Here is a 144,179-nt window from a genome sequence, read left to right as displayed (position 1 = left end):
CTTCCTGCCTTTCCAGGGTTGGAGCACAGGAAGGAGGGGAACAGAGACGGGGAGATTGCTTACTTAAACTGAGAGGTAGGCTCACACTCTCTGTCCTAGATGTCAAGAACTGCCTCTCTTGTGAGCACTGGCAGAGGCTTACCTACTGGGTCACCCTGGCTGAAGTACCTGTTTTATAGGTGATGCAGCCCTTCTAGTTCGCCTCTGCCCCATCCCCACTTGGTTCTCCAGGAATCCACTGAAAAGGATGCTGGCTGGCTGGCTGCCTCCCACCACCCTTCTGCAGGACTTCCAATGGCTCCAGAGCCTCCCACGCCAACCAGATGTGGTCCCCATCTGGTCCATTGGAAATATTCGTGCCCCTTTGGACTGGCCACTGGACAGGAGTCCGGTAATTCCCCAGTTGTAACAGCAGCTCCTTGTATTGTATCATATGGGCTGCTCTGTGGCCAACAGTCTCACATTTTTTGTCCTCCAGATTTCCTAGAATGAGAATTAGACACCAGTCCACTCTGTATCCCAAATCTCAGACGTCCATATTGGGCACCCCATTTGGTCCACATAAAGCCCCCTCATGCTTGTTTTGAGGCAGTGAGATAGGCAATCTCTGACCCAACCCCTTGCTGGGATATGTGTCTGAGGCTCACAGCAGAATCTTCTTAAAAAAAAAAAAAAAAAATTCCTCATACAATGCTCTCTCTCCATCTGCCTGTCAGCTTTTTTATGTGCTTGAAGCAGTGGTAGGTAAAGAAAAGCTCTAGAGTCTATAAGCTAGCTCTTGACCTCTGCCCCTTTATAGTTCTGCGTAACAGAGTTTGTTTCACATCTATTACAGTATATATCCTATTAGAACTTTGGTCCAAATGAAGACAAGACACATTCCATTTTCATGTACTGTTTCTACTACGCTGTTTAACATTATAACGATGGCCAATAGAGCAGTCAATGATCACAAATACAGATGCATATGGGGCAGACAGCTAAAGCAAATGACCCAAACAGGCTTGAGGCAAGAAAGATTATATGGCCTGCTTTGTCAATTTTTAATTGTCCCACACGGGCATGAAGAAATATTTTACTACTATAGGAAAAAAAAAATAGAGTCAAATGAGGCTAATGGCAATATCTATTCAGCCTCAGTACTAAAGACCAATGAGGAATGCTAAAATCTGGGGGACACTGGAAATCTGAGTGACTGACAGTCATGACTCAGCTCGGGCCATTGTTTTATGTTTCCATAAAACAAGGAAACCCAGTTTTGAATTTTTAATGATTCTTCAAGAGAAGCAGAAAAATCTATATTTTTATGTTATAATTTTACCTGATCCCTTACATTTTGGCTCGAACTTTTCTTTAAACACTGTGTAGGCCAAATACAGACTGCTGGTCCATACCCCCTCACAAGACACTAAAAAGAAAGAACCGAAACCTCATGGATCAGAGCTGAAAATCAGTAAATAGTTTATTAAGTGGATATATTTATGAATAGTGACTTTAGTGCATTCTCTAGACCTAAGAAGGTAACTAAGGAAATAAAAAAGCTAAATGGGTTAAAACCCCCAGTTCGGGGAGGGGGGTCTAAACTGTCCTTAGCATAACATTAGTCTATACTATTTTGGTTTTTTAATTTTTTGCCTGTATTACATTGATAAAAAAAATTTAAAATAAGAAGGAATTTTAAAATCCCTTGACAAAATCCCAACTCTGATTTGACTTCCCTGGCTGGAAAATGTATTTTTTTCAGAGAAATTAAGCAGCTGATGCCACTAGTGCTTGCTATTGCTTTGCAGCAATGTTAACTCTGCAAGGGTTCACCGAGCTCTGCACCCAACTCGTGTATCCGTACCTTCCTCTCCCACAGGAGCTTGCCTGAGATCTTATTCTCTGTGCATACGCTGAATAGAATTCTTGCTGGAAAAACAAGGGCAGTGTCTGAGGATCTGGAGAGCGTGTTCCCAATCCAAGGACCAAGCTCAGCAGCCTGAAGACGTCCCCAGCCCCGCTCAAATATCCAATGACTACATGGCCTTTTATCAGTGAGCTTCCTACCTCCCCGCCACTACCCCATGGCGTTAATCCAATGCCATCCTCTCGACTATATATCCACTCACAAAAATGATACTTCTTGCAGGAGCCACAACCACCTCCATTCACACCACTAGAATATCTTTGTCTTTGTGGATTCTCTATCCAGGTTTTATGAGGCCACAGGCACAAATTTGTATCCTCTCTTCTGTAGAATCTCTCCCCTATCCTTGGGATGAGTCCTTGGTCTGCAGCTTACTACCAACAAAAAGATGACCGAGAGATTAATTTTATCCCGGAGTGGTAGAAATAACAAGGATTTTATTAATTTTCTTTTAATAAAAATAGCCAACCTTGTGTTTCACTTTGTATCAGATACTGTCCGACTCTCTATGACATAAGTACGATTATCCCCATTTTAAGCCAAGGAAAATGAGGCACAGGAAAGGTAGGTAACCTGCTCCAGGCAAAAATTTTCTAAGTGGCAAAGCCTGCGCTTTGATCCTGGCTCTGACTCCAGAGCCTGTGCCCTAAACTACTAAATTAGAAAACATTTCAGTATAAAATGACACCTAAATGCAAAATGGTAAATCCATAAAACAGGCGATAGTCATCAAAATTTAATTCTGTTTCATATAGACCATCTCCTTTCATAGGGAAAAGAATTGAACATCACCAACAAGTTTGAATATGCTCAACACTTACACTCTAACCTTTCTTCCCCTTAGTTATCAATTGTCAAGATGGCTTTCAAAGCTTTTATAAATTTCAAATAAAAAGAAAGCTTCTAAGACTTGTTCGCTAGAGGTCACTCTCCTAACTGTGCCGCCTGGTTGGTCTTTTCTTACCAGGCAAGAGGGCAGAATTAGGCAACGGATGATGGCTGCCATTCATGTGTCCAGCAGATGTCACTAGAATCCCATGGATCTTCAAGTTGCTTCTTCGCTAACCAGCGACACTTCACTAATATAAGCATCTCACTCTGTCAATGCAGGTTATGCTAAGTTTATTTTAATAAAACTTAACATATAAAACTATTTGGTTGTCAAGATCGTCTCCTTAAAACACACACAGTTCCCTCAACTTCTGGGCAAAGAAAACAAAACAAAATAACTTGCTTGAAATAACACGGTAATTGAAGAAAAACAGAGGGTCGATGGACGGGAATGGTAACTCAGACTGGGTTTGAGGTAGTTTTCACAACAGCTTTCACCAAAAACCATACTTCGCCTGAGATCAGGGATACAAATGAGTGCCCGTCGCTTCCAGCGCGTCCATTGTTCCTTGTCAAGGTGTTCCCGAGGGTCTTCGTCCACCCAGGCTGCCGTAGCCAAATGCCAAAGACCGGGGGCCTTTTTAAACAACAGAGTTTATATTCTCACAGTCTGGGGAGCTGGGAGTCCAAGATCAAGGTGCAGGTCGACTGGTTCCCCAGTGAAGGCTCTCTTTCTGGCTTGCGGAGAGCCACCTTCTCAATGTATTCTCACATGGCGGAAGAGAGGAAACAAGCTCTCTGGAGGGGCTTCTTACAAGGGCGTCAATCCCATCAAGAAGGCCCCACCCTCATACCTCACCTAAACCTAATTATCTCCCAGGGGCCCTCTCTCCAAATACCACCACACTAGGGATGGGGGCTTCCATATATGAATTGGGGGGCAGGGGAAGGCAGACAGTTCAGTCCACAGCATCAAGTTTAATGGTCAATAGAGGGGATCAACACAGCGTGACATGAGGACGTGGCTACGTCAGAGGAACCTGGGCCACAGGCTCACGGCCTTTTATCCCATGTTACACCCTGGAGGCCCTGTCGAACCCTGAGGGTCCACCCTATTACCTTATAATGAGTTTACTGCTGTAGCCGTCCCTTCAGAGTTCTAGTTCCTGTGCTCTCAGCCTAGGTACAGCAACCCCCCGCCCCCATACCTTAGCTCCAGGATGTTGCTTGATTTATCAAGAAAACTGCATTAATTTAGCACTTTACAGACAGATGCTGGCTCTATGAGACATCCATGGAGATCTCTCATCAACACCCCTCGGAGTCTGGTGTGTGGCGTCCAGTCCTGCTTCCTGCCTATTTCATAAATACCACCCACACTCCCAGAGCAAAAGGCTGTCTAATAAGTAAAGAGATAAACATGAACTTTCTTATAAACATTTTTATCATTATGACTCAGCTGAAATAAGTAAAAACTCGTAGTTCCAGTTAGGAAAATTCTATTTACCTATGGTAAAGCCTACCCCGCTTTATCAAGGCTGTAGAGAGGGTTGAGAAGTGGTACCTGCTCAGAAGCCCCACGTGCTGAGAACAACAGTCACGTGCTTGAATGAAACGACTCCTACTTGTACATTTATCCATTTCAGCTTGAAATGTCTAAATCTGTATTAAAAGCTATCTTTATCTCTTGAAATACAAAATGAAAGTGTTAAAAGCACTGAGGAAAAGTATGCTTTGTAGGCGGGCTGGGATACTGAGGAGAGATCATTCACAGACAAAGGGTTGGAAAGTGACCAGAGAACTCAACTCAAAAGGCAGAACACATTTCTGGAATTTTCCACGCATAACTTTTGAGTGCCTTCGCAGAGGACATCTTTTCTTTTTGAACTGTCTTCTCTCCCTATAAATCCTCTTCCCCACTTAAGGTTATGTCCAAATAGTTCCTTCTGGCAAAATGTTCCCCAGCCTCCTCAATCATGGTCAGAATCAACAGCTCCGAACTCTCTTCCCTCAGGACATTTTACAAACTGCCACCATGGAGGAGCTTATCAGGTTACATCACTCAGGCAGGGAACCTGAGGCAGTCTAGGTAGTGGCGAGGAACACAGGCTCCCGCAGATTGTGACACTGACTCTTCGTTCTCCCGGGTACTAACTGTGTGGCCTTAGATATGCCGTTAAACTTTACCCTGGCTGGTTTCGTCATCCATAAAATGGAGGTAAGAGGGATGTCTGGCTGGCTCCGTCGCAAGCATGTGACTCTTGATCTCAGGGTCATGAGGCCAAAGCCCATGTTGGGCATTGAGCCTTCAAAAAATACAAAAAATAAACAAATGGAGCCATTCTCTCTCTTTTTAAAAAAAAAGATTTTATTTATTTGACAGACAGAGATCGCGAGTAGGCAGAGAGAGAGCAGGAAGCAGGCTCCCCGCTGAGCAGAGAGCCCACCCGATGCCCAATACGGGGCTGGATCCCAGGACCCTGGGATCATGACCTGAGCCAAAGGCAGAGGCTTAACCTACAGAGCCACCCAGGCGTCCCCAGCCCTTCTCTTTAAAAAAAATGGAGGTAATAATACATTTATCTTACTGGGTTATTGGAAGAATTAAATAATATAAAATATGAGAAAAGAAAAACAACTGGCATAAAGCAGTTCTTAATAAATGTTTTTTATTAACTAGCCTTAATAGATTGGTTGTTCTTCACTATATGTTAGGATCATCTGGGAAGATTTTTTTTTTTAATTCTGATGTCCAGGACCCACCCAAGACCTATTTTAGAAGATTCTGGGTGTTTCTCCCCATTTAGTAATATGTTTTAAGGCTCCCCAAGTGAGGCGAATGCTCAAGAGTTGAGGATCGTTGCGTTAGATTTTTACCCCTTTGACAAAGTAAATATTCATCTTTGTATCCTTATAATTTGGGCTAACATATGAGAGAATTTAATTATATTTGTTGAACTGAACTGATGTGAGAAGATCCAGCAGGACATAAAATCAAAGTAAATCTTCAAAGCACTTCCTAAGATCTAAAGATGGTTTTAGGTATAGCTATTTCCCAAGATTACACACACGTACCCAGGAGCAGAAGGCTTACCAGAGTACATCAAGGACATTTGGGGAATAAGAGATAGTAGAAAAACTTGGGTCAGCAGCAAAGCTTTTCACGGAGACCCAGAATTCATAGGGATAGAATATTAACAACAGTAAGGTGAAGTTAAGCCCTCATTGGGAAGGATCAAGAAAATATCCTTAACATATTAAAGAGCTCTGTCCAGTCTTAAAAAACAAAACAAAACAAAACAAAAAACCAAAAAAAAAACCTATTTACTCATCATTTTCTGCTTCTCGTACCAGGATTGGCAGTGCTCCAAAGCAGCAGAACATACTGTACTGAGATGCACCGTGGCTAATAACACTGAAATAGTTTGACAGGATAATGCTGAGCCATCAGAGATGATGGAAAGACAAAGAATAGGGATTTCAGGACCTGAAAACGAAGTAAGCAGGAGTTTTCTCTCAGGAATTTAGAGGTTGTTAGAACTATGTGGAATCATAGGGGAATTTTTACATCACTTCAAAAAGGTTCGGTGCTAGGAATTGTGCAAACCGAAAAGATACAGATCTGGACTGTTGGAGTGAGAAGCTATTATTAGGTCCTCTTCTTTATACATCTGCTTTCCAGTGATTATTGTAACCACTGAGGAGACGGCATTTTCAAGCACTTTGCTATTTTTCAGCGTTCTTTCACCTGACTCTGCTCAATTCTGTATAGCTCAGTCTCAGTGAGTGTTAGAGAATTCTGCTGAAGATTTTAGTTGCAATCAATCCAAAAGCATTTATTAAGTCCTATATACTCAAGCACTGTACTAGACGCCTCAGAGATTGGATCACATACATGATATAAGCTCTCAAGTGGTTCATAATTCCAATAATTCAAATACAAAATGGTTCAACTATTAACCAGCGCTTGAGGAAGCAGAGATAATGCGTTTGGTACTTTGTGCTTACACTGAAGTTTCTTTGGCTTAACACTGAGGGTATTTTAGAACATCTCAAATAAAATACCATTTATTATGGGCCTGGAAACACATTTCTAGTAGGGACACCAAAGGCCATAGTTGTTTTTTTTCCCCTCCTCACCTTAGTCCAAGTTCTACTAACAACCAGCCGTAATATGCCCACCAAGGGATCTTCATGGATAAATCAGATGACTGTAAATGAACTGAGTAAAAGATTATTCTTAATAAACGGAACTAGATAACGGCTATTGTTCATAATGGAATAAAAGCCAAAGCTCCTTCACTCTCCACCCTGAGACGTGTACCAGCCACCTCCCCGGCCCATTCCTGTGGGTGCCTTTTTGCGTACCTCTTCATTCTCACTACACAATCACCGGCCACAGGCAGAAACTTGAAACTTCCTTTTTGAAAGTGAAGAGCAGCCAGTGAAACTCATGATACTCTCACTCTTCAACGTCTTTCTGTTTCCTTCCCAAGTGTAAGCTTCTGGAATCTCTAAATCTTGGGTGCCACAACTTCTCTTTAGTTATTATGGGGAGGAATTCCACAGTTAAGAATTTTTTTTTTAAAGATTTTATTTATCTATTTGACAGACATAGATCACAAGTAGGCAGAGAGGCAGGCAGAGAGAGAGGCGGAAGCAGTCTCCCTGAGAGCAGAGAGCCAGATTGGGGGCTCGATCCCAGGACCCTGAGATCACGACCTTAGCCGAAGGCAGAAGCTTAACCCACTGAGCCTCTCCACAGTTAAGATTAAGGCAACGTAATACAATTACTCAGCAATGAAGCATTTTGTTCTAACCTAAACCACCTTCATTGCCCATTGTTGTTCTCACTTCTTCAGTAACTTACAACTAGGGGAAGCCTCCCTCTAGTCTCCTCTACATATCTATGGATTCTTCATCAGTCTCAAGTTAAATTGTACTTAAATTCCTGCCATGCACCTCACTAATCTCGAGATATGGGTGTGTGCAAACTTGGAAAATTCCCCTTGCCGCCATGACGTAGGCGTTCGTGTAGACCACATATCCTCCTTTTTAATTTTCTGAGAACAGATCTGCAGGGGCTCAGACTCACCTCCTCATTGTAGAATCTCTCGTTCCTGGTTTCTTTAACTTTACCTGCCTCTTCTTTTTCTCGACATATCTTATGAGAGATGACACATTGTAATTTACAAAAAAAATTTCAAATGTGTTCGCATCTACTTGTGACCACTAATAATGACAAAGGGTCAGAGAATCTTATGAAAAAGCATTTCCACTTGTAATAGTAGTCTTTAAACACCTACACAAACATACACACGGGAAGCAAAGGGGGAAAGTTCAATCTTTCCAATAAATGGTGCTAGGTCATTAGGTAGCCACACAGAAAAAATACATAAATTTTCCATACCTCACACCATTCATAAAAATTAACTCCAGGTTGATTATAGACCTCATTGTGGAAAACAAAGCAAAAAAGCTTCTTCAAGATAGCACAGGAGAAGTTTCAAATCTTGGGATACAGAAATTTTTCTTTAAAAGGATGCAAAAAACAGTCTCAGTAGAGGAAGTGTTAGGAAGATTAAACTTCATTAGCTTTCTGCTTTTCAACAAAACACCATTAAAGCTGTGAAAAGGCAAACCAAAGAGTAGGAAAGGATATTTTTAACCAATATAATTGACTCAAGATTTCTATCCATTATACATATAGAACCTACACATTAGTAAAAATAGACAACTTAATAGGAAAGCAGACAAGAGACTTGAACCGACACTTCATAAGAGAATAACTTAGTGGGGAGCACCTGGGTGGCTCAGTCGGTTGAGCGTCTGCTTTCAGCTCAGGTCATGATCTCAGAGTCCTGGGATGGAGGCCCTCATTGGGCTCCCTGGTCAGTGGAGAGCCTGCTTCTCTCTCTCCCTCTGCCCCTTCCCACAACTCGTGTTCTCTCTTGAGCTCTCTCTTTCTCAAGTGAATAAATGAAATCTTGAAAAAAGAGAGATAATAATTTAATGGCCAACACGCATTTGAAAAGGAGCCCAAATTCATCAGTCACCAGAGCAATGCAAATTATAATGGCAATGAGATAGCACAACATTCCCAGGAGATAAAATTTAAAAGAGAGATCTTTGGTGAGGCTAGGAACAAATGAGAAATCTCCCACACTGTAAATGAGTATAAATGAGTACAACTGTGTTGGAAAACATCAGCATAATCTAACATTCTACAAATACTCTCTGACCCCACAGCCTGACTTCTACATGTATACTCAAAAGATATGCATGCTTATGTACTCCAAAAGATATATACAAGAATTTCCAGAACAGCATTACTCACAGGAGCAAAAATCTGAGGGGTGGGGAGGATGTGCAACATTAGTAGATAAGCTAAATAAATTACGGTCATTTATACGGAATTTTATACAACAGTGAGAAAGAATGAACTACTGCTATTTGTACCTTGGCTGGATCTCACAAACACAGTGTGGGGTGTGAAAAAGCCAGTCATGACTGAATATCTACCACATAATTCTCTGTACATAAAGTTCAAAACAGGCGTTAGAAGGAAGACTAGTATAAACTTCGGGAAGAGGGTAGCAGAGAGTGATTGGCAGGGAACACAGGGCTTAGGGGGTGCTGTCCATGTTCTAGTCCTTACCCAGGTGGTGGTAATTGTATTCACTTCAAGATAATTGAGCACTTATGGTTGGTGCACTATTTTTCACGAATATCATCCTCTGTGTGTTATACCAAAAAAAAAAAAAAAAAAGGTCTGAGAGAAAAGATAATTGCCTAAATATTAGAACTGAAGATAAGGTCAAGCTGGATCATTAGCAAGATAAGGAAAGTTCTGCTGAATTCTAGACAGACTGCCTAACATGCTTTAATATATCATAGTTAGGGAGAGCACTGGTCCTAAAGATAATGCTATGAGCTTGTAGATAAGGTTCAAATAGTCAAAGCCATGACAGACTGAGGGCTGTAAAGGTGAGGGTACATGCAAAGGTTGATTTAAAATGACCCCAGAAATTCTTGCCAAATGAGCAGCCTGAAACAGTGGTTACAACTTTAAGATCAACTTTCCGAAAATGTTGACCAAAGATATTCGTGGGGCATGGCTTACTGAAAATAATTTAAATTACTGTAATTTAATGTTTTTGGATCAAAGTGAGGCAGAATCTGTTTTACTTCCTTTTAGGGAAGAAGAATAAGAATTTGTTTATATAATATTAAGTGCACATTGTACTTAATAAATGCAAGCTGTAGATTTAAAACAATCTTCAAATTTTTAGGTGTCATCTGAAATACCTTTATTTTCTTCTCATGGCAAAAGATGAAGTTTTACTTAAACAAAATATTTCATGTTTCAAAAAGGAAATCTAATGCATTTATGACTTTATTTTTCTCAGATTTCAATCAAGAAATTTTCTTTTAAAATAATCACATTTTAATAGCCTAATAATACAGTAACATTTTGAATAACCATTTCTTAGTCACTATAATCTTTCCACCAGTTAGTGAAGTTGTCAAAGAGGCCAAAAGTTTCACAAAATCTCTGTGATTTATCAGGTTGAAAATCAAGAAGTTTCCATTTCAGGGCCATATATGACTCCCCACTAGACTGATTATACCCAGTCTCAGAGGAAACTATAAACTCATAAAGAGCAGATGATGATACAAATTGAATGATTAAAAGGGAAAGAAAACTTTAGGGAATAACCATAGCTCAATTTATCAGAAGTCAACTGGAAAATGAGAAAATGTGTAGGCAAGAGCAGTGACCAAGGAGTCAGAAGACCTGTCTTCTAGACCAGGCTTTCTTACTAACTAGCTTTGTGACCTTAACCAGTGTCGGGACCTTAGCCAAACCTGCCTCCCACCGTGCTTCAATCAAACTGTGGCCTCATGCCTGATGGCCTTTGTAGAACAGAACTGGCAATGATGAAATATTTACAAGGTGTTTAGGAGAGGACGAGGTAAAGTCAGCACCAAGATTACAAGCTAGCCAAACTTCACACGTAGAAATGTTTAGTTTGGCTGAGAAGGCATTGGATCCACAGTGTTTCAAATTTGAATCTGTTGATCACATTTAGAATTTGGAAAATACTACATAAAAGTCTTGATTTCCAGCTTTCCACTGAAAATAGATACAGCACCGATGGGTGAACACAGTCATGTTGCAGAAGTTGGCTGACATGAGAGGAGGCTATTCCTTTAGAGACAGCACACATCTCCCATTCTACATGGCGCTCACTTTCCTATTGTTCCCTTGATTCTCAAATCAACTGATTGAATCTCTCCCAACTGAGTTGCATTGATGCCACCACTGCCATAACGGGGAGAACATCAGCAGACATATGGGGTGAACTGAAAGGGTTGTATTCCCAATTAACTATAACATGGGGAACCCACACCTACTCTGGTAAGGTGGAGTGCCTCCGGGACAGAAATCTGGGAGAGAGTTTTCTACCAACTAGCTCCCCCACAATGTAAACAATCACTGCATACTCGGGGAGGGAAGGAAAATTTCACAGTGTTTCTCGCTATGAAGAAAGACAGCTGAAAAACTAGACCACTGGATCTGTATTGTTTTCTTTCAATTTGGTTATGGGTTGAATTGTGTCCCCTACTCCCATCCCAAAATTCATTTGTTGAAGTCCTAACCTTCCCTACTTAAGAATGTGACTGTATTTAAAGATAGGGCCTTTAAAGAGGTAATTATGGTAAAATGAGGTCCAGTGGGTGGGCTGGAGCCCAATATGACCAATGTCCTTATAAAAAGAAGTAATTAGGACGCAGACACACAGAAAAGACCATCTATTTCCAAGCTAAGGAGAGAGACTTTCAAAAGAAATCAACTCAGCTGACACCTTGATCTCAGGCTTCTAGCCTCCAGGACTGTGAGAAAATAAATTTCTGTTATTTAAGCCACTCAGTCTGTGGTACATTGTGATGACAGCCCTAGAAAATGAATAAAAGATTCTTGTGTGTTTTTTCCCCATTTTTGTCATAAAGCTACATTTTTCCAATAATAAGAGCATAAGCAAAACTACAGAATCCCCCCTAAGACTCCCCATGTTCCCACCGTAATCCAGAGCAACTGCTCTAAAGACCTGCCACCCAGCTGTCATCCGGGACTTCTTTTATTCCTCTCCTAGCGCCACACTTTCCAGATCCCATTTCTTCTTCATCGTCGTTTCTCCCTCCTTTTACTACAACATATCCTAAAGCAACTTCCTAAGAAATGGCGTACTGGACATAAACTTTCTGAGTCCTTGCTTGTCAGAAAGAATTGCCCTCATGCAGCCTTCTTCCTTGGTTACTAGTTGGAGCAAAGATTGGAATTGTAGGTTAAAAATCATACAGCCAGTCTGCATCTGTTTGCTAGGGCTGCTGTCACAAAATAGTGCAAAATGGGTAGCTTCCCCAGATATTCATTTCCTCAGCATTCTGGAGGCTCACAGTCTGAACTCCAGCTGTCAGCAGGGGTAGCTTCTCCTGAGGCTGTGAGGGAGGAATTGTTCCTATATTGCCTATAGCTTAGCTTCTAGGACTTTAATGACAAGGTTTGTGTTCTTTGGCTTGTGGAAACATCACTCCAATCTTTGCCTTCATCTACATATGGTATTCTCCCTGTGTGCATGTTTGTGTCCAAATTTCCCCTTGTTATAAGGAAACCAGTTGCACTGGATCAAGGGTTCACCCTATTCTGGGATGACCTCATCTTAACTAATGACATCTTCCATGACCCTATATCAAATACAGCCACATTCTGTGTTACTCAGGTTAAGATGGCAACACATGAGCTGGGTGGGTGGGGAGCAGGGAGCATAATTTAACCCATAACACGGACTTATTAACAAATCATCCTGGAATAATTGCCAGGTTCAAAGGGACTAATTTAGACTCTTAGCTCATAGCATACACAAAAATTAACTCTAAATAGATCAAACACCTAAGTGTAAGAGCTACAACTATAAAAACTTACGAAGAGTACACAGGAGAAAACCTTTATGACTTGGCAACACAGAGTTTTTTGTTTTTTGTTTTTGTTTTTGTTTTTTGATTTATTCATTTGTTTTAGAGAGAGAGAGAGAGAGAGTGTGAGAAGGGGCAAAATGGAAGAATCTTAAGCCAACTCCCCACTGAGTGGGGAACCTGATGCAGGTCTCAATTCCACAACCCCAAGATCATGACTCAAGCCTAAATCAAGAGTTGGACACTCAACTCAATGAGCCACCAAGGCTCCCCTTGGTTACACGGAGAGTTCTTAAGTATAATAACAAAAATACAATCTTTAAAGATAAGATTGATAAAGTGAACTTCATCAGAATTAAAAACTTTTGTGCCTCAAAGATACCCTTAAGAAAATGAAAAGATAAGCCACAGATTAGAAGAAAATGTTTGCAAATCATGTATCTATCTCCTAAAGGACTAGTATCCATAATACATAAAAGACACAACTCAATAATAAAAAGACAAACAAACAACCTAATTTTTTTAAGTGGACCAAACAGTTTATTAGATATTTTATCAAAGAAGCTATACAAATGGCTAATACACACCTGAAGATACTCAACCTTATTAATCACAGGCAAGTACAATTAAAACCACAATGAGATGCTAATTTGCATGACTATAATAAAAGAGACAATAACAAGTGTTGGTGAGGATGTGGAAAAGCTGAAACTCTTGTACATTGCTGGTGAAAATGTTAAATGATACAGCAACTTTGGAAAACTTGTTTAAAAGTCTGAAAGTTTCTTTAAAACTTAAGTATAAACAGAAACAGCAACTTGTTCCTGAAACTTGCTACAATATGGATAACCCCCAAACACATTAAGCTAAGCGAAAGAAACCAGATGCAAAAGATTATTTATTGTATGATTTCATTTATATAAAATGTATAGAAAAGGCAAATGTATGGGAAGAGAAGCCAATTAGTGGTTACCTGGAGCTGGGGTGTGACTGAGAATTGACTATGATTATGGGGAATCTTTCTGAAGTGATGGAAATGTTCTAGAACTAGATTTTGAGCGTAGTTTCACAACTTAATAGATTTACTAAAGATCATTGATATTTGCACTTAATATGGGTGAGTTTTATGGTATGGAAATTCTACTTCAATAAAGTTCAATAAAGCAATAATTTCTTAAAGCTTCAGAATTTTTAATGTATCACTCTATATTTTCTAATATTCAATATTGCTGTTAGAAGCTTATGCCAGTGTGATTCATATTCTTTTTATTTTAAGACTTGCTGTATTATTGGAGAGTGAGTGAGAAAGGAAATGAGCAAAAGAGAGAGAGAGAGCATTTGCCCGCACAAGCAGGGGGAGGGGCCAAGGGAGAGGAAGAAGCAGGCTCCCCACTGAGCAGGGAGCCCCATGCCGGAGCTCCATCCCAGGACCCTGAAATCATGACCTGAGCTGAAGGCAGACACTTAACCCACCGAGCCACCCAGGCACCCCTGATTCATGTTCTTTCTGAATGACCTAGATTGTTTCTTTGCTTCTTTTAACCTCTGGAATTTTTTTCTATTTTCATTATCAAAAAATATATAGTATCACATTTTGGATTGTTAAATATGCTTAAATAGTATCTTCTAAATATATCATTTTGCAACCCGCTTTTTCTTTTCTTTTTTTCCCCTCCTCAACATAATGGTTTTGAGACTTACCTATGTTGATACATAGTAATTTTAACTATTATACAACAATCTGTTTTTTCTATTGCAAACAGTCTCGCAAAGAATTATCTTACTTATGTTTCCTTAAGGGAAGGTCCCAGTTTCTCCTGAGAGTAGATCCATAAGTGGAATTTTCATCACAATTCCTGTGCTTCAGCTTTACACGGACGAAACGCCCTTCAAAGTAATCATCCCAGTTTACACTTCCACCAACAATGTATTGTGGTTCCCATTTCTTCACATGCTCGCTTGTATCTTCAGACTTTCACATATGGGAGGCAAAACCCATTGACTGAACAATGGAAATGAAAATAATCTCTTTAGCTTCCAGGTTCTGGTATTCACATCTGAAGATGCATATCCTTCAACTCTAGAAAATTCTCATTTCCTCTTCTCTGTTATTTCTAATCTCTCTCTCCAGACCAGTTTTGTTCGGCTTTTAAAACTGTGAATTGCACCGTCCCATAACGACAAACCACTTACCTGTTGTTGGACCCACTGAAATGATCCTTTCTAATTCTGGCCTTATTTTGCCATTTCTTTTTGCTCAACTTCCTGAAATCTCTTTTCAGTCCCCCTCCCCACCTCACCCCCCAAATATTCCATAGCATTTTGGTTAGGAAAATCTCGTCTTATCTGAGGGCTCTCTTTTCAGGGTATCTTTCTCCTGCATCACACACATAGAGTTTTAAAGAGGCGACTATTCAGAGAAAAGCAAACCTATGTTCTCTTCTGTTGCCTGTGTCATCTGTTTCCTCTCAGGTCAGTTTTCCTCCTTCTGTTTTGTTCTTCCTCATTCATTTCTATGATTTTTGTTCTTCATATTTGTGACTGAAGAATTGGAAAGGCAGATTGGAAGTTCTGTATCTATGGGGCGAGTTTTTCGACTAGCAGGTGTTCTTTTAGGACACATGTACCGAGAGTAGCCCCCCAGATGACAGAAGGACAAAGCTGCCCAGGTTTTGCCCAGATTTCATCCTAACCTCCAGATTCTGCCCCCTTTATTTAATTTGCTTAGAAGAAAAAAGAAAAAAGGACCTTTCATGAATAATTTCAGTGTTTTTTAGCTGTGCCTGGTATCTGCAAATTTTGAGTGTCCCCAAGGTGTTGCACAGCAGAGTGCTCTCTCTTTTTTTTTTTTTAAAGATTGATTGATTGATTGATTGATTGATTTTAGAGGCAGGCAGAAGGAGAGAGAGTCTTAAGCAGACTCTGTGCTGTGCACAGAGCCCAATGGGGGACTTGATCTCTTGATCCTAAGCTCATAATCTGAGCCAAATCAAGAGTTGGGTGCTTAGCCTACTGGGCCACCCAGTGGAGCCCATGGAGGGTTCTCTCTTCAGCAGTATCTGCTACACATTGTTTCTAGGCAATAGGGCACCTATTCTGCTTTATTAGTTATTGTTTCACCTATTTTCCCATCTTTTCCAAACAAGTTAAAATCCTTGCCCATCTTCCATTTCTTTGTTGTGATGATTATGTATATTTTTTCATTTTAAGTGTTTGTAGGGACTCAGGAGGGAAAGGCAAAAAAGCATGAGGTCAATTCACTACTATGAACCAGAAGTCTCACAATTAATTTGAATGTTAAAAGGAACTTTGTACCCCAAACAAATGAATTAGACTACATTACTTACACATAATGAAGGTAAAGTATTGGACCTTACTAAATTATAATCTATCATTTAACAAGCACAAATGAATAGTATTTAAACTTTTTCTGACTTTTTGTAGAGAATAATATTTAAAAATGAAAGGAGAATAGTGCCTTAAGGAGAGGAGCCCACAAAGACACTGGGGAACTGCTCAGAAAATGAAGGTTGGAAAAAAAAAGACAAATTGTCCAACAACTCCTTAAATTTGGCCTCACCAGTTTTCAGTCTTGTTATGAGGACACACCCAGGAAAAATCAGTTTTACAAGATATGGGAGGGGCCCTTTTTAATATGAAAAATACTATAGATGCCCTCGGTTACTAGCAGATTTATTGATCACTACTCATTGTCTAGTTTCCACTCATTTGTGATATATATATATTTTTTTTCATTTGTGATATATTTATAGGTGACTTCTTACTATAGGGCAAGAACAACAGCTCTGGGCACTGAAAAGAATGAGACCAAAAAAACCAAAAACATAACTCCAAAACCCTCACATTCTGAACCTCAAATTGTTTACAATCTCACGGTGAAATGGAGAGATAAACAGACACAGGGGACCCGTGAGACACCGTGGGACCAAAAAGGAAGGAACTTCTAAGTTTATCTTGAGACAGGGGAATTACCATGGAAACAATGATGTTTTAGCCCATACTTAGAAGATCAGGAGTCTGCAATCAATGTGTGAGCTGGGAAGGACGTTCCAAACAGCATTTGAGAAACACAAAGTGTTCAGAGAGCATGGTACACCCAGAGACCAACAAGTGTTTTGATATTTCCGGAGCACGAAGTGTAATAAGAGAAGAACTCCTAAGTTGGCACTACAGAGAGCAGATGCAAATCAGCGTGACATAGACCGCGGCTGTCACGAAGGTATAAAGAAGGTTGTTATCAAGTGTGCAAAAATACTTTGAAAATAGTACAGAAACTGTGGCATTTCCTTTTAAGCCAAACCCCTATTTCAGCTTCTTTAAAATCCTGTTAGGTTATCTCTTAGTTTCTTCTAACAGACTACTCTGGTCAGGTCAGGGTTTCTTCCTCCGGAAATGGCATTTTCTCCTTCCCCAAGAACACACATGGAAAGGAAAATGAACTTCTCATACACCGGTCCTGTATCAGACAGTCAAGGATATGTTCCTGTAAATCTCTAAACGGCCATTTATTGTATCATTTCAGTTAGATCAGTGGAATAGAGAGTAGTTGAGCAGAAAACTTCATTTATCCTATTTCAGCTTGGAAAAATAGGAGTTTCAAGTTGGAAAACGCTCCTTTCACAGTTTAAGAAACCAGAAGTTGCTTCTATTTTCTCATTACCTGTATGGATTTTGAAGGTTAACACATTCACTAAAAGACACCCAATAGGAAAAGCTTTCAAAATAAAATGGATTACTCACCTTAGAACTCAAATTGAAGAAGACACGTTAGTATCAAATCAATGTTCCATCCACCAACCTTTTTTTAAAAAATCAAAATTGATTATGGAATTTAAGATGTTTGGTTCCAGTTTCATAGGTCTCATTTTTTCATTTCACATTTCTGACTTACTTAAATATTCATGGAGAATTGTCTATTCTTGCATGCATTCCAATATTAGCATTTAAATATAGAATCTCTGATGAGTAAGCACTTAACCAGAGTTTACTCCTAAACAATCCCATATGCCCCTTTTCCCTTTTAACATTGAAGCTGTGTGATATATTTTTGTATGCCTTCCCTAACCAAATGAAAAGGAACATTATAAACTGGAAACATTTGTTCTTCACAAATACTTCTACTAGGGACCAAGATTGCAAATCACATTTTTTTTTAAAAAAAGGTTTGCCTGAGCAAAATTCTTAGCAGAGAATCCATCTATGTAGATGGAATTTGTAAATCATTTACTCTCAGAATGACATTAGGCACAGAGTAGCTATAAATACAGTCCCCATACATCAGGAGCACATCATTTTACCCCGGAGAAATACAGAGGAAAAGGTAGCAACAAAAGGCTACAATTATTACGTGACCCAAAAGTGTGCAATCTGGCCATCATCTCTCCTATACTTTTCTACCAAAAGTAACCCTGGAGGTTGGGGCGCCTGGGTGGCTCAGTCAGTTAAGTGATGAACTCTTGATTTCAGTTCTGGTCAGGATCTTAGGGTTGTGAGATCGAGCCTCACTCCAGCTCCCTGCTGAGCAGGGAGCCTGCTTCAGATTCTCCCGTCCTCTCCCTCTGCCACCCACCCCCCCTCAGGTACACCTCTCTCTAAGATAAATAAATCTTAACAACAACCAAAAAAAGTACCCTGGAAGAGAATCCCAGCCTCCTTCTTGAGAGTTTATTGATTAGGTCTGGGGAACAGCCAAGGACTAGGAACTTACAAGGGCCAGGTGTTGATTATTATTAAAATAAAAGCAAAGTAAGCTGGTGTGCCCAAGGAGTATGTCATTAAGGAAATGAGCACCCAGCTAAACCTAACAGGATGGAGAGGATTTCATTAGGATGCAGAGGTAGAGGAGGGTTGTATGTGCGTATTTTAAGAAGTGTGCTAAATGATGTGTTTGGCTGGGGCAAGAAGTCTTATTTTAGAAGTAGCAAGATTTAAAAGTAAAACAAGATGTTATTCTGGCCAAGAATATGTTTGCTTTGTGGACAATGCTACGGTATTTTGAGCTGAAGAATCACATGATGAAATCAGCTTTTTAGCACTATTAATCCGGCAGAGGCATTTAGGATAAATGTGCCGTGAAAGCCAGGAGCCGTAGCCTACGCATACATTCATTCACTGAGCAAGTATATATTGAACACCCAAATTATGTGAATGCCCTGTGAGAAGTAGGAAGAACGCACAGCTGTAAGTACCAACGGCTAGAACGACAGTACCGAGTCTGTGAGTCGTCTCTGTTTAAGCTTTTCTGTTCACTAAAATTTCCTCTTGTAGCCTGACTTAATTCAGGACTCTCCTAACAGCTTTCAGTTCTGTATTTATGCTAATTTGCCTAGCTATTTGGAGTCCCTGCATTTGCAATTAAAATGTTCTCCGTGGTTGTTAGAAAAACTACTCTGTGAGATGAAAAACAATTTTGCTCCCTCCAAAATATACTCAAGACTCTAAGAGGGGGGAAAAAATTAAAGTCCTTTCGAGAGGTAGCCAGGGCTTGAAATATAGAGAAGAGTTAAGGAAACTGGCTTAATGGGAATGCATTTATCACAACACAGAGGAATCAATCAGTACACGTAATAATGATTCCTGAAAAAGATTTAAATTTAGAAGTATGCTTTATTATATCCTGATTGCAGGCTTGGTCTCTGGGGTAGTGACAGATCTATTGTCATATACTTCACCACAGAAGTTTTGAACTCTGAGTAAGAAGAGGCACAGTCAGATTTCAAACCATTATTTAGGTTCTGAGTTATTGTATCGCACATTCCAGCCTGTAAGAAATTAGCGACCTATTCCATCTTCTTTAAATCAGCTGAAATCTCTTTTGACAACCCCCCTCCCACCAAATGATGGGAAACATATTCTGAATTATCTTCCCTGTTATGTGTCAGAAGACATTAAGGCCATGGACGTGAGAGGTCACAAAGTGGTAGCCATCGGCCTGGATTGAGCTTGTTGCTGTGTCTTACTGACCCACAAACTGTATATGACAAATAAATAAAATGCGCAACTACCAAACAATTTGTATATTAAAAATAAATAAAATGCGCAACTACTAAACTAAACCAAGAAATTGTTTAGGTATTCATGTAAAATTCACATCTCAAGCTTCTATTACAAAATCAGCAGTATTTAGTCTACATTAATTCTTGGCAACAATTGTCTGGAGCCAAACAGCCCCTGGTGCTCTTAGGAAGAGTATCTTCTCATAGTTGCCACAGTCCCCAACCCTTTTCATCATACACATAATGGCTTCAGTCACTTTGTGTTACCTCCTGCCCCCGAGGCATTTGATTTGCCCACTGGGTTTTGAGGGGGAAATGTGACCTGTGCTAATAACCCAATAGGCTAATGAAGCGTGTGTTGAGGCTGTTCTGAAAACAGGGCCATCAAAACATGAGACTTAGTTTCGAAATCTTTATGCTTTTAAAACATTGAAGTGACTGTTAGAAATACCAGACTTGTACTGAATTTTCGAATACCTAGTTTATAGGTTGGGGGACATATTTTTCATTAAATGAGGTGGGGGTCCATGTGGCACATTAATAGTTTTTCAGTGCTAGGACCATGAAGGTCATTACACTGGACGTGAGGTTGGACCTCAAGAACTTCACCCCCAAGATTTCAGGTATGGCTAGTAAGAAAATATATCATCTGTAACTGAAATTACATGGAATCCTTTGCCAAAGATCAGAAATAAAATCAGCACTGTAGCCAGTGAACTCTCCTCTTCTATGGTAAGGGTATAAAAGTAGCCCAGGGCGGGCAAAAGGATGTTCCTGATTTTGCTCTTCATTAATCGGGGTCAAAGAGAATGCACATGTAACACACAAAGCTGTACCAAATCCCTCTTTTCATAGCCTATAGCCATATCTGCCCTCATATTTCAGTAAAGCTTAAAGCAATTTTTTTGCCTCATGCCCAGATGAGGCTGATTTAAGAGTTCAGTAATGAGTGGTGAGAACTGAAGTTAAAATACACAAAAATACAGACTTTACATTAATTATAAAACAAAGCAAATGTTAAAGATTGCTCTCATAATGAGATCAGATAATCTTTTTTTTAAAGATTTTATTTATTTATTTGACAGAGAGAGATCACAGGTATTCAGAGAGGCAGGCAGAGAGAGAGGGAAGCAGGCTACCCGCTGAGCAGAGAGCCTGCTAATGTGATGATGTGGGGCTCAATCCCAGGACCCTGGGATCATGACCCAATCTGAAGGCAGAGGTTTCAACCCATTGAGCCACCCAGGTGCCCCAAGATCAGATAATCTTAAAATTAACTTACATTGTATCTGAATTCATATAAGATCTGGTTAGAAAAAGAAAAAAAAAGAGGGAAGGGAGACAAGATAGAATAACATACTAAAACTCTTTGCCAAAAATGAGAGTAATTAAAGATTTTGTGTCACTGTTGATGCTATTACAAGAAGTCTGGACTAAAGACAGCTTTGAAAAAATTAATGGTCAACACTAGTAAATTTCAAAACATAATATGGATATTTCAATAATAACTGCTAAAAATTGATCATGAATGGTTTACAAAGAAACAAACAAAGTAACTTGACATGCATCATTTTTTAAAGTCCCCATAATTGCTTTATGAACTAGGAATTAGTGTTATCCCATTTAACAGATGAGGAAACTACACCTTAGTGTATGTGATACACATGAAGTCAATGCAGCATATCATTTGTAGAACAGGAATTAGAAGCCAGATCTGCCTGATTCCAGAGCATGAGCTCATTATTATCCAAGCTATATCCTACTGCCTCCCAAAACATTAGAGAAGATACAACAGAGAAAGTATAGTTTGCATGCAAAGTTACAGGGAACGGAAGAGAATGACAAAAAGAAGGTATGATAAATCACTTATTTTAATAAGTGTATTTGGGTAAAATGGCCATGTTTTAAAAAAAAGTCATATTGGGCTGAAAGATGAATTTTAAATGTATGCTATTTATTGATAAATACCAAAGATGAAATGACAGAAAATGATTAAAAGTCACAGGATATGGAAAAAACATTAGTCAAGTGAAGAGAGAAAGCTGTTCCCACTACATTAATTTTGAACATGGTGCTCTCAAAACAGGGCATCCAAATGTGAGAATTGTTCCCTAAATTGACATATTATCAAATTATATATTTATTTAATATATTTTGAAAATCAACTTGAAGAAAAAAATGTTATGCCAATTAAGCTATATTTCACAATAAATGATAACTTCAATGAAGCTTTGCTAAAAGGCATTGAACTGACAGGCACAGTGTCTACCTACCTGCACAACAAAATGGTTAGAAATACTGGAAAGTCTGGGACGCCTGGGTGGCTCAGTCGGTTAAGCCGCTGCCTTCGGCTCAGGTCATGATCCCAGGATCCTGGGATTGAGTCCCACATCCAGCTCCTTCCTCAGCAGGGAGCCTGCTTCTCTCTCTGACTCTGCCTGCCACTCTGCCTGCCTGTGCTCTCCCTCTCTCTCTCTCTGACAAATAAATAAATAAATAAAATCTTAAAAAAAAGAAATACTGGAAAGTCTAACACACACAGTAGTGTTGGGAGAATTTAACTGCCTTCCTCCCCGATATGTGACGGATGAAAAATAGACAAGGGAATCAGTAATTAAGGAGACCTAGAAAAGGCCTATAGGTGAATTAAAAAAAAAAAAACAACCAAGTATCTTATAACAGCAAATTTTAAGTATCTTTGCTATATTTATGGGGGTGCCTGGGGAGCTTAGTGTGTTAAGCATCTGACTCTTGATCTAAGCTCAGGTCTTCATCTCAGGGTCGTGAGTTCAAGACCTATACTAGGCTCCATGGGCATGGAGCCTACTTAAAAAAAAAAAACACAACTTAATAATAAGAACAAACTGAGGGTTGATTGACAATTGTGGGTGGAGGAATGGGCTAGATGGGTGATGGTCATTAAGGAGGACACTTTGTATGATAAACACTGGGTGTTGTATGTAAGTGATGAATCATTGAATTCTACTCCAGAAACCAATATTGCGTTATATGTTAACTACCTAAAATGAAATTTCAAAAAATTTATAAAACTTTCTATATTAGGCCATAAGCAGACTCTCACTGTATAGGCCAACCTCCAGAGCCAGAGAACAATGGCATACTAGTTCATTTTCCCCAGCCCAATCCAGAAGATGCTTTGGAAGGAGGAAAGAATTGTGTTGGTCTGAAAAACTGGGGAAACCCTTGGAGAGGCAGGAAGCAGGTGGGATACGGTTTAAGGGGAAACAACAATTTAGGGCAGATACAGGCTGCAAGCAGGAGTGTGGGGCTCAGAGAATAACTGGGGGAGAATTTGACCTGAACTCTGTTCTCTCCACTACATTGCTCTAGAACTCTCCTGCCCACATCCTCACTCTACAAGGCAAGGAAGGAATGGAAACATCACACTGGCCAGGTTGGTAGAAGACATGGGAGTGGCAGTCATTTGAGTTCAGGGAAAAGTTCAAACAGTGTTGACCAACCTGTGGCCCTTGAGCTCCTCTCCTCCTTCCCCCTAACCATGAGGTAGTACTATCGTGTGTTTGGTGTAGAGGGTTATGATCCAGGTGGGAAGTACTCCTGAAAAGAGCAGTGCCTGGGCAGAGATCAAAGGAGGGTTCTTGAGACATGCTTGCCTTAGCTGGGGGGAGAAGAGGACGGGAGGCAGTTGTCAGGTGTAGACTATGACCCCAGGGGCTCTTCATCCCGAGATATAGTCACACACATGCACGCCCACAGACATACAGACACACACACACACCCACACACACACACCCTTATATCTTTAACTAACCCAGATGAGTAGGAAGCAAAACTAGGGCTTCTGCTCCTTACACTGGACCACATTCCCAAAGTAGCTGATGTTCTCAGGACTACACCAAACATAGGAGAGGAAGACACAACAGCATTTTAAGAAAACCTTATGGCTTGAAGTAGAATTCATGGAATATATAGATTACTATTTCAAAACAAGCCTCTCTCAGAGAAAGAGCAAAGGATTTTAGCAACATGTAGTGAGAACAGAAGTGAGGAAGAACAGTATAAATAAAAGAGTAAAAGTATAGGATAAAAATGAAAAACAATAGTTGAAAAAAGGAGCTCCGTATGCGTCACTAAGTCACAAAAATGGGTTCAACCCATCTTATCTGGAAGCCGAGTGACCAACCATCCTGTTTTACCAAGCATTGAAAAGTTTCACTGTCCAAACTAAAATCAGAAAATGCCCAAGCCAACTGGGGCATGGTCCCATCTTTAGAAGACCGACAGTCCTTTAGAAGACTTCAGGTAGAAATAAGTTAGAAAAAATTTTAAACATTATCAAGTAAAACTGTCAATGTTCAAGTAATAGGAGATCCAGAAGGAATTACAATTCTTTAATTATAAAGAAATAATAACTGAGAAATTTTCTGGAATTCAAGCTGAAAAATGTAAGATCCGAAGGGTTCTAAACTGTCAAAGGGGATGACATGTTTATTTTAAACATCAAAGAGAGAAAATTATAAAAGCACACAGAAAAAGAGCAAAATATCCACAAAAGAACAAGCATCAGATTAATAACGAAACTTCTCAAAAGCAACGTTGGATATAGAAAGGACGATGGCAAACATTTTGAAGGTATTGGAAGAGATGAACTTCAAACAGAATTTTGCATTGAGCTAAACTGTCATGGGATCTATAAGCATGTACGGGATATAGATGGTCCCTCAGAAAGTACTCTTGGAGGAAATAGTTCAGTAAGGGAAAAAAATGAGAATAACATAGGATATATGGAAGTGACTTAGTGACATGTTCTATGGTCTAAAAGAGGAACGAAAAAGTGCATCTATAATCGAGAACATAAACTGTAAATATCAAAGTAGTGAGGGCAGGGGTGGCGTGATGTGGGAGGAACTGGAAGATATAAGAGATGAACGTCTGCTGGAAAACATGTTGGTAAGTCTGAGAAATGGACCGAGTCCCCCCGTTGGGACTCTGAGCCTGGGCTGTTTCCGGCGCTGGTGCTGCTGCCAGCGACCGCCCGCCCAGCGCCCCCATCCCAGCCGTGGCTCCTCCACCTGCTCCGGAGAGAAGGGAGGATGAGCGAGCGGAGCTGAAGTCCAGCCAGCCCTTGGCCTCCGAAGCACCGAGAAGCGGGGCTGGGGCAGGGGGCTCCAGCAGCTTCGGCCCCCCGTCTCCCCCCGCATGGAGCTGGTCTGGAGCAGGGACCCCCGCGGAGTGCCAACACCCGAGAGACCTCATGCGGACCAACGGGGAGCAAAAACAAGGTGCTGCCAAGACCTGGAAAACTACCACAGCTCCAGGGAGGAGACCAAGGGGCAGACCCCCCAAAACACCGGAGGAGGAGGAAGAGGGCGTCTTGCAGGAGTCCTCAGAGGAGGAGCAGTGACCGCCGGGTTGCCTGCTTCTTCACCCAAGGAGCAGTTTCCTTCTGGGACTGCACAGCTCCAGCTCCACTCGTGGCCACGGTGCCCCCCGACCCCACCCCGCTGCCCACACACCACGGCCACCCAGCTGCTGCAGGGCGCTGAGCCGGATGCGGAGCCGGAGCCGTTGTCTTTGGCCTGAGTTTCCAGCGACCCCTCTCACCCACGCACTTGCCCTCCCAGACAAAGCTGACCTCCCACCTCGCCATTCCCTGCTCCTGGTGAGGACCTGGCTGCCTGAGTTTAGGGGTCCCTTCTGCTTCCTCACTCGTCCCTCTGGCTTCCCACTAAGAGGCCTTGCAGGGCGGGGGTGGGGGCTCCCCAGCCTTCCAAGGGGCCCAGGCCCCATCTCATTCTGATCTGCTCCGCTCACTCCGCGGCATTGGCGGTGGCAGGTGTGTGGTCAGTGGGGAGGGACGCGGGCCCCAAGATGCCTCCAACTAACCTGTGCTTCACCAGATGCTGCTCTCACACACTTGTCTTCCTTCCCACATTGTCTAGTCCTTGCTCTAGGTTGGACAGCCGCCGTGAGGACAAAGGAAGGCAGGCAGGAGGAGTTGGAGCCCACTCCCCTCTCTGAATGAACTCCCATCCTGGAAGCTGTTGCAGTAATGAAAATGCAGTCCAGGCTCCGTCCAGGTGAGCTCCGGCCAAGGGTCTGGTTCCTTCTTCTCTCTGTTCACAAACTACCTCTGGACAGTTGTGTTGGTTTTACTCCACGTTTCTATTCTCAGACATCTGTCATTGCTGCTGTAACCAGCTCCAAACCTTCATCCTCATTGTCTCCTCCTGTTCTGTCTAAATTCCCCTCCTCCTGGATGCCTGATGCAAGGTAATCCAGGTTACCAAACACCCCAGTCCCAGGGAAGGTGGGGCCCTGCCCTTAGGATGCTAATAGCAGAGTCAGGAAGGGGGTCTGTGCTGGCCATGGAGGGTATAGGGGCCACCCTCTGCCCCTGTTCTGCTGGGGAGGAAGTAGCCATTATTTGTCCCAGCCTGCCCCCTCCAATCTGGTTTCCTTTTTTGTAGTTACTTGAATTAAAAAAGAAAAAAAAATCCTTAAAAAAAAAAAAAAAGAAATTGATGGAGAAAAATAAACAAGTGTTGATCTTAATAATTTAGTGAGAGCCACCTAAAAAATTAGAATATCATAAATCTCTTTCAATCTGATGTCTCCTCTCAAATTCTTGATCTATTCAATAAAAAACAGAAAAAGAGAAATAATAGAAAATATGGGAAATAAGATGGTATAAGGTCCTAACATAATATTACATTTAACTAATGTAAATAAATTAAAAAGACAAAAGATTCTAAAAACTGGATTAAAAATCAAAGTACAACAAACTGTCTCTAAGAAAAAATATGCAAGAAGTTTGCAGATAAAAGGGTGGATGCAGATACGTATTAGATGTTAATTAAACAAACCCAGGAGATTAATTCAATGTGGCAAAGTATAATTTTTCTAAACAATAAGCACCTTTACTACATGACTGAAGATAGGAGGGAGGAAGATTTATTTGCTTTTCCAGACTTTGATTTTCCTCAGATAGAACTCTAGCTCCTTGCCCTCCGGCACATAGGCATCTGCACTGCCACACTGATAATACTTTTTGCCTTCAACTCTAAAGAAAAATGGAGCTTTAAGACTAATAAAATAATCAAGATACAATTTCTAATGCCTTCAGAGAGAGAAACAGCAACTAGTAGAATTCCAGAAGGATCAGATAGATAAGTGGACAAATGTAGCCTTTAAAAGACGGTCACTGAAATTTGTTGATAAAGCATACTAAAAATAGTGAATTACAGATGCTGTAAGTAACATGATTAATAGATTCATGTAAATAGCTAGATAACCAACAAACATATTTTTGATTTTCCATACCTGGAAACTGGACAAAAATTCCCCAAAACCCCCTCTGCAGACTTTTGCCTGCCTCTTGCTCTCTAGACCTATGTTTCATGGTCCCTGTTAGATGCACAAAGCTTGTAAACAAGTATTCGGGTTCATCAGCCTCTATTGGAGAGGCAGGCGGGGAAGAAGGATGTTGGGAAAGGAAATGGATCAGTCAACCTTCAGTATTTACCATATCTTGGTTGCATCGTTATTCTGCCCTAACTTGAATGATCAAGAGCAACTGGGTCTAAAAAATTCAAGTCCCAAGTTTTTTGCTCAGAATGTCAAAGGCATTGCCGGCTGGCATCCAATGCATCTAAGACAGATTTTACAGCTCTTTCATGTTTCTTTGTATTCTAATTATTATTTTCTAAAGGTTTTTAGGATCTTTATAGTTATTTCTGTTATAGTGTTCTGAAATTTTGTGTGAAATGAACCTAGGAGAGGATCGTTTTTTTTTTTTTTTTAAGTAGCCTCCATCCCTGCATGGAGTCCAAGGCGGGTCTTGAACTCACAACCCTGAGATCAAGACCTGGGCAGAGATCAAGAGTTGGATGCCTAACCAACTGAGTCACCCAGGAGCCCGTAGGAGTGGATCTTTTAAAAATTCATCCTACTCAGCAGTCAGTGAGCCCTTTTAATTCAAAGACTTGAATAACCACTTTCCAATTCTGGAAGTTTTCTTCTATTATTTTTTGGACAACATTTTCTCTTATTGAGACTCCAGTTAGTTTGCATACGTTGGCTCTTCTTGATTGTCTTTCTCTCCTATTTTTTGTTTTAGAATTTTAGACTCTCTTTTTTCCTTATTTTTTTTTTCTGATTTTTCTACTCAAAGTGTGTGCATAACCCAACAGTACTGGCCTCACCTGGGAGCTCATTAGAAATGTAGAACTTCGGATCTCACCTCAAAACCATTGAATTAGTCTCCGCACTTTAATGAGATCCCCAGGTGTTTCTTATGCACATTTAAGTTTGAGAGGTATTGTGGGTTTGTTTTTTCACTGTTACCCTCCATTTATATTGAAATATTTTAACTGTGGCATTCATATTTTTTGTTTGTTTGTTTCTGGTAGCCCTTTCTTGTACAATTCCTTTTTCAAGGTATTTTATTCTGTTTTATGTACATAATATTTTATTGAAACTAATTAGCTTTATTTTAAGCTCTCTGTTTCATGAATTATTTCTTTCCTCCAGGTTTTTTTTTTTGGGTGGGTGTATCTTGGTCTAGCTCTTTCACGTTGCCTTTTTTTTCTCATACTTCTGTTGATCCTTGATAGTTTCTTTATATTTAAGAATAAAAGATGTGATGGGTTGTTTCATGTAGTTGCTATGGGTTTTTCCTCCTGCTACGTAAGAGTGATAAGCAGGGGCACCAGAGTGGCTCAGTTGGTTGAGCACCCAGCTCTTGGTTTTGGCTCCGGTCGTGACCTCCGGGTCATGGGATCCAGCTTCCCATCCCCCGCCAGCTCCACACTCAGTGAGGTATCTGCTCAGGATTCTCTCTCTTGCTACCTCTGTCCCTCCCCAGTTCGTTCTCTCTAAAATAAATAAATAAGTAAGTAAAAACTTAAAAAACAGTAACGATGAGCCTTTTTCCCTAAATGGGAAGTCATTGTATGTCGGAAGAATGTGTGAGGGAGCATGCTATATTTCATCGTTAGCACTCAAGGAGTCAAACTCAGGACTCGCCTTGGAAACTTACACCTTTGCATATCTTCCTTAGGAATTGGATTTTTTTCTTTTTTGTGATGCAGCCCCTCTAGGGGGTAAGGTAGGAAAGTAGGGAGTTAACTGGCACAGCCCTTCTGTATTTTCATTCCCACTTCACACACCATTGCTCCTAATTTGTAGGTCTGCTGGTCTTCCAACTATTCTGCTACCCCACTGAACCACAGGTTGAGCTCTGTGGCACCCAGTTTATCGCTCAGAATTTGATTGATCTTTCTTACCTGCTGATGAGTCGTCTGATCTTCCCTCTTCAATGTTTATACAGTTTGGTACATTTCCATAGTATCATTATCAGTGGAGTCTTGGAAAGGACAGGAGGCAAATGTATGTGCTGGGTCCATTCTCTTGCGCCAGAGGAATTCCAGGCATTTTGTGGGGCTATATTTCAATCACAAAGGGCTGGTCTTTAGCTGAAGTCTTAGAGCTGTGACACTACCATGGAGTCCCATCACCTAAAGATGATTCATGAAAGGAATACTAGCATTTCAAACAAATGTATCAGCATTGCATTACGCTTTTATAGACAAGATGATGCCACGTGGGTGGATTTGTATTCAATGGAATAATCAGAAAAGACTGAAATAGTGCTCTTGGATCCCAGCTGGGGGAGGTGAAGAACAGAGTCCTTAGTAATCAGACTGTTTTTACAGCAATTGACATAATGACAAATTTCACCTCTTCAAATGAGGTAAAACTGGAAGACCAATAGACTTGACAGAGACAGAATTTTTAAAAAGGTAGTAGTAGGTTGGAATGATGCATTTAATCTAAACAAAGTTGAATATGGGCAAGTGTTGGGCACCTGAGTGGCTCAGGTCATGGTCTTGGGGTCCTGGGATCAGCAGGGAGCCTGCTTCTCCCTCCCTATCTGCCCCCCCCCAAATAAATAAATAAAATCGTTTTAAAAAATACATGGGCAAGTGTAACATCCAGGACTTTGTCCAAGAAACGAAGCACACAGGAGCATAGCTTACAAGCACAAATGTGATGTAATATAGATGCTAAAAATAACAAATGGAATTTTAAGTCGTCCCAATAGATGTAAAATAGTGCTCTTCTTAGGTCTGGTTCTCCTTGTATCGAGCAGTCCTTATTCGTAGTATTGTGTTCAGTTTGGGGAGCCACTATTGAGGAGGAAAATTATCCCTTGAAGATCTGAAGATAGTGGTTTGGTTGGTGAGATGCTAAAAGAAATGGAGGAAAGTGTAGTTCTTTATGCTGAGAAAAAACACAACAGTTTTAAAAAATGTTCTTTAAAGATGATACCATAAAAGAGAAGCCAAACCTATGCAGAGTGACTCTGGGCTACAGGACTGAGATAAGCTGGTGAAAATAATATAGAAACAGATTAGTGCTCAGTTCGAGATACAGCTCAATGGCAAACAGAGCTGAACAAATTGAATGAGAAGTTGGACTTCCCCGTCACTGGCAACCCCAAAACAGAAAACTAAATGGCCCCTTGTCAAAAATTCACATAGGAATTAAGCATCGACATAGGCTTATAGTCTTTTCAACTTTGAGATTTTAAAAGGAAATATGGGTTTGATGTTTTATTAAGTTATAAATGAAAAAAAAAATTCAACTTGCTATTTCTAGGAACTAATCAGTGCTCTAAAAATTGTGGCTTTGATTTCAACAAGGCCTAGGATATGTCTTATAGCCTACCATTTTACTTCTCATATCCTTTGCATGGGAAGAAAGAGAATATAAAATGGTGATTAATCAGATTTGCTATTCTGGGATAACAAAAACTGAAGAGGCTTGGGCTTCTGATGGAACAATTATCTTAACTGTTAGCTAAACTTTCTCCATTTTCTGTGAATTTCAATTATTCATGCCATTCCTGTCTTTAACATCACAGATTATCAAGAATTATTTGAGTGCTACAAGGGCTGAACTTCTTTTATGATTGATGTTGAAATTTAATAAGAGTCTTTAACCATTGCAGCATTCTTGGCTTCATGATAACTTCTAGGGATATAAAAATATTCGGGTTTATAAGAATACTAGTAATTAGTTTCTTTTAATTAATTAAAACAATTAAGTGGTTTCCTTGCTGTTTGATAGTTTGAAGGCTAGTTTTACAATAAATTTTATAAAACAATTCTGATATTCTAGTTTAAAAGACCCTGGGATATATTTCACAAAAAAATGTTAAGTGTTTCTTTTTTGTTACGTGAGTTAATTTTTTTATTAATACTTTTACCTTTATTTCTTTTGATATACTCAAGATATAGACATTTCATCCTTAGCAGAATGAAGTGACTTGTGCATGTTTTTTATGGAAGCTGGAGGTGCAACCTGCCCCCTCCTGTCCGCATTTCTCTCTGTATCCAGCTGAAATTTCATGGTCACCATCGTCATCCCTGAATATGTCATCCTCTATTACCTTTTCCTTCTCTTTCTTTGTGGTTCCCGCTTGGTTAAGTCACAACCCAAATAAGTCCAACTCTTGCTTTTACTGTGCCTCTACCCACATGGCTGAATGTGTTTAGGGAAAGAAGCACAACCCCATTGCCAGTTCTCACTTGGAATTTGCAGTCACTGTTCTTGAATAGCCCCTTAATGCTTCCTGCCCTTATTACCATGGTCCCCTTCTCCTCTTACACTGCCTTCCAAATCCTCAGTCTACATAGCTTCCTATTTCTCAAAGAAAACAGGAGCCTTTCTGCAGCAGCCAGCCACCACATTTACCCATCAAACTGCATCTCAACTTGGAGGCTCTGCATGTTCTCCTGTTACTGTGGATGAGCTATTTGTGCTCCTAGCAAAGGTCAACCCTGGAGGGCCTTTGAACTTGCCACTCCCTCTGTCTGGAGCATGACTCCCTCCTTTAGCTTGTTGGGGTCTATACTAAAATATCAGTAAGTCTCTCTGTTCAAAATAGCAACCTCTACCCCCACCTTCTAGCCTCCTTCCCTGCTTTATTTAGCACTTATCATCAAATAACATATCATATATCTAGCTTGTTTATGTTGGTTATTATCTATCTTTCCACAGAAGACTCAACTTCAGAAAGATGTCAGTTCTCCCCAATTCATCTGTAGATTAGTAGGATACCAATAAAAATACCTAGGGATATGTATGGTAGTAGGCAAGTGGATTCTAAAGTTTCATATGGGAAAAGAATCAAGGAATGATAGACAGGAAATCCCTGAAATAAAAGAAAAAGGAGGAACCAACCATACCATGGAATAAAATATGTTATAAAAGGCTAAAATATTAAAACCATAGTAGGCATTTTAATGAACAAAATATGGAAAAGAATAGTGCAATATATGAGAACTTCACATACAAGAAAGATTGGTTCTCAAATCATTGGGAAAACCATGAACTTTTCAGTGAATGATTTGGGACAATTTAGTGGCCATCTGGGAAAGAAATGACGTCAACTCCAAAGCAATATGTAAATTTAATGAGAATCCCTAAAAGCAATTTTTATGGTAACCACTATGAAGTATGTTTCTAAATTCCAAATAGGAAATTAGATGAGTTAGAATTGCCAAGAAATTTGGAAAAGTAAGACTATTAATTAGGGGAACTGACATTATCAGATATTAAAACAATATAAATCTATGGTAACTAAAAATTATGACACATGAAGACAAGCGTATCTGCATTCATGTTCATCCCTTCCAAGAAACTAATGTATTCTCTACTCATGTTTGTTGAAGATAAAATACAATGTTCAATTGAGTAAAGTAACATCTTTAAATTACCTTCTGCCTTATAACTTAATCATTCTTTATTTTATTAATGGAATTCGAGTTTCCATTAATATAAATAATATATAAATAAACAAATTTTAAAATAATACTTTATCAAGTTGAAAATTATATTCTACCTTCAACAAATGTATGTATATAAGTATGTATGTATATATACAGAAACATAGTATCATACATATAATAAAGTTTAAACAAAGTATACATACATATACACACTAGATACACTAGTATCAACATGGATGAAATGCACAAGCATTATATTAATGAAAACTTGAAAAGTGTATTATCGTACTTTTATGAAGTTCAAAACTTTTCAAAATAAAAAACAAATTGTATAGGTATGTGTACATATTTAACAAATCTGTAGAAAAAAGCAAGAGAATAAATACACATTTCATGTGGTAGTTACTTGGTGAATGAAGGGGGAGTGTTTGGGATGAAGTGTGACAGGTTCGGGGCTAGGGATAAACAGGAAGTGGGTGGCAGGATACATTAACAGCAGGTCTGAGACTACTATCCTTAGAAAAATCTGCTTGCAAGTTTAGACCTTGGCTGGTGTCTGGGAGCTTGGGTTTCATCTTGGGAGAGGTCCCACCATTGCCTGATAAGAGTGGCTCACTGCGCCTAACTGCAAACAATGTGATTTATACCAAACACCTGCTTTTCTTTCACAAGCCGTAGAGCCTATGTGTCCAGCCTCCAGTAAAAACCCTGGGCTCTGAGTATCTAATGAGCTTCCCTGATAGGCAATATTTCATGATAGGCAACAACACGTGTTATCTCTTTGCTGGAAGAATTAAACACATCTCATGTGACTCCCCCAGGAGAGGATTCTTGGAAGCTTGAACCTGGTTTCCTTATGCCTTTTCCCTTTACTGATTTTGCTTTGTATCCTTTCATTGTAATAAATCGTACTGTGAATTTTACTAGGTTCTGAGTCCCTGAGTACCCTGGCTAATATCGAACCTTGAGTTCATTGGCCTTAGGAATTCCTTTCCAGAGTGGGTTGTATAGGTGTTCGTTTCTAAATTTCTATATCTTTCGTGTATTATTTAAATTATATGTATTTGCCAGTTCATCAAAAGGAAGAGGAAAGGAGAAATGAATAAGAGTTACCCAAATAAAGATGAGATACAACTGTGTAAAAGGTATACCAGTAAAATGAAATAGCATGGCGATGTCTAGCATCAAACCATAGAATATTCCATTCATGGAACTGAAACTATGGACAGGAGAATCAGAGGAAACAGTGAAACTGGAGAATTAATCAGGAGGAGCCATGGTTGTGATCCCTGTGGTCTTCATTACCCCCGATCCCATCTGCTTCCGTGTACTGCTCCTTCTTCTCTTAATTTTCCTCTAGGGCGCGCAGCAGGGATTGAGGCATGTGCTTATTTTTCTGTATGGATTGCCATTTTTTTTAATTACCCTTTATTGAAAAGACTATGAATTACCTTGTCGCCTTAGTTGAAAATTACTAACCTATATCAGTGTGCAAGTAGGTATGAATGTATTGCATGTATGTATTTATGCATTTGTGGATTTTCTTTCTTTCTTTTTTTTTTTTAATTTTATTTATTTACCTGACAGAGACACAGCGAGAGAGAGCACAAGCAGGAGGAGTGGGAGAGAGAGAAGCAGGCTTCCCGCCGAGCAGGGAGGCCGATGCAGGGCTCGATCCCAGGGATCATGACCTGAGTCGAAGGCAGATGCTCAACGACTGAGCCACTCAGGTGCCCCCATTTGTGGATTTTCTATTCTCCTTTTTTCATCTATGGGCTTATTGATACTCTACCACCACATTGTCCTCAAGTTGTAGTTTTATAATAATTTTTTAGATCAGTCAGTGTAAGTTCTCCTGATTTTGTTTTTTATTTTTTTAAGATTTTATTTATTTATTTATTTGACGGAGAGAGACACAGGAAGAGAGGGGGCACAAGCAGGGGGAGTGGGAGAGGGAGAAGCAGGCTCCCCGCTGAGCACAGATTCTGATGGCGATGAGGGGCTTGGTCCCCGGACCCTGGGATCATGACCTGAGCTGGAGGTGGACCCTTAATGACTAAGCCACCCAGGTGCCACTCTCCCGATGGTTTAAAATTATTTTAGGTATTCTAAATCTTTTTTATCTTCATAGAAAATGTGGAATCAGTCTGTACATTTTCAGGGAAATCTAACCTTTTAAAACTTGCATTGAAACTTCAACGCATTTTGAGAAGAATTGTCATCTTAACAATATTGAGTCTTCCTTCCCTGAAGGTACATATCATTTTTGTTTGGATTATAATTCAATAGTAGTTTGTTTTCTTCACACTGTGTCTGCTCTGGCCACTAGGAACTCTTTCATCTGGTTCTCGGGTTGCTTTGACTTACACATCAATGTCTGAGCACGTGTGCATGGGTGTGAATGTGCGGCACTTTCCAGGTCATCAGTAACGTTCCCCCACTCTGGCTGAGGGGAAATCGAATATCCCCCAGTTCGGAGAATTGTCCAGTTTTCAGCTCCTAAGTGCTTGCCTGCCTGCCTGCCTGCCTCTTTTCTTCCTTCCTTCCTTCCTTTCTTCCTTCCTTCCTTCCTCTCTCTCTCTTTCTTTCTTTTTAAGGTTTTTAGTTATTTATTTATTTGACAGAGAAAGAGAGACCGTGAGCACAAGCAGGGGGAGTGGCAGGCAAAGGGAGAGAGAGAAGCAGGCTCCCTGCCAAGCAGGGAGCCCTGTGCTGGGCTCCATTCCAGGACCCTGGGATCATGACCTGAGCGGAAGCTGACTCTGAACTGACTGAGCCACCAAGGTGCCCCCCTCCCCTCCAAGTGCTTTTCTTTGCCTGGCCTTGTGTTGTTTTACTCTGTGCATGTGTTGCTTTGTGTCTAGCCAAAACTTAAGGTGACCTCTCTGCCAATTTCTACAGTCCTTTCTTCACATAGATTACTCCTAACTGCATAATACGCTGTTCTGCAAATGCCACCATCTTCCTAAAACTCTGACCTCTGTCTCTTCAACTCAGCAAAATCTCCATGCTCAGTTCGAGTTTCCCTCCCTGAATTGTGGTCCTGAAAGAGCCACCAGCCAGAAAGTAGAGGTATTATTGGGAGAACTATTTTTTTTTTTTTAAAGATTTACATATCTATTTGAGAGAGAGAGAGAGAGGGAGCATATGCCTGCCTGAGCAGGGGGGAGGGGCAGAAGGAGAGGGAGAGGGGAAGCAGACTCCCTGCCGAGCAGGGAGTCCAATGAAGGGCTCCATCTCACCACCCCAAGATCATGACCTGAGCCAAAGCCAAGAGTTGGAAGCCCAATTGACTGAGACACCCTGGTACCCCAGGAGAACATTTTTAAGTCCTTCTGGGTCTGTTGTCCAATGTCTGAAAAACAGTTGTTCCACACACTTTGCACATTTTCTGGTGGTTAATATAAAAGATCAAGAGTGGCACCAGCATTTCATCTTAGCAAGAAGTTCAATATGCTTTATTGTTTTGGTTGTTACTTTGCATGGTATATATTTTTATAGTTCATTAGGGTTTTCTAATATAATTTCCATATATGGGAATATAGAAATGTCTTCAACTGTTATCAATTCCGTAATTTATCTCTGGATGTTTTTTAAGTTTTCTATATAGATAATAATGTCAATTAAAATAATATTTCTGCATTTTTCTTTTCAATTCTTGGAATTTTTGTTTTTTTCTTCTGCTGCGTTGGTTTGAGCTTTCAAGATAATGTAGAATAGAGTGGTAATAACTGAATCCATTCTTATCCCTGATTTTGAAAGGAGTGTTTGATATTTGCTATAGTTGTTTATTTTTTATTTGTCTATTGAGATATAAGTGACATATAACATTATTTTACCTTCAGGTGTACAACATAATGATTCAGTATTTGTATACTGTATATTTGTGAAATGATCACCACAATAAGTCTAGTTAACACTGGTTTTTTAGAGTCTGATTGAAATACAAGTTAAGGGAGACGGGAGTCCTGGATGACTCTGTCAGTTAAGCATCCAACTCTTGATTTTGGCTCAGATCACGATCTCAGGGTTGTGAGATAGTCTTGTGTGGGGCTCTGTGTTCAGTGGGGAGTTGGCTTGAGGATTTTCTCTCTCCCTCTCCCTCCCTCCACCTTGGCTCATGTGCGTGCATCTGTGTGTGCTCTCTCTCTCTCTCTAAAATAAACAAATAAGGCGAGGCTGGATGATTCAGTTGGTTAAGCATCTGCCTTTAGCTCAGGTCATGCTCGTGGGGTGCTGGGATCTAGTCCCACACGAGGCTCCCAGCTTAGCAAGGAGCCTGCTTCTTCCTCTCCCTCTGCCTGCTGCTCCCCCTGCTTGTGCTCTCTCTCTCTCTCTCTCTCTCTGTCAAATAAATAAATAAAATCCTAAATAACTAAATAAATCTTAAAAAAAAATACAAGTTAAGGAAATTGTCTTTTATACTTTGTGGATTGTTTTTATGGCAAATTGAAAAAAGGATCTCCTCCCAAATGTTGTATTTACTTCCTAATCTCTGACACTGGTGCCTACTGCTGTATACAATCCAAGAGTGAAAATTCGTTTAGATGGCAAAAGATGTGATTAAGGTAAGGACCTTGAGAGGAGTCTGTCCTGTTCAGGGTGGGCTCTAAGTACAGTTACATGGTTTCTTATAAGAGAGAGGCAGGGGAAGATTTCACACAGACGCGGGGGATGGCTGCGAGAAGACAGGGACAGAGACCGGAGGGGCACGGCTGCCCGTCAGGGAACTCTGACAGAAGCTGGGAGAGGACAGGAACAGATTCTCCCTTACTGCCTTCAAGGTGGTCCTGGCTCTGCAAGTCCTTGATTTTTTTTACATCTAGCCTTCAGAACGGTAAGAGAGTAAGTTTCTGTTGTTCTAAGCCACCAACTTTGTGGTAGATTGTTATAGCAGCAACAGGAAATTCATATTGTTTCTATTTTTTAAAATGATGCTAAATACTGTCAGATGTGTTTTCGTATTTCCTGAAGTAATCATATACTTTTTCTCTTTTAATCTCTTAATATCTGGATTATATTAATGAATTTTTAAATTTTAAAGTAACCCTACATTCCTTTTTATTTTTTTTTAACATTTTATTTATTTATTTGACACAGAGAGAGAGAGAGAGAGAGAGAGCACAAGTAGGGGGAGCAGCAGGCAGAGGGAGAGGGAGAAGCAGGCTTCTTGCAGAGCAGGGAGCACAATGTGGGGCTGGATCCCAGGACCCTGGGATCTTGACCTGAACCAAAGGCAGAAGCTGAATGACTGAGCCACCCAGGCGCCCCAAAGGAACCCTACATTCCTGAGACAAACCCAGCTTGTTCCTGATGTGTTATGTATGTTTCATCCGCCCTTCCTGCTGACTCGCATTCATGGTATATTATTTCCTTGTGACTTGAACTATTTTTGACTGAGTGATACTTATTTTGGGAGGCGGAATAATGTCCCCACCCAATGGATATATAACTGCATCTGCATGGATATATAACCTTCTGTGCCCAAAGGGACTTTACAGATATAGTTAAGTTAAGGGTCTGGAGAGAGGGAGATTATCCCGTCATGGGATCACTGGAGGCCTTAGCAGTGAGGGAAGGGAGGGGGCAGGAGACGCAAGGGAAAGTGGCCCAAGGGAAGCAGCATCAATGGTTTGACGTGAGAAGGACTGGGCTTGTCCTTGCTGGCTTTGGAGATGGAAGAAGGACCCACCAGCCAGAGAATGGAGGCAGCATCTAGAAGCTGGAGAAGTGTGAGGAAACGGACCTGCCCTGAGAGTCTCCTGCCAAAAGAAATACAGCTCTGCTGACATCTTGATTTTAGCCCAAGGGGACCCATTGTCAACTCCTGACTCTCGGAACTATAAGGTAATAAATTTGTGTTGTTTTAAGCCACTAAGTCTGTAGTAACTTGTCACAGCAGCAATGGAAAATGAATACTCTCATTATCCTTGAGAATTTACTTGTAGGATCTCCTTAAAGCCTGAGATGAAGGAGCAATCTTCTAGAGAGAAATCGTATTTGATTCTCCTAGTTGTCTAGGGGCACAGTTAGCCCAGGGGTACTTAGGGGCTGCAGGGAGTGGACTCTTGAAGTACAAATCCTTGTAAAGGCTAAGACGTGTGTGCTTTTTACTGTTTCCCTGCTTCTTGCTCTGTTAGACACGGACAATTTTCTCATAGTCCCCTGGGGTGAGGAGGAGAAGTGAGGTTACTTCAATCTCCCCCTAATCCTGGCTCCCCATAACCCTTTGGGGGTCCACCTTAATGTGAAGACTTCCCTACCTGGGTGGCCCTAGGCTTTGACTTCTGTCCCCTTACCCCAGGAGGTTGTCAAAACCCAAAGTTCAAGTTTGCCAGGAAAGCAGATGCCCTCAAAGCAAAAGCCATTTCAGGGTCCTCTCTGGTTCTCACTTTATTTATGTTTTGCCTGTTTTCAGTGCTTTAAAGCTTCTTTTATTATTATTTTTTCTTTCAGACAGTATTCGTTGTGATTTTCAATCATGGGACTGGTCTGAATCATCTAGTAATAATCTAAACTTCATGTTGGTCTGATCCTGCTGTCTTGTGTTTCTGTTGGCTCCCACTCTTGATGCTTTGTTTTCCTGTTTTGTTTATTTGTTCAATTATAATTTTATTTTCAACAGACCTTTATTTGTCAAACTTCTTGTTGGTTAGGTTGAAGTCGCTTACCTCCAGAAAGAATTTGCAGTTACTTTCTCCATTGCCTGGGAGAATGTCACCCTAGAACCAACTTGAAATAATTTGCTTGAAGTTTTGTACATCATCTGGGTATTATGAATTGGACCACAAACATGCATGAAGTCTGACATATGGCTATAAATTCTCAGGGAAGATTTTCCCTCTCCTCCCTCTGCGCCAGTGTTGATCCAGGCAAATTTCCCTGCAACTCCCTCCTCCCTCACTCCACCCCCCATCTTTGGAAAAGTTTGTGTTTCTTTGTGTTTTTTCCTCTCTTTACATCTTCAGCCACTTCACTGATGATGTTGCCCTTGATATTTAGAGTTATTCAAGGTTCTCTTATAAGACTCCATAATGTGGTCATCTGATGTCCTGTGTACATATCTTGTATAGCCACCAAAGTCAAAGCTTAGTAAAATCAGGGACTGGCATTTCAGTGCTATCTTATTTCTTGGCATTCCTTTTTCTACTTGTTTTGGCTTCTGAGGACTGCTTACTCTATATCAACTGCCTTACTTTATATCATCTCAGCAATGCAGTTGCAAAGAAAATTTAAATATTTTAACCATCATTAGTAGCTGTTATGCAACAAAAATGTTTAGGGAATCTGGTCTGCCATTCTACTGAAATTCATCGTTTTAAAGTGTCAACTGCTGAAGGAATTTAAGGGGCTGAAGGGCAAAGGGGCTAAGGCTGGAGTTCCTTAACTATGCACCAATGTGTCCTGCCTCCAGGAAACCCTCCCTGACTCCACAGTTAAGATTACATTTTAATCCATTTAAATTCAAAATGGATTAAAAACTTGAATGTAAGACCTGAAACTGTCAAATTCCTAGAAGAAAACAGACAATGGTCTTAACAATATTTTTTTTTGCGCCAGTGTCCTCAAGCAAGGGCAACAAAAGCTAAAATAAACAAATGAGATTACATTAAACTAAAAAGCTTTGGCACAGCGAAGGAAACCATCAACAAAACAAAAAGGCAACCCACATGGAAGAAGATACTTGGGAATCATTTGATAAAAGGTTAATATTGAAAATGTGTAAGGAATTTATACAACTTAATTAAAAAAAAACAAGTAATTTAATTTAAAAATGGGCAGAGGACTTGAATAGGCATTTTTCCAAAGAAGACATATAGCTGGCCAACAAACACATGAGAAGAAGCACAATATCATTAATCATCGAGGAAATGCGAATCAAAACCACAGTGAGATAACCCCTCACACTGGTCAGATTGGTTACTATCAAAAAGACAACAAATAAGAAGTGTTGGTGAAGATGTGGAGAAGAAGGAAGCCTCGTGCTCTGTTGGTGCAGCCACTATGAAAGACAGTATGGAGCTTCCTCAAAAAAGCTAAGAAAGAATTACCGTATGATCTAGGAATTCCACTTCTGGGTATATGTCCAAAGGAAATAAGATCACCGTCTAGAAGAAATATCTGTACTGCTATGTTCTTTACAGAATTAGTCACAGGAGCCAAGATCGGGAAAAAAACCTAAGTGTTGCCAAAATGGATGAATAAGATGATACATATATATGATTTATCATAATGAAATTTTATTCAGCCATGAGAAAGAAGGAAATCTTGCCCTTTTTAACAACATGGATGAACCTAGAGGACATTATGTTAAGTGAAATGAGCCAGGCATAGAAAGATAGATATGGCATGATCTCACTTACATGTGGAATCTAAAAGAAAGTTGAACTCATAGCAGGGGCACCTGACTGGCTCAGTTGGAGGGGTGTGCAACTCTTGATCTTGGGGTCATGAGCTCAAGCCCCATTGGGGTGTAGAGATTACTTAAATAAATCAAACGTTATAAATAAATAAATAAAAGATAGTTGACCTCATAGTACAGAGAGAATGGTGGTTTCCAGAAACTGGGGAGCAAGGGGGTATAGGTATTAATCAAAGGGAATAAACTTTCAGTTATGAGAGGAATAAGTTCTAGAGGTCTAAGTACAGCATGATGAGTACAGTTAACAATACTATAAAGTATACTTGAAATTTGCTAAGAGGGGCGCCTGGCTGGCTCGGTCAGAAGAGCATGTGATTCTCAGTCTCAGGGTTATGAGTTCAAATCCAATGTTGGGTGTAGAGATTACTTAAACAAACAAACTTAAAAAAAAAAAGAAAGAAATTTGCTAAGGGAGCAAATCTCAAATGTTCTTGCCACACACACACAAAAGTGGTAACTATGTGAGATAATGGATATTTTCCTTAGCTTGATTGTGGTAATCATTTCACAATGTATGCATATATCTAAACATCACATTTTATTACTTAAGTATATACAACTTTTCTTTGTCAATTGTGCCTCAGTAAAGCTGGCAGAGGGAAATACTCTAATCTCCAAATGCAGTCACATTCTGAAGTACTTTAGCATTTGGACTTCCACTTATACATTTTGGGAGACACAATTTGCCCCATAGCATTACTCAAAGCTGGTTAAAAACAAAAACAAAACAAAACAAAACAAAAACCAAAAAAATCACCAAAAACTACCTTGAGGACTTTCACATTGAGATTAAATCCATACAAATTAAGACATAATGGATAAAGATAGGTCTTCAGAAAATCATGATTCAGCTAGTCTTACTATAGGCATTAAATTCAGCCAAGAGATGTCAGCCTAAAAACAAAAGAGATACTGTACTATTCAGTATTGTCTAGGGGGAAGGAACACTAAAGCTTGGGTATATGTTGTGGGGAGGGATATAAAAGTTCTCCTAACTAAAGTTCCTTTTTACCATTTAATAATTCAAAACAACCTTCAGATTATTAGTTTCCCAGTTATCTTGATACAAAAAACTTTGTCTTGAATAGTAGACAGGGGAATTTCAGTCACTGAAAAGTGATATAGTAAATTAACAGACTTGTATTCTGGGGGTATATATCAGTCTCCCATATGTTTGGTTATTTTTATTTATTTTTATTTTTTAAGTAAGCTCTGTGCCCAGTGTGGGGCTTGAACTCACAACGCTGAGATCAAGAGTTGCATGGTCTTTGACTGAGCCAGCCAGGCCCCCATTTGATTATTTTTAATTTGCCTACGAGGCATGGAACTACTCTAGACATACTTACTTACTAATCTGCCAACATATGAGGAACACAATGATCACAATTTATTGTAACCTTGTGAGGCCAGTCATCATTGTGCCCTCTTATAACAGGTGTTTGTAGCAGAAAGTTAGCCAAAGTCTAGAGATATAAGAATATGCCTTTTGGGCAATTTAACCTCTTTTATCACAACCTGAGCCTTCTCTCACTCTGTAACAGCAAAATAATTTGGTGATCTCCTCAGTGATCTGAAATGAACAGAAATTTGTGTAATCAGCACAAACTCTATCATTTCAAAGCAGTGAAATAAAACTTTAAGGCAGGCAAAACAGCCCCTTCTCATAGGCAACTTGTAGCAGTACTCATTTGGAAAGTCTGGGGGAACAAGTGGGGTTGTGTCTGTAGGCTGGGCAAATAACTTGGATCAGGAGTGTGTGTAAGGAAGTAAGGAAAGGTTCATTGTGAAGGGGAAGACAGAAATCTGCTGGCTTATTCATTATGGGGGTGGGGGGTGCAAATGCTGAGCTTAAATCAATTATTTTGATTATGGAGCCTAGACATTTAGAAATTTCTCTTGATCTTTGACTCCCAGCACTACTATTTATTTGTACTACTACTAATGATGATGTCTTCTGTTTTACCTTTAGCCATTTAAAGAAATACTTCTTTAACAGAAAATAGAACGCACCTACCAAATTCAAAATTCTTACTTAATTTAAGCTAGTAAAAGCAAAATGTTTACATTGTATCTTCAGTATCTAATGATTCTCTTAGGGAATAATACTTGGGTTCAGTATCAAGTTTGGTGAATTATAGTGTGCCCATTTAAAGAAGTGAGACGGGCACCTGGGTGGTGCAGTCTGTTGGACGCCTGACTCTTGATTTTGGCTCAGCTCGTGATCTTGGGGTCATGGCATCCTTCCTGCATGGGGCTCCGTGTTCTGTGAGGGGTCTGCTTGAGATTCTCTCTCCCTGTCCCTCTGCCCCTCCCCTTCCATATGTACGCACATATAATAAATAATACTATGGAAGAAGGGACTCGAAATAAGTAAATCTTTTTTAAAAAATTTATTTATTTGACAGACAGGAATCACAGAGAGAGAGAGAGAGAGGAGGAAGCAGAACCCCTGCTGAGCAGAGAGAACCAGACGTGGGGCTCCTTCCCGGTACCCTGGGATCATGACCTGAGCCGAAGGCAGGGTCTTAACCCACTGAACCACCCAGATACCCCAAAATAAATAAATCTTAAAAAAATAAAAAATAATATTTAAAAATACTGACTTACTGAAAAGAGGCAAAATTCTTATTAAAACAATCCACAGGGGTGCCTGCCTGGATAACCTGATAAAGCATGTGACTCTTGATCTCAGGGCTGTTGAATTCAAGCCCAATGTTGGGTGTAGAGATTACTTAAAAGTAAAATCTTAAAAAAAAAAAAAACCACTCACAATCCTGTTGTACTAATATGTTTTTCGAATACAATTTTTCACTTTTTGTATATAAACTTTAAGAGCTAAAATATATTAACAGTTTATCTTACTCCTGTGTACTTAATAATCTCTCAAATGCATTTCCCATATTTCTAGTCTTATTCTAACCATTAAAAAAATTGTTGTGATTATATATACCTGACATAAAATTTACCAATCTATTTTAAATGTACATTTCTGTGGCATTAAGAACATTCATACTGTTGTGAAACTACCATCACCTTTCATCTTCAGATGTTTTCATCTTCCCCAAATGAGCTCTATACTCATTAAACATTAACTCTCCCCATTCCTACCCTCTCCTGGCAACTGCCATCTGCTTGCTGTCTCCATGAATCCAACTATTCTAGGTATCTTATGGAATGGAATCATGTATTTGTCTTTTTGTGTCTGGTTTATTTCATTAGCATAATGTCTTCAAGGTTCATGCATGTTGTGGTATGTGTCAATTTCCTCCCGTTTTATTTATTTATTTATTTTTTAAAAGATTTTATTTACTTATTTGACAAATGGAGATCACAGAGAGGCAGGCAGAGAAAGAGGAGGAAGCAGGCTCCCTGCCGAGTAGAAAGCCTGATGCGGGGCTCCATCCCAGGGATCATGACCTGAGCCAAAGGCAGAGGCCTTAACCCACTGAGCCACCCAAGCACCCCAATTTCCTCCCATTTTAAAGGTGAATAATATTCCATTATATGTGAATATACCACATTTTATTTATCCTTTCATCAGTCAATGGATACTTGGGTAATTGCCACATTTTCGTTACTGTGAATGGTGCTGCTATGAAATGGGCATACAAATATCTGCTCAAGTCCTTTCTTTCAGTTCTTTTGGACATATACCCTGAAATAAAATTGCTAGATCATATGGTAATTCTGTGTTTAATTTTTGAGAAACCACTGTACCATTTCCCACAGCCTAATAATTTTTATTGGCTGTATAATATTCCATTTGTGTCTTTGCCCTAATTTCCTAAACCATTCTAGAATGTTCCCTAAAGATGCTCAAGTTTTCTTTTTTTTTTCCTCCACTGGATGGAACTTAGTTTGAGGTTAGACAATGCTGCAGGTTTTTGCCCCAGTTTAAAGAAACTCATATACATACATTGTTACTTTTGCTGGCTAATAATCAACTTGATTTTTGGTTAGTATCACCTCACAATTACTTCCCAATATCTAAGAAGTGACCTATCCACAGGAATAAGTCTGCTCTAGCTAGACCTCTGCTTTCCAATTGGGTTGTCACTAGCACATATTCAAACTTGAGTCAACGAGAGTGAAATAAAAATAAAAAATTCATTCCCTCTGTTGCACTAGCTGTATTTTGAGAACACAATAACCACACAAGTGCGACTGAATTGCGTAGCACAGATACAGGACATTTCCATGATCCCAGAAGGTTCTATGGTGAGTGCTGCTCCAGACTCTGTTTTTGATTCTGACCTTTAGGCTGTGGCTGAATTAGAGCTTATGAGCTATTTCCAGAAATGATTTAGTCCTAGAGGACAGGCCAATGATAACCACACTCAGAAGAGAATGTCATAAGCTCTAAAATATGAGTTTCATAATTTATAATTGGGCATATCTCTTCCAGGGAAAGGAATACTTCTGCATGCTATTTCCCATATAATTCTTCCTCAAAATATGAATTAGTGTTCTTCAGGGTTTTTTTGGTGATGGTCACCTAATTCAAGCTGGGTCAGTCAAATTCCTTTTCCTTCCCTTAGGAATTTGGAAGCAGGAAGGTGAAGTTTTCAGTCAAGTCTTCTAGGTATCCAGGATTAAAAAACCAGAGCACAAGTCAATCTCACTAGCAAAACAGAGTTGGATAAAGCAACAGAAAGAAAACTAAAACAGGTAAGCAGAGATTAGTCTGCCTTTCAGGCTTTCTGTACTCTGGTTTCTTAGGCCCATTGGCATTCTTGACTTTGGAATCGAATAAAACCTACCCGCATCCTAATAGTGAATTCTTGTATGCATAAGCTAGCTTGAATTGGTTTGGTATATTGGGAATTGGAATTCTAACTAATATACATACATACATATATTATAGATACGGGTATTGACATTTTCACATTGTGGTATGTGTGGTTGTTCATAAACTTTGTACTTAGTCATTGTACTGGGCCTCCAGACTCCTTGCAGCCCCCCTGACCTATCTCTACTTTTCCTCTTGCTTTACTGCCTTCTCATCTTGAGGGCTTAGGCTGTCCTCTTTGTCTCTCTCTCTCTTTTTCCCCTTTTCCCCCTCTTTTTTCCTTCCCTTGATCAAAGAGTGCCATCTGCTATCTTTCTGGGTGTGGAAATTTTATAAAATCAAGTCATGTAACATATTAACAACTGATTCTTCAGCTTGTATTGCATTTTACTCTCTCAGGCCTAAATGATTCGGCCAACATTCATTAATGAGTGACTGAAAAAATAATCCCTGACAGGCCAAAGCAGTGAATGTTGAGCTTTAGAATCTGGCATGAATCGTACTGAGTGGGGTGCTTATGCAAGTGATGGCATGCTCCTTTAGATGGACTAATTGGAGGAGACCGCTTGAGGGAGGACAGGATGAAGAGTCGGTCAAGAAAAGAACACAAGCATCAGCATCCCAGAAGGAAGGGGCACATACAAGTGTTCTAAGTGCGAAAACCCTTTGTGTTGCCAACAGAAAGGCCAGTGTGACAGGAAGGAAAAGAGTAAAGCAGAGTACGGTGAGTCGTGGTAGACAGGGCCTTCAGGCCCTAGTAAGAGGTTATGACATTATCTGAGCAATGGGAAAATCCTAAAGGGATTTAAATCATCTGACTTGTGTCTTAAAAAAAAAAAAGAAAGAAAAAAGTCCCTCTGGCTAGTCTGGAGAATGAATTAAAGAAGACAAGTAGGAGACGGTGAGGAGGCTACAGCAATTCTTGGCCAGAGATCATAACAGCTTGGCCTATGAGGATTGGAGGCCAATGGTGATGGCGAACTTAGTGACCACATTTGAGATTTTGAAGGTGGAAATATAAGCTCTTCTTGATGAAGAAGTTATTCTTTTTAAGTCAGCCCTTATATTAAAGTTGTTAATGAAGTAGACTGGACCCTAAGAAGTCAAGAAGGGCCTGCCTTTCTCAGTGTCATAAGCTCGGGGCTCAGTTTTTACCAAAGTACCTTGGGTCCAACAATCCCCCAGCGTAAAATTCTGCCATTTTCCTCCCTTCCCTTTGAGTGAACCGCTGAAAGACAACTCTCAGCAAGAGGACAGCGGCCTTTGCGGCTCAGGGGTACACCCTAACTTTTAACTTCAATTAACGTTTGCTTTTAATTTGGTTATTGGTTATTTTACATGGCACGAAGCGGGAGAAGGCATTTTGCGAGCAGCATCTCTTATTTCATCTAGGAATACTGTATTCACCGTCTTAACTCTAAATAATCCAGGGCAAAATTCCTCCAGAAAAATTCATCTTCCATTAAACATGAGTTCCCTTTCACCTATCCCAATCTTGTGCGCCTGGGACTCGATTCCCGCCGCACAGACAAATGCACTCATTGTCTGCGCACCAGTCCCCCCGGATTTTATGCAGCGTGCATTTCCTGCTCTGAGCTGCTGGCTGGCTGTGTGCGTGCTTCTCCCGTCCCCCTGCCCCCACCCGGATCCGAAGCTTTTGTTTCTCATCCAGACGCTATTAACATGCATGGACACATCGTTCCTAAATAGATGAATGACTAGGAACTTTTCTTTCGGCTCTTAACCTTTAGGCCACTGTCCAGCAAAGTTCTGAAAGGCAAATGAACGCAACAGCTCACGTAAAGGGACCAATCTACTTGGAAACAACGGAAACGTGGGCATTATTTCCCAAACTTGTCGCGTTACGGGGACACTTAGGCATTCCTCAGAGTGACGCTTTGGAGGGGCTTTCAAGGGCGGGCCGCAGCGCTCCACGCGGCCGCAGCGCACGCTCCCGCGTCTGCAAGGCGCGGGGAGGGGGCCAGGCGCGGGCTGCCCCGGGCCGAGCGGAGCGGGACCTCCGGGCGGCGACGCTCTGGCCCGCGCTCGCTCGATGGTTTCCGCGCGGTCCCGCGCGGTCCAGTCACCAGGGGGCGCGCTGGCCGGCGCCGCGGATCTCCGAGCTGCGCGGCCCGACTAGCGTCCGCCATATTGGATGCCGCAGCCGCTGCTGCCAGCGCTTCCTCCTCCGTCTTCGCTGTGCGCTGCTGGTTCCTGCGGCCCGAGCGGCGGGGAGGTGAAACAGGAGTCTAACGAAGGAAGAAGAAGGAGGGGGTGGAGAGTGTAGGGGACGGGGCTAGAGGGTGGAGGACCGAGACCGAGCGGGGCGGAGAAGAGAAGGCGCCGCGGCCCAGCCCCTCCCCCGCCCGCTGCCGACCCGCCCCGGCAGCGCCTGTGTTCCCCAGACCGGCGCTCCGCCCGCCCTAGCGGCCATGCCGGGGCCTCGCTGCCCCTGAGGGAGTCCTTCCCTGCCAGTGCTTGCCCTTCCACTCCCGTCCCGGGTCGCAGCGGCCGGGTCTCCCGCCGGCGCCCCTCCTCGCGGCCGTGCCGCCGCCCCCGTCTCGCTCTCCCCACCCAGTGCAGTGGCCGCCGCCTCTTCCGCCGCCGGGCTCGGGGCCTCCGCACCGACAACATGGAGGCTGTGAAAACCTTCAATAGCGAGGTTGGTATTGCAGTCTAGCCTCCCCTCCTACCCACGTCTCCCACCCGGACTGAGGCCCGCGCGAGCAGGGTGGGTGCGGGCCTGCAGGGCTTCCCAGGGTGGGGCGAGAGGCGGCCTAGCTGTGTCGGGGGGAGGGGGAGGGGTGTTTCTCTGCCCCGCGCCCCTCCCCCGGGTCCGAGGGGAGGACTGGGGGGAGGGCCGCCCCGGGGCGGAGGGAGGTTCCGGTGTCTCCAGCGCCCTGTTGAGTGGCTGAGGGTTTGGAGGGAAGGCCCCTTTGGGCCCTCCCCCGGAGGCTCCTGGCAGGTCTCTGGGGGTCAGTTCCGCCGAGGCCTGGCCCGCCCACCTCTTTCCTGGGCCTGCGGGATTTTAACTGCTCACCGGACATCACTGCACAGACCTCTCCTTGGTCCTTAATGAGGCAGGGACCGATGGGGGTAGAAAGGAAGGGAACCTACAGGGGTGATGGTCTGTGGTCACGTTGTACGTACTGTTTGTATTTGAGACACTGTTGGCTAGGTAACGTGCCAACGAGGGACCTAATGCTAAGAGAATGGCTGAGTGGGAGGCAAGGTTTCTCTGCGGTTTATTATACCTTACTTCACCCTTCTCTCATCATCGGGACATAAAGACACAAATGGAAGGAAAGGGGTCTGTGCTTCGAGAGGGGAAGATGCTGGGGAAGCATTTCCCACGGGCTCATTCATATGTAAAATCTAACACTAGAAAAGAAGCAGGTGTCCAGTTTTCACTACTTAACTGAATTTACTAGTCTGAAAGGAGACAGGTTTTGATAAAGTATGTTAGTTTTTTTAAAACTCTGACTTAAGTAGATCGTAGTGCAGACATCAAACATAACAAGTACCTGTCTACACAACCAGAATTATCTTTATCTGTATGCCTTGGAAAAAAAATTATTAATGTGATATTAACTAAAGTCGCAATTTTATGAACTTTTGGTGTGAAGTGCTCTTACTGATCGATAGTATGATTAACAAAATCTTAAATACTCACCTCTTAAAATACCAGACATACTGCTGTGATGATCCGAACAGGACAATACTTCTAGAAGCTGTTTCACAATTTTGTTTCTTTTATGTCTTCTTTCCTTTTTTTAAAGAATTGGCATTTGGGAAGCTTAGCAGAGGGCTAAAAGTTAGATAACATTCGTATGAGTTGGACTTTCCATATTAGAGTACATAGTAGTGACACAGTTACATAAAAGCAAACACTTTGTAAAGGGTTTTCTTTTCTGGTATTGGATTTTCTTTCTCTTTTTTAACCCTTTCTTGATATATAGTGCAATAGACTTGGGAAATTTTTTTTCATTTTATTTATGAATTTGTAGCTGATAATTAGAAATTTTGGTTCTCCCAACAATACTTGATGGTGCTTAAATTCTAGAAGAAAACGTTTTTAACAGTACTGTATGTTCCAGTTCATTGTTAATAGTTTCACAACTGCAGGAAAGAAATAGCTCTGTGTAGCCTTTTATTTACTACATGTAGTGGTACAGCACTATAGAATGTTAAACTTTTAAAAATTTTATATAAAAATATTCTTTCTCTTATTTCCATTGCAGTTCTTTGATTTTACACCCCCCCACCACCCTTTTTTTTTTTTTAAATTTATTAATTTTTTTAGTAATCTCTGTACCCACCGTGGGCCTGGAACTCATGACCTGGAGATCAGGAGTTGCATGCTCTTCCTAATGAGCCAGCCAGGTGCTCCTACCCCACACTTTTTTTTTTTTTTTTTTTTTTTTTTTAAGATTTTTGCTTATTTATTGGACAGAGATCACAAGTAGGCAGAGAGGCAGGCAGAGAGAGAGAGAGAGAGAAGGATGCAGGCTTCCCGCTGAGCAGAGAGCCCGATGCGGGGCTCGATCCCAGGACCCTGGGATCATGACCTGAGCTGAAGGCAGAGGCTCTAAACCATTGAGCCCCCCGGGCGCCCCACCCCACACCTTTTAATTGTCTCTCCTGTTTGTCTAGGCGGTTCCCAATAAGTATCCTCCCTCAATCCCAGCACCCCCGCCCCCCCCCAACTCCTGCCATGAAATTCTGAATAGGATTTCCCATGTGGTGGATAGGAAAAAGGTGTTCCTACACTGTGGTTGTCACAATAGAGCACAGTGGAGTAGAAATGATATATTGGTTTTCCTTTCAGTATTTCCATTAAGAATAGGAGGTGTGACATCTACATGGCTAGCTAGATATTTCACCTCTTTTCACATCTAACCTTTACAGGAATTTGAGATTGGCAGTAGCAGTCCCATTTTAGTGTAGGTAGCTCTCTCTTCTTTGTCCCTATGGATTTCAGAGAACTTAGAAAATCTTGTAACACCTTTATTTATTAACATGCTCAAATTTCATCATGTTTGAATGTGGAATTAGCTTAATAATAGTAGCAATATAGTCACAGAGTTGGGGAAAGGTATTATATTCAAAGAAGATTCAGAAGAATATACTTTTTGTTTTAAACATAAAATACATAAATTTTTCCCCTGATTTTGAATATAGTTTCTGTGAATGTAATGCTTGCTGATATACAAATGTTGTTGCAAGTAAGCATATATTAGGGACTAATTCAGTAATGAATATTTTCCATTAAATCATGTATTGCAAAGTGCAAAAATAAAGGAATTTTGAGTTAGAATATTAGGAACAATTAGAATGTTTACTTAGAGTGAATTTGGCTTTTAAAGGCCTATTTAAAATATGAAATGCTTAAGTTTTATGGCTTGCTAATTCTCAGGTTTTTAAAGACCATCCCTGTTTCTAGCATTGGTTTGAAAATAGGAACATGCCAGAGATATTAATGTTAAGGATATAGTTGTTATTTTTTAAGATTTTATTTTAAAGTTATCTTAACACCCAACGGATCGGGAGTTGCATGCTCTACCAACTGAGCAGGCCAGGCACCCTAAGTTAAGAATATAGATTTTTAATTTGCAAAGCACGGTTGAGTTTCAGTTTGAAAATCCATGACCTTATGTAGGATATTTATGAGTCATGGTCAACATATGCAGCTGCCCCACTCCCACCTATCATAATCTCAAAGATGACTACGGCCTTTCCTTCCCTGTATTCAAAGTCATTGTCAGAAGATCCTTTATGTGATAAATTCCTCTTACCATGAGTTCAATGAGATTGAGGTCTGAGAATTGGTATTTAAGTGCCCACTGTGCTAGTTTTGTGAGAAAGGCATAATTTACAGTTAAGCATCATCATTGTGATGAGTTAATCCCATGAGTAATAATGTCAGGTCTGAAATGATGAAAGAAGATTTGTCCAAATTGGAATATAAGACTCCCTAAATTGGAATATAAGACTCCCTAAGAGTCTATGCTTGACCTGAGCAGTTAACTCTAAAAATAATTACCATTACAAGTGCCATAGTTGTTGCTGCTTTAAGATGGTGGCACATCCTTGTTATGTTCTCACTTCAGTAAAAAGGGTCTCATATTGGTCTGCTTAAATTATGTTTTTAGGACCCCAGGTGAATGCAGCAGTATTATGTGAGCCAAATATCTGTGCTCTGTCCTTAAGAATGCCACTGTATGGTGGTCATTATGGTAAGGGTATTGTTTTTGTTTTTGAAAAGAGGGAAAAGAATAGCAATGTATGACTCTTTCCTTAGAAAATTATAATTTAGGGGCACCTGGATGGCTCAGTGGGTTAAAGCCGCTGCCTTCAGCTCAGGTCATGATCCCAGCGTCCTGGGATCTAGCCCCGCACCCCGCACCGGGCTCTCTGCTCAGCAGGGAGCCTGCTTCCTCCCTTCTCTCTCTGCCTGCCTCTCTGCCTACTTGTGATCTGTCTGTCAAATAAATAAATACAATCTTTAAAAAAAAAAGAAAATTATAATTTAATTGGAGGGGGCACTTTGATAGTATATGAACTCTTGACACATGGAGAATGGAAGACTGTTATGCATTGGTTATGCTTAGGCAAAGTAACTGGAGGAGATGAATTTTACATGCATATTGGATTCTTTTAATTTTTAAGGACTGTAAAAAATAGTGTCAGTACCATTACTATACCTCAACAAATTAACACTTTCAAATAATCAAACAGATAATCAAATATTAGTGATCAGGTTTCTCCCCCCACCCCCACCAAGTTCTTTGTATAACTTGTGGCATTACTATGTCCCCCACCCCCCCCAATCATGATCCATTTCTCTTGCTGCTCAGAAAAGGCAGAGTGGGTAGCTAAAGGATCAGATATGTAGGTTGTGAGATGTGTCAGGAAGATTATCACAATTTAAATTTTGGATTTACCTTGGTTCATAAATTCTGAGATGATTCTAGTACCTTTTATCATCTTTAGATGCCTAAATTCTTAGGGTGTGGTTTGGGCGGGGGGGTTGTCCTTAGGACTTCTCAGTTAGTCAGATAGCTTAGTCTTTAAACTGTTCCAGGATGCAGACTTTCCAAAGTCACTTTAACACCCAGGACATTTTCCTCCCATGTCTTGCTTCACGTCAAAAGTGAAATCCCATCTCTTCTTTACTCCATTTCCACTTTTGTTTCCAGAGTGTATATTTGTCTAACTACAGGGCTTTTTATAATCTTCCCAAAAGTATCTTGTACTAGACATGGGATGGTGAACAGTAGACAAGGTAGAGGGCATAATAAAAGTCTGTGAAATTTGTTTTTTATTTGTATGTTTTCCTTTTGTTTCTGGTTCAAGAAAGGGATTTTATGTGAAGCAGCTATAAAACATTGCATTTTTGTTTGTTTGTTTCATTTTCACCGATCAGAATCTGTCTCCTTTTCCTTTCCTTAGTCTTTCCTGTTTTAACTTTCTGGTGGGTGTTTTGGTTAATTGTATCCATCAAACTATCTTTTTTTGTTTCTACCTTGTGAAACTCCCTTAAAGATAAAGCATACTTAGTGTGTTGTAAAGGAAGGAACCCTTCACTAACCCCTCCCTGTGCCAGTGATTAAGGTGAGAATTTCTCAACTTCAGTACTATTGATATTTTGGTCTGGATAATTGTTTGCTGTGAGGAGCTGTCCTGTGCATTATATGATGTTTAGCAGTAATCCTGGCCTCTACCCACAAGGTGCCACTATTGTGACAACCAGAAATGTCTTCAGACTATCAGATGTCCTGTGGGGAACAAAATAGACCTTGGTTTAGAATCACCGATTTAGTTCCCATTACACGGTCTTAAAAAAAAATTGTACTTTCTCTTCTAGTGATTACTGGAAGTAATATACTAATAGTCTTTCCCACCAGACTGTTAGTTTCATGAGGATAGTGACTATATCTTTTCATTGCTTCATATCCTCAGTACAAAGCTCAGTACCTTAATATATACTATGAGTCAAATAAAGATTTCCTTTTTTTTTTAAGATTTTATTTATTTATTTGACAGACAGAAATTAAAAGTAGGCAGAGAGGCAGAGGGGGAAGCAGGCTCCCTGCTGAGCAGAGAGCCTGATGCGGGGCTCGATCCCAGGACCCTGAGATCGTGACCTGAGCTGAAGGCAGAGACTTAACCCACTGAGCCACCCAGGTGCCCCAAAGATTTCTTGAACAAATAAATGGATGATGTACTTGGGATTGAATGACTTGGACCAAAGTAGTTAACATATCTGGACATTTGGCTTCCTCTGTGTAAAGCAGATGATTGATTTGAATTTATATTTAGGTTCCCTGTTAGAAGATTCTTTGATTAAATATAAAATTAATTTTGGGGAGGACTTAGTACATATAAGGATTTTTTTTTTTTTTGAAAGTCATTTTATGGCACTATAGGAGTCTAGGAGATCAGGTGGAAATTTTAAAATCAAAACTGATCTTTTTGTAATTTTCACTTACTAAGGAGCGAGAGTTGGGAGGGAAGTATTGTGTTTAAAGGTTCTGGTTAGATTAAATCCATCCTAAGTTGCATTTTATAATTATGCTATTCTCAGATTTTTTTTTTATTTACTGTTTTTCAGTTTAAAACCAAAAGTTACGGTTTTTTTTCTTACAGTATTTTAAAAATTTAGAAAACAAGGATAGTTGAGATTGATGATAATGATTTTTTAGACTCTGAGAGTGTTATAGTCTTAATCATTCAAGATAAATACAAAAAATTTTTTGGCAAGACTGAAATAGCTCTATAATTTTATTCTAGGCTAGCATTGAGTAACTTTGAGTGACATTTAGGGGACATCTGTATTCTCCAGTTTCCTAAATAGTCATATTTTATGATCACTTCTTTTTTTAGAAGTGTAGTTGGCTTAGAATTAGTGATGATATTACTACTTGTACATGGAATTTCAGATATCTCTTTCTAGGGCCAGTTTTCCTGTTATTGGACAACTTCTAACTCAGAATGGTATGAGAGAATGTAATCAACCTTGACCTTGAACACTGGCTGAGCTCCCGAACTTGAGTGAGCTCATTTTATCTGGTTTTGTTTTCTCAACATCTTTCTCTACTCCTCTCTCTCAGGATTGTGCCTCTACTCCTGCTTGTACAGACTGCTTTTCCAGCAGCATGGACACAAGAAGCATAGTAAGATGATTATAACGCACATAAGGCAGGCCCTTTGGAAAATAATAGGTTTAAACTGGTAGTGAAATGATGTCTTGATTATATGGATAGTTATTGGGAAGCAGACTAAAATTTGTCACTTCGAATATATTAGTAATCTTAAAGAGAACGTGTAGGGAATAGTTGAATTTCTTCATAAAAAATAGGTTAACCAAAAGTTACTGTGCTTAATAGTGAACGTTAGTCATATACTCTTGTTGTGTTTATTTGCGTTCTGCTCCACATAATTTTCCTCTTTTGTGGAAGGAATATAACATTACCTATTTAACGTGAATAAATTGCAAGCCTATTAATTTATGGTTGGAAAGAAAATACATCTTATATTTTGAGGAATTTCTTCAAACTATAAGATGACAGATCATTGACAGATATGCTGTAGGGATCGAAAAACAAAAAAAGACCAAGTCAAATTTTTGGTTTTCTAATTATAGAGGAGCAGATTTTGATAGTGCTACTGTTATGAGAAATAAATGCTGATGAGAACTGCTTCTATAGCCTGTAATTTCTTATCTGAGTTAATGCTATCTCAAGTTTGATGGTAAACGATACATTTGTGCCTTGATTTTAATTTTATGCATTTATTTGGTTTTCTAAATCTGCTTTATAAGAATTTCTGATACACCATATTTGAAACTCAGGGAAGGATATGTAAATGCATTCTGGTATCTGCTGTGGGTCAGGAATTACCTTAGTAACTTTGACATCACTACATTTAGTCAGAATGGGAAATAAAAGATACTAATGTTTTTTAAAAGCAGTTATGGCTATGAAGTTATTGTATGCCAAATTTGTTTTTAAAATACTTCTGCAACTCATTATAATTTATATAGGTTGATTTGAATGCCCTAGGATTTCATTCTTTGATTCATTTCTTTATTCATTTAACCAATACTGCAGTGCTTACCATATACCAGGCATTTTTCTTTCTGCTGGTATACAGCGGGAAACAAGACAAGAAGGAAGCATACTCTCTTGGAGCTAATGCTCTTGTAATCTTTTTTTTTTCTTTCACTTTATCAGCTTTGTGTGCAGGGAGTGACCTTGCTGCGAGGCTGTGCGGGCATTACTGACTGGAGTTGCTTGCTGGGGTTTGGGCTTCTTGCAGCCCTTCTGTACAGGCGCAGTTCTGCCTGCTCTTAGCATTTTGCCTTAGAGTCTGGAAGCTCTCTACTACCCAAAATAGAGATTGAGCAAGTAGACTTATTTAAACAAGAATGTGATCTTATGTTTTCAAATATGGCAAAATAAGATGAGCTACATTAAGTTTTACTTTAAACCAAATGTTTTGTCCTGTATTTAAAAAAAAATCCTATTTGTTTTGGAATATAACTGTTGCTAAAAGGTAACAGCTTTAAGAATGTTTCCTTTTGTCAGTGAGATACTAATTAGTCTCCAGGTGCAAATGATTTTTAAAAAAGCTTTTCTTAAGTGGTGACCAAGCCTTTATGAATTTGAAAGAATATAAATATTTTTATTTTTAAAATGAACTTTCGCTTAAGTACATGATAAAATTTGGTCTCTTTCTTATAAACACTTTTTAAATTTGATTGGACTCCTGAGGGCTAATTTGAGTAGCTTGTGAGTGAAAGATGGAACACTTTGGATCATGTATCTTATATTAGTGTGTAGAATTTGGGAAATGGTTTAATGATCTTTTTATACTGGGTCACAGCACCTAAAAAGTTTACTGTACACCTGAAACTGATACAATGTTCTGTCAGTTATATTTTATTTATTTTTTTTTAAAGATTTTATTTATTTATTTGTCAGAGAGAGTACACACAAGCAGGCAGAGAGGCAGGCAGAGTCAGCGAGAGAAGCAGGCTCCCCGCTGAGCAAGGAGCCCGATGTGGGACTCGATCCCAGGACCCTGGGATCATGACCTGAGCCGAAGGCAGCGGCTTAACCAACTGAGCCACCCAGGTGTCCCTGTCAGTTATATTTTAATTAAAAAAATAAAAAATAAGTTGACCAAGCCCTAGTTAATGACTTTTTAAAATTTAGTAAGATTCTTACACTATAAAATTTTACAGTAAAAAAATAGATGGGGTATTTGAATTTATTAAAATATTCGAAGTAAAAAAATGTTGAATAAGTTAAAATTTTTACAAACTAAAACATATAGTAGATGTCTACTTTCTGTAATAGCTTTCTGTGATGAAAAATGTCGGGCTTTATATTTTGAAATACCAAACACTGTTAAAAGTGAGCCACTTTATAATACAGTGTTTTATATTCTGGCCCTCCTTTCCCCACTCGTCATGTTTCGGTAGAATTTTAGGATAAGCTTGTGAGTAAGGGATAGGTGCTACCCTCTCTTTACTGACTAGAAAACAGGCCACCACTATGATTTTACCAATAAAATTCTACTTTTAACTATTAGAGTTGAGACTCAAAGGGACCCCAGGTCTCAACCTCTGGTTGTTTTTCTTACCTTCTGTGTAAAGGAGAACTATCACTCATTTTTCACAATTCCTTCTTACTGGCATAGTGTCTTAATTATAAATTAGCTTTATTTTTTCATACTTTTGAACTTTAAAACTTCAGATTTATAGAGGTTAGGAGAATGATAAAGAATTTTATGTACACTTCATCCTGATTTCTCTACCTAATTATGTTGATTAACCATTTTTGGTTTTTTGCTTGTTCACTCCACCTAAACATGAACATATGAAAACTTTTTCTGGCATTATGAAAATGCATTATGAAAATGGGAAATGCATTCATGATGCCTTTTATTTTTACTTTTAAATGACTTTTCTGCAGTGATACTCTTATACATAGTTATGGTACAGTGATCAAAATCAGGAAATTAACATTGGTATAATGCAATTGTCTGCAGATCTTACTCAGATTTCATTAATTATATCATTAATGTCCTTAATAGAGTAAATCCTACACCACATCTCACATTCATTCTTGTCTCTTTAGTATCCTTTAATCTGAAATAGTTGGTTATAACTCTTTCTTTACCTTTTATGACCTTTGATTATGTTTAATGATAATAGGTTAGTTATTTTTAGAATTCCTTCAGTGTGGATTTGTCTTCTGTTGCTTCATGATTAGATTCAGGTTATGTGTTTTTGGCAGGAATACTCCAGAAGTGATACCGTGTTCCCAGGATGCACATGATGTCTATTAATCCCATTAGTAGGGATGTTAACTATTTTTTGCAAGGTTTCTCCATTGTAAAGTACTACTTTTCCCTTTGTAACAAGTATAATTCGGGGAGGTATTTTGAAACTAAGCACATACCTTGTTGCTTATCAAACTTTTGCCAGTTTAAGTATCCATTTAGTTCTTGCCTGAAACAGTACTAGGATGATTGCCAAAAGGTGATGTTCTTTGTCTGTCATTTATTATTGGCGTTCTGTAAGAGCTTTTCCTTCTTCCTATTTATGTATGTATGTATGGATGGATGCATGCATACCAGTATGAAGTCATGAATTCTTTTTTATTCATTGGAGGTTTTTGATGCAGATTGTCTCAGTTTTGACCAGTCAGAGCTACTTCAGGCTGTCTTTTGTGTCCTTTTGATATGTGCTCTTTATCTTTTGAGTATTCTCTTACTTATGTGGTAAGACATTCCCACCCTAGCCTTGGAATCAATCATTTCTCCAGGGAGCTCTGATCTGGTTTCTTCTTGTGGATATTTATTAATGGATTGAACTAGAATTTATATATGTATACACATATATACACATGTAAATTTTTGTTTTTTAACTGTCTGCCAATCTTTTTTTTTTTTTCTTTTCAGCGTAACAGTATTCATTGTTTTTTCACCACACCCTGTGCTCCATGCAATCTGTGCCCTCCCTAATACCCACCACCTGGTTCCCCAACCTCCCACCCTAACTGTCTGCCAATTTTAAAAACCATGGGTTCGCCCTGATGTCTCCCAATTCCATTCCAACAACTGTAGGTTTCATTCTAGCCTTTCCTCTTTCCAATTCTCTATGTAATTCCTTTCTCTGATAGTGAGAAAACTAGTTCTGTTATTGACAATGTGTTTGCATATTACTTGCTCAAACCTAAAACACACAAAAAGTTTCGGAATTGCTAAACCCTATGTCTCTGAAAACAAACCTATTAACTAGAATTTAATATCTGTTTATAGTTCTTTTTTTTTTTTTTTGACCTGACAGTGTATAGTCGAAATGCTGTGTTAAACATGGCTTGGTGAGTTTTTCCCCCTCAGTGTAGTTCTGCTATTTCTTTGAAATATAATTAGATTCGGGGGTTTTTTTCTGTTTGTATTCCATTTTTTTTTTTCATCCATTTTTGTTATGTAAAACATTAAACATAACAACTTTAATCTTCCCTTTTTATTAGCTTCAGCATTCATAACCACTTATGCTATAGTTAAATTTTTTTTCTTAACATACTTCAAATCTGATAACAAGCCAGAATTCAGAAACTTAGCTATGGAGAGGGTTTTAGGTGAAAGATCTGTTCCTAATAGTGTATATTCAATTTATAGGTGAAAGGAAGTGTGCAAAACTTTTATTCTCTTGTGAATGGAATCTCCACTCACAGGGGGCAGTAATCTGTTTCTGTAGAGGACCAGATAGTGAATGTTATAGGTTTTGTTAGCCACTTAAGGTCTCTTTCACATATTCTTGTTGGCCTTTCACAGTTCTTTTAAAATATAAAAAATGTTCTTGGATTGAAAGCTTATGAAAATAGGCCATGGGCCATTTTTTGCTGGCTCCTGCTGCAAACTTTGAAACCTGAGAATTTGATTAATAACATGCTGCTTATAAGTCAAAATTATAATTGAGCAAGGAAATACATTCCTTACAGGCTTTATAATAAGCTTACCTGAATGTCCAAAACAGAAACTGTTTAAAACCTGCCTTAGTGAAAATAATTTATTCAAAATTTTGAGCACTTAACCACCAAGTATAGACACTATTCTAGGCTCTAGAGATTTAACTGTACAAAACAGATTCCAAAAGAAAATACAATCCCACCCAAAAACAAACTCTGCCCTCATGGAGTTTACATTCAATTTTTGTGTATGGATGTGTATGGGAAATTCATATTTCTTGCTTTTCCTCATTTAGTGACATTTTAACTATTAAAAATTGTTTTCATGTTATTGCAAAACAAACGTTTTCTTGAAGACTTCGTAAAAAAAAATGCAGCAAAGGGGCAAATTTTAAAAAGTTTGACTCATTGCTTCCCATCTCTTTTTTGTCAAGTGTGATTTTTATTTGAAAATAATTCTTAATCATGATGTTTTCAACTAACTCACTAGATGATGACAAGTTAAACTTCATTAATTGGGACAGAGAACCTAGACTTCATTTGGTGGAAAATACATGTATGTTACAGAATCTTTAAAAAATGTTATTCAAATACATAACAGTGATTGAGCTAGTCTTTTCTTTAAGGCTTTAATGAATAATAGGAGAGTGATTCTTAAAATACTCTCCACAAAGTTGAGGACTGTGGTGAAAGCAGTTCTTAATGTAGTTTTCCTGAAACAGGGAAAAAGTTAGGGCACCTGGGTGGCTCAGTTGGTTACGTGTCTGCCTTCAGCTCAGGTCATGATCCCAAGGTCCTGGGATCAAGCCCCGCATTGGGTTCCCTTTTTGGGGGGGGCGGGGAGCCTGCTTCTCCCTCTGCCTGCAGCTCCCTTTGCTTTTGCATGTGTGCTGTCTTTCTGTCAAATAAACAAATAAAATCTTAAAAAAAAAAAAAAAGGGAAAATGTCTCCTGATAGGGCTACTATTTATTTAATAAAAGCTCCAGAACTGTATACAGGTTATCTTTTTTGATTTTTATTCAGTAATGTCCCTGGCTAAATATTGAATAAAAATCATCAGAATGAGTTTTTATTATGTTATGTTTGTTGCAGAAAGGACTTCTATGAGTAGTTTTTCTACAAGCTTTTAATAAACCAGTAAGTGCCTTTTAAAAAAAATTTATTGAGATACGACTAACTGCTTTTGTAAGGATTAACATCTTTGAATTTTGTTACACCCAAGAAAAGTGGTTTTTATTTATATAGAAACTCCTCTTAATGAGCAGAGTTTCCCAGATTCTTGTCTCTATTCTGTCAGAGATCTCACAACTTTTTTTAGAGGCCTATCTCTGCTTTGGTGGCAGTTGTAAGAACAAGGGTTGTAACCAACTTAACTGAAGGGTATTGACATTTTAAAGGAGTTGGCCAGAGGCCTGCATTATCATTCCTTGTAGAAAATTCACCAATCAGTGCTTTTATTCATTTACAAAACCAGAGGATTAAGACGTTTTAGGCCTCTGAGAGCTGTAATAGTTAAAGATTCCCGATAATTCTGGGAGGGCTTCCTTTATTTTGCTAGTCTTTCAGGATTGTTAGATAACTTACTCAATTTTAATTACAATTTTCCAGTTCCTAGAATGTAATGATAGCCCCTGAAGGTTTTCATGTAATAGCAACTAGTGGTTGGAAAGAATGCTGCTGGGAAGTAGTTGCTGGTTGTTGGAGCTTTATTTTTTATGCTTATTTGCCATCTATCAGGCGTTGTATTCTGCAGAGTGGTTACCGGCATTAATTAGATACCTGTGTTCTTTTTCTCCCCTCATACTCTTAATAGGGATGGGAATGGGAATGTTTTACTACAAAGAGTTAGAAGGTAGGGTGATGAATAGTATGATACAAGAAGTAGTGATATAGCCTGTGTATACTATATGTAAGCTCTTCATGTATATCGTGATGTACACAGAATGGGGAGGGAGATGTTATGTGAGGCAGAGAGTAAAGATCATTTAGAGGAAATGGTAACTTTGGGAAGGGGATGGAGTTGGGAGGAATGATGGAGAATTGGCCAAGGATCTTTTGATGAAAGGCCTTTGTACACTATGTGTAAGACCTCATTTTTAGTCAGAATGAAGATTCTGAAGGGTTTTTAAATTGTGTATTAGAAAAATGAGTAGTATCTTTGGAGCAGGGCAGAGCAATGAGGGGATGAGATTGGGGGAAGGGAAGTTAAATTAGCACAGAGAAGATGAGGGGCTGAGCTCGAGTAATAATAGGGAGAAGAAGGGGTGAATGCAAGAGAAATTTATTAGTAATAGGGAGCTGGATATGAAGTTGAGAGTGGTGCCAGGGCTTTTGGTTAAGTGATAAGGTAAATTAAATGGTATGGTGTTAATTACTAAGGTGGGCAAATCCGAAGGAGCTAAAAACTTTAGAAAGATAATTTGGTGAGTTGGTTGGAGTGGGATCATTTTTAATAACCTGGAATAAAGGAAAGTTCATTAGTTTGGAAGAACTAAAGTACCCATATCTCAACTACCCAAAGATACTTACTTTTACTGTTTTGCTAAATACAGTAGTGATTTTGTACATCTTGAGGCTTTGGTGTCTATGGAACATCAAAGTGGGAAATACCCAGCAGGGTATATAGGCACCTAAGAAGAATAGATAAAAGATGAGGATTTAGGATAGGCTGTAGTTGTCTAGGGAGATGATATAGAGAAAGAAGAGAAGCAGGCTTAGGACAAAACCTTGTAGAATATTTATGTTCCTCGTTGTGTGTGTGTGTGTGTGTGTGTGTGTGTAAAGATAAAGCTTTGACGCTTTCTGTTTTATTTGTGAATTTGAGGACATTTAAAAAGCAACTCTGCATGGAATATTCTTGGTGTTAAATTCTGCTTATACAATTACTGTTCTATGCAATTAAAATTTAAGTTGTAAATGGAATGATGTATGGATAAAATTAAAGATTTAAATGTTGTTTGAGATTTTAGTAGAATTTAACATTAAGCCTACACATATGTTTCAACATTTTATTGGCTTCTCCTAGTCACGTAATTTTTTACCATAATTTTGCCTATAATAAACAACTTATTGTGAACATGGAATTGTGAATGTAAAGACTATATTATTTAGAATTAGAAACTCTATTTGAGAAATTTCAGCTAATGTGGTTTATGGGAATTTGTTACAGAGAGGACTTACAAATGAATTGTTCTTCCTTATTTTCATTTTGGCCATTTCATTATTAATAGTACTTCTAAAGTTAAAAGTATGTAAAATTCATATTTAATTTTAATGTTTACAGAAGACATAGGGAAGAACTGAAATTAAAAGAAGTTGGATTATTTGGATCCCAGGGAAAATTTAAACCGAAGAGTTATTTTTATATATATGCATGTTTGTTTATAGATTTTGTTTTCTTGGTTGGAGAATCATTTCTCTTCTCTTTGACTTTAGAATAAGACTGTTACAGTCATTTTATACATTTGTAGCTATAGGCATAACTAAAGTGTATGGTTCTGTGATTGGGTTTCTTGTTAGCTTCCATGCTTAAACTCGATTTCCAGAAATTAACAAATTTTAGACCTATAAGACCTGTGTAGTATATCATTTAACAGACTAATTTTATGGATGAGGAATTAAGACTGAGAGGTGATGAAACTTGGTTAGTATCAAAGTCACAAAGCAATCAGGTTAAAAGAAATTTCTGCCCTTTGTGTCTCAGTTTAATATGTTTTCAGTATGTTTTTAGTGAGATTTTGGTAGTATTTATGTGTGTTGGAGGTAGAAGGGGAGTGGGAATAGGTGATTCTTAGTTGATTATTATCATTTCATGCTATACTTGGGTCAGGATAGGAGTAAGTTACTACATACTTCTGTTCCCCTGCCCATAAAATAAGGTACCGTGGGAAAATATGCACCCCTTGGCAAAGAAGTATTGTGCAGAAGCACCCCCCCACGCCCGCACTTAGCTGGCAGTTTTCTAGCAATTCAGCCCTCCTCAGAAAAGTGAAAAAAACCATTAAGTACAAAGTTCACATATCTTGCACCTTCTTTGTGGGAGAGGAGTGCAGTTACTCTATTAGCCTGTATCCTTAGCATGTTTCTAATTTTCACATTTTAGTAATAATGGCTGCTTTGTAACTATTTCCTTTTGATTGTCCCAGACTGCTCTTTACACGGCTCCTGGTTCATATATTTTAAAGCATGGCAAGGCTGCAAAATCAATATAGTTGCTGCCGAAGTAAGATGTGAGAGATTATAGGTGACGAGGAAATAGTTTTATCATTTGTAAAATGGGATTACACAAGGTAACCTTCAGGGTCTCTTAAATATTAACCTTAATGAACAAGTTTTCTAATTATTTCTTTTTTAAAGATTTTATTTGAGAGAGAGCAGGAGAAGAGGGAGGGCCAGGGAGAGGGAGAAGCAGACCCCCGCTGTTCAGGGATCCCAACATGGGCTCCATCCCAGGACCCTGAGATCATGACCTGAGCCCGTGGCAGACGCTTAACCAACTGAGCCACCCAAGTGCCCCAAGAAAGATCGTTTAAAAGAAAAAAAGCTGTGGCTGAGAACACTTAGTGTCATTGTGGATCCTCTCTGTCCCCCTGGGAAAGTACATTCATATTACATACTTCAATAATGGATAAAAGTTAGGGAGATTTTGCATTATAAAGAAAGTACTAGATATATTCTCTGTTGGAGAAATATTCCCTGAGTTGGAAAAATTGTTGAACAAAACTTTTGAACACATGGTAACAAAATACCATGATATATTTTATAGATTTTGGACCAGTATCATTATTGCTCAACATAAGAATTTCAGTGTTTTACTGAATCCAGCAAGCAAATCAATTTTAAACAGTTACTAGGAGTATAATTTTACACTGGAATGTGTTAAGTATTTATTTTACATAGATGTACATACTTACTTAAAATACTTTTTAAAAATAGTTTATTTTACATATGTATACATAGGTGTGTATAGAAAATTCTGGAAGGCAGCCTCCCAGTCTAACAGTGGTCATTTCTTAAGAAAGTCTTAGGTGGATAGTGTGCAGTGAATGAGAGCTTTCAGTATTTGGAATTTTTCACATTTCTTACCTTTTTTTTTTTTTTTGTCATTTCCTTCAAACTGAAATAACTGTGTTTCTTTGCTTTGGGAGAAAGATGGATCTTGTCTATTTTAATAGTATTTGAATTAAATATTTTTAGAGAAAGTGAGCTTCCTTGTTAAAGTTTGGAAGGCTCTTAAACCTCATTGAGGATTGCTTAAAATTAATTTTTAAAATAATTTTTTAGCTCTTATTTGGTCATGGATGTATAAGCTTGATAATGTTTTTTCTTTTGATTAAAGTCTTCTTGGTTATTAGTTAGGTCGATGCTGTTAAAGGGTGTGTTTCCACAATCATCTGCCATCTTATTCTGACGCAGTTGTATATATGGTTGCTAGCTGGTGGGCTTTTTTGTTTTGTTTTTGGAAACAGTGGCTGGGTAGGCGGCAGAACTGGGTTTGAGACGTGGTTCTGTAGTTTGAATTTAGTTAGTTCACTTACCCTAAGTTTATACATCTGTAAATTGAGTACAGTGAATTTTAATATTATTGGGCCTTTCTGAAGATAAAAGTGATACAGCATTTATGATAGTACCTAATAATTGACAAAGTAGATGAAAGTAATCTTTCTTTCTCCTTTATCATGTTACTCTTTTTCCCCTTTTAAAAATCTATTTGTTGCTCTTATTTCTGGAATGGTTTTACCTCAAGGCCTGGTAGGTTTTTGTTCTACTTATTCTCTGATACTTAGTTTTTAGTATTTATTCTTTATCTCTTCAGCTGTCTCTTCAGGAATGATACGTATTTTTGGTTTTCTCTTCTGGGACTCAAGTCTTGTAAGTTTTTAGGTACTTTGTGTCCATATGCACATGAAATTATATTGCTGTCACCTGAATCTAACTTGTCTTTCTTCCACAAACTTCTTTTAGACTCTTCTTTTTTTCCCCTTCATTTTATATAAAAGGATATTTTAATTCTCGTCCTTAGGGACAATACAGACTAGGGTTTAGAAATGAGACCGTGCCAAATAATGGCCAAAGAAGAATCATCCACTCTGTGTCTGGTCTTTGGTCTGTTCACCAGAAATATGTTATCAGCTATGATTCTTCTTTCTTTTCGCCTCACATTATTTTTTGTTTGTGTATTCACCATAGTCTGCTTTCCCTTCACATAAATCCAGGACCCCTTTTTCACTTACTGATGTGCCACATCTCTGAGGCCTGGTCGGAATACTAATATTCTGTGCTGTGTTGTTTTTCAACTGACATCACCGATTTGGTACGTTTTCACTTTCATTCATTGCTAGAGAAAATACTGTGACAGGGTTTTTCCCTTCCACCAGTCTCATGATGGGGGTCCTGACCCAGTCACACACGATTCAGAGATCTCTCAACAGCCAAGCTGCTAGCTATTTCAGACTCAGTCTTACAAACTGATGGAAACACATCCAATCCAGGTTTTCTAAACATGCCTTCTGTTTGCTTTTTCTCTGGTCTTATCTTTGGTCTTTCTTGGATGCTGTAGCCCAAACCTAGACTTCCTCTTTATATCAACAGTAAAATCATACTCCCAGACACTCAGACTTGAAAACTTAGAATTTTCCTAGGTGCCTCTTTCATTTACATCTTTTCAGTCATGAAATCCAGTGAGGGTTTTTGGTTGGGTTTTTTTTTTTTTTTTAATGTGTTTTGCATACTTCCCTTCTCTTTTATTCTCAGTATTAAATAATAAAAATAAAGTATTGAGACTTTAGTCCAGGTCCTCATCACTTCCCTCTTGGTTTGTTATAGTTAGTTTTGACTTGGCTTTTATTTTACTATTTTCTGTTCTCTCAAGTTTTTACAGTAGAACTAAGTCTTTTTTAGATTACTAGTTTTTACTCAGTCTCTTCAAACAAGTGTTTTACTTGAATTACTTTATACTTCGAAAAACATTTTAGATTATCTTTGTCTTCAACTGCAGATTTCTTAGCTCTGAACTTAAACCTTTTAATACAAGACTGTGTTAGAAATGAAGTTATTTGTATTTAGAAGTAAACATAAAAGTGTGCTTGTCGTGTACATTGTGTCTATACAACAGTATGAAATGGGAACATTTACTATATACATGAAACTATGTATTACATATTCTCATCTGTGGGTCTTGGCTTGTGTGTGTGTTTGTGTGTATTTTTGGTACTCAGTGATTCTCCAGTAGGAAAGCACAGCATTCTGTTGAGATTCTAATGTATTCCCATTAGGAAATAGCCCACTTCTCCAGTCCTTCTTAAAATTGCTTGTTTTATAAAGAGAGATTCATTGACGAGTGTGTTACGAGTGTAAGTAGTGTGGAAGTAGAATCACAGCTGTAACAGGAATGCTCTCTTTTTTCCAGTCAGCCCATTTCACTTCTGTTTTCTTTATTAAACCTTTTCTCTGTTAGCAACTGGATGTATTGTTTGAATGTAGCATTTTTTATTCTGGCACTAAATTATGCCATGCGTTTTTGTTTTCATGAGGCAGAATCTTCAGGTTCTTATGGATCCCCCAAATTTTAAATACCACATTAGTATATTATTCCTCTGTTAAATGCAAAGGAGAATATGAGAGAAGAGAAACAAATACACACCTCAAATTAGTGTCTCTGCAGAATTACCTGTGAGACCTTTGGGATCATTAGTGAATTGTCAAAGCTGACAATGGTAAATCTCAGAATGCTAAGAATCTACTATATTATAATAATGGTATGTCACTACCCTCCCCTTCTACTTCAGTAGATTGTTAAATATCTAGATGAAGTTCTTCATGATCTTTTTTGTTTGTTTGTTTTCTGAAGGGCTTAATACTGTGCATATCTACTGTAGGTAGTCAGTGAATGTTGGTTTGATTAGATTTAAATGATTGTTTAACTGTGACCTATTAATTGGTTGAATTTGGCTACTTTATCAAAGTTTGAATCAGCATTTATTTGAATACATAATATGTGAAAGGAACTGTTTTGGGCATTGTGGAGGATATGAATAAAAGGATACTGATATGGTACTTTACTGAGGGTTCACAGTATGTGAGGACAGTGTTTTCCAAAGTGGGTGGATGGATGGAGCAATGGATAGCTACGTAGGTAGGTAGGTAGAGAAATAGACAGCACAGAAAACAAATTATGACATAATTTTACCTTGTGGTAAGACTGCTATGAAGTTGCAGGAGGATGTATTTGTACATCAGTAGGGGCAGGATTTGATTTCAGATGTGAAAGTTCATTCCCTTTTCCCATTTTTCTGATTGCAACTGGGAAAAAAATCTTGAGTTTTATACCACTATGTCTTTTATATTTCTTGATATTTGCTAATTGTCTTTAAAAAAATGAACAAAGCAAAGATTGCCCTTTAGACCCAGCCTTTGACAAGAATTATCCAGGGAAAATTTAATCATGTTTTATTTTCCTTATAATTAATTTTAGTATTATCTTCTACTTAAGACTGTGGGCTACAGCAGTGTCTCAGAAAAACTTTACAACACACAATAAGAAATACAATTTTTGTGGACGCCCGGGTGGGTCAGTTGGTCAACTATCTACCTTCAGCTTGGGTCATGATCCCAGGGTCTTGGAATCAAGTTCCATATTGGACTCCTTGCTCAATGGGGAGCCTGCTTCTCCCGCTGCTCTGCCTGCTCTGTCTGCCTTTCCCTCTGCTTGTGCGCTCTCTCTCTCTGACAAATAAAATCTTAAAAAAAAAAGTCCTTTTAAAAAAAATAGGATTTGTGTCATGATTTAGTAGTTACGTATGTAAATATAACAGGAACAAAAGCTTCACTCAAGATTAGTCAGTATATGCTTCATTATTTTCTATTTTTTTTCTATTTTAATTGGACTAGGATTACCTTGAAAAAGTTTTCAGTTGATTAATTAGATTATGGTTTGAAAAAAAACTGCATGAAATAGAGAAATGGATAGAACTTTTTTAATTGTAAGAAAGTTATTTATGCCTAATTACATTAAGTTGTCACAACAGATGTTTTTCTGAACATTTTTCTTGGTCTTATCTTTACATTTAATTCTTATATCTATAAATTGTATAATTGCAAATATTTTATATTTTTCACGTAACATTTTAGAGATTTCCATAGTTCTACATTAGTAATGTATGTATCAGATTAAGTTTCTTTCTCTTAGTATACCTTACTAAATCTCTCTTCTTGGACTTTTAACTGTTGCATGAAATGTTGTAAAAATTCCATGATTATGGCTTTTTGCTTCTTAAAATATATAAAGGTCACTCATAATAATTTTATAGTTCTTGCATTGAGTACCATACTACCTTTCCCTTCCAGATACTGTATTTTTCAGTTCTAAAATTTCTAGTTGTTTTTTTTTTGTAGTTTTCCTTTCTCTGATGAAAACTTCTGTTTTTTGCATTTATTACAAGAATTTGTTCTACAAGAATTTGTTCCTTTACCGTATTGAGGATCATTATGATTTCCTTAGAAGTTTGTGATAATTCCAACATCAGCATCATCTTGGGGTTGACATCTGTTGATTCTCCTTTTACTTGAGCAGTGTGGGCAGATCTTCCTGGTTTGGGAGGGGGTGTGTGTGTGTGTTGGTATGTCAAGTAAGTTTGGCTTGTATACTGGAGGTTTTCAGTATTGTAGGATTTCATTAAAATCTTATTAAGAATGTTGATTTATTTAGCAGACATTCATCTTGGTTGGGTTCAGGATGCAAGTTCTGTCTTGCCTTTTTGTGTTGGTTCCAATGGCAGTTCACTTTTACAAGCATTTGTTTCGCTGATTTATATGTGCCCAGCACATGTGCCAATCAGGAACTAGTGGTTTACATAAATTTTAGTTCTCAAAGCTTCTTTGCTGGATTTCTTTGGGTCTGTTTCACATGGGCACAATTCCAGAGTGAGCCCAAGACTTAAGTTAGTTCTTACACTGACTTAGGAGAACCTCTTCTCATCTCTCTGTGGGACTCCCATACTTTTTCTAGATCCCGTGGCATCCTTTTTTCTGTCCTTTGGCCAAAAAGTCAGGTTTCTCTCCATTTTTAACCTTTAGAGTTGAAGTGGGGAAAAAATGGGGAATCCTCACCATACTTTTTGGATAGCAGGGGCCTCTTTTCCTAGTTCCTCTGTCTGGAAATTGCTGTTCTTTGGGGCTTTTTAGGTGCTGGCAGTGGTTGCCCTCCAACCCTAAGCAGGGCGTGGGAGAAATGGGAGAGGAGGAAGAAAAGGAGATTCTTCCTGGTGCCCACCACAGTAGCATGGAGGAGTCCTTTTACTTAGTCTTCTGGCTAGACAAAGGGGGTTTGTTTCCTCTAGTGTTTTTGCTTCTAGCACTGGCTGCAGAGTTTGACTCTGCATTCTCTGAAATCAAAACCTATCATAGAAGAGCACAAAACACTATGAAATTTACCTCAGTACCTGCACACAGTCCTCCCCACCCCCAATCACTGGTTACTATTCTACTTGTTTCCCGTTGACTTCTGTTTTTCTTTTCACAGTCTTCAGCTTTTTTTGTTGTCTGGTGCTCTTAGTTGTAATCAGTGCGGGGAGAGAAGCTGTAGTTGGCTTACTCCATCTTGGCTCACTGTAACTCCTATATACTGTTTTAAGAGTACTTTTTTATCCAGTTTATTCCAAGAATTTGGAAGGGATACATAAATTTTTGTATTGAATTAAAGACCATGTAAATAAGTTTTTGTAGCCTAAATTTAATTCTTGAGGGAGAGCTGATGGTAGTTTTTCTGTTACTAACAGTTTTAAACAGTTTCTTTTGTTACTAACAGTAAGTTAGATTCTAAAGTAAATGGGTTCCTTTTTATAAGTTTAACCAAAACTGCAATATTAACCTTAGGCACCTGTCACAGTTGAGAAATAGAATGTTTTGCTTAGTAATATAAAAGACTATTTACATGAAAGTACTTTAGCCCATAGGAGCGAATAGTAAAAAAAAAAAAAAAAAGCATGTAAATATTTATATTTGTCATAACAATTTTGTTAGCACTTTTATATATCAAATTCTGGCTTTCTTTTCTTTTCTTTTTTTCTTTTAAACCAGAGGATCCTACCCCATCCCACCTGACCCACCAAAAGTTTAGTGTATAGGTTTGATCTTACTAGACAGATGATTATTACTTCAGATTTATAATTAAGAAAATGGGCGTCATTTTTCCTGTTAATATCTTATACTTTTTTTTTTTTTTAAAGATTTTCTTTATTTATTTGAGAGAGAGAGCACGCACAATTGGGGTAGGAGAAGAGGGAGAAGCAGACTCCTTGTTGAGCAGGGAGCCCAAAGTGGGGCTGGATCCCAGGACCCTTCGATCATGACCTGAGCTGAAGGCAAACACTTTACTAAGCCACCTAGGTGTCCAACTTTTTTTAAAGGGGTTTGGGATTTGAGATCCTGAGAAAGATGCCAGTTTTGCATTAACCTTCACCAAATAATATGTACTTTCATTGTACTTAACTATACTCTGCAAGCTGTTTATTAGAATATTCCCTATCTGCAAAAGCACACTCAGTTCCATGAAGGCAGAGTTGTCTGCCACTTCTGTTAGATCCATGGTGCCTGGCACTAATGAGTATATTTGGAATGAGTGATGAATTGTTAGATTATAGATAATTTACATTTTATGTCATTTTTGTGCCTTTTTTAGGTGCTTTTTTAATGTTTTCCAATTTTTCTGTACTTAAATATAACACGGGAAAAGGTTTTAAGGATTTTTTAAAAAGGGAAACAACTTAATTTTGCTCACTAATTTTTAGGTGTTACAGCATTTCAGATTTTATGTGCTTTAGTGTTCCCAGTTACATATGGTTTATTTCAAAGATGCATTTGAAACTTTGTTTTGAAGTGTTTTTTTGTTTTGTTTTGAAGTTTTTATATTCTCACATTATTTAGTGTAAAATCAGGAGCTGTGCCTTCTTTAAAAGTGTGATCTGAAAGTCCTGGCAGAATATCTGTAACATATCTTTTTGGCTTTTGCTCTTTAAAAAATTCCGTGTGTTCGAGAATACTGCTACTTCAGTAGAAGTAACCCATACTTACATATTTATTAGTTCAAACATTTTTTAACAAAGAAATTTACTTTAATATAAAGTCACTATTGGTCACATTATTCTTTTAGAACATGCTTTTTCTTAATGTTGCTTTTAGTGTTGAATCTGCTACTGTTAACTCTGTTACTGTTCTCTGGTCACATTCTGTCAAGTGTATCTGATTTTATGTTACAGTAATTAATATCGTGTATTGTATCCCAACACAAAAATAATAGGAAAGGTCTTGCTATACAGAAAAGGAGAACTTGTATATTAGAGAGTGACAAATTTTAGATAAAGGGAATACTTAGGTTTTGAGTTGTTGAAGTAAAATTTGTAATAAAGTATATTGGTTTTCGGGAATTAGAGTTGGAGAATAATCTCTTTAAAATGACTATCAGTGAAACAGTTATCTTATTTACTTTTTATTCCTATATGCAAAATAACTGAATTTCTTTTTTTAAGTTATTTAGGAAAAATAGAAATTTAGAAAAATTTTAATTTTGACTTTGAATTATAAAAATAATTTTCAAAAATATTTGCAAAAATTAAATCTATACAATCATTTACAGCTTTTTCTATTGTATTAGTTTCCTGTTGCTTTGCAACACATTGCCACAAACTTAGCTTTATGGTTTAAAGCACCACAGATTTATTTTATAAATTCCACGGGTCATAACCTAAGCACTAGTTGGCTGCCTTTGCAGATGGGCTCACCAGGTGGAAATCAAGGTGTCAGCCATGCTGTGTGCTCTTACTTGAGACATGGATTTCTCTTTTATAGGTTGTTAACTGAATACAGTTCCTTGCTATTACAGGGCTGAGGTCCCTGTTTCGTTTGCTGGCTATGGCCTGGGGGTTGCTCTCAGTTTCTACAGCCACCTTCAGGTCTTAGTAGTCATGTGGCAGTGAGAGCAAGCTAGCTCTTTGGTGTCTCTTCTGATAAGGACACTAATCCTGTTGAGTCAGAAGGCATTCTTACAATCTCATTTAACTTTAATTACCTGCATGAAGTCTCTATTTCCAAATATAGTCACATGAGGGATTGGGGATTTAGTGTATGAATTTTGGAAGGAGTTACTGTGGAGGACCATTGTGGCAAGTAGAGCAGGATTGTATTGAAATACAGTTATTGTGTTTTTCAAAGTAACCTACGCATGCAATTTTTTTTTAAGTACAAAAGAGATTTTATTGGAAGTTCTTCCTTCTCACACCATGCTGGATCCCCCAAAGAGGAAAATGTTTAAGTTCTTAACATTTCAGTTCTGATGATGATATTAATTTCATATATCTAAGCAGTATTTTTGTAACACTGTTTCTTGAATTGTCTGTTTTAGATATTTATTGACTTTTTGCAAGAATTGATGAGGCGTTAGTTCACTTGTGCTGCCTTTGCTGTCTTTAATACCTTAATTTTGAGTGGTGGGACTCTGGAATTAGATAGGCCAAATTATTTTCCTCTGGCTGTATCTTCTGTGTTTACTGTGGCTTGTTATTTCCTCTTTGTGACATCATTTACTAATCCTCTTAATCATATTTGGGTTTTTTTTTTTTTTTTGAAATTTGTGACGTCTTGTCTGCTGATTTACTCCCTTCCCTATTCTGCTTACATTTTGAGTTCTTTTTACCTTTTTAAAATTTTATTCCTTTATTCTTCCAGTAGGAGGAAGAGAAGAAAAATGTCTGTAGTCAGCATGCTATCTTGAATTGAAGGTATCAAGATGGTGTTTGTTCCAGTATCTTTTTTGATTTTCGAGATTTGAAGGATCCTAACTAGTCCGTTTGTTCATTCTTTCTTCCTTTCTTTTTGATTTTATTTATTATTTATTAGAGTGCAAGCAGAGAGAGAGGAAGAAGGGAGCCCAACATGGGGCTGGATCCCAGGATGCTGAGATTATGACCTGAGCTAAAGGCTTAACTGACAGACCCCCCCCCCATGTGTCCCCTAACTAGCATTTTAAAGGCAGTAGAGGACTGTTGTTAGGAAAGATAGATTGGGTTGATGACTGTTTTAGTTATCTTAGGTTCATATTAGGGTTATTTCCATTGATCATAGAACCACAAACTTGAAGGCTAACATTAACCTGTAAATGAGCAAGATTTTACCAACATTTGAATGTTCTTTGGGGGAATGTCAGATAATGAGTTTTTCATTGGGCTCTTCCAAGGTAATGTTAGAATTCATATAATAACTGTACTCAAATTGGGAACGGCATTAACATTTTTGATGGAGAAAGAAATCACAAGTAGGCAGAGAGGCAGGCAGAGAGGGGGAAGCAGGCTCTCTGCTGAGCAGGGAGCCGTGGATGCGGGTGTGGGGGGGGGCGGAGCTCAATCCCACGACCCTGGGATCATGACCTAAGCCACCCAGGCATCCCGCATTAACATTTTTGAAGTGAATTTGCTTAAAATAAGAGCATGAAGCACATTTTTTAAAAAGATTTTATTTATTTATTTGATATACAGAGATCACAAGTAGGCAGAGAGGCAGGCAGAGAGAGAGGAGGAAGCAGGCTCCCTGCTGAGCAGAGAGCCCGATTCGGGGCTCCATCCCAGGACCCTGAGATCACGACCTGAGCCAAAGGCAGAGGCTTTAACCCACTGAGCCACCCAGGCACCCCAAAGCACATTTTGTTAAGCTTTGGGTAATGAGTCACAGTGTGTGGAAGAGGGCAGATGAGGGAGGTCATGAATATGTTTATCCAAATGCAAAAAAGAAGTGTACATTTCTAGGACTGAGAAATACTGCCCAAATTCAAGGTTGACTTGCTTTTGTAAATAAGTTCTGTTGGAACATACCCTGCCCATTCATATGTGAATTGATCCTTGGTCCTTGACTGCTTTCTTGCTGCAGGGGTAGAGCTAAGTAGTATGATAGAGACCATGTGGCTTCTAGAGCTTAAAGTACTTGGCTGTGCTGACTGGTCCTTGGCCCCGTCAATGGCAGAATATTTATCAAAAATAAGTTTTTTGTTGGAAACAAAAACAGCAGGAACTAAGATATTTCAGTTTAGATTTAAAAAAAAAATCCTCAAACCTTGATTAAAGTCGCTAGAAAATGATTCATTAGAAGTTGTTTTCAGATGTCAAAAGAATACATTTGTTGTGGTGCCTGCAAGTTCCTGAGGGGAGTTGAAACACAAGGGAGTTTGACTGAAATCCAGGCTATTGTTCAGTGTCTTTGTTTTATATTGGTAAGTCTTGAGTAGCCATAGGAAGGGCAGGTCAAGACTGGGACTTCATTTCAGTCACTGAGGTCAGAGGGACCCTGGAGTGTTTGTATAAATAAAGGGTTGTCAGATGAGATTAGATAACATTAGAACAGAGCATTTGAGGGGAAGAAGCTTTGATTTGGGAAGAAGAGTTCAGACCTAGCAGGTTATCAGTAGACCTAGAAAAGTGAAAACTATCTTAAGTGAAGGAATAATTTGATGGAACAAACTGACAGCAATCAGCAGCCATTTAAACTTTAGAAAACCGAGGTAGGAGGGAGCCAGGCCCAGGAAATGGATTGGTGGTATCAAAACCTATATATGAGGGGTGCCAGGTGGCTCATTCAGGTAAACACCCGACTCTTGACTTTGGCTCAGGTCATGATCTAAGGGTCATGGGCTCAAGCTCCATGTCTGACTCCCTGCTCAGTGATTCCAAATTTGTAGGGAGTCTGCTTGAGATTCCCTCTCCCTTTGCCCCTCCCTGCACACGCCCGTGTGCTCTGTCTCTCAAATAAGTAATCTTAAAAAAAAAAAAAAAAAAAAAAAAGCCTAAACATGAGAAAACTTGTTGCCTAAAGAGCCCAGATTTAGAGTGCATGCAGCCCTGATCTTCTGACCCAAGTATAGAGATGGGAATCATTAGGGAAATGGAAAAGGAGGTCACAGGATAAATTTTTGTTCTTCTCCAACATTTCCAGTGTAAAACCAGATCAAATTTTGAGAATACAAGGAGAATTACATTCCCAGTTTTTGGTGAGGAGTTGATATATCTAATTAGAATGAGGGTTGGAACGAAACTTGGCACTTCCTAATGGCAGTGTTGTAGCAGAATTGTTATCAGCTGGGTAAGACAGGTGTGTTACTGTGTATCACTCTTTCCTATCCTATAGATCTAAAGATTAAATATTCTCTCTTGATATACATTGGATTACTTATAGAAGTTTTTAAAAAGCTTTGAATGGTCTGATATTTCAGCACTGTTTTCTTTTTCTAAAATCCTGACTGTTATAGTGATGTCATACCCGTCTCAACAAATGGTCTTTGGGGGGGGTCCTAGAGGACAGAGTTTGATGTTGAGGGTTGGCAACAGGGGAATGTGTAAGAACACTTAAATTTAGAGATAAGACTGAATGGGAGAAAAAAGGGGTACCTAGATTAAGAGTCTGACTCTGATTTCGGCTGGAGTCATGATTTCAGGGTTGTGTGGGGCCTGCTTGGGATTCTCCCTCTCCCTCACAGCCTGCTGCCTCCTCCCCCCCCCCCCCCCCCCCCCGCATAGAAAAAGAAAATAGAAGGTGGATGATGATAAGCTGTCTCTGCAGTCAGGTGCTGGGTTCACATTAGTTCATTAAATGTATAAATTTATATTCTACCAACTTCAAAGAGAACTTTGTATCAAAATTAGACACTGGTGAAAATATATTTTATATTTGGATACAGTAAAACTAATAGTTAAATATAGCAGAGAAGTAGATGTCAATAGACATTTGAGATTTATGTTCTGACAAGTAAAATAAACTTGAGCAAGCTCACTTAGAAGCCAAGGTACTAGATGGGAGAAACATGTTAAATCATCTTTTCTTGATTAAAAAAGTAAGCACATGGAAACTGGCTGAGTCATTCTCCTGTTCTGCATTCAAGGAGAATATACTTTGGGAATTATTGCATAAGAGGTTTTTTTTTTTTTTTTTTTTGGTTAAAGATAATTATTTCTTTAACAGATGGGTATAACAATGTTTCTAGAGCAAATCTTTCATCAGTCTTTGTAAGCTGAGGACTTAGTTAAGGCATTCATTGAAGAGTTAGATGAAATGATCTGTGCCTATTTTCTGATAATTAGATTTAATAAAGAAATGAGATTTTAGAGAATCTAGATTAATGGTTAGTTGGAAGCATATAAAGTGAGCCTTGGAAGAGTACTTAACTACTCAGTATTTCTCTGAGTACTACCTTAAATTTCTGCAGTATGTACATTTAAAAAGGCAGGGTATCTCAGGTAAAAGCTGACTTTTCAGACTGTTGAAAATGTTTGCTAAATCTTAATTGTATTTCCCCTACCTCATCCCCTAGCCCCATCGCATACACACATACAACAAACAAAGCTTTGGTCTGCTATACTATGAACTAATACTTGATCGAAACTTCAGGGCTTTACTATACAAAATGAAAGTATATGTAGTCAACTGTGGGAAAAAGATGATGTATCTTCGTTGCCCTAATAACATAAATTATAGAATGGACTTGCAAGTCACTGAGTGAATAAGTGCTTGATGGATCCTTTAATGTTATTCATTTAAATGGAGAATGCCTACAGAGTAGGATTTTAATTTTAATAATGGCTAACCCTGTTGAGCAACTTTAATGTGTTCTAAAAGCTTTATTTTTATGTGATGTTTCTGTGAAATGAGTTTCTGTTCTGTGAATGAGAAACCTAAGGTTCAGAGGTTTAGCAGCTTGTGATAAGATGATGTAGTTGAACTCATACCCTTGTCTTTCTGTGCAGAGCTTGTGCAATGCTTTGTCTTGTATGTGTTCATTTTAATTTATTCTTAACAAATATCTGTTTTCTCCCAGATACTGAAGATACAGTTTGGAGAAAAGGGAAAAAAATCTAAACAAAAAAGACATGGTGTCTATCCTTAGAGCTTAATCTCTTGTAGGAGAGGGCAGGAGCGGATTTCAGATGGGCAGCTTCCAGGGCCTACTGAGAAATTCTGAGAAATTGACCTTTATTTTATACATACAGCTTGTTGTAAACACTATAGAATGTGTTGATGTTATTTTGTACCTGGTGAGTAGACTGGCATACAGGTAGTAATTGAAGCCACAAGTGTATTAAAATTTCCTGTGACTTTAGCAGACATAACTTCTTAAATGATCTGATGGGATCTTGACCTAATGGTTGGCAGTATCAACAGGTGGGCACTTCTTTGGGAACTTAAAGGGAAGGACATTTGTACTTCTTCCACAAATGAGTTCAGCTTGAACAGCTCTTGTAGCATTAACATTTTAACTGTATTAAAGGAACTTATATCCTTTGACCTTTGATGATACTGTCACTCTTTGTGACAGTCCATTTAAAAATCAAGTATTAGTTAAATGATCAGACAAGTAAATGTCAAAGTACTATGATGCGTGCTTCAAAGGTAAATGACAGTACAGTGAGAGTATGAAAGAGTAGGTACTGATCTGGCTGGGAAGGTAGGGAAGGTTTCCTCATTAAGCGTTACTCCAACTGAGATGAATGAGTACACATTAACTAGTGAGGAGACCCTGGTGAAGAGTATTCCAAGTAGAGGGAACAAGCCCATTTTCAATGCTCTGTGGCAGGAAACTGAAAAAAGATCATTATGCCTGGAGCAGAGGGCTCAGCAGGGAAGCATAGAGTACGATGAGACTGGAAAGGTGGAGAGGAGTTCTGATACGTGTTTATCCAAAGCATGGGAAGTGAATTGACCTTTTTAAGGGGATATTAGTCACCTGATTAGATTAGTTTTTGAAAAGATAGACAGGCACATCCATTTGGATTGTCCTCTGGGTGAGAGATGAAAGTGTTTGGGGCTGTGGTTGTGGTGGTGGTTAAAGGAGAAAGAGGAAAAAATATGGGGGAAAACTGGATAGAATCGGTAGAATTCATTGATAGGTTTTAAGGGGTGCCAGAGCAAAAGCTGTAGAGGACTCGCTAAGTTGCTAGTTGACTAACCAACGTATTCTGTTTTAGTTACTTGTAAGTCTGTTCAGGTGTTTTGCAATGTTGTAATGGCCAAAGCTTAGTTTCCAGACTTAAAGTTAGTATCTTACAGCATTACAGTTAAAATCTTGTCATCTCTGAGTACAGTGCATGTTTTAATCAGTATTCATTTAAGCTTCATTTGTTCATTGCCTGATTCTCCCCCCCTTTAACTGTTTTCTCTTTAAGCAGTTTTATTATCCTTTACTTATATGAGAAATTTTAGGGGCACCTGGGTGGCTCAGTGGGTTAAAGCCTCTGCCTTCGGCTCAGGTCATGATCCCAGGGTCCTGGGATCGAGCCCCGCATTGGGCTCTCTGCTCAGCGGGGAGCCTGCATCCTCCCTTCTCTCTCTCTGCCTGCCTCTCTGCCTACTTGTGATCTGTCTGTCAAATAAATAAATAAAATCTTTAAAAAAAAAAAAAAAAGAAATTTCAAAACAAAATTATTTTTTGGGTGGAGATTACTGTTACACCTGAATCCCTTGATTTCTAAAAAGTTTTGAGATGTAATTCATATACCATACAATTAACCAGTTTGAAGTGTATAATTCAGTGGCGTTTAGCGTGGTTCTTCAACCTTACCATAATCGATTTTAGAGTATTTTATCACCCCCCAAAAGAAATGTACTCATTAGTAGTTATTCATCATTTCTTCCCAATTCCCCCAGTGGTAGGCAGTCACGAATAGATTTGCCTTTTCTGGACATATCATATAAATGGAATCTTATAATATCTTGTCCTTTTTAATATGGCTTTTTAAACTCAGCATAATGTTTTCAAGGTTCATCTGTTTTGTAGCATGTATCAGTACTTCATTCCTTTTTTATGGCTAATATTTTGAATGATTATAACACATTTTGTTTATCCATTCTTTTTTTTTTTAAGATTTTATTTATTTATTTGACAGAGATCACAAATAGGCAGAGAGAGAGAGGAGGAAGCAGGCTCCCCGCCGAGCAGAGAGCCCAATGAGGGGCTCAATCCCAGGACCCTGGGATCATGACCTGAGTGGAAGGCAGAGGCTTTAACCCACTGAGCCACCCAGGCGCCCCTTTTCCATTCATTTGATGGACATTTGGGTGGTTTCCACTTTTTTTAAGGACTTTTTTTTTTTTTTAAAGCGATAAGATGACAGGTGTCCTTTTTTTTTTTTTTTTTTAGATTTTATTTATTTACTTGACAGAGAGAGAGCACAAGTAGGCAGAGAGGTAGGCAGAGAGAGAGGAGAAAGCAGGCTCTCCAAGGAGCGGAGAGCCCGATGCGGGGCTCGATCCCAGGACCCTGGGATCATGACCCGAGCCGAAGGCAGAGGCCTTAACCCACTGAGCCACCCAGGCGCCCCCTTTTTTAAGGACTTTTATAAATAATGTTGCAGTGACCATTTGTGTATAGGTTTTAATGTGAATATGTATTTTCAGTTCATCTAAGTATATACCTGGGAGTGGAATTGCTGGGTCGTACTACATATTATTGTGTTTCACTTTTTGAGGAATTGCCAAGCCGTTTTCCTAAGCTGCTGTACCATTTTATATTCCCACTAACAATATATAAGGGTTCCAGTTTCTCCACATCCTTGTTCACACTTGTTATTATCTGTCTTCTTGATTATAAACAACTAAGTGTGAAATTGTAACTCATTGTGGTTTTGATTTGCATTTCCCTGAGGGCTAATGATGTTGAACTTGATTTTTAAAAGAAAGCAGCACTTGGATTTTATTGAGAATATAAAAATGGAAATGTTTGGTAATTTCATGTACTTGCTTAGAGACCATTAGTTTTGCTGTATTTAAAATTTGTTCTTCTTTTTATCAGTTATATTCCCTGAACGACTACAAACCACCCATTTCTAAAGCGAAAATGACCCAAATTACTAAGGCAGCCATCAAAGCTATTAAGGTGAGTAATAAATTTTACACTTCTGTTTTCAGAAGAAAATACTATACTAACATTTTAGAAGAAGGATGATTATTACAGGCTATACAGTTGACCATTGAACATTACAGATTTGGTCTGCATGGGTCCACTTACACATGAATTTTTTTGGATAAATTCAGTGCATTACTGTGAATATGTTTTTTCTTCCTTGTGATTTTCTTAACAACGTATTGTCTCCAGCTTACTTTGTTGTAAGAATGCAGTATTTAATACATATAACATAGGAAATATGTGTTAATTAACTTATCAGTATGGCTTCCAGTCAATAGTGGCTGATTTTGGGGGATTGTCAGAATTTACATGTGGATTTTCAACTGTGCAGGGAATTGGTTGTTTAAGGGTAAACTGTGTATCCTCTTCCTCTTTGCAGAGTTAATACATATTCATGGGGAAAAACAAAAATGAAAATTAATTATCACCTGTGAACTCTCCCATCTAGAGATAAACATTTGACACTTTTGGTAAATATTCTTCCATAAGCTTTGAAGCTATCATTTTTCTTTACTTAGGCAAGATTTTAGATAGAGCCACGTTGTGGAGACTGTGTTTGTTGTTTGTCACACTGACTTTACAGAATCTTGGTAAAGGTTTCTAAATAAAAATTAATAGTTTTTTTTCCCTTATTGATTCTATTATAGATTTGAAAATGAGCCATTATGAAAAACGATTGAACCTCATTGTATATAGGACATTTAAGCTGTGGGAAGAGGCCATAGGTCTTTAGCCATTGCTTTGATACAGAAGTTTTAAACTAATCTATGTTGACTCACTGATCCTTCTGAAAATCGGAGAAGGCTTGTACTTTTCTGTAGAGAAATACACATGCACAGTTTTGCCTAAAATTTCTTGACTTTAAGGATCGTTTTTGAAGTTCAACCATAGATACCTCCTTCTAAGTGGTCCTTGTCTGCAAAGCTAAGGCTCCCTGCTTTAGTAGGACTGTTAGAATCAAGAATGAATGAGTGCTTATATTTAATTAGATAGGTTTTAACCTGTGGATATTTGGTAATATGTTTCCCTACTGTAAATAAGAGCATCGGCCATAACCAGAAGCACCATTTATTTAAATAAATAATTCTTAAATAATAACATTATCTATTAGATTTAACAAATTCTTATTTACGAAAAGAATTGCCACAGGAGAAAATTCCGATAGTTGATTTTTCAGTGTTCTGGTGGCCAAAGCTTATTTGTCAGACATGTAGTTAATTTCTTACAGCATTATAGTTAAAATTCCTGTATTTATATGCAGAAAATCAAAGAGGTGATAAGTGAAAAGTATGGTGACCAGTAGCATTCAAGCAAGAGAATTCTTTAAAAAAGTGAATTTTCGGGTGTCTGATAGGCTTAGTATAGAATGTTTATTTAGTCTTTTGTGCTTTATTTATCCTATTTTACATTGTGATCTGATTTTTATGATCGTGATTCTGAGAGTGTGCAAACATGTGTATTACCGTTTTTAGTCTGTGAAAGTAATTGATGCATTTTATATAACTTGAGAATACTTCTAAAAAATTTTTTTTTCATTATAGTTGATACATGGTATTCTAGAATTAAGTGAACAGTATTAGTGATTCAGCATCTCTATTCGTTATGCTATGCTCACTGCAAGGGTAGCTGTCATCTGTCACCATACATTGCTATTACAGTATCATTGATTATATTCCCAGTGCTGTACCTTTTGTTCCCATGACTATTCATTTCATAACTGGAAGCCTGTATCTCCTCCCCTTAACCTATTTTCCCCATCTCTCCACTGCCCCCTTTCCCTCTGAGCAGAATATTTTCTAATTAAAATGCTCTGTAAAGTATTAGCAACATTACTCCTATTTTTCAGATGTGGGAAGGGTCTAAGAATAAGTAATTTGCAGTAGTCAGAATAAATACAGCTAAATTTGAATCCAAGCTTCAATCAAGAGCCTGAACATTATGATATACTGTACTATTTTGATTTATTGTTACTGCTTTATATTTTTTAATTTTGAAAATTTAGACATGTTGCAAAATATTATAATGACCAACACATAGTCTTCCCTCAGATTTGCCAGTTAACATTTTGCTACAGTTTGGTTTATTTCTACAAACACACACACACACACACACACACACACACAGTTTTTGGCGGAATCATTTGATAGTTTCAGATTTCATTCATAATAGCTCTTAGTCCCTAGGTACTTGAATTTGAATCTCTTAAGAACAAAGACCTTTCCTAAGTAACTGTATTGTACACTGACCACATGCAAGAAATTTCAGGATCCGGTAAGATCATATATTACATTTATTTGTCTTGTCATGCAGCCATGCTCAGCCTTTGTTTTGTTTTTCATACCATTGATAATTTTGAAGAGTTTGTGCCAGTTGTTTTGCAGTATTGTATTATTTTAAACTGCATTTAGCACATGTGTAAATTGAGATTTGAGCTGCTTTTTAAAATCAGTTTTAAGTGATACTGTTTTATATTGAGGTAAGTCACTAATTTTTTTTATCAGTGATGAGAGACGTGATTATTTTAATGGGTGCTTGTTAACACTGCACACTGTCAGCAAAATCTCACAAAATAGCTGTTGGGGAAGAAGGCCTGTGTGACTTGGTAAACTTTGAATTAAAGTTTAGTAAGCAGTTTTACTCAGAATTACATGTAGTAAAGTAGCTAGAAGCAAAGAGCACTGTCAAGATGTTTTCCAGAAGAATTTATTATTTAGTACAAATCACTCAACATGTAATTAATATTTTGTATGTTGCTTTTAAATGCTTAAGGTAATGCTTACTTTTAAGTAGTTGTTTTGGCTTTTTTATTAAGTGACTTACACTGTTGAGTAAACTGTTTTTATAGTATGAAAATTATACCCAAGCTTAAACTTGTACATTTTGACTTGATGACTATGAGTAATGAGGTTTTCCTTTCTTTTTGATTTTTGGATTTCTTGATGCAGTTCAAAGGAATGTTCATGTATCTCTTCAATCTAAGGGGATATCCCTTAAAAGTATAATTCCTGGAATCAAAAGTATAAGTAGAAGCACAATTTAAGTTCTTTAAACAAATACGCTAATTATGCAGTTGCCATTAAGATATTAAAATTTATTAAGCACAAATTTTAGATATCTTTTGTTTAACCTATAATTTTTTTAATCTGTAATTTCTAATTTGTTCCTTTTTAGGTTTATTCATAGTGTTGTTTCTAAAACTTACACCTGTTTTCTTATAATTGATAGCAGCCTATTACTCATTTTTAATCTGTATATTCACTTCACTTCTGTTGATTTCTTTTAGCTAATCAATGAGAACTTTATACATCTCTGTATCTTATTATATATACTTGTTCCACTTTCCCGCGGAAACGAGACAATGAAGTTCAGAACAACTTCCTTGCATATGTTTATTAATGCTATTTTTTGAGTTATTTGATATTTCTAGAATTACCCTAATTTAATGATACCATTGGAAATCTTTTCCTTCCATGAAAGGAAGAATATACATCTGCCAGTTTGCTTATTACAGGTACTTTGCTGTCAACCTAACAGTATGTGAAATTATGGTTTTATAAGGACTGTGATAAAATTCTTTTGTATCTCATAACACACTTTGGATATACAGTTTGCCCTTGAACATTGTGTTGTTTGGGGTGCTGATCTCTGTGCAGTCAAGAATCTATGTATAACTCTGGACTCTCCTAAAACTTAACCACTGATAGCCTACTGTTGTCCAGAAACCTTACCTATAACATAAACAGTCGATTAACATCTAGTTTGTATGTTATATGTAATATATACAGCATTCTTATAATCAAGTGAGTCAGAGAAAATAATGTTATTAAGAATATCATAAGGAAGAGAAAATACATTTACAGTATTATACTGTGTTTATTGAAAAAAATCAGCATGTAAGTGGACCCACACAGTTCAAACCTATGTTCAGTGCTCAGTTGTACTGACCATGTATGCACTTCAAGAAACCTTTACTAATTAGGTATCATAGTTAATTGCTTATGAAGGTGAGTGACCTGTTGGTCTTAAAATTCATGATTAAAATTCATTGTTTTGATCAACCTTTGAAACTATGTTAAACCTATGCTTAACGGAAAAATTCAGACCTAATTGAACAGAGTTTAAAACTAAACTTCGTTTGTTTTTTTTTTTAGTTCTATAAACATGTGGTACAGAGCGTTGAGAAATTCATTCAGAAAGTAAGTATAATTTTCAATATGTACACTAAATGTACTATAATTATAGATAAATGCCTTGTGCTCTATTCTTTTAAATCAACTACTCAGGTTTTGTTTTTGATGGACTGTACAAAGTGATTCCATTTATTTTATTTTCTAATTAAGAAATAAGGGTGTGGGGGCGCCTGGGTGGCTCAGTGGGTTAAAGCCTGTGCCTTCGGCTCAGATCATGATCTCAGGGTCCTGGGATCGAGCCCCACATCGGGTTCTCTGCTCAGCAGGGAGCCTGCTTCCTCCTCTCTCTCTGCCTGCCTCTCTGCCTACTTGTGATCTTTCTCTGTCAAATAAATAAATAAAATTAAAAAAAAAAATAAGGGTGCCTGGGTCGCTCAGTCGGTTAAGGTTCTAACTCTTGATCTTAGCTCAGGTCTTGATGTCAGGGTTTAAGCCCCCCACACTAGGCTCCACCATTGTGGAGCCTACTTAAATAAGTAAATAAGTAAATAAATAAATAAAATAATAGTGCTTTTTGGATAATTCTAAAAACAATAGCTTTCATTCAGGTAGATGTTCTTGTTAATTTGCAGTGCCATAGTGAGCATCTGTCCCCTGAAAAAAACGGTGTACATATGATTTTTAAAGTACGTTAATTCTCACTTGTCATTTCAAGCAGAATGCCTAGAGCAGCTCTTCTTTTAGATAAAGTGTAGATAAGACATTGCCTACCCGCTGCTTCTCTTCTGCTGATTCATTTTGTCTCATCCATTAAGACATTATACATCTCAGCATCTTGTTTTATAGACCTGAAGTTCCATTGTCTAGGGTAAGCAGAGGGTAATGAAGTTGAAAACAGCTAGCTGTCTTGTACACATTTGATAATACTTTTTGTAAGCAGAGTCCAGGGTGACTAGATTATAGTTTTTTGCTCTCCTGGTGATCAGTGCCCTATTCATGCCACAGTTTTTGGCAGGAGTGCACACGGCTTAAAACTTACAAAATGATACTATATTTGTACTTTACTGTAACTGAATTTAGGTTTTGTACTCTGACTATGTTCATGTTCCTGGATGTAACCAGTACCAGTTTGAGAATCAGTGGTATTTGGCATTTAAGGATTCAGGAAGATTGCAGTGTTTCTTAAAAATAGTTGACGAGGAGAAGGGTATGTGAATCAGTCAGTTGACTGTGTCACGTCAATAACCTTGAGTAAATCAATTTCGTTAATCTTTCTGTGATTCAGCTTTTTTCTGAAGTCTTGGTTTCTCAGTACTTAGAGTATTAGTAAAACGTATTTTGAGTTGAACAACTAGTGAATTGAGGCTGAGATGCAAAGTAAAATAAAATAATAAGTATGCTGTTTTAGGTAAATCACAGTATAATAGAAATGTTGATGATTGGAAAATTTTGTTGTTTTAAAACTTTTAAAAGTTATTTTAAAAAGTTTCCAATGTCTAAAGCAGTGCATCTTAAACTTTTTTGTGCATTGGAGTTACCTAGGGATCTTGTTAAAATTCAGATTCTGAATTCAGTAAGTGTGGCAAGGGGCTGAGAGTCTGCATTTCTACCTGTTCTTAGAGGATACTTCAGCTGTTAGTTTAGAAACCACAATTTGAATAGTAAGGGTTTAAGGGATAAACATGAATTTACCAGTACATGTTTTTTACTGATTTTTATTTAGAGCAGGGGTACTTTTAATAAGATATTTCAGAATCTTAAACCTTGGGTGAGCAGAATTATCTCCATTGTGAGATAATTGTAGAATCAGTCTGGAAAAGTAAGTCGGTATTGCGGGGTTGGGGGGATGAAGTTAAAAAAAAAAGGTGGAATTTCATCTCTCTTTACAAGACATTCCAAGGTATAACATTCCACATAGAAATAAGAAACCTGTTGAGAGGAGAAGGCTCATACAGTATGTACAGTTTGGAACTGTTCAAATATAGTCATCATATGAAGTGCTCCAGTGGCCACATTTTAAAAAGAGTTCTTAGTAGAGACAGTAGGACAAACTTAAACCTAACATAGTATGAACAACTTTATGCCTCACCCGTGCAGTCTGAAAGTTAGAAGTCCTAGGCATGCCATCGTCCATTTAGAATGTATAACCTTCAGAGGTAATTTCTGGCACAATATTTTGATCTTTCTCTTAAGAGAAATACTTCTCAGTCAGGTTTAGAGAAGCTTTGTATAGAGTCTCGTTTTCATGGTTTTATGGAGCTTCAGTTTTGTCTAGGCTTCCACATTCTTCGGTCATTATATACTGAGTTCTAAGTTTCACCTAGTTTCTCCACAGCCTGAAAGAGGTTTGAAGTGGTGTCTTTCAAAGTCAAGAGGTTCATCCACATTTCTGTTATGTCATAGTGAATGAGGTAAACGATCTGTACAGCTCTTCCATCACTTGTACAGTTGGTCACAGTCTATCAGCTTACTGTTGTACCTTAAAAAAGTCTGCCTTAGAGGGATACCATGCTGGCTCAGTCAGTAGAGCATGAGACTTTTGATCTTAAAGCCTGACTTAGAACCAAAGAGGAATGACATTGCCAGTCAGTGTCTGGGCAGAAATTTGAATACTTTACCCCTACCCTGTTTAAAACAGAAATTCAGCAGTGGGTTAGTTAATGGTAAATTGAGTTGCGTGAGTGCATTTTTAAGCTATTTTGTGAAAATTGCAGATTCATGTGTCATTTAATCAATAGATGATGCTTGCATTAGATTATAGTAAAGAGAGATCCCATATACTCTTTACCCAGGTTCCCCCAATGGTAATGTCTTGATAACATAAGTACTACAACCAGGACATTCATACAGTCCACCAAACTCAGGTTTTACATGCACTCATTTGTGTGTATGTATATTTAGTTCTGTGCAATTTAATCACATGTATTGATTCATAAAACCAGCACTGTAGTTAGGATATAACATAGTTCATCACCCCAAGGAGCCATTATGTTCCTTCTCCTTTTTATAGAGCCGCCCTCTACTCTATTCCTCGCCCCCCCAACTCCTGAGGGCATTAGTCTGTTCTCTAATTTGCCATTTCAAGAATGTTATGTAAATATAGACTTTTGAAATTGGCTTGTTCTGTTCAGTATAATTTTATTTAGATTCATCTAAATTATGCATGTGTCTAATGGCTCCTTCATTTTTAAGTGACATTCCATTGGTATGGATGTACCACAGTTTGTCTAGCCATTCACCCATTGAAAGCCATCTAAATCATTTCCATTTGGGGGGGCTTTTATTAATAAAGCTGCCAGGAACATTTGTCTGTGGATTTTTGTGTGAATATAAGTTTCCATTTCTCTGGGAAAGTAAGTGCATGTTGTTTCATAAGAAACTGTTACTCTTTCCTAGAATGGTTGTACCATTTTACATTCCCACCAACAGTGTATGATTGATCCAGTTTCCACATTCTTTGCCATCATTTGGTGTTACCACTTAGCTATTCTGATAAATGTATAGTAGTGTCTCATTGTGTTTTAATTTGCATTTACCTAATGGCTGATGATGCTGAACATGTTTTCACATGCTTCTTTGGCATTTTCATATTTTCAAATTTTCATATTTTTGTTCATTTTCTAATTGGGTGGTTTTTTACTGTCAGGTTTTCAGAGTTCTGAATAATATTCTAGATGTAAGTCCTTAGTCAGAGAGATGGTTTATAAATATTTTTTTCTTAGTTGGTAGCTTGTCCTTTCATTCTCTTAACACAAGATCTAAGGTCTTTTGCAGAACAAAGATTTTATTTTAGTTTTGATTAAGTTCCAGATTGTATGTAGTTTTTTTGAATACCAGAGGAAACCTTTTTTTCCCTCTTTCCTAGTCTCACTGGAGCTTTACTGTTGGCGGGGGTGGGGGTGGAGACAGATAAAACACTAGTAAAAATGCTGCAGTACCGATGATGGTAGGGAACGAGAAGCCCACTCCCCCTATTTTGTTTCTGCCCCATAGCCCTTGACACCCTTGCATAGATGCTTTGTTTCTGTGGAACCTAATTTGTAAAACCCATCACCCATCATAGACAAATAGTGCAAAAAGGATAAATATTGTAGCACTTCGGTACTGTGTTATTTGTGAGTCTGTGTTTAGCATGAGAGATTTATAGAGGAATGAATGAGCGTAATAAAAAGGTAAATTAATAGTGGAAGGTGATTTCCCATAGACCAGGAAAATTGCTTGAAAGCTTACTCTGGCTTCTTGCCTCTGGTGTGGAATATGCAGAGATTTGGACAGTTGGCCACAGATAGTTTAAAAACAGTAAATTTTCAGATTCTTACTTGCCTTATGTACTTCTTACTAAACTCTGCTCTGGGGTGTTTTTGATCAGTTCTTCATCCCATACACCTTAAATTGACATTTTAAATGTATCTTGAGCTTATCATTGTTAGGCATTAAGAGAAGGTTTTGTCTATTGTGTTTTAAGAACTCAAGGAAGTTTATATAAATGTTTCTTTTTATATGAAATGTTTGTACGCATATACAGAAAAGTGCAGAAGACATAATATACATAGTTTAATTTTTTAAAGTTACGTGTATAACCACCACTCAGTGCAAGACATGGAACTTTGACTGAAGTCTCCCACTACCTCTTCTTGATCATACCCCTCCCCAAGTAATACACAGTCTGAGTTTTATGTTAGTCGTGTTCTTGTTTAGTATTACTCTTTAAGTCTGCATTCTTATAGCAGTTCAACCTGCTTTTCAGTTTTGCATAAATGGAATCCTATGTTACATATCCTTTAGTGTACAGTTGTTTTTACTCAGTATTATATGTTTAGGATTCATTCCTGTTGATTATAAAAGTATGTGTTTCTTTTCATTGGTATATATTCCATTATGTGAATAACTGCTGCTTATCTGTTCTGTTGATAGACTGTGTGTGTGTGTGTGTGTCTGCATGTGTGTGTGTGTTTTTGTATGTTTTCCAGTTTTTGGAGTTATGAACAATATACTGCTGAGAATACACTTTCATTTTTGTCCTGGTATGGTTTCTATTTCTGTGGAGTGGAATTGCTGGGTAGTATGATATATATTTCTTTAACTTGGCTAGATAATTCCAAATAAATTTTGTAATGGTTGTACTAATCATACTCCCACTCTCATTCAGTGTGTGTTTGTGTTGCTCCCATCTTTACCCACACTTAATATTGTTAGACTTAAATTCTTCTAATCTAGTAAGTCTTAGTTAAAGATTATTTTTAAAAAATACTACCCTCATTTCACCTTTACTTAAGGAGTTAAATTCCAGCCAGCTTTATATCTTCTTTGTCAGAATGTTTTTTAGATTCTTAAGGACTCATCAAATAGGATGAATTTCTGTAGTCAAAGAGCAAAATGTCCTTTTATCAAACCGAAAAATATTAGGTTATTATTAGTTATAAACTGTAATTACTTTTCTTCAGTTTCAGTATTATCACATCAAGGTTAATCTGAAATATTTTACTAAGCTGTACATTAAATTTGGATTTGTTTAGATTTGTTTCATCAGGACCTGGGATAATACTTTTTTTTTCTTCCTTGTCATCTCCCTTCTCCTATAGTTATATGATGATACTTTATGTCAGTGAAGTATCAAAGCCTGTCCACCTCTTGCTTCCTTGCTTGGGTGCCCACGACCCTCTAAGTATAAAGAGGGAAGGAATTAGTGATTCCCTATCATCCCTTCCAGCTTCACACTTTTAGGAAAACTTGAATCATCAGAAGTCTTGAAAACAACACAAAAACAGTATGTTTGCCATCTTAAAAGAAAATACCACTTAGTCTTTCCACTTACTTTGTATCTCTAAGTTCTATACTTAAATGTTATTTCTTTAAGTAACACGTAGGTACAGGTTCAGAGTTAGCAGTGAAGATCTCTCAGGCTCAATTAAGAGTATTATATGTGTTTAGTTCTTGTTGAACCTTCCTTCCTGATCTATATACCTTTATTTCCTTTTCTTGTCTTGTTTCATTATCTAGGACTTCCAGTATGATGTTGAAAAGCAGTGGTGAGGGGGGTATCCATTCCTGGTTGTCACCCATACTTAGTGGGAAAACTTTCAGTTTGTCATCAGTGAGTATGATGTTAGGTTTTTTATAGAGCCTGTACCTCTGGACCATGGCCTTAACACATGCTTCTCAGTTTTTCTTAATCCTTGTTAGGCAGGACAGGATGGCTGTATTTTCTTTACACTAGGTCAGTGCGTCTCTGGTTAAACTCCAGCAGATTAGGCTTTGGTTAAGTGGTTTCTCCTAAGGTCATACCTTGTTAAGAACAGAATGCTGCTGGCTGTCTCACAATGGTTCCTTTTCTCTACCTCCTCCCAGAAACAGGAGAGGGTGTTTCTCCAGTATTCACTTTGAGAACTCATATAGTATTAGGTATGACTGTGTCCTGGGAATAGCCCTCACTTAAAAGCTATTGTCAGTATAATTCAATGCTTTGCAAGTATAGCCACATGCTCCTGTATTTACCATTGTAGCTCTACTTCCTTTAATGTTAACTTTTTTATTTTTTGAGAGAGAGAGTGAGAGCAAGCACTCCAGAGTGCGCGAGCAGGGGTGTAGGGACAGAAGGAGAGAGAGAAGGAGAATCTTAAGCAAGCTCCATGCCCAGTGCCGAGCCCCTCGATCTCACAGTCCTGAGATCACAACCTGAGCTGAAATCAAGAGTTGGATGCCCATCCAACCGAGCCACCCAGGTGCCCCTAATGTTAACTTTTAGAGCAGAAAGTAGCAGCAAAAATTCCAATAATAAAATCATTATATAAGGTGTGTTTATATATTGCAAAGTATGTGGTCCAGGTCACCTAGAGAGGTTTTTTTTTGCCAAAAAACTCTTGACTTCTAATGGTGTTCATGTAATAGCTTGAATAACCTTAGAATGAAAATCACATAATATGTTTAAAAGTGGATTCTCCCTATGTTGTTGACTTTCTCTCTACAAAACTATTTCTGCAACAGAAATTGAAAATTACTTGGATGTAGTTTAAAGGTGATATAACTGAAAACTTAATATGACATGACTTTATTATTACTATTTAAAGAGTAAAAATTCCTCATACCAGTGGAGAGTCTTAGGGATTCTTGTATATTCAGTACTGATAGAACTTGAAGAGGAAATTGAAGAAACATTTCAGGTTCTTGGTCTTAATTTTTCCTTAGGTTTCTAGTTGGTGACTCAGCTAACTTTACCAATTACTAAGTTATTTTAAAACATTAAGTCATACTTAAGATTTTTCCACCCATTTTATGTGGCAAAAATGCTTGCTCTACAAGTGAGGGAAAATCGTTCTACACATCTTAATATAGGATATCTAAAGATACTGTGGATGAAGAAATATTTTTTCTTTTCCCTTAGGCCTTATAGTTTATCACTAAACTGCTAATATATGTTTGAAGCTTTCAGAATCTTCACAGTAGGCCCCAAAAGGTCCATTTATTATCTTGTGCACTCATGATTCTTCTGTGTTGTGAGTTTGTAACCTGAGTTTTTGTTATAAATCAGTGAAAAAGATGTATTTTTTAAGAATTTAGTACATTCATTACTTACCATTCAGTATTTTTTAAAAGATTTGAAAGCGAGAAAGCGCATGGGGGGGGGAGAGCAGAGGGGAAGGGAGAGAGAATCTCAGGCAGACACCCTGCTGAGTGCAGAGCCCCACCCAGAGCTTAATATCAGAACCCTAGGTGGCAACCTGAGCTGAAATCAAGAGTTGGACACTTAATTGACTGTGCCACCCAGGCGCCCCTCAGTATTAATTTTTAAAGCTCTTACAAGCAACTTAAAAATTCTGTTGAATCTCACTCTCAAGGTAATCATGTATATGAAATAATTTATGTCAAATTTTTTTGTCTTTAGCAAAATTAAGATGCCAGTAAATCAGGTCAATCAATAAATATTAATCACTTACCTATATTTGTGGCATTAGGGACTAGATAAATTTTAACAAACTTGATGTCCTGCTTTTCATTAAATTTTAAGTTCTCTTTACTGAGATAAATTACTTGCTCAGTTAGGTTGATATTTCTTTGAATGTATGGTAGTCAAAGGAAAATAGCCTTGGCCAGATACATGAACTGAAGGATGAATATGCTAGATGTTTTAGGAACATGAGGGAAAACTATTTCAGGCATTCAAAAACCATAACTTACAACCTTTAGGTAGGTTAAACTTAAAACTTCAGTACCCAAACACCAAAATCATTGCCCTCTTCCGAAATATTTCAGGTTTTTAACAGAGTGTTATAATAGATACTTGTGAATTGATGCTAAAGGTCTTTTTATTTTCTTGATGTAAGTAAGAATCTAAGGATAAGGTTCTTAAGTATTTGAAGAAACAGATGAAGTATAGTAGGTGTCTTTTTGCAGAAGGAAATCACTCACTGTCTCAGCCAAAAAAGCCATTAGAAACATGTATGTGTGTGTTAGGGGTGGATTGAGGATCCTGTTCTCACTGGTACTCGAGTTTCCAAGGATTTTTCAAGAATGTAATTGTGCTTTAGTGCCATATGTGATTTCTAGGAAATTACTTTGGGTGAGATACTTAGCTAATTATACCCAAAAATTGAAGCTGCTTTTTGCAGCTATAATTCCATGTTAATTAACATAAGCTTGGAAAGCAGGTTTTCTTACACTTCTGGATATGGTGACACTAAAAGGATTGATACTAAAAGGATTCTTCATTGTGCTTCCCTAACCAGATAGGCTAGAAGAAAAGCTTGTGGCAAGAAAATAGGAGATATTTTCCTCAATTTGGGTGGTGGATGAGAAGGCTGAGAAACATTTATCAGTGGAGTAGCTAAAAAATAGGATAGATTCCTGGAATCATAATGGTTGTGTCTTATCTTTCTTATAGATGTGGTATTTGAGGAAACTTTTGAAACTTTGGGCTCGGTGTATTTAGAATGTTACAGTGTTCTTCATTAGTACAGAAAACTTTTTGTAAAAGGTTTTCAGATGATTTCTAATGAGTATGTTGGCAATGCTTTTTCTAGAGCTCTTTCCTGAATTTGTTGTTTTCCTTGTGTGTGGCTTTTCAAAGTCATTAAACAATTTTTGGGGGGGGTGGTTATAACAGTACCTTATTTATCCTTTTGGCTTTTGTCACTCAAGCCAGTTATGCAATACTGTTTTGGAACGTAGGTGATTGACAGTTGAATTGGGTGAATGGAATAGCCAAAGTAGATTAAAATGCCATTCCAGAGACAGATGGTGTGGAATAGTCAATGTCTGTACATTCATTATGTCTACATAAGCATTATTTTTGTATTTATATAGGATTTATAAAAAATGCTGCCTTCTCATTCCTTCCCTTCCTATTCTTTTTTCCATCAGTGTAAACCAGAATACAAGGTACCTGGACTTTATGTTATTGACTCCATTGTACGACAGTCTCGACATCAGTTTGGTCAAGAAAAGGATGTGTTTGCACCCAGATTTAGTAATAACATCATTAGCACTTTCCAGAATTTATATCGTTGCCCTGGGGATGACAAGGTATGCTGGCTTTTTTTTTTTTTAAGTCGATATATTACCCTTTGCTCTTAATGAGACTAGTTTATCTTAACTATGATTTTATGTTACTCTTTCCTCCTAGTAATTCTGAATTTGAATATTTAGTTATTACACTATCCACATTCTGAGATTCTTAGCATTTTAAACAAAAAATGGAGAGATGTAGTTGATTTGGCTATTTTTTTAATTTATTGAAGCAATTGGTGATAAAGAAACTGGCTATAAATAAGCTTTTGGAATTAGACTGAAAGCTTATTTATTCTCACATGCAGCTAATTTCGTGTTTTGATTATTTGAACTGATATTTACCTGTTTAGTGTCTATGGAAAATGGATTTGCTAAGCAGTTAGCAGAAAATAACTGCATTTTATTTCATTTTTTAATTTTTTAAATTCTAACCTTTATTTTATTTTTTTACAATATGCATTTATTGAACCCCTTCTGTATATTAGGCATTCTTTAAAGGAATTCATAGTCACACAGTAAAATTTTTTTAATTAACATATAATGTTACAGGGTTACAGGTCTGTGAATCATTGTTCTTACACAATTCACAGCACTCACCATACCATATATCCTCAGCAGTGTCCATCACCCAGCCATCCTAGGCAACTCTTAGTTTGTTTCCTGAGATTAAGAGTCTCTTATGGTTTGTCTCCCTCCCCGGTCCCATCTTGTTTCATTTTTCCTTCCTTCTCCCCATTGACCCCCCATCCTGCCTCTCAAATTCCTCATATAAGAGAGATCATGATAATTGTCTTTCTTTGATTGACTTATTTCGCTTAGCATAATACCCTCTAGTTCCATCCACATTATAGCAAATGGTAAGATTTGGGGGTTTTGATGGCTGCATAGTATTCCTGTGTGTGTACACACACACACACACACACACACACACACCCACCCATATCTTCTTTATCCATTCATCTGTTGATGGACATCTAGGTTCTTTCCATAGTTTGGCTATTGTGAACATTGCTGCTATAAACATTCGGGTGCATGTGCCCCTTTGGATCACTACATTTGTATCTTTAGGGTAAATACCCAGTAGTACAATTGCTGGGTCATAGGGTAGCTCTATTTTCTAGTTTTTGAGGAACCTCCATACTGTTTACTAGAGCGGCTGCACCAGCTTGCATCCCACCCAACAATGTAGGAGGGTTCCCCTTTCTCCATATCCTTGCCAACACTTGCCATTTCCTGACTGGTTAATTTTAGCCATTCTGACTGGTGTGAGGTGGTATCTCACTCTGGTTTTGATTTGTGTTTCCCTGATGTTGAGTGATGTTGAGGACTTTTTCATGTGTCTGTTGGCCATTTGGATGTGTTCTTTGCAGAAATGTCTGTTCATATCTTCTGCCCATTTCTTGATTGGATTATTTGTTCTTTGGGTATTGAGTTTGATAAGTTCTTTTTCGATTTTGGATACTGGCCCTCTATCTGATATGTCATTTGCAAATACCTTTTCCCGTTCTGTCAGTTGTCTTTTGGTTTTATTGACCAAAAAAAAAGCAGAAGCTTTTGCTCTTGATGAAGTCCCAATAGTTCATTTTTGCCCTTGCTTCCCTTGCCTTTGGCAATGTTTCTAGGAGGAAGTTGCTGCGGCTGAGGTCAAAGAGATTGCCGCCTGTGTTCTTCTCAAGGTTTTTGATAGATTCCTGTCTTACATTGAGGTCTTGCATCATTTTTAGTCTGTATTTGTATGTGGTGTAAGGAAATGGTCCAGTTTCACTCTTCTGCATGTGGCTGTCCAGTTTTTCCAACACCATTTGTTGAAGAGACTGTTTGTTTGTTTGTTTGTTTTTTCCCATTGGACATTATTTCCTGCTTTGTCAAAGATTAGTTGACCATAGAGTTGAGGGTCCATTTCTGGGCTCTGTTCTGATCCATTGATCTATGTGTCTGTTTTTCTGCCAATACCATACTGTCTTGGTGATTGTAGCTTTGTGATAGAGCTTGAAATCTGGAACTGTGATGCCACCAACTTTGGCTTTCTCTTTCAACATTCCTCTGGCTATTTGGGGTCTTTTCTGGTTCCATATAAATTTTAGGATTATTTGTTCCATTTCTTTGAAAAAAGTTGATGGTATTTTGATAGGGATTGCATTAAATGTGTAGATTGCTCTGGATAGCATAGACATTTTCACAATATTTTTTCTTCCAAGCCATGAGCATGGAACGTTTTTCCATTTCTTTGTGTCTTCCTCAATTTCTTTCATGAGTACTTTACAGTTTTCTGAGTACAGAGTCTTTGCCTTTTTGGTTAAGTTTATCCCTACGTATCTTACAGTTTGGGGTGCAGTTGTAAATGGGACTGACTCCTTAATTTCTCTGTCTTCTGTCTTGCTGTTGGTGTACAGAAATGTAACTGATTTCTGTGCATTGATTTTATATCCTTACACTATACTGAATTTCTGTAAGAGTTTTAGCAGTTGTGGAGTGGAGTCTTCTGGGTTTTCCACACAAAGTATCATATCTTCTGCAAAGAGTGAGAGTTTGGCTTCTTGGTTGCCAATTCGGATGCCTTTTATTTCTTTTTGTTGTCTGATTGCTGAGGCTAGGACTTCTAGTACTATGTTGAATAGCAGTGGTGATAGTGGATATCCCTGCCATGTTCCTGATCTTAGGGGAAAAGCTCTCAGTTTTTCCCCATTGAGAATGATATTCACTGTGGATTTTTCATAGATGGCTTTGTTGATACTGAGGTATGTACCCTCTATCCCTACACTTTGAAGAGTTCTGATCAAGAAAGGATGCTGTACTTTGTCAAATGCTTTTTCAGCATCTATTGAGAGTATCATATGGTTTTTGTTCTTTCTTTTATTAATGTATTGCATCACATCGATTGATTTGTGGATGTTGAACCAACCTCGCAGCCCAGGAATAAATCCCACTTGGTCGTGGTGAATAATCCGTTTAATGTACTGTTGGATCCTCTTGGCTAGCATTTTGGTGAGAATTTTTGCATCCATGTTCTTCAAGGATATTGCTCTGTAATTCTCCTTTTTGATGGGGTCTTTGTCTGGTTTTGGGATCAAGGTAATCCTGGCCTCATAAAATAAGTTTGGAAGTTTTCCTTCCATTTTAATTTTTTTGGAACAGTTTCAGGAGAATAAGTATTAATTCTTCTTTAAAAATTCCTCTGGGAAGGTCTCTGGCCCTGGCCCTGGTCTGGGCCCTGGTCTCTTGTTTGTTGGGAGATTTTTGATGACTGCTTCAATCTCCTTACTGGTTATGGGTCTGTTCAGGTTTTTTATTTCTTCCTGGTTCAGTTTTGGTAGTTTATATGTCTCTAGGAATGCATCCATTCCTTCCAGGTTGTCAAATTTGCTGGTGTATAGATGCTTATAATATGTTCTTATAATTGTTGGTATTTCTTTGGTGTTGGTTGTGATCTCTCCTCTTTCATTCATGATTAATTTTATTAATTTAGGTCCTTTCTCTTTTTGATAAGTCTGGCCAGGGGTTTATCAATCTTATTAATTAATTAACCAGCTCCTAGTTTCGTTAATCTGTTCTACTAGTCTTTTCGTTTCTATTTCATTGATTTCTGCTCTGATACTTACTATTTTTTCTTCTGCTGCTGGGTTTAGGTTTTATTTGCTGTTCTTTCTCCAGCTCCTTTAGGTGTAGGGTTAGGTTATGTATTTGAGACCTTCCTTGTTTCTTGAAAAAGGCTTATATTGCAATATACTTTCCTCTCAGGACCATCTTTGCTGTATCCCAAAGATTTTGAACAGTTGTGTTCTCATTTTCATTTGTTTCCATGAATATTTTAAATTCTTCTTTAATTTCCTGGTTGACCCATTCATTCTTTACTAGGTTGCTCTTTAGCCTCCATGTATTTGAGTTCTTTCCAATTTTCCTCTTGTGGTTGAGTTCTAGTTTTAAAGCATTGTGGTCTGAAAATATGCAGGGAATGATCCCAATCTTTTGGTACCGTTTGAGACCTGATTTGTGACCCAGGATGTGATCTGTTCTGGAGAATGTTCCATGTACACTAGAGAAGAATGTGTATTCTGTTGATTTGGGATGGAATCTTCTGAATATATCTCTGATGTCCATCTGGTCCAATGTGTCATTTAAAGCCTTTATTTCCTTGTTGATCTTTTCTTAAATGATCTGTCCATTCCAGTGAGGGAGGGGGTGTTAAAGTCCCCTACTATTATTGTATTATTGTTAATGTGTTTCTTTGATTTTTGTTATTATTTGGTTTGTATAATTGGCTGCTGTCATGTTAGGGGCATAGATATTTAAAATTGTTAGAGCTTCTTTTTGGACAGACCTTTAAAGTAGATACAGTGTCCTTCCTCATCTCTTATAGTAGTCTTTGGCTTAAAATCTAATTGATCTGATATAAGGATTGCCACCCCAGCTTTCTTCTGATGTCCATTAGCATGGTACATTGTTTTCCACCCCCTCACTTTAAATCTGGAGGTGCCTTTGGGTCTAAAACGAGTTTCTGCATTTTAAAATTCTTTTATTGTGGTAGAGTTTTAGTAGTGCGGGTAACCACACTAGTAAGTCTCCTAGATCTGAATGAATAAATATTCTGTACCATGTAAAAAGACTTTGGACCCTGAGAGAGAATAAAAAAGGGTTCTTTATAGATGCTCAAAGGTATTAGAAGTTTACATATTTTGGGATACTGATTTGGAAATTTAGTTTACTCTTCTCATAGGATTGATTGCAATAATAAAGTTTTAAAAAATTACATTAGGGGCCACCTGGGTGGCTCAGTCAGCTGAACTGAAGCAGCTGCCTTCATTCAGTTCAGTTTTGATCCCTGGGTCCTGGGATCAAGCCCTGCATCAGGTTCCCTGCTCAGTGAGGAGCCCCTTTTCTCCCTCTCCCTCTGCCTGCTGCTCTGCCTACTTGTGCTCTATATCTCTCTAATAAATAAATAAAATCTTAAAAAAGTCATATTAGATAAAGACTTTGTCTTGAAGTTTGTTAATTTTTTAAAACATGAAGTTAAAATCACCTGACAGTATAGCTTTGGTGCTGAGGTAAATCCTGATCACCTCAGCAACTTATACAGTCTGCAGGCAAACCTCTCCATCGATCTCATTAGACCTCACGTAGAAGCTGAAACCTAGTTGCTGTTCCTTTCTTCTACGAAATGTAGCTCTCATTTACCTTGTGTATTTATCAAAATGAACATTTTTCTTTCAAGTATATTAAGATTAGCAAATCAGAATTACAGAAACATGATTTCAGGGGCGGGAAGTACTACAGAAGTATTTTAATCTATCCTTCCCATCCACTGTTTGAATAGTTTCTGTGAAATGACTATGCTGTTTTGCAAGCAAAAAATCAAAGTGTCATTTTTCTTTTTTCTTCTAGAGTAAAATAGTGAGAGTATTAAACTTATGGCAGAAGAATAATGTGTTTAAGAGTGAGATTATTCAGCCTCTTTTGGACATGGCAGCAGGGATTCCTCCCCCAGTTGTCACACCTGTTTTGGCCAGTACTACTGCTGCTATGAGCAACACCCCAGGTATGTTACCTTGATAGAGATTTGTTTTCTAAATATTCTCCACCCCCCCCCCCCCGTGACTATTCATTTATAAAGTAACAATTTGATAGTGTAGGAGAATTTATCTAGCATTAAGTAATTGAAAGGAAATGTAATTTGAAGGAAAAATAGACTGAGAATTTATATTTGTGTATAATTCTTTTCTAAAAATTTAAAATTTAAAATTAAAAAGCATAAATATAGTGACATTTGGGAAAATGGTATGTCACTTAAGTTTTTTCCTGGTTTAGGCTGTCCATAAACTTGCATGTAAATCAAGTTGTAGTATAGTTGGGGAACTTATTAAGGAACCCTGAAAAAAATTATCTAATGGAGCCAAGAATGCTTTAGTAATAATCTCAGAATCTTGTTTTTTAAAGTATATTTAAATGACATTTTAGAATTTGTTAACATAGTTCAGGAATTAACATTTGGTATATATTTAGTTTTTGTTGTGTTTGTGTCTGTACACATACACATCCATTTTTAAAGAAAAATAGTTTTATATTATACATATTGTTTTCTAATATTTTGATTATATTTTAAACATTTCCTCACGTCCTTGAATTTTCTTCTGTAGTAAGATTTTTAAAGATTTCTAAGTATTGTAGGCTTCTTTAAAGTAGTGGTTTAGTTAATGAGGACAAGCGTGGACAGATCCTTTTGGTGTTGTTTTTTTTTTTTTCCCAATCTACCTAATTCTGTAATTAGACAATAAAATAAAAACATCTAAATTTGTATATATTTTATGAAAGTGTCAAAGCAAATCTCTCTACCTTTCCAAGTCTTACTTTTATTTACTTACATATTTATTTGGGTGGGTGTGATGTCTTATTCAAAGGAACTCCTGTGACACCTGTTACTCCAGCCAATGTGGTCCAAGGTCTGCCAGATCCGTGGGTGTCTCAGATAACAAACACAGATACACTTGCAGCAGTAGCTCAAATCTTACAAAGTCCTCAAGGCCAACAGGTGAGCAGTTTTTTTTGTTAAATCAACAGTGATTTAGAACTCATTATTCTTAATGTAATTTTTTATACTGCACCACCTTAAGAATATGTTATTTCTGTAAAAATGAGATCACACTGTGGATACTACTCTGTAACTTGCTTTTTCATTTAGTAAGGCATTGTTTTATGCACTTTTTTTTAAAAAAGATTTTATTTATTTCACAGAGAGACATCAGAAGTAGGCAGGCAGAGAGAGGGGGGGAAGCAGGCTCCCTACTGAGCAGAGAGCCCGACACAGGGCTCGACCCCAGGACCCTGAGATCATGACCTGAGCCAAAGGCAGAGGCTTAACCCACTGAGCCACCCAGGCGCCCCCCTATGCACCGTTTTATAAAAACTTCATTTCATACCAAAATACTGACTTAGTACATAATTTGTGCAAACATTATTAGGTGTTACTCCAGTAACAAGCCAGGGATGTCCTCTCTCCTAGGAAAGATGTCTTTCTATGTTAGGGGAGAAAAATATAAGAAAGTATAAAACTTTGTTTAGATGGTGATACATGACTTAAAACAGGATAAATTTTTAAAGTGACTGGGTTTGGGAAAAGGGATCAGAATTAGAGAGGGTTGCCAAGAGAAGGTGTTTTTGAGGAAGTTCCGTTTGAAGTGAGACTTAAAATGAAACTCTCATGGTAGGGTTTGAGGATAGCCCGTTCTTCGCATCTCCTTTCTTTACCTGTCCTTTAAAAACCAAATTAATTGTGATCTGTGCAATAAGACCCCTCTTCCCCCCTGAACTCTTTTCCCAAATATTCATGAGGTTTCAGCCACTTCGAGTTTTTGTTTAAGTGTCACCTTAGTAAAGCTTTCCAGAAGTGACTTAAAACTGCACATTCAGTCCCCTGTGCTCCTTTTGTGTATCACCTACTTTCTTTCTGTGACATTATACAACTTTTTTATTTATTCTCTTATCTCTTCCCACCAGAATATATGCTCTACAAGGATGAGAATTTTTTTCATTTTGTTTTGTTCACTGCTGTGTCTCCATTGTTTAGGTTGTAACAGACGTTTGGTACGTTTTTGTAGAATGAGTGAATGGTGTATGGAGGCATAACAGTGTTGGATATGCAAAGCTCTTTCAGAGTTGAGATGTTTCGAAGGTTAGATGGCCTGTGCATGTAAGTTAATGATGACAGAGTTGACATGGTAGACCTAAGTGTGGATCTGGTTTCAAAAGATGGAAATGATGGGCTAAAAAACAAGGAGTTCATATGCTAAGCAGTGGGGAACTTTTCCATATTGAAGTCATTGATCTGAACAGTACTTTAGTGGGTGGGAGAGGCGAGAAGCCTAGGGATGGGAAGTATTTTCATTTTGGTAAGAATGATAAAAGGGAAGTAATAGGTGTGTGAGAAATAGTAGGGTAGCAAACCCTCTTAAAAGGACACTCTTCAGAAAAAAGGGACCATTCTAGAGTTTTAAACATGTAAAACCTAATTTAGTTATTGTCTTAGATTAGATCCAGTTTCTCCATTTTGGGGGTCAATTGGGAAACTGAATTGGGTATTAGATAAAATTATCAAATTATTAATTTTAATCTTGTGATTGATGATATTTTGAAAATAATTCATAAAGAAAGTGTTCTCATTTTAAAAGATACTTATTAAAATAAATACTTTTGGCAGGAGAAGTGATTTTTCCAGAAGAAATAGTGCAGAGAGTTGATAGACTACTATTAAGTCAAGAGTAAAAGGAAAGTAGGATGCCGCACTGGTTTGAACCTGACTGAAACAGTAACAGTGCTGTCTGGAAAAATGCCGATGTCAAAAGGAGTAGTTAAAATGTGTAAAGGAGAAAATACGGCCTTAACCGTCTTCTCTCTTTCCGCCTCCGCCCCTTCTTCCTCTCCTTCCCTTTTTTCCTTCTCCCTCTCACCATCCTGTCTGTTCTGGAGCTTCTTCAGTGCAGTAACTAAGCTATCATATATTTTGGTATTATTTTCTTTGCTATCAAATGAGTAGTTTGTAGTTACAGTTTATTTGGTAGCCAGATGACTCTAGTTTGTTTCTTAATGTAGCTGTTTTAGATGAGCATGAAATTACTTTCATCTGGGATGGCTTTTGTACCTTCTCCCACTGTAAGTTAATCTTCACCTAAACAGTACACATGTCTTACTACTATTGTAAATTGATCATTTTCAGATTCAAGTCAGATTTAGATCTTGATTAGGAAAGTATTAATTACTTCAAAGATGTATATAGGGTTTACTTAACTGTGAAATATCTTCAGGATCTTACTGCTGTTTCTGGCTTTTAAGGGGATGGATGAATAGAAGGAACAGGGATTTGATTTCAACTCTTACTATTCACTTTTAATTTCCTTAGTTTCAGAGTGCTCCAAGAGGCAAATTTCTTATTTGCCTTTCCTGCTTTCAGGAAATGTGTTATCTGATGGTAAATCTGAAAGCTAGCCAAAGCAGTTGTTGTCGGTGCTTGTTTTTTGTTGTTGTTATTGTTGTTTTGTTTTGTTTTTTACAGAGATTAAGGAGTTAATTGAAGAAGGAATGAAAGCTTAGTGACAGGGCACCTGGGTGCCTCAGTCACTTGAGCTTCCAGCCCTTGATGTTTTTTACAGAGATTAAGGAGTTAATTGAAGAAGGAATGAAAGCTTAGTGACAGGGCACCTGGGTGCCTCAGTCACTTGAGCTTCCAGCCCTTGATTTTGGCTCAGCTCGTGATCTCAGGGTCATGGGTTCAAGCCCTGTGTGGAACCCCCCTTCAGGAGCCCCACTTTGGGTTCCATGCTTAGCATGTGTTCTGCTTGGGATTCTCTCTCCCATTGGCCCACTCTAGGCTTGCACCCGCACTCTAAATAAATAAATAAATAAAATCTTTAAAAGAAAAGCTTAGTGAAAAAAATCAGTCTGTATATAATGAATTCTTTATCTGTCATTGTATGACCACTTTATTTGGCTTAAAGTTCTCTGGCTTTCCAGAAGCAAGACAGACTTATTAGGGACTGTTAAAGATGGCACACACAACAAAATATTTTTTTAAAAAACTACCTTATTTTGAATTAGTATCTGTTTTCTCTTGATCTCCAAAGACTGCAACAGTGAATCTTTTTAACTAAAAGATTGGCATTCTTACAGATAAAATCCAGCATCTGTTTGTAATGATTTTCCTTTCTTCTCCTTCAGCTTCAGCAGTTAATACAAACTTTGCAGCTACAGCAGCAGAAGCCTCAGCCTTCGATTCTGCAGGCCCTGGACGCTGGTCTTGTTGTGCAGTTGCAGGCGCTCACGGCACAGCTCACGGCTGCAGCTGCCGCAGCCAACACCCTGAACCCCTTGGAACAGGGAGTGGCTTTCAACAAGGTAGAAATTAAGTTACCAGATTTGTTCTATAAGAAGTATTAAAGTCTATATGCTGTCATGTGGATTCTAATTCTGTACATATTTTATCTATCACAGTATGCACTGTACTGTATAATATATATTTTCAACTTTAAAACCACTGTGCTTTATAAGTTAGGCCTAACTATAAAGGATAGTAGTTTTAAAGTTGAAAATCTTTCATGTATAATTTGTAGTAGGATTGCCTCAATGTTCTTATTAATTATGAGAATATTAAAATGCCTTGGAAGTGTTACACATATTATTTTTGTTTTATTTTTGTTTCTGCTACTATATTTTTTTAGGAAAATAAATTTATTATACTACTTAGACATTTTTATCTGTTAGCTTAATTTAATCTGAAAATTTAATAGCTAAACCACATAAGGGTCACCTGGGTGACTCAGTCAGTTAAGCGCCCGACTTTTGATCTCAGCTAGGTCTTGATCTCAGGGTTGTGAGTTCAAGCCTTACATTGGGCTCCCCGCTGGGCATGGAGCCTACTTAAAAAAAAAAAAATAGCTAAACCACATAAAAAACCTTTAAATCAGTTGACCATCCTAAGAAGAAAAATGTACTAGGAATAGATCCACTGATTACAGACCTAGATTTTTTTTAATCAAGCTTTATTACTATTAGCAAGCCATTTAATTATTTTAATCCCATCTTCTCTTCTGTAGAGCATTAGTATTTATCCTGTATTGTGATTTGTTTTGTTATATAAGGCAGTGTACATCAAAGTACTTTAAAGATTCACTCAAATGCTTTATTATAGCATAAAATTATATAAAACATTTATGTATTAATGTGATAGAGGTAAATTAATGGAATGACATTGACATTCAGAATAGCATTTGTTACTTATTTTTGTGTGAAGCACCTTTTAATTTGTCTTTTTCTCCCCCTACCCCGACCCCCCGACTTAGAAGTTGATGGATAGGTTTGATTTTGGGGAAGATTCTGAGCATAGTGAAGAACCCAAAAAGGAAATTTCAGCCTCTCAACTGTAAGAATTGTTTTTTTTTCTTTATTTCCATAATTTTTTCCATTATTATTATAAACATTGGATGGGACATTGTTGTCTGAACTACCAAGTATACTTTGAATAAGTTGGGATAAAATTTCAGGCTGTTGAGTTCTAACATTACAGAAAGATGGTAGAGTTGCTGTCTTGTTGCCTCCCTATTTATTTTGGCTCCTTTCTCAGATCTTTGCAAATATTTGGGATATATCAAAATTTTTATAGGAGAATTGATAGATGTTGATACAGTTGTGATATTTTCTATATCTATATTAGGCATTTTATTCAATTGTAAGAATATTTGAAATAATAGGAAAGAGGCTTGCTTCTAGTGTCAGTGTCTACTTCTAGGAATTCTCCTGAATTCTGGGAGTGAATCTTACTAATCAGAAGTAAGGATTGGGACTATAGGGATTTTGTTTTTTTCAAAGATAATGGATTGTACATTTTTATTTGGATCAGTGATTTTCTTTTCTCAAGCAGTTCTGTGTAGCCTTAGGTTCTTGCGGGTTTGAGAAAGGACCAGTGGGGGAGAGGATGTTGGAGAGTGGGGGCGTGGCAGGTGGGAGGATGGAGGAGGATGAATGAAGGGAATGCCTCTGGGAACCTTGTTTTAAGCAGAGCCCATTAATTTTATATATTGGGATAATACGTCTTAAAACATATTTATATAATACAGAAAATACATATGTCCTTTTGGTAAAGAAATTTTACTTGAAAAATTAAAATCTAATACTTTAGATTATGAATTATGAAGTTAGAGGAGAAACATTTGAGATTGTGTAGATCAGTGTCCTGAACAACGTAAGAATCTCCTTTAATGGTTCTGATAGGGTATTTTTATGATGTTTTAATGCCTTCTGTGATGCCAAGTTAAATAATCTTTGTTACTGAATCCTGTTTGATTTACTTTATACACACTGATCCGTTTTGCATTCTGAAGCAAGGAAACAAATTTGCTCCATTATCTTTTGAGACCTAGCCTTTACAATATTTGAAGTTAGGTATCATTCTTCCCCTTAGGTTTATTTGCTCCAGATGAAGTACACTTTTTTTCAACTGTTTCAAGACTTCTCACCATCCTGATTGCCCCTTTTGGGATGCCCTCTTTTTTGTTCATGTCTTACCTTGTGGCACCCAGAATTCCAGGTGTATTCCAGGTGTGAATTTCCCAGAGTATAGTTAAATTATTATTTCCTCTTATCTAAGTACTGTTTCTGTTAACATACCTAATAATGTGAATGCTTTTCTAAAGAAAGCAGATTAGTTTTGTTAAGTTTATGGTCAATTTACAATTGTTGATTTCACATGTACTGATTGATATAGACCATTTCTCCCGCTATCTTATAGTTAGAGAAGGAGTTAAAGTGACAATGTTTAAATACTTTTAACTGTTTTTATATGTTTCTTTGAAATTTTCTTAAAGTGCTCTAATGTAAAAAATACTAATTTATATGTATTTAATAGTGTGAGACCATAATAACAGATCTTCCATCAGAGTATCTTTAACATGTTATCCACCTGTTGAAAGACTATTGGAGAGTATCTTTCTCTTTTAACATATTAATGTTCTGAGGTATTCCATTTTCTGTTACTATTTCAAAAGTAAACATTGTAGTGGAGTCTGTTTCATTTAATTGGCATGGGGGAGGTTGAAAATCAGTTATTTTTGTATTATCTTTACTGTGTTTTAAAATATATTTCTACTTATTTTTCTTTCTAGTTCTCACGTTTCAGAATCTGTGAACAATTCCATTTTTCATCAGATAGCTGAACAACTACAGCAGCAAAACCTTGAACATCTCAGACAGCAGCTCCTAGAACAGCAACAGCCTCAAAAGGTTTATAACTCCATCTTGTGGTCTTTAGAGTTATTGCTATCTACATTCTATAAAGTGGTGTTTCTCAAGCATGGTGATTTTTCTTCAGTTCTAGTACTAGGAAGGTCAGCCCTTTCAGAACATTTATAGTCTTTTCTGTTATCAGAATGTGTTCTGGATATATACATGTGCTCGGTACACTAGCAGTGGAGAACAGAAAGCAGAGGTGGTGTTTTGGTATTACAACTTAAAACTCCATGTGCTTTTCTCCACTCAGTTCCCTGTCAAGCAAGGTCATGACGATTTTGCTTTTCTTGAGAGTGATGATGGCAAAATAGATTACTCCTTTAATTAGGCTACTGCTGTGTGCAGGAAGTCTAGGAGGCATGCATTACATTTAATACTATGAGATAGCATTTTGACTTCCATTGTACTGTAGTGAAATTAAACATCCATTGCAAAACTGTATAGGTAATCACATGTATCATTAGTCTTAAGATATACTGTTATTTATTTATTTTTTTAATAATTTTTTTAAAGATTTTATTTATTTCACAGAGGGAGAGAGAGATCACAAGTAGGCAGAGAGGCAGGCAGAGAGAGAGGGGGAAGCAGGCTCCCTCCTGAGCAGAGAGCCCAATGCGGGGCTCAATCCCAGGACCCTGAGATCATGACCTGAGCCGAAGGCAGAGGCTTAACCCACTGAGCCACCCAGGTGCCCCAAGACACACTGTTATTTTATGTACAGCTAAGAATTTTTAATCACTGCAAAAGTACATCTTACGGAGTTAAAAGAACCTTAATAAATTACAGGGATAATGTGTGAAGAAGTATCATACTTTAGAATTGATAAAATTTGTCAAACTTCAAAGGCATAGTTAATCCATGACAAAGCCTGTTTTTCCTCCATTTGGGAAATACTTGCATATATAAACTGTTTAGAACATGAGTGTTTTCAAATTCCGCCCAATCACACTTCTTCCTAATATCCAAAACTTTACTAAGTCTACTCCAAACATTTTTTAAAGTATGAGCAATGCGTTGTTAGGCAAATGGTATATACACAGATGAACACAGGTGAACAAAAAAGCATCTGGCCTCAAATAATCTCTTCTCTAATGGAGCATGTACATCTGTATGAACACAGGGCAGAATTCTAGTTTCTGTAATAGAGGTACAGGTGAAGAACAGTGGAAGTAAAAGAGAGAGAAAAGTTAGTTTAAAGGGATAACAAACCTTGGACGCTGCTGGGGTCTGAACTTATCCTTTTAAATCAAATAGTAAGCATAAAATGATATTAATGGTATTTGCTAAGGTTGGAACATATACTTGGATTATGAGAATGGAATTCTGTATCTTGTTTTGAAGGAATAATTTTGATAGAAATAGTTGGAGTAGATACATCTACTACTATAGTATTTTGTGTCAGGCAGATGTATCTGCCTAAGAATTCAGGAACTTTAAAGGTAGAGCACAATATAGAACATTTGGATGATGTTTAAAGAAAAACACAAATTGTAAACCAATGAAAAAAAACAAGTTTTCAGTCGTGTAATTAAAAAACCACAGAGCTGTTAGAGAGGCAAGGGGCAGTTGTGATGGAAGAGGTTATCCAACAGCAGATTTGTCCACCTGTAAATGTGGCAGTTTTAATTGTCTTAGTTCCAGTTTCCCTTCAGGAGTTGTAGAAGAAGCAGTAAAATCAAAGTAGTATTCTTAAAATTAACACCAAATTATTGAAGTGAAAATTCCTAGGAACTTGAGAGAACATTTTTCTTTTTGTTCTTTTTTGTTCTTTAAATTCAGTTAGCCAGCATATAATACAGCATTAGTTTCAGATGTAGAGTTCAGGAATTTGTCAGTTACACGTAACACCCAGTGCTCATCTCATCACGTGCCCTCCTTCAGGCCTGTCACTCAGTTACCCCAGCCCCTCACCCACCTCCCCTCCAGCAACCCTCAGTTTCTTTCCCGTAATTAGGAATCGCTCATGGTTTGTTTGCGTCTCTCATTTCTTCCCATTCCATTTTTCAGGGTTATTCTGTCTTAAGAATCTCACCAACCAAAGAAAAACAGAGCTCTGGGCTTAGTTAATACATAATCTCAAAATTTTAAGAAAATTAGATCCTTTTGAAAGAATTAGATGTTGTTAAAAGCTTTTTTTTGTTCAGAGGTGAGTGTTGAAGAAAGGGAGTGGTGAAAGAAAAGCAACTTTTCTAATAAATCAGGTAGATGGTGTTCAAAACCTTTGACAAATTTCCAATTGGAAAGTAGTGTATCAGCAGGGTAATTACTAAATTTAATAAATTGTGTAATTGGCTCTTTCAGTTGCTTTCATATGATGAAGATAAGGTGAAATAATGCAGAAAAATGAAGCATTCTTGTTTACCAGTGAGCTCCTTATGGCCACCTAAAAGTTCTTAGGGTGTCTTAAAGAAAGAAATGGGATTGCCAGTGGCACCCTACTCATTGCAGCCCTGACCACAACTGCATGTGAGTTGATATCTAGTATCCCTAATGATAGAAAACCACTGAAAACGGAGCAGCATAATTCAGGAGTGGCTGAATTATGAAGGGAGTAATAGTCCTGTTGGAAGGAGAATGATTGCCCTTGTCTGAAGTAAGTTCTGGTTCATGATATTGATAATTGTTTTATCAGGATATTCAAAAGATGTCAGGAAAGCTATAGCTCAAAATACTGATAATGAAAATGGTAGGACTGATAAAAAGGGCTTTTGAAAGAATGTTAGGAATAGAAAGATTGTGGAAGATACAGCCACTTAATAATGAAGAGCTATCATATGTAACTTACTTTGATTCAGTATTTTTTTTATATAGGAGTATATAATGGAAAGAGTAGAATTGAACATGATAAAACCTAAGATGGGTGATAGTATTAAGAGCCTTGAGTTGCTTTAAGTGATTTGATGTCTCGGCTCACATAAATTGCATTTCATGGAACTGCAATTGTAGGATTATAGCCTAGCATGTGTGGTTTTCAGTAAGGCTTTCAACAGTGTTTCTTGTCACTTATACAGAAAAAAATGGAGGAACATGGGTCTATAACTGATCAAAACGTGACACTTCATGAATGTTAATCTAACTTTGAAAGAAGTCTCTGCTAGCTGCTGTTACCCTTGTCTTCTGTTTTTTCAGTATTGATGCTTTACATGAGAACATCAGTGAAGAAACTAGAAATGTACCCAGGATATATACTGAGGATGTATACCAGTGTATCAGTAAAGCTGTCATTTGCCACCTGGGTCCAGTGGATCCTTTTAAAATATATGTGAAGTCATCTCACAGATGATTTACAGAAGTGAGACTGAAAGGGATAGGGGGAAATACTTGAGCAATTTTAATTTACATAATTGAAATGTAGTCAACATTTTTGTGTCCATTAAATTCAAATGTCATACATTCTTTTAGCAAAATATAACAGTCCGGGTTCTTGTTGCAAAATACTACAAGATAAAGTCCTTCCTATTAACTGACTAAGTGTATGGAAAGACCCTGTTTTTGTTCCTAGGGACACATTTTTCTGCCATCAGTTTTGGAGTTTGAGAAATACATTTAGGTTATGATCATCTGAAAATTCATAGTTCACTTAGGTATTAAACTAATACCTAATCATTAGAATCTAGAATGCTGTTCTTTTTTGTATCATGTTCTACTATTTTGTTTACTAATTATGAAATATATTCCTCTGTCAGTTTTCTTCTTCTTAGCATTATGTACAGAAATGGAAAAATCTATTCAACTATGTTCCCAGGAAGATAGTTCCCACAAAGATAGTGTCTCCGGCCTTATTTTTACCTTCTTGAAATATACAGTATTTTTGGTAATGCAGTACAACTGGGTGATGATGATTTTATTTCACTATTGAATCACCCTTCTTGGCAATTACATTGCTTTTTCTTTTTTGTATTATTTTAGTCTTTCTTGAAATAATTGGGAATAATCGATGGATAATAACAGAATAATTCTTGGGATGATGAAATAGCAAAATGTTTCAATATTTAAGAGAATAAGACCTCTAAAATCCCACAACGTGTCTTAGATACAGCAAAGGGTCCAATGGACCTAATGCTAATTGCAAGGTAATAGGATAATTTTTAGTTGAATTTTTAATTTTATTTTAATAGTTATTTTTTTGAGAGAGAGCCCATGCATGTGACTGCACAGAGGGAGCAGAGGGAGAGGGGGAGAAAGTCCTAAGCAGACTTTGTACTTGTACGGAGCCCAAAGTGGGGGCTTACGTCAAAACCCTGAGATCATGACCTAAGCAGAAATCAAGAGTTGGTTGCTTAACTGACTGTGCCACCCTGGCATCTCTTAGTTGAATTTTGAAGTAAATTTTCTCTTTGTTCTTCAGAAGATCTCTAAGAAAGAATAAAGCTAAAAAAAAAGAAAGACAAAGGATAAAGGTCATGAAATTATAGTCTTTCCAGATAGGGTAAAACTCAAAAACTAAAATTAATTACAGTGGATCTTGGTTGGTTATACCAAGAATTAACCATTAAATAGGAAAATAAGGGTAAAAAACAAGGGTGGGGGAAATATGAAGCTTAAGATAAATGGAGAAGTAAGAAAAATATAATGTGAAGAATATATGCATACTAAATTGAGGACCAGTTGGATTCCGGGTGGAGCTGAAAATTCCCTTTCTGTGTTAAGAACTCTTGTTACTATACTTTTAAAGATGTAAGCCAGGACTTTGCTTGACATGTGTTTGGTTTGTTTAGGAAGAGTGGTTGCTTACTGGTGTTTTGACCAGTACTGTGGCATGTAATAGTTGTTTCACAGAAGTCTCTTCTACTTTAGCTTTCATTTATTTCTAAACCTTGAAAATGTTGTTCTTAGAGAACCTGTTCCTTTATAAAGTGAGAAACTTGGAACAGTTCTTTAAATGCTCTTTTTGGCTCTTAATTTTTATGTTTGTTCTTTCAGATGTCATTAGAATAAGAATTTAAAAATCTTACTGAGATACATAACTAATGTGTACAACATTGTGATTTGATACATTTATATATTGCAATAAGCTAACACTTCTCTCATGTCCTAAAACTATCATTTTTTTGTGGTGGGAACAGTTAGATCTAGTCTCTTAACAACTTTGATCAATTTATAAGTATTGTTGTCTGTAGTCACTGTGCTTTACAGATAAAGAGACTGAATTTCACAATTCAAGTAACTTGTTCGCAATCACAGAGTTTGTAACGAGGGACTAGTATTTTTGAGTTACTCTTCTCTGTTAATTATTTTAGTATCTCCCAGCTTGTGTACTACCAGTAACTATTTTTATTAATCTTGAACACCTGCAAAGATGTTTTAGAAAAGTTTATGTGGGAAGACGTTTTCATAATTTTCTTATTTTTAGTTAACACCATAGTATATGCAGTTGCTAAATTGGATTCAGACTATTAAGTATCACAATAAGTAGTATGACTATATCAAGTTGCTATACATCTAGTCCCAGCAAAAAAAGAGGGGGGAGATTCAAATTTTAAATGTTCCTTTAATTAGTCTTCATTGCCTAACTCTTATTAGTTTCTGAAATATATTACATATTTCAGAGTACTTCCTAATACAGGTTGAGAAAGCCCAAATTGAGAACTGTTTTACTAGATCAGTTAATTTGATGATGATATTTGAGCTTTGTTTTGCCTCTACACATTAATGTATAACTTACTGCTTTAATATAAAGTACTTTCACATTAAAAGTATTATAGCATTTTAATTTATAGCATTTTATAAAAATGCTAATTGCCATTCAAATTCTAGATTCATTTAACTTGGTGCTGTTATATATTTTTTATGATGTAATACCTTTATTCTTGGAAGTATAATGATTATATTTTCCACAATTAAAAATTTATTTGAAGAGCTACTTGATCTTACCATTCTAATAGAGTCTTCTCCCTCTTTTATAGAGGTGTCCCATGCTCTTAAGTAAACTTGGATTTGCACAAAAGTGTGATTTTAGATTGATTATAGATGATTTAATGTGGGATTTCTATATGTGTTGGGCTCCTTTTTAAAACTTTAATTTGGGGGCGCCTGGGTGGCTCAGTGGGTTAAAGCCTCTGCCTTCCGCTCAGGTCATGATCCCATGGTCCTGAGATCTAGCCCCGCATCGGGCTCTCTGCTCAGCAGGGAGCCTGCTTCCTCCTCTCTCTGCCTGCTTCTCTGTGATCTCCGTCTGTCAAATAAATAAATAAAATCTTTAAAAAAAACAACCCACTTTAATTGTGACATTTGCATGTTTAAATTCTGTTGTAATAATATGCATGGTTTCTTAATGTTTGTGTGTTTGTATACATTCTCAATAGGCAACCCCTCAGGATAGTCAGGAGGGAACATTTGGATCAGAGCATTCCGCCTCACCATCACAAGGGAGCAGTCAGCAGCACTTCCTTGAACCTGAAGCAAATTTGGATGATTCTATAGATATTCAGCAACAGGTAAAAAGTTAATGTTTTTCTAGGTCATAATTTCTAAATTAATTAGAAGAAAATATTATAAAATATGGTAAATGTTTGTATTTTATGTAAAATACTTTATTTTTATGCAAAATAATGGTAATGTCCTAAATTTTTCCTCATACTCAAGCTCTATACTAACCATGTTACTTAATATTAGGCATTAATGCTGCTATGGTGAATATTTTGTAAGGCAGAATTTTAAGTATATATTGCATCTCAATAAGCCATTTTGTTTGCTATTCTTTTGACTTTCAAGGATATGGATATTGATGAAGGGCAAGATGGAGTGGAAGAGGAGATCTTTGAACAAGAAGCAAAGAAAGTGGCTGTTCGCTCAAGATCAAGAACACATTCACGATCTCGTTCAAGGTTCTACAATAATATTTGAGAGTAGCTGTGTGTGAACTTTTAAAAGTGGGCTCTGTTTCTTTGTGTCAAGATTAAAGGAATGTTTTTCTTAAGGTGACATACTGTCCAGAAAGAAGTAATTCAGAATTGCAAAAACAGAAGAATTCTTTGTCCTCTTTTATTTGGGTATATCTGTGGCCATTATTTGAATAATATACATTAATTGTAGCCAATTTAACCATATCATAAGACTTGGATTTGGGATTATACCTGATTTTAGTTAATAATATTACAGTTTTATGCAGCTTAGGATACTATTGCCTCTGAAAACTGTTCAGTCAGTCAAGCTATAGAGGGACAGTGTTAGAAATTCTGTTGTATTTCTTAGATTTTATTTCATCTTATAATAATACCAAAAGTGATCATAAAAATAAAACTACAAGAATTATTTTTATAAATATTAAGCATAGTATCAGATTATTATAAAGTATATTTTACGGTTTTCTTTGTTAACTTTTCAACATGGCTAAATCTCATTAATGTACATACTTATTCAAATTTGAGTTGAGTTTCCTTAACCTGGTAATTCTCATGTAGTATATATATATTGTTTTTGCTACAAATTGTCTTAAAACTTTAAGTCATTAGTCTTTAATGTTAATATAACCTATTTTCTGCATATGAATATCCCTGAAAATCTGAGCAGTATATGCTGGAAGAAGGGCAGTATCTTTGATGACTTATTAGTCATTTCTTACTTGTTTCAAGAAGTTATTTGTATTTACCTCTTGTAAATGAGAGCCTCTGAGTTCTACTCACAGTAAACCCACCTGTAAACCCATCTCAGCTCAGTGAGTAATCTAGTCAAAGCAAACACAGTGTTAGAGCTAAAATCTTAGCAGCTTCTTTGTCTTAACAAACCTCCTTATTAAGCATTTTGAGGCAGTACAGTGATGTATGGTTGACAGGAAAAGAAGAAACTTTCAGTAACACCTGTATTTAAAGTCAAGCACTTTGAAATTTTAGAAGTTGAAAACTTACAAGCAGAATTCTTTAGTGGCCTAATGCCCTGTTGGAAACATTCTCTGTTTCCTAATTTTAAGAATGTAATGTCTTTATCACCTAAAGATTTTTAAAATTTCTTTAGTCTTTCATTCTTATTCTTGACTCTTTCTTGAAAAATGAGTTGGAGGACACAAAAGAAAGTAAGGATTACTGGATAGAATCTTACTGGATTCTACTTACTGGATACAATCTGATTCTCTTCTTCCTGGTATCAGTACGAATCATTGCAAACAAACGCCTATTACAGTATGGGCTTGAGCAATACATAGGTTTGAGAAAATGCATGTTTGATACTTCATTCTACTTAAACATTTTTAAAGAGGTAGTTAAATATAAAACAACCTTTTGTGTGTGTGTGTGTGTATGTGTGTGTCCCCCTGCCCTTACCTATAAGTGAGAAGTTTGACAGAAGAATAATATTGTCGTTAGAAGTAAAATAAGATTTTTTTTTTTTTTTTTTTGTAGATCACCCAGAAAACGAAGGTCTCGGTCACGGTCTGGTTCTCGAAAACGTAAACACAGAAAGCGATCACGCTCACGCTCCAGAGAAAGAAAGAGGAAGTCATCACGTTCATACTCAAGTGAAAGGAGAGCGAGAGAAAGGGAGAAAGAACGACAGAAGAAGGGATTACCTCCAATTAGATCTAAAACATTAAGTGGTAAGTGACATAATTTTACAAAGCTTTGGTTTCAACAGATGTTAAAATCATTAACTGCTAAAGTCAACTGTATTTTTAGGCCAAGAAATTGAAAAGTAGTTTAGTAAATGAATAATTTTATCCTTGGTTTTTGTTAAGTGATAGAGGAGAAAAGAAAAAGGAAGAACAGGTTCTTATGAAACACTGAGATCATTGAGAGTTGATTTTTTTTTAAACGCAAATTGGAAAATATAGAACTTGACTCATAACAAGGGGACTAGGCCTACTGTCTCTTACATAGACACTGTGGTTTCTATTCAGAGCGTCATAGCCAAGTTTGACCACCAGGTCTGGGGAATAATTATTGAAGGAAGCATATAGATTTTAAAGCTAATTGTAAATTTACTGGATTGGCACCAAGGGAGAGATTCCCATTGTACAAACTTTCCCTCCTTTATATGTTAATTGGTAACGTATAATTAGAACAAATTTGTTAATAGTGAGAGTTTGCAGGAGAGTTTACTCTGCAGGAATGTAAGTAGTACCAGATTATTTCTGAAGGATTCCTAGTGAGTTATGATTTCTACGGTGAACAGATATATTGCAGATGAGCAAAGTGCGTAAAATGGGGCGAAATGTCATTTTTTGCCAAGAGCTGAACACTGATCAGGTTGTCTAATTTCTGAAAGTCTCCTAATAAACTCTTTCTGCTATGGAGATAGATAAATAATTGCTTTAATTTATACTGCTGAATCATCCTGGAAACCCAGGCTTATAATTAAAGGCAACATCCAGCCTCTTACTAAGTTTTGGCATTTTCAGCAAGCTGTGGCTATCTTGCCAAAATCTTACCTGATTATGAGAGCCAGTGCTAATGTTGATATTCCTAAGTCTGAAAATTTATCTCCTTAGGGTGAGAGACCAAATTCAAACATTTTAGTGCTCTCTGATAAAGAAGTAACATCAAAGATCTGACCATAAAATCTATGCTTTGTCTCCCTTCTCATGATACCATTAGGACATTCAGAATCACCCGTTTTAAGATAGGGCTTTTTTGTGGAGTCTCTTCCATTTAGTTGCTCACTTTACTTACCATATTATAGCTGCCACCATTTACATAGTTATCCACCATGGAGTTTATTTCCTGTTCCTGTGTTTTTTTTCATGAGTCAAACACAATAAAAAGAAAATTCAGAAAGCACATAAGAAAATACTGTGAAAGTATATCCCTCATTATTTGCCTCAAAACTCTCCTTACTCCAAAGCAATATCAATTTCATGTGGCCCCAATGCATTTTAAACACATAAGGTAGCATTTCCCTACCATTGGTCCTTTGAACACAAGAGTATTCATGAATAGTGCAGTGGATATGAAACATCAACAGACAGTAATATTCAAGGAATCAGTGTCCGTCCATCATCATCGTCATCATGTGGACCCTCCCTCCCCCCACCACTGGCTGTGGAATGGAGGAGATTCATTATTGCTTTCTGGGTTTAAAAAAAAAAAGTTCTCCGTGAGAAAAATTGTGGAGAGACTACCTTGAAACAGTAGGGGAAACATGGAACACATTTCAGGAAGATTAAAGCAGCAGTGATGTGGTAGAAAGAATAATGAAGTGGTGGGACCTATTGTGAAAGAGGTCTAAAAATTTGCTGAGGGTTTGTGGTAGGTTGAATAGTGGTCCTCAGGACCAAAGATGTTCACAGCCAAATTACTGGAACTTGTAAATATGTTACATCACATGGTGTGATTAATCAGGATTTTGGTGTGGGAAGATTAACTTGGATTATCCGGAACAGCTCAGTGTAATCCAGGGGTCCTTCCTTATAAGAGGGAAATGAGGGTCAGAGGGAAAAGGTGATGTGAATATGGAAGAAAGACGAAGATAGGTAAATGCTCCACTGTTGGCTTTGAAGATTGAAGTTGGGGTCATGAGCCAAGGAATGTAGGCAGTTTGCCAAGGAAACAAATTCTCCCCGAAGAGTGTCCAGAAAGCATGCAAGCTTGTTGATCCATTTTAGACCTCCATAACTGTAAGAGAATATGTTTTTTTGTTCTAAGCTACTAAGTTTGTGGTATTTTGTTACAGCAATAGAGTAAAACTAATATATTGTGCCTTGAGACTTTGGTTGAATATTAAATTATATGTACATAGGGTGAGACTGTGTGAGGCAAAGAACAAATTAGGGTAAGAACATTACCAGTGAATCTGTTGGTTGAATGATTCTTTTTTTTTTTTTTTTTAAGATTTTATTTATTTATTTGACAGATAGAGATCACAAGTAGGCAGAGAGGCAGGCAAAGAGAGAGAGAGGAGGAAGCAGGCTCCCTGCTGAGCAGAGAGCCCGATATGGGGGTGGATCCCAGGACCCTGGAATCATGGCCCGAGCCGAAGGCAGAGGCTTTAACCCACTGAGCCACCCAGGCGCCCTGGTTGAATGATTCTTAAAACTAACACAGGTCTGGAAGACCTTTGAGTTAAAACCAGCTGGAGTAGAGAAACCTGGTTGAAAAACCTTTCGTTCTGTAGAGATCTTGCAGTAGTCACTAGTGTGGGGTTAAATTAGCTCTAGAAAAAAACCTGCTGGAGGCCTGCCCCATAATAGATAAAAGATCATCAAAAGGATGGAAACTTTGTCTTTAAAAATGACATTGATGTAAATCTAGATTTACTAAACTCCACAAATGTATCAGCTGTTGTTAATATTTTGCAAGTGTTTTCGGGAAAAGAAAATGTTCATGGAGTCATGAACTGTACAGCTTAAAGTAGGCGACAGGTCTTATGTGTAGGTGTGTTTGTTAAAGGGAAGTACTTCCTGCAGTTAAAATATCTTTTAAGTTTTTCATGAAAACAAGGAGTTCAAATTTAGCCTTTTCCCCTGTGTATCTCTGTGCACATTATTTAAGGATAAGGTGCTGTTTTCAGATTTAACTGTTGATTAGGAAGAAACATCCACTTAATCATTCCATCACAAAGGAGTAAAGGTGCAGAGATAGGATTGTAGTGAAAAGTGTTTTTTTGGCTTTGTTGCATATTAAAATTACCTACAGAATTTTAAATTCCCAGTTTCCAACCTGTTGTACCCCATAGCCCTTCATCTTTTAGGGTAAGACCCAGGTATCCATAGGTGATTAAAGTATGCAGCCAAGCTTGAGATCAGGTAACACACAAGAGGTTGAATTTGCAGTAGGTGTGAATGAACATCTGAGATTTTAGTTCATTTTAAGCATAACAGATAAAAATGTCACCTAAGTGCTTTAAATATCCATCTTAAATCTTATTTATTAGTGCTTTTTCTTCAGCTGATTGGAAGAAATAGCTGTGTCTGTGTGATTTAGGTCATTTGTCTCTTTAATGTCTTGACAGTATGTAGTACTACTTTGTGGGTTGGTCAGGTGGATAAGAAGGCGACCCAGCAAGATTTAACCAATCTGTTTGAAGAGTTTGGACAAATTGAATCCATTAATGTAAGTATCACCTCTTCCATGATAGTTTAAGGTTAAAAATACACATATAGAGGATTATCAGTCACAGAGTCACTTTGGTTCCTAATGAGCCCAGTAGAGTATCTGCCTTAAGTAATGCACATCCTTATAAGGATTATTTGACTTTAATCATTTCTGTGTTTATTTCTGCTCCTGTTATTCTCCTTAATTAATTTTTCTTTTTTAGTGGAATTCTAACGAAGTGTTCTTAGGGGTGTTATAGCAGTATAGCTAGCACTTGGTTCCTAAAGGCATCTAGTGTTCGGGTTAACAGAAACCGTATCTGTGACCTCTTTTAATTACACACGCCCCTTTTTTCGTAATGAAAATGAGGAAACGGAGTCCCAGAGAGTTGTAATCACCTACACATGAGCACATAGATTGTAGTGGAGACACAATAGGACTTGGGGTCCCAGTCTTTTTACCAGTCCCCTTGCTCCTCTCACCATCTCTCCCTCTCTCAAGAGGAGAGAGAAAAACTGTGACAAGAAAATCTGTCTTTGTCTTTTGACTTTGAACTTGACCACAACTCTTTCACTCCTCAGCTTGATTTTTTTCAGCACTTTTGCTCCATCCAGTCTCCTTTGAGCATTTTCTTCTTCCAGAAGGTCTGTTTCCCCACCCCCACCGCCCAGGGCTAAAACTAAGTCATGGAATGTTTTGTAGAAATTTGTTTCAGAATCCTAATTCATTAACCCTATGATTTTATTCACTGTTGTTAAACTTTTCTCTGTTGGACTTTCATCATTTTTTACCAGGAAATTGGCTGCTTTTCCTTTCTAATCTTAGATCCTTACATGACCAAACTTAACTTTTCCTTATTATATAAGAGCACTCTTCATTGAATTGTTTGACCATTTCGTATACTACTTTCAACCATACATGATCTCATTGGAACCTCACAAGAAGCTGCTTAAGTAATTCCCGTTGCTTTTTACCAGTGAGGAAACTCAGTGATTTGCCTGAGTTGCACAGACAATAAATAGTTGATTGGTTGAGTGTTTCAACTTGGGAGTTTTATATTCCTCTCCCTACACTATGAGTATGCTGTGGGCTTTTCTTACTCTTTTGTCTTTTAAAACTTCATCTGTCAAAACATAAACTGTCTGCCAGAGTCCTTGATTGATCATATAACCTCTGAATTTTTTTTCTTATTTTCCCCTACCTGAGACGTCAGAAATGTGTTGACAGTTGAAAGACTAGGGATGCCCAAGATCAGTGTCTTTAGATTCTTATGAAAGTGCCACAGTTTACAAGGTGATTCTAATGCAAAGTCAGGAATCACTGCTCAGGATGGATCCTGAATCCAAGCAGCATTTGGATTGTCCTATTACTTGTGACATTTTTGGCCTTTGTTGTTCTGTAGTCATTTGGGCATTAGTTTTCCTCTTCTGTATCACCTTTTAAGAGCATAGTACTTACAAATAGTAGGTACTGAGTTATTTTGTGAACTGAAAGGTATTGAATGGCTAATGATAAAATCCAGAATTTGAAAATTTGATGAAAAATTTGTAAACCTTTCACTTGGTTTGGGGGGAGTTTGAGGACTGAGTAAAAAGTCCATTCGATTTAGCGCTTAGGGGGTCATTAGTAAGCTGGAAGACAATTTTTTAGTGCATTGATAAGAGTTGGGTCTATATTGCAGAAGAGAAAGAAATGTGTAGGGGGTTAGACTTCTTTTTTGAGAAGGTTGGTATTCAAGTTTTGGAAACTAGCTTCAAGTGAACTCTGAGTGAAAGTGAAAACACTAAGGCTCTTTTCTTATTTGTGTTAAAAGCTTTGTCCAGAAGCACTTGGGCAGAATTAAGTTTTGTATAGTGAAGCTTTAGTGTCACCATTCCTTGTAGATTATAGATTTTATATTAAGGATAAGATACTTCCCCCAAACAAAAATCTTTCTCACGTTACTCAGTATGACACTTGGAAAAATTGAAATACTTTCACTTATTTGGATAAATTATATGCTTTCAAATATGTTGGCCATGCAATATTGGTTTATCTGGTTGTATTGTATACATTTCTTTTTTACATTTTTTGTTCTAGTATTTATTGTGTATTAGACAAACTTTGATTGACATATGATATTCACGATTTTGCTTATGTTATGACGTAGAGTGAGACCCAACCAAATTTTGAATTCTTTTTAAACTAAGTAATTAGTTATACATGGATTATACCAATAAACAGCCAAAGAAAGAAAAGGGAAAAACCATTGAGTCTTAATAGTCTAAGTGATCTGTTTCGTTAAAACCATAAAATAATGTCAGAATGAATGCCTTCACGTTTACTCTTTCTAAAGAAAAAAATTTTTTTAATAGATGATTCCTCCCAGGGGCTGTGCTTACGTCTGCATGGTTCATCGACAAGATGCTTTTCGGGCTCTTCAGAAACTTAGTTCCGGATCATATAAAATTGGGTCCAAGGTCATTAAGGTGAGATTGGAGGGGAGGGACCCATGTTCTTCTTTCATTGGATTGTTAGAATGTTCCTGTATTTGATACATCTTCTTTTTTAATGTTAAGGAGAAACCTCTAGAAAAGCTTATTATTCCAGCATTGTTGAGTTATAGAATTAGAAATAGGTAAAATAGTAACTAAAACTTTAGTCAGATGATTCTTTGAAATCACACTTATAGTTCTCTTGTTCAACCAGGGCACCATTTTATGAGTAGAACTTTCTTTACAAATTCTTTTTCCTTTTCTTTTTTTCTTTTCTCTTCCTTCTCTTTCCTTTCCTCTCCTCTCTTCTCTTTTCTTTTCCTTTCTTTCTTTCATTTTTAAGTGACCTCCACACCCAGTGTATGGGGCTCAAACCTATAACCTTGAGATCAAGAGTTGCATGCCCCACCAGCTGAGCCAGCCAGACACCCCAATAAGCTTACCTTTTATTCACTACTTTCTCCTAATGCTTCCTAATTTATACCTCTTAAGTATATTACTATTTCCTCCTTTTTAACATCTTATGTTGTACAACCCAGGCCACTGTGAAGGGTTTATTAATAAATATATTTTTGTTTTCCTCTTAATCTTTAAACTGAGTGTTTATTGTATATTTCAAACATATTATTGCATATAAATATATTATTGTATATTTCAAACATTTCAAACATATTGTATATGTTTATTTGTATATTGTATATTTATTGTTTATTTTTACTTCTTGTGACTAATTTACATTTTATTTCTGCACTTGAAGATAATTTATTCTGCCAGTTTCTGCAACTGAGTTAAAAACTTAAAAAAAAAAATACTTCTAAGGTAGGCAGTGTTTTGTCATTTCATGGCAGAGAGTTTCCTCTGTGTGAAGTGTCTCCTTTCCTAGACTACCAAGATACTGTTTAAATTATGATAACTACTCTAATTATTGCTAATGTAGGTTGACATTTTTATGGTGAAAAGTAGATTTGGATTGTTTTGGAAGTGTGTGTTTTAGTTTTAGTAAAATGTGGAAATAAATCCTGTTATAAATGCTGTTGCTATCTAATGCAGGCTTTATTTTAAAAACAAAAACAGGAGATACATGGAAAAACTTGGCTACTCTTAGTTTTCTAGCATCAAGTGATGCTTTGCTTGTCTACCTATTTTTTTATTTTTTTAAAGATTTTATTTATTTGTCAGAGAAAGACAGAGGGCACAGGCAGGCAAAGTGGCAGGCAGAGGCAGAGGGAGAAGCAGGCTCCCTGCCGAGCAAGGAGCCTGATGTGGAGCTCAATCCTAGGATGCTAGGATCATGACCCAAAGCGAAGGCAGCTGCTTAACCGACTGAGCCACCCAGGCATCCCTGTCCAAATATTTTATTTGTATTTACGTTGTTTGCATATAATTTTGAACATTTTATTTGGTTTTTACTGTATACCTGAACTTTCTGTTTTCTTCTCTTCATTCCTAATAGATTGCTTGGGCTTTAAACAAAGGCGTAAAAACAGAATATAAACAATTCTGGGATGTGGATCTTGGAGTTACATATATACCATGGGAGAAAGTTAAAGTGGATGATTTGGAAGGTTTTGCAGAAGGAGGCATGATTGACCAGGAAACTGTAAATACTGGTAAGAACACTAAGGGTAGTTTTATTGTTTAAAAAAACTATGCTTAAAAAGTTGTAATTGATGAGAGTTGTGCATGATAAGGTGAACTGTGCTTATTTTATTTCCTGGATTCTATGCCCCAAAAGGAGGAAAAGAAAAACAAAACACTGCCATTTCCAGTATATATGCTTAATGTGTCTTATTTCCTAAATGTCAAAGTATAGTGTTTTAGAAGTCTGTAAATGTAGCATTTTTCCTGTATGTCTTTTAAAAAGTTCTGCTGTTTCAGAGAATGAGTTATGTATATGGAGACTTTTTTTTTTTTTTTTTTTTTAATTTAACAGAGAGAGCAAGAGAGCGAACACAAGCAGGGGGAGTGGGAGAGGGAGAAGCAGGCTTCCTGCTAAGCAGGGAGCCGGATGCGGGCTCAGTCCCAGGACTCTAGGCTCATGCTTAATGACTGAGTCACCCAGGCGCTCCTGTAGAGACTTTTAAATTAAATATTTCAATTACTTGAGTTTAAATAAGAACTGGGAACGTAAGAAGTTTCTTTGAAGGACTTGTAGATTATTTTGGTTAGTATCCATGTTGTGAATGGCAGGAATAGAATCTTAGTTTAGAGAGCTGTACTTCCAGTTCATGCAGTTCTAGAATGCTTAGAACCAAATGATCATCTGGCCTATTTTTTTAAATTTGTGTTTTTATTTTTAAAAATACCAGTTATAGGGACGCCTGGGTGGCTCAGTTGGTTGAGCGGCTGCCTTCGGCTCAGGTCATGATCCTAGTGTCCTGGGATCGAGTCCCACATCGGGCTCCTTGCTCAGCGGGGAGCCTGCTTCTCCGTCTGCCTCTGCCTGCCACTCTGCCTGTGCTCACTCTTTCTGACAAAAAAATAAAATAAAATAAAATAAAAATTAAAATACCAGTTATAAATTGACAAAATAGTTAGCATTTATAACCAGTAAGAAATCTTAAAATGGATACTTGGAAAATGATTGAAATGTGGTATATAGCTTATTTCTTCAATCTTAGCTCTTTTACCAAAGTAAGCTAGCTAACTTTCATTCTTAGGCCAGTGCAAATATTTTCAAACATTTTTTCAGTGCTTTTCTTCTTGTCAGTCTTTTTTTTTTTTTTTTGATGAGTATTTCTCCTAAACACTTACTCATTCAGTAAATATTTTAGTTCCTATTGTTTGCCAGCCATGATTTTAGGAACTGGGATTATATCAGTGAGACAGACAAAAATCCTTCCTCTCCTGGAGTGCACATTGTAGTACAGAGGTTGACAGTCAGTAGCCCATGGGCCAAATCCTGCCTTCAAGCTCTTCTCTAGGGTTTCATTGAAACCATACTCAGTTGTGTTTATATTTTATATGACTTTTTTTTTTTTCAATAGCAGTTGAATAGTTGCAACAGAGAGCATGTGCCCGGAAAGTCTAAAATACTTAGTATAGGGAAAGTTTGCCAACCTGTGTTTCCAGTGGAAAGAAACAGACAATAAACAAAATAGATAAACTCTATAATATTTCTAGGATGCTAAGTTCTAAGAAGGAAAATCGGAAAAGAGGACAGTATGGGTGTGGAGCTGTTGCAGTTTTACGTGAAAAAGATGTAATGGAGAGAGTGATATTTGAAGGAGTGAGATGTACAGCTCTCTGGAGAAAGCATTCTATAGAAAGGGAACAGTATGTGCAAAGTCTGTTCAAAAATTATGAGACCGGTATGCTTTGAGCGAAGTTAGCAAGGAATGAGGAGTAGGAATAAAGTCAGGTGTACAGAAGACAGAGTCATATTAAACTCTTATTAGTCATTATAATGACTTCGATCTTTACTCTGAGGGTGGTGGAGAACCATTGGAAGAACCATGAGCTTCTTTTTTCTATTTTTGCATAGTTGTGTTTTCAGAAAGATTTTTCTTTATTGGGTTAATACTTTTCCTTCTTGGTCTCCCCTTGTACCTTGTGACACAATATAGAGTAAGATTTGATCCTCCTGTATCAGACAGCCTTTGAGATAATATCTATGATATCTTCTAATTATTTTAGTATCTTTCATTTGTGTCTTGTGTCATGCTTCTTTGGACTCCTTAGTATTCTTATCAGACTTACCTGGCACCTATAGTTGTGGACACATCTTAAAGATCTGCCAAAGTAGATGAAGGATGTGGAGATGAAATAAATGTATATGTAGAAATAAAATGAAAATTTTGCACTTTGCACCTATCCAGAGGAAATCAATTTCCAAATATTTTGTTTAGAGTGGGAAACTGTCAAAAGCTCAGAACCCGTTAAAGAGACGGTCCAGACAACTCAGAGCCCAACTCCAGTTGAAAAGGAGACAGTGGTCACAACCCAGGCAGAGGTTTTTCCTCCACCTGTTGCTATGTTACAGGTTAGTGCTGGGTGTTTTGTTATTGTTAATGTGTTGTTTTACATTTCTGTTTTTACTCCTATATTTACTTTATAAAACTTGAAGGAAGTTGTCCAAAATAGAATAAATTAGTTTCGTCAAATAATTTTGGGGAAAATTTTTTTTAATGGTGTCATTTATATGTAAATGTTTATTTATTGTACAAGTATTTATCCATGGTCTGCTTCTATGACATTCACTGTTCAAGGCACCTGGGATAAGGCTACATCAGTGGAAAGAAAACCATGTAAACCCCTGTCCTTATGCAGCTTTTGTTTTCAATAAGGGAGATAGAAAATGTAAAATAAGTGATTTTGTGAGATACTGTGGAAGGAAAAGAGACTATGAGGGTTATTAGGAGTGCCTGGATAAGTGCTTATGATTGTGAATAGAATGGTCAGAGCAGACTCGAGAATGTGATGTTTGCATGGTGACTCAAAGTTGCTGAGGGAATTAACCATGTGGCTACCTGAGGAAGAGCGCTCTGTGCAGAGGGAACAGCCAGTGCAAAGGTGGCCCTAGGCCAGGTGTGTTCCAGGAATAGCAAGTAGGCCAGAAGTGTAGTGAATGAGAGGCAACTTAGTGGGAGGGAGAACTCTAGAAGGACTTTGGTTTTCACTCTGAGATGGAGCATTATTGGAGGAATTCGAGGAAAGGAGTGACTTGATCTGGCTTTAAAGGTTTTAAAAGATCTGGTTTTAAAGGATTTGCACTGGCTCCTATTTTGAGAATAAACTAGTGGGCATTAATAAAAGTAGGGAGACCAGTGAAGAGACAGTTGCAGCAATCCAGATGAGAGCTGATGGTGGACTGATACATAGACTGATGGCCATGGAGAGAATGAGAAATGGTCAGATAATTAGGGGTTATGTGATGGTGTGTTGATTTTGTGGCATGATGAGACTTTTGTGAGAAAGAGAAGAGGTAAGGTTTTTGGTTTGAGAAATTGGAAAGATAAAGCTATCCTTACCTGAGAATGGGAAAGACATTTGGGAGTTCAGTTTTGTGTAAGTGACATTTGGAGTGTTTTTCAGACAATGAAGTTGAATAGACCATTGATAATATGAAATTTAGGAAAGAGGTACACCCATAGCACAAGTAAATATTTAGGTATTATTGTCCCTAGGATGAGTAGAGAATACCTTTGCTAGGAGTAGAAAATAAACTTAGGAGAAGTTCCCACCATTTTAAAACTGTTACTGACATGTTTCCTACTGGTTAGGTTGCATACCATGGCTGGGTATTATAAACTTAGTGGGAGGTGACAGTTTAAAATTGATCATGATACTCACTTTTCAGGCAGGTGCCCATTACTTTACATCATTTTAATGTAAGATGGATTCCAGTCTCCATGTATACTGTCTGTTGAATAATACTGCCTTGCTTCTACCCCAAGTTAGAGTCAATTATAAGTATGCAAGAAGGAAAATAACAAAACAACTTAATATAATGGTATTTGTTATCTCTCTTAGAAATAGAAATTGTTTATCTTTAGTTGTTCCAAGATGTAATCATTGCTGATGGATAAAGTGATTATGTTCTTTTTATTTTCTATCCATAAAAGATTCCGGTAGCGCCAGCGGTGCCTGCAGTTAGTTTAGTTCCACCAGCATTTCCTGTCTCAATGCCGGTTCCTCCTCCTGGATTCAGTCCAATCCCTCCACCACCTTTTCTGCGAGCGAGTTTCAACCCTTCACAGCCACCTCCTGGTAAGGAGTTTTCATCTTTTTATTTTATTTTATTTACTTGAGAGAGAGAAAGAACATGAGCAGTGGGGGGGGGGGGGGCAGTGGAAAAGGAGAGAAGCAGTCTCCCCACTGATCAGGGAGCCCAACATGGGCTCAATCCCAGGCCCCTGAGATGTTGGCCTGAGCTGAAGGCAGATGCTTAAGTGACTGGGCCACCCAGGCACCCCAGGAATTTTCATCTTATGTGTACTCTGCTTAGAATATCGTTCATTCATTCATTCATTCATTTAGAAAAAAATTTTTTTAAATTTATTTTCCTTAAGTAAACCCTACACCCAGTGTGGGGCTTGAACTCATAACACCAAGATCAAGTCACATGTTCTGTCGACTGAGCCAGCCAGGTGCTCCACAATATCATCCAAATTGTTATGTTTCCAGGTTAAGATGCTATAGAGCATCAGTTCTCAAATCTTAGCATACATAGAGATGACTTGGAGGGCATAGTAAAAACAAAGTGTGCTGGTCCTGGCCTCCTTTTGCTTCACTAACCTGAGGTGGGGCAAGACAGTTGTATTTCTGACAAGTTCCCAGGTGATGCAGATGGTTGAAGGACCAGCACTGACAGAGAAAAAAATGGAATCCTGTAAAAGCATTGAAATATTTTTAAAATAATTTAAAATTTATGTTGAATTTTTCTTAATCAGAATTCTCTGTGGTTATCACCCATTCATCAGGAAGTATGCATTAAATTTATATATAGACTATTCCTCCTAAAAATCATAGTTTTCATTTTGACATAAGAAATCTATCTAAAAATGCTGATTGAATTTGTAATACTTTTTTTGACCTTATAAATTTTTGATAAAAGCTCATTGAGTCAGCATTTCTAGTTTAGAAGCTATAGATTACTCAACACACATCAATTAAATATAAATAATAGCAATAGCTTATATAGCTTAGGGATGGAACTCTAAGTTTTAGACCATGGGAGGTTAGAAGAATGAGGGAGAGGCACAGGGATCAAATGATAGACATTGTTTTTCAAAGTTATATTTATCTTTCTTTGAACTTCATGAACTCTTCACATATTGTAAGAAAAGAAGTACTTTGATTTCTGTAATTTAAGTTTTTACCAATTGAACAGAATTCCTAAAAACTGTCAACATTATCTCAGAATGGTTGTAATTTATTTGTCTTAAAACAAAATTTTCACATTGTAATTAAATACACAATTTGAAATTGATGCAGAACTTTTTTTTTGATGCAGAACTTATTTTATCTTACATGTTAAAGATTGGAAAATTATTTTGTCAGATACGGAATCAATTAAAATGTGGGATCTGAATTAAAATTTTTCAGAAGATAATTCTTAAGATTAATTTTAGAAAGAGAGAAAGCTGGGGGAGGGGCAGAGGGAGTAGGGGAGAAAGACTCGGATACTGCACATGGAGTGCAAAACTGGACGTGGTGATTTTACAACCTTGAGATCATGATCTGAGCCAGAACCAGGGGTCGGGTGCTTTACTAACTCCACCACCCAGGCACTCTTTCAGAAGATCATTTTTAAAGGATTATTTCAAAAGCCATACCACATGGACTTTGTAAAGTCATTGCCTAGCATTCATTTGTTGAATTATCTTTATTTTCCCGTTATTTTTAGCCACTGGTTTGTTGTGGGGTTTTTTTGTTATTTTTCTTCAAAGTTTTATTTGGTGGGGGGGCAGTGAGCCCCGGGGAGGGGCAGAGGGAGAGAATCTTCAAGCAGACTCCCTGCAGAGCATGGAGCCTGACATGGGGCTTGGTCTTACAACCCATGAGAACATGACTTGCACCAAGACCAGAAGTCAGACACTTAACTGACTGAGCCATGCAGATGCCCCATTAGCGACTGTTTTTAAATTAAGTTTAATGGTAGCTCTGTATCTTAACAATGCAAGGAAACAGATTTATAGTTTGATCATTTGACATTTAAAATTATTAAACAATATTAAATTGAAGGTTTATTTCAGTGCTCAAAAAATAATATAGTAACATTCAAGGTTAATGAAAATATTTTGATCTAGTAAATAGCATATAAATCAAAGAAATACAATAGCACATTTTACAGATGACATTATTGCATATAGTGTTATCAACAGCATGACATATAGTACTTAACTCCCCATGCAATCATTGTGCCTAACATACAAAACAAGTTGCCTGGCTCATACTAAACTTTGATTTTATAGCATCATAGAGAGTGTGACAGGACTTACACACACAAGTAGATAAATAGGACATGATCATGATAAGGATCTCTGTGTTTCACTTAGGTAGTGTCTATAAAAGTGACTTTTTAGAAAAGATTTATTTATTTTAGAGAGAAGTATGCGTGTGAGTGTGGGGCAGAAGGAGAGGGTGAGAGAATCTTAAGCAGACTCCCTGCTGAGTGTGGAGCCAGATGCAGGGCTTGATCCCTCCACCCCAAGAACATGACCCCAGCCAAAATCAAGAGTCAGCTGCCCAACCAACTGAGCCACCCAGGCACCCCTAAAAGTGATTTTTTAGATGGAAAATATATTCACAAATGTAAGGTCATAGTAATGGAAGACTTTTTAAGAATGTAGAATTTCATTTATAGCTGTTGAAATCTTTGAGTTGAAAGAAGTAACTCTTCTGCTATTTTATTTTTGGTCTTTTTTTCCCCCATGTAGGTTTCATGCCACCTCCAGTTCCACCACCTGTTGTACCACCACCCGCCATTCCACCAGTAGTACCAACATGTGAGTTTTCTACTTGGGGAATTTTCTTTATTCATGGTAGTGTTAACCTATTGACTCTCATTCTTATGAATTACTACTTTTTTTATTATGAAAATTTTAGACAAATACTTTTTTTATTAAGTGATTTCAAAAAAATTAACATTATTATAGGACAGTCATTCTGTATTCAAATTTGCTATGTTGTCTCAAAATGGCATTTAAAATTGGTTTTAGTCACAATTCAAAGAGTCCCCAAAGAGTTGTGTGGTTGGTTTGTTTTGTGTATTAAATATCTTAGTACAGAGCAGTGTTGCTGAAACGTCCCTTTCTTTTTTCATCTTTTGTGTCTTTGATTTGTGAAGAAACAGTCACTTCTGTATGCAAGATTCCAAACAATCGATTTGGTTTTTTTCTTTGTGGCATCAGATTTATTCCTCTGTCTTCTGATTTTTCTGTACAGAGTAAGTTTTTTCTTACCAAAGGTTTGCTTAGAATGTGCTTCAACATTTTTAGCAACAATGTTTAACTGGCTGGGTGCTGTAGACTTGATAATTATGTTATATCAGGAGCCATGCAGTTTCTTCTTATCCCGCTTTCAGTGGTGTTAAGATGGATCAGAGCATTCAGTTAACAGAACCTGGTCATTAAAAAAGTTTCCCTTTGAATTTTCGTCTGATGGTTCTATCCATTGATCATTATTGCTTTTTAATCTACTTTCCATTAGTTGCAGAGTGCCAATCTTCTGAATTTTTTTATTTTTCCACATTTCTTACCTAGAATTTTTCTATTTAAAAAAACCTTTCTCTTATCAACTAGTAGTATTTAGTTATCTTGAGGTACATTTGTACAGGAGAACCATGGTAGATGCTAAGTTCTTATCTCTGCCATTTTTCAGTGTAATGAGTTTAATTCTATAGGTATTTCCAGTGATATCTGGTGACCGAAGGGGAAGAGGCTTTTTCTTATTTCTCTTCCTCTTTCTCGTCCTTTCTTCTTCATCTCTTTCTCCTTCATTTTCTTTAGTATTTATGGAGTAATAGAGTTTCACTTTAGAACAGTTGCATTCACTTTTCCTTTTGAAGTTGTTTATCTCTAGACAGCAGGACCTTTCATAGTTGTTTCTCTATCCTTTCGAGAGGACTACATCAGTTTTTGGAGAACTTAGTAGCTTTCTGTCCCAATATTGGTTCAAAGGACTTTATTGTAAGGACAGTGTGTGTAACAGAGAACTTACCTCTTGACAATATAATCCGTGTTCCTTGTAAACTCAGTCTCTACTTCCGCGTTCAGATGGGGTTAGGAGCCTTCTCTTTTATTATTTGGTTCATTAGGAAGAATTCTTTATTCTTCCTAAAAATTAGAAAAGATTTCAGAAGCCACTTCTGAATTCAGCATTCACAGAGATTCATCCTAGAGTTTATCTCCCAGTTATTTCTTTAGTTTATTCATTTTAGAAAATCTGGGATCAGTTGAATGGAGAAAGAGAAATACAGCCATGTGTCAGGTACTCTCCTAGGTGCTTCCACTGTCTTGTTTAATTCTCATAATTCCCATATATGATCTCGGATGGTTTTACTCCTATTTTATAGTTCTGTTATGTGCTAACAGTGTGTCCAGGTAAGTTGGAGTTAAATGTGAGGATAAAACAGTTCTTAAAATTCCCAAGTACATTCCCATGTCACATGTATTGTGACATAAACTGAACTAAAAATTCTGATGGTTTAATTGTGATTTTATATTCCTCTGGTTGTTTTTTAACAACTGGGTTTTCTACTCATTTCTTTAAAATGGAAGGGTTATACTTTTTTATTTGTAGTCCACTTTACCTCTTCTTCTTAATGTGGTGGGTTTCTAACCTCATTTGACAAGAAGTAGTGAATGTAAGGATCCTAGTACATTATAATTTCAGGGGATTTGAGTAGATTTGTATTATTGTATGTGTTTGTCAGTCTGCATGAATCATTTCTGTATATTCAGAATTTTGTGTAGTGACATTTTTGTAAATTATGATTTTTTTGTATTATTGGAATTTTTGTTGTAAGTCCTGGTCCTTATTTTACCAACATTTTTTATGAAAATATTTCCAAAAATTGTTGTTTTCCCTTATTTAAAAAAATAAAGGTCTCCAAATGTAATTTAGCCTCTTCTGATGACTTGTCGTTTTGAGCATCAGTTATTATATACTGTGCTAGGTAATAGATGCCAATAAATGAAACAAACTGTAAGAAGTTAGTTTTCACTATAAATAAAATAGAGGTATCAGAAGAGAATTCATGCATGTCATGGTAACTGAGTAGTCTTACCAGACAATTGGAGAGAGGGGACAGGAAGGCATTAAAACTTTGGCAAGACCATTGTTGGTCATGGTTAATATTTTTAACTTACTTAGCACATGAATTGCTTGCCTAATTAAATCTGAAATATATTTTCTCCCTCTTTAAACAGCTTTAGTGCAGCCACCATTATCCATGACTCCAGAAACTGTGAAAGATGTTGGATTTGGTGGTCTTGTTTTACCAGGTGGTTCTGTTGCCAGCAATCTTGCTACTTCCACTCTGCCAGCTGGAAATGTTTTTAATCCTCCAACTAAACAAGGAGAGCCTGAAGAAAAAGTACCTCATCTTATAGACCACCAGATTCCTTCTGGTGAAAATACCAGATCAGGTAAAACAAATAAATTCCCCAGAAATACATAGTTAAATCATAAGCACTGCCTCTCTATATTGGTGTTTAATTCTGAGATGAACTGTAACCACTGCACCAATATTGAAATGTTGCAGTGTTTAAAAAGAGATCACTATTTCCTAGAATTTCTCCTCAAAAAAAGTTGGCATTTTTGTTCAGGATAGCAATAGATTTTGGCACCTTTCTTTTTAGACCTGTACCCCTTCTTTTTTGCATCTATTGGGACTGCTTTAATGTGTTGTTATGAAAATACAACTGCAAGAAATATGTATGCTTAAAGATAAGAATGAAAGATAAGAATGATATATGAATAACTTCTACCCGATATTCTCCAACTAGGTCTAAAAGATAAATATATTTGAAAGTAGCATGTCCTCTTTCATGGCACCACTGTTAGTATATTAAAATTTGTGCTTTAGAAATATCTTTGTTGGGGTGCCTGAATGGCTTAGTGGGTTAAAGCCTCTGCCTTCGGTTCAGGTCATGATCCCAGGGTCCTGGGATCGAGCCCTGCATCGGGCACTCTGCTCAGCAGGGAGCCTGCTTCCTCCTCTCTCTCTCTGCCTGCTTCTCTGCCTACCTGTGATTTCTGTCTGTCAAATAAATAAATAAAATCTTAAAAAAAAAAAAAAAAAAAGAAATATCTTTGTTAAAGGTGGAGAATTACTATAATATCTGAAATTTTTCCTTAACTTTAAATGTTCCATGTAAAGATTTTTAGGTAACACCCCACTTATGTTTTAATATTTAAATTTTATAATGCATGGTATTAATAATTTTAACTTTTGCTTAATATCTAATGTGTCTTGATTCTTCTGGGATACAAGTCGTTGATTAACTCTAGGCTAACTAATTACAGCATTAGTAATTACAAATACAGTTTCCTTTTATACCAGAATGATTTTTTGTGTGTTATTTTTTCTCTTTCTGTTTTAGTGATTCCAAATGATATTCCAAGTAACCCTGCAATGTTAGGAGGACAGCCACCAAATGTGACAAGCAATTCTGGAATTCTGGGAGTCCAAAGACCAAATGTATCGAGTAATTCTGAAATTATTGGAATCCGGCCATCTAATGTTTCCAGTAGTTCTGGGATTATTGGAGCCCAGCCACCAAATATTCTAAATAACTCTGGAATTTTGGGACTACAGCCACCAACTGTGTCAAGTAGTTCTGGACTTTTGGGAGTGCTCCCCCCGAATATCCCTAATAATTCTGGACTTATAGGAGTACAGCCACCAAATGTTCCAAATGCTGCTGGACTTTTGGGAACACAACCACCAGCTGGGCCTCAAAACTTACCCCCTTTAAATCTCTCTAGTCAAAGGATGCCTGCAATGCCAATGTTAGACATTCGTCCAGGACTAATACCACAGACACCTGGACCAAGATTTCCTTTAATACAGCCTGGAATTCCACCCCAGCGGGGGATCCCTCCCCCATCAGTACTGGATTCACCTCTTCATCCGCCACCCCGTGGTCCTTTTCCTCCAGGAGATATTTTTAGTCAGCCAGAAAGACCTTTTCTAGTTCCTGGAAGACAAAGTGTAGACAATGTTACTAATCCAGAAAAAAGGATACCACTTGGGAATGATAACATTCAACAGGAAGGAGATAGAGATTACCGGTTTCCTCCCATTGAAGCCAGGGAAAGCATTAGTAGACCTCCCCCGGTGGATGTTAGGGAAGTTGTTGGACGGCCTATAGATCCAAGAGAAGGTCCTGGAAGGCCTCCATTAGATGGTAGGGATCATTTTGGAAGACCTCCAGTCGATATTAGAGAGAATCTTGTGAGGCCAGGCATAGATCATCTTGGTCGAAGAGACCACTTTGGCTTTAATCCAGAGAAGCCCTGGGGGCATAGAGATTTTGATGAGAGAGAACATCGGGTTCTACCTGTCTATGGTGGTCCAAAAGGCTTACATGAAGAAAGAGGTAGATTTCGATCTGGAAGCTATCGATTTGATCCTAGAAGTGGTCCTTGGAACAGAGGATTTGGACAAGAAGTTCACAGAGATTTTGATGACCGCAGAAGACCCTGGGAGAGGCAAAGGGATAGGGATGACAGAGATTTTGATTTCTGCAGAGAAATTAATGGAAACCGTCTTGGACGAGATAGAATTCAAAACACCTGGGTCCCCCCTCCTCATCCTCGGGTTTTTGATTTTTTTGAAGGGGCCACTTCTCAACGAAAAGGTGATAACGTGCCTCAGGTTAATGGTGAAAATACTGAGAGACATGCCCAGCCACCACCTTTACCAGTACAGAATGATCCTGAACTTTATGAAAAACTGACATCTTCAAGTGAAATAAACAAGGAGAAGAGTGACACAGTTGCTGATATAGAAAGTGAACCAGTGGTAGAAAGCACAGAAACTGAGGGGACATAATCATCACTCAGTAGGTAAAAGATACCTTTTGTAAAGTTGTCATCTCTCTGTAATAGATTAATGGCTGACTGGACCATAGTTGTTCACTTTTGTCTGCCAGAATTAAGTTAATCTGATGTTCATGTTCACCTTTCTCTTAAAATAATTGTACAACTGACTTGTATAGACATTGTTCTTAATATGAACATGGTAGGTAAACATTTTTTTATTTTTCTGATAAAATATAAATGTTGCCCCCAGATTCTTTTAACTTCAAGGAAATGAATAACAGCTTGTCAGAGACTTCCTATGGAAGAAAGAATTTTTTAGATACTACCATTAGGTTGGATATGGTAATAGATATATTTCGAAATAGCAAGTGGTGGTATATCTTATCCATATCTTTAGGCTGCTGCAGAATTTTAAGGTAATAGACAAAGCTGTGATATTTTATGCAAAGACTGGCTCTAGATATTTGAGGAGCACAATACAGAGATTTTAAAAAGTGATTTTGTAAAATCTACACTATGGTCTCTGTTTCTCCAAAGTAAGTGTTTGTGATTTGTTCCTCATACTGCAGTGAGTAAAAAAGAAAAAAGAAAAAAAAAAAGAAAACAACATAAATATTAAAGTACGTTTCATTGTTGGGTGAATTTTGTTTTTAGATGCCAATAAAACTTACTTGTTTGATAACAGTGTTCTAGGAATTGTATTTTTTTAATCTACAAATTCTTAAAACCCTGGATCATTAGCAGCATGTGCTTAGTAGTTGCAGAAGTTTTTTATTACTCTTAATAACAACAATGAAGAACTGTGTGGTGGAAAAACATGTACTTTGATATAAAAATCATGCAGTCTCATTAGTATGTATGTAATATCTGTATATATTTATTGTGTAAGTCATACATAGATTTTTCTGTTTCTCTGTGTGTCTTTATGTCCATACAGAGAAAAATAGTTGATAGTTTAGATAATAAAATATTTTTCAAGATCAGATAGAAAATTAGAGAAATTTGGCTAGTTGACAATGCTTGTAGTCAAAACTCTTAGCCTTTATGAAGGTAAAAGAAGAATGATTGTAAAGAAATGCATTGGCCGTTTGGCAGTTCTGTTTTAATGTAGTTAGGCATGAAGCCAGAGTTAGCATGGAGCCAAAATTCACATGAATGCTTGCATTGCTTTGTTTCACATTATATCTGCTATTCTGCATAGATAGTGCTAGTACTAAAGTACTTACTGGTCACTTGCCTGAAGTGAATTTCTTAATTGCAAAGAATGTATACAGGTGTTGGTGGATTTAAAAATATTATATATATCAGGAACAAAGCGTCCACCGTGTGTCTTGTAGGCTCTGGGTAATACTGTTAAGATTAGCCTCCAAGGTAAACTGAGTAGCAGAAAAATTGGGGATTGGTTTTCTATTTATTTATTTATTTTTGCTTTTAATTTTCATTTATTTGCTGTTTGTTTTTCCTTTGGGTTTTACATATATATACATATATATAAAACCATTGGTGTTTTTTTGGTTCCTAATGAAGACTTTTATTTGGTCCTATGAATAGACATTTTTGTTCCCTGTGCATTCCCAACTATTCATCTTTTGCTCTGTTTCTCTAAAATTCTTAAGCTACGTTTGTCAAGCCTGCCCAGAGTAATGATAGAACACACCAGCTGTTTAAAATTGGATTGCTTTTGCTTACCTCTTGATGATGTAAAGAGCTGTAAGAGCTTTATGGATGGTTCCTGGCCAAAAAATCAAGTCATTTCTTCTTATAGGTTCTGAACAGAAATAGTACATTATTTGTTTTGTTACATGAAAAAGTGGGTACAAGTGGAAATTGGGTGTTTATTTCTATGGTAATTCAGTCCAGTAATTTGAATTGGTTTCAGTCTTTTCCTTAGGAAAACAGGAAAAACTGTGATCTTGGTACAAAGTATTAATGTTCAGGAATGATTAGCTTTGTCCTTAAGGAGCTTGTATTGACTGGGATTTCAAACTACTTTAGTTGCATTTACCATTATTAAAATTAAGTGACATTCACTTGGATTAAGTAGCAATAAAAATGTAAGACTTTTTAATGACCTTTGATCCCAAGTTTTTTATCACTGTTGGGCCTTCATGTGCAAACTTGAAAACAAAATATATCCAAGTATTGCACTGCTTTGAAGATTCTGGTGGTAAAAGTTAACCTAATCAGTTGTCAGTACTGTAGAATCCCATCTTGGGAGTGTGTGACACTGAAAATAGTTGAAAAAAATTATGTGTACTTGTTCTCACTTAGTTCTTATTTTGTAGTATAGTATTTAAGTGAAAGGATATTATTCATCCTCATACTGAATTTCCAAAGTTGATATTTACATTCACCATTTTTTAAAACAATGGAGAGAAGTTAATTATCTTTAAGTTCTACACAAGACCGATCATGTTTTTAATGCTTTTGATCCCAGTACAGTCACTAGAATGCTAGCCATTAGAAATATGCAAGGAGTAACCTAACCACTTCAATAAAATTGTTCGACGTGCTGCAGGCAGTATCTCCATTAGCCACCAAATTAATAATGTTTTGATTTGTGATATGTTAGAGAATGATATGACTCTTTGAGATATTCGTATAGTTTTAGTAGATACTACTTTTTAAATTTTTTTTTCTTTAAACATTTCATTAAACATTGGCTTCTATATATAGCATAAATATAATACACTTCGATCATTTATATTGCAGTTAGAAATTCCTTTTATAGCATAGCAATCAGTATTTGTAGCATATTACAGGTGGAACGCCAGGTTTATTTCAATACATGGGATGGACAAATGCTTAAAATTGGAAAATGGAATAGTATAAAATTACTTGCTTTTAAACTCTGAAAATGACCTCATATAATATTTAATTGATAAAATTTGTTCATTATTTAAGCTCCTATGTTCTTAGTAGAGTTTCTTTTGTCCTGATAATTTAGTTGCTTCATTAAATTTATTGGCCATTTTCAGACATATAAAAGATTAGTTTATGGAGATACACATTTAAGGTTTTTTTGTGGGGTGGGTCAGTTTTGCTACATTTAAAAAGAAAAAGTTACCTCTTTTAATTTGAAAAAGTATTTTTTTATAAACACCGTAGTTCGTCAGATCTAAGGTGCCATTGATTGTGAGAAGCACCATTCAGTAATAAAAAATGTTTCCAGCATGACATGCCAATGATTTTAAGACCCATTCTAATTCAGAAATGTCAAAATGTAAAGTGTCTTAGAATCAAAGAAATACGGTATTCATTATGAATTTTATATACATAATTCCTTATTCAGTGATTTAAAGAACATTTTGGTGTTTTTTGTCATTGTATATATTTTAGATGGGCACAACTTTAAAGAAAAAAATTTTAATATTAAAAATAATTTTGCTATACCTTATGTGCCTTTATTATCGTTACTTTATTGGGTGCTATATTAATAAAATGTCTAAGGGCTTTTAACTCCTTCAGTGAAAGAAAACATTAACATTTTTTTCTTTAAATATTTTACATGATGTAGAAGAGAAGCAAGTACCTTCATATTCATTTTTAAGATAGGCAAAATTAAAAACTAAATATTTGTAAATAGTCATAAATACTGCAGTGTGGCAGAGAATTATAAATGTTTCCTTAATTGAGGATGCTGTGGTTTTATATAAAACATCTTTTAAACTGTAAGTTTTAGGCACTATAATTTTTGTTTTCCACTTCTGAAGAAAAAAAGACTATTACTTTTTAATGAGAGATTTAAAAACTTGCTAAACCTTGGTTTAGCAAAACTTTCTGAAACTAGAATTCAAAATTAATGGCCCACATTGTTTTCTTGGGGAGGGATTACTTTAAATAGGGGCATACATATGGAAAGCAATTTTAAATACTCTATGTCTGTGATTCTCAGCCAAGAAATATATAACAGAATCACCTGTTGGAGCGATTTGAAAATATCAGGAGGTGGGGGAATGTCGCCACAGATGAAGACAGAATCCCCTGGGGAGATACATATTTTTATACACGTGTACATACATAAACACACCCCTGCCTGGGTGTATATATACTTTTTAGATTCCCACATACCACCACTTCAGATAATTTAAAACATGTAAATACTTAATATACCGTGTACCAAGAGTCTTTAAAGAAATTTTTAAGTAAAATACTTTGGTGATCCAAAAATTACGTTTAGTGTTTCAGTAAAGTGAAATTACTTAATTTGTGGCAGTTGGCGTTTGGAGTATGAATAAAAAATAGGAAGTCATTACCACAGATGTTTTAAACTCATTAAGGCATTTAGCATAAATCTAAAAATGAATTAAAGCAAAGGGATGGAAGGAAGCATATGAGATGGTTTTATAGGAAGTATTTTTGATTCAAGTGAAACTTTGTTATAGGATACCTTAAAGAAAAATTGACTCGATATCATGGAATTAAATGCTTTGATTATAGAAAGGGCCCTTTTGGGACAAAATTGTGAGCATTAAATTTATCAAGGACTAGTAATGTTACTAGTAGGACGACTTAGGTGTGGGTTGCACATCAAAAACTAAAGCAGATCAGTGGTTTATTTTGCATGAGCTTTGCTCATTTTTCTTCCCTTCTGCTTAAATGTCCCCTCTTTCAGGGTGGTCTTCTTATTCTGTATGAACACTTGAATTACTCAGACTTGTTCTAGTCACACTATAGAACGAATATTCTAATTTGTGAACCATACGTAATAAGTCAAGGCGTAGAATTGTGCTAACGGGCTAACTTTATATGGTAGAAGTGTTGTTAGGTGCTTTGGATAGTAGGAAGACCTATAGTGTGACGTAAGTGGAGGGAGCTCTTACGCACAGAGCTCACTAGATGGTAGAGAGTAAACTTGGAACTTGTGACTTTGAGCCCAGGATTAATGAGAACTAGATGAGTTTAATGAGGCTTACATTTTTGTGGCAGTGGCAGATGTGTAGCGTTTGGTTGACCTGTGTTTGTCCCTCTCTAACCTCCATGAGCAGCTATCACTATTTTGTCTTATTTTTCTGCCTTTCTCAGAATTCTCAAATCCTTCTCATCATAGCACTCCAGCCTCCTTTTTGACTCTTCATTTCAGGCAAGGACTATCAGTTGGACAGAACTTTGTTGAAAGCAGTTTGCTGGCCCTTGGATTAGTGATTTCTAAGGTCATTTTTAACATTTAAACACCTTGAGTCTATGAAACAAATTTTCTTCTCTGTAAAAGACCAGTTGAGGAAGCAGGAAGAACAAAGGGAAAGTCTAACAACATTGGAGCTTTAAAAGAGACCACAGATTTCATTATCATTAGGTTTTCAAACATTTGCTGGATATATCTTTAGACATGTTACTATTTGTCCAATCTTAATAACTAATGTGCAGGGTTACACTTTTTAAATTCCTGATAATAATATTAGCTAATATTTAATAACATGTACTATGTGACAAGAACTGGGTTAATTTTATTATCTGTATAAGCCTCATGACAATCTTGTAGTATTAATTTTTTAATACCTATTTTACTAACGAGAAACCTGTCACGGATTTAAGCCTCTTCCCAAGGTCACACAGCTTGTAAATATTTGAGCAAAGATTGAAACCCAGGTTTATTACTTTGAAAAATTTGTGTGTACTACCTACATGGCAGCGGCTCACAAGCTATTAATTCCTCTTCTTTTTAAAAGGCAAATAAATTTGTGCAGAGAAACATAACTTGAACAGCCAGTCAGTCTTATCCTTGTAGGGTAAGGCTGCATGTAAACACTAAACTGAACTTGTGTTTTCACTATTATAAGAGTATATGGGGCTATCTTCTTTTCCTATAACTAAACAATCAGCTTCATTTTCTTAGATTCTTTTTTTCAGGATTTAGGTTTTTCTTAAGGTTATACCATGATAATCATTGTTAACTTTCCTAATAACATGCTATTTTGGAGGCAGGTTTGCATTGATACTAAATAAGTTTTGGTTTTGATTACAGCTTTCCCCACAAATATCAAAACTTACTATTTTTATAATGTTTCATACATGTAAAGCAGAGCCAGTGATTGCTTGCAAATTTATATTTTAGGTTGTGGCTTTGGCAGCTCTTTTCTAAAATTTGGCATTTATACACTGTATGTATTAGCCCAAACTTAGTACTCAGTTTTCTTGTGTATAAAATTCCCACATTAGGAATATTCCGTGGCTTGAATGAAGTTAAATATGCAAAATTGTCTTTACACATAGTAAGCATTCAGTGTTAGTCTTTATTTACCACTTGAATTCAAGTAGTTTTGAGAGCCTAGCTCTGTTGTCTTTGGTGGCAGTGGATAATTTGCAGTGATTTTACTTTACTTGACCATATAATCTGATTCTAGGTTTTCTTTCTCTTCAAAGTCTTCTGTTCATATCATTAAATTTAGGTTCATATAAGGTTTAATCCATAGCATGTCATGGTGCTGGCCTCAGATGACTAAACATTGTGGCCATATTACTGGCTAATTCACATGTCAGGAGAACATGCTTATTATATTGTGAGTTATACTTCAATTTCTACTAATCCTGTCAAAGGTAATTATTATTATTTTGCTTATGTTATATGAAATAAAAAATTGCTGTATTTGAACAATGACTTTTTAATAACAGGAGTCTTGTGTTTATTACTGAACTTGGGTCAGTTTGCGTATTAATAAGAATATTAAGTCAGAAGACTTGTGTTGAATGAAATTAACCTTTGAAAGTATAATGGATAAACTCTTGTTTAAGAATTGATCTTTCTGTGGTAATTGAAATTACTTTGAACCTTTTTAAGAAGGAGAGGGTAGCATTTACCATATCAAGAAGTTCTGAAAAGCATGACATCTTAGATATTGTGGTCTTACCCAGGATAAGGATTTAGAGATTTCTAAGTAGTTGAACCATCAGGACTTAATTTAGGGGACAGTGTTTTTGATAAATTTACTTAATGATATTTTAATTATAACCCTCTGTTTTTATCATACTATTTTCCGAGTTGTTAGCCAGATGACCACAGATTAAAATGCATTCTCATTACAGGGAGAGAAGGGCTTGGGGTGGTGAAACTTAACATTTTTGACTTCTGTGTTGTGGACGTTGTACATAATTTGTATTCAGAAACATACTGTTTGGTAGGATTTGTTCCCTCTTTTTATTACAAATGAAGAAGCAAACTCAAGTCCATGGTTACACAGGTTTTATTTGCACAGGTGTTTGACCTCAGGTTTTGCTGACTCTGAAGTTATGCTTTCCTTTAAAAGATGCTGTTTTGGAAAGGTAGATTTTAGGTCATGATTGGTGTAATTAGTGTCCTGCTGTAACAACATTACTGAAAATCATGGGGCTTAGAACAGCAGAAACTTAACCTCTCACAGTTCCAGAGGCTAGAAGTCCAAATCAAGGTGTCGGCAGAGTCATGCTGTCTCTCCCAAGGCTCTAGAGGAGAATCCTTCCTTTCCTCCTCCAAATTTTTGGCAGTTCTCAGCAGTCCTTGGTGTTCTTGACTTGTAGGTGCATCACTTCAGTCTCTGCCTCTATTGTCAAATGACGAGTGGTCTTCCATCATGTGTCTTCATATCATCTCTCTGTGTGTGTCTCAGTTTTCCTCTTAAAGGGACATCAGTTATATTGGACTAGGAACCCACCCTACTTCAGTATGTCTTCTTAACTAATACGTCTGCAGTGACCCTATCTCCAAATGAGGTCACATTCTGAGGTACTGGGAGTTAGGACTTCAACATGTGTTTTTGGAGGACACAATTCATACAACAGCCTATGACTGAATTCTGTAACTATTTAAGATCTAAATAAACCTTGGAAATTTTAGAATGCACACAATAGGAAAGGTAGTCACATTTTAGAGTGAGAAAGTCTATAGAATTCTTTATAGAATCTTTATAGATAGAATTCTTCATAGAATTCCACTTTTAAATTATTTGGTTGTTATAACAGTCATATTTAAATCCCTAATACAAGTATTGCAAGCCATTAAACACAGCACTGCCTAGCTTTTTAGATGAATTTGTAATGCCTGTAATATAAAAGTTAATTTCTTTAGTAATATTGAACTAAAAGAATTTGCAAAGAAAATCCAATACTGTTAGATAGCAAAGAATCTATTTGCTGTGAATTATCCTTGCATTAAAGAAATTGACTTTAAAAATTGGAGGTTTTTAAAAAACTTTATTATATACAGCTACCCTGAAAATTGCTGTTTCTTTCCATTTCACTTTTACTGTTTGTATCTTTTTAAAAATAGTATTAGCATTTTCTGCTTTGTGTACTCATTAACATTTTCCCTTAAGTGATATGACTATCACTTTGCCATTTCAGTGAGTTTCTTAGAGATTCGGTTTTTATTTGCTAAATAAATGATCAGTTTGTTCACTATTTTTATTTACGTAGTCTTACAACCTTAATACGTTTCTCTATTTTTTCATAGAATTAGCCAGCAGACTTTGTATTTGATCATGTAAAATCAACTTTGTATTGACTGAACTCCAAATCATAGGAATATATAGATCTTTACCAAATAGATGTCTTAATAAAGGCCCCTGTAACTTTACAGAAATTTGGACAGTTCTCTTGAATTTTATTTGAAGAACACCAAAACACTTAAAACACTGCCTGGTATGTCATACTACATAGGTGTTCAATGTTGTAATTGTCAGTAATGGCCAATAGAGACTTTGGGACATGTGTCAGTTGCAAGTAAGAGACTCTTTGTACAGATATGGATATTCAAAATGGGGGAGGAGAGGAGAGGATAGGGAATGGAGTTTGTGTGGTTTGGGAGCTTTATAGGCTTTTTTTTTTTTTTTAACTCTCTTCCACCTGTATTTGTCTGATGCATTAGGCTAGAGGCAAGTGTCCTGCTGGCCCAAGTGGCTTCCCTGTTGTGGAGAGAAGGCTGTGATCTAGTTTCAGGAAGAACAATTAGAAAGCTTCCTACCTTTGGTTCATTGTTTAAATATGTCCAGATAGTAATAATTTAGTGGTTAAAAATAGTATTCCTGATTTTTTTAATTCAGTAAAGTAGGAATTCACATTTTAAGAGTAGATTTTTTTTCCATGGGACTTGAGAAATGCTGACTCGTTTGAAATGGAAAAAAAAAAAAACCTACACTTTTTCCCATGAATATATTCATGCTAAAAAATGTTGTTAATCACTGAAAATAAACTAAATACTTCCTTAAATTGTGTCTGCCTCAATCCATTGTATGG

At 37.3% G+C, this 144,179-nt stretch overlaps 1 protein-coding gene across 1 annotated transcript; it reads left to right on the top strand.

Moving 5' to 3' along the window:
- Positions 1-47,879: 47,879 nt before the first annotated feature.
- SCAF8 (SR-related CTD associated factor 8) lies at positions 47,880-135,652 on the top strand (the record flags this gene model as incomplete). Its single annotated transcript, XM_080805713.1, is given in 24 exon segments — positions 47,880-47,972; positions 47,978-48,091; positions 48,093-48,239; positions 48,241-48,331; positions 48,334-48,386; positions 80,529-80,612; positions 84,794-84,838; positions 94,130-94,291; positions 99,656-99,809; positions 100,669-100,799; positions 103,979-104,155; positions 105,100-105,179; positions 106,918-107,035; positions 113,347-113,478; positions 113,756-113,868; positions 115,378-115,571; positions 118,922-119,022; positions 121,359-121,472; positions 122,932-123,088; positions 125,327-125,460; positions 127,043-127,187; positions 129,860-129,928; positions 132,353-132,571; positions 133,529-135,652. Coding segments are annotated over 24 exon segments (4,281 nt in total). The 3' UTR covers positions 134,983-135,652.
- Positions 135,653-144,179: the final 8,527 nt, after the last annotated feature.

The sequence above is a fragment of the Martes martes genome (assembly GCF_963455335.1).
Source record: "Martes martes genome assembly, chromosome: 6".
In the NCBI taxonomy this organism is placed as follows: Eukaryota; Metazoa; Chordata; class Mammalia; order Carnivora; family Mustelidae; genus Martes; species Martes martes.
The sequence above is the reverse complement of the archived record's forward strand: the minus strand, read 5'-3'. Positions and strand labels throughout refer to the sequence as shown.